A 144,179-nucleotide genomic window follows, 5' to 3' on the forward strand; every position below is an offset into this window, starting at 1 on the left:
TTGTTGGCTAGTATCTGTGCGGCAACGGGAAATGTGGTGTCATGTCTAGAGGCGTGTTCTTTCAGCGTTGCCGAAAGTAGGAATAGACTGCATGTCAGGCCGTATAGAAGGCCAATGAAACGGTAAGTCATTACGTCGTTCGTCACACGGTAGTTTCCGTGACTATCTTGACAAAATTGTGCCATAGGAATCTTGTCACGTCCCAGTTGTGATTGTGCAAGATAAGCTGCAGGAATGCTTGCGTAATGTCGCTAATAACCGCCACAGAGTGTACTCGGAACCGTATCAGAACAGCAAGTATTCCTCGCAAAAGATTTGGTCCAGCATCTACAGTGTTGAGAGAGTGAGCGTTGATCTCGTGAGAAGACGCATCGCAAGTGATCCTGCACTTTATTTTACCAATTTTCTCCTTCCTAACTCCATGATGTGGAAGCTAAAATATAGTGTTAGATGGGTCTTCGGAGGAGCGAGCTCTACGTGGTTCTTTGTAATGTACTGCGTCCTAAAGCGGCGGTAAGTGTCCTTTAAGCAATCGTTGCTAAGAAGTCATTTATGTAAACTTGAAATTACTTTATGCGTTCAGTTGGTTAGTAAAATATAAAATAATATTTTGTGCCTTAGGAAGACGATCGACTCTTCGATGATGCTGCACAAGATGATTGAAATTCTCGAAGGAGGGCAGTATGTTTACTAGTCTTTACCACATCATGATGCGCAGTTATGTAAATAGTATTTAGATCCCAGAATCGTCTCAACTGGTCATCTGCGGGCATTTGAGTCTGGAGCACAATGTTAACAACAGCTAAATTCGCAGAGACGACAGATCTGCAGTCACAGAGGATCCAACCGATTATGGTGGAAAACAGAACGATGGATTTAGGAATACGGATCGGTAATTCATCGGTGATAGTCTTCCAGTAATGAACGCTGCAAGATAAAAGCGATGGGTATACTTTCTTAGGAACTTGCCTGTGGATAGGCTAATTGTACCGTGCAGACATGTGCTACATTCTCAGCGTCTAGTGGAACCCTGGGCTGAGGTGTGAAGTAGTGGTCACTTTCATACGCATTGATGTGAGTCATGGAATTACTCCACACCCCTCTAATTTCAAACTGAAAGGGCTGCGCCTTGATGAGGAGCTAATATGAGAATCTAACGTGCGAACACTGGTCTAGGGCACGGAATTTCAAATCTTCTACTAACGAGTTTGCTATGAGGGGTGCTTGGCTCCCATTATCTGGTACACATCGAGTGAGTTTACATAGTCCTGTTGGCCTTACGATGCTCACCTGAGAAGTTTTCAAGATGTTAAAGGTGGGTGTAGTTGCGTCTATTTTACTCACTGAAGTGACAGTACTCTGTGCTGTATTCTTAGACGTCGTACCTTCTATCCATATCGACTTGTGATTTTTTTTTTTTCATGGCAGCCCTACCCTTCTTCCCGCAAACAGACATTTTATGTCCTCTGGTTATGCATGGAAAGCACTGGTTAGTGCATTTCAGTTTCTGTTTTGTGTCAGTGAGGTCAGTGGCTTTTTTACATCCTTGGGCCCAAGAGATAGGATCTTCGCAAAAGACGCAAAATGGACGGTAGTTTTAATTTCCTTAGGTAGTGTTTGTTTCTGATTAACGCGGATTAACGCGGAATTGAATTGCTGCAGTTGTGGGAGTGTAAATCAACGTTTTATTCACCCACTGGATCCTTCGCGAAGCAAATGCTGCGTCTATTTCCCTTGCTATAAATTCCATCAACTGAAGTTAATGTCCAACTCTGAAAGAATTGTTTGCTTGACATGAATGAGACAGTGTCGGCAAATGTCATCACGAAACGCTCTGAGAATTTTTGGTGCTAGTAGACGACCATAAGCATTTATGTCTTCACCTAGCGAGTGCGAAAAGCTTCGTTTTGGCGGTTGCACTCGATAAATGTAGAATTGACGGATTCTGAATTCGGAAATTAAATGAATGTAATACATTCTAAGTAATCCAGATGAGCTTGTACAGGTCTATTTTTATCGCCATAGCTTGCTGTGAGCATTCTCTTAGGTTTTTCATATGTGTCGGAGATCGCAGTAATACCGTCAACTAAATACCTTGGTTCCCTTTCTCAACAGCCACGCAGAAATATGTGTTTAGGAATCGTGGATATCGTGGGACCTTGATCAATCGATTGCTTGAATTGTTCCCAGTAACGAGACCAGTTCTAAACATTTCCAGCAAACGTCTCAAGTTTTATAGCGGGAGTCTGATATTAGGTGGTGCAACAACTGATGGTGGAGTTAGTTGATTTGCGGGAGGGAAGCAAACAATGAGGTCATCGGCCCCAACGGCTGAGGGAAGGATGGGAAAGGAAATCGGCCGTGCCCTTTTGAAGGAACCAGCCCGGCATTTGCCCGAAGAGATTCAAGGAAGTCACGGAAATCGTGGCCGACGTGGTTTTGAACCGCCGTCCTCCCGAATGTGAGTCCAGTGAGAAGATGGAACAAGTGACGGAAGTAGCAGGTTGTTTATCACTGATGGTTGTGTGAGCCAAGGAATTCTTGTATCCTCTGTATTCCCCGTGACGCGCGTACAATAGCGCGTTTGCTTGCGTCCCTGTATTCGTCACATTTGAACACATCAGCAACGTCGAGAAGATCGTGTATTTCGTTATGATTTGTTAGTACACACAATCGATCTCTGGAATATCATAACCTTGAATAATAGTTGTATAATTAAAATTGTGTACTTCATTCAAAATAGGTGAAATATTAACTCTCGCTCTCGCCCGTATTCTGTTCAAGCGTTGTAACTGATCGTTGCTATCAGTGCTTTCCGTGTCACCTATCGTGGAGTAAATTGCAGTTGTCTAAGCGGATCAAGATAGTAGTTTCGTAAACAAATAAACAATCGACAGGCATAGGGCAAGAATTGATAATCCGTTAAAGTGAGAACTGAGCACCTGCAGTAACAGTATAGAGCACAATAACGTAATAAACTGCCCTAAAAATGACTCTACAAAATGTGTTGCGCTATAATTTAGTTAATTGTGTGCGCAGATCGTTGTCGTCGGAAGTTTTTGTTGCCTGGAGTGACAAATCATTGCAGTGAGCTGCTCGTGGTAATGCCGAATGAAGTGCGCTAAAAATAATGTTGTCTGAGCGGCATTCCTGGAAATCTATCGGGTTCCGGCACCAATTTTTGTGCAGTGGAATGACAATAGTAAGCAGCAGTTTTCATTCTAACACATTCTTTATGTAGAAGTCAGAGAACATTTGTATAATAAAAAGAGTTTACAACATGTTATGTCTTACAAAGATATTACTAATAAGACATATAAATATAACAACGACTTCAATTCCCAATGGCGTATTTTTTATGAGTTACAGAGCCTAAGAGTAACGATCACTTCGTTAATGATGTTTATGTTTTTTTTTCGTAGGCGTCACTTCATTTTAGGTCAAAGGCTCCCAATAAATTACACAATGGATTTTTGCCGGCATTTTCTTAGCCGAACGAAGAGTGAGAAATGAAAAAATTGCGTATCAAGTACCAGCGTAAGATCTACTTTCGTAAAAAATATCTTTCATTGCCTGAAAGTAATCTGGGCTTCTTTTCGAGTTGTTAATCTTCTGACTGGTTTGGTGCGGCCCTCCCGGAATACCTCTCCTGACCTTATCGTCTCCGAGTAGCTGTTGCAACCTACGTCCTCAACTATTTGCTGGGTGTATTTCAGTCTCTGTTTTCCTCTACAGCTTTTCCCCTCTACATTTCCTTTTAGTACCAACGATGTTATTCTCTGAATTGTTAACAGACGTTCTATTATCCTATCACTTCTTTCTGTCAGGTCCCATACTACACGTGGAAATCCATTATCATAATGATAGAATATAACTAAAGAAATGAAGGGCAGCTTTTCACGCCATCTGGAACTGCACATTTTGCTCGCAGGAAATGACTTCCCATTAATCGTCAGTTCCTATTCCTTTCCTCGTCGGTTCAGCGGAGAATCTCCTCATTCCTTACCTTACCAGTACAACTAATTTTCAACATTCTTGTGTAGGACCACATCTCAAATGCCTCGATTCCCTTCTGTTCCGGTTTTCCCACACTCCATGTCCCACTACGCTAAAAAGCTGCGCACCAAACGCACATTCTCAAAAATCTATTCCTCATATGAAGGCCTATGTTTTGTACTAGCAGAGTTCTCTTAACCAGGAACGCCGGTGTTACCAGTGATAGTCTGGTTTTTATATCCTCTTTGGTCTGTTCGTTATGAACTACTTTGCTGCCTAGGTATCAGGATTCCTTCATTTGATTTACTTTGTTCCTGTTGTTAAATTTCTCGCTGTTCTCATTTTTGCAACTCCGCATTACTTTCGTCTTTCTTCGATCTATTCTCAGTCCATATTCCATATAATTAGATTGTTCATTCCAATTAAAAATCCTGTATCTCTCCTTCACTTTCACTGAGGATAGCAATGCCATCAGGGAATCGTGAATTTTCATTCCACTCTCGAATATGTCTTTTATTTCCAGCATTGTTTCCTCAAGGTATACATGGAACAATACGGGTAAAAGACTACATCAGTGTCTTAGACCCTTTTTAATCCGAGCTTTTCGTTCTTGGTCTTCCAATCTTATTGTTCCCTCTTGGTTGTTGCATATACTGTATATTACCCATATTTCCCATCTTCCGTCCCATTACATTCTCAAACGCTTTTTTCAGGTCGGCAAATAATATGAAAGTGTTTTGATTTTTCTTTCTTCTTGCTTCCATTATCAACCGCAACTTGAGAAATGCATCTATGGTGCTTTCACATATCCTAAAGCCAAACTGATCGTTGTCTAACAGTTCCACAATTTTAGTTTCCTTTTTTCTGTATATTATTCTTGTCAGCAACTTGGATGGATGAGCTGTTAAACTAATGGTGCGATAATTCTCGCCCTTGTGGGCTCTTGCAGTCTTGAGAGCTATGTGTATGATGTTTTCTCTGGAGATCTGCTGACATATATCATACTTTCTGCTGACATATATCATACGTTCCGCACACAAACGTGAATAGTCGTTTTGTTGCCATTACCCCCAAATTAGAAATTCTGATGGAATTTTATCCATTCCTTCTGCCGTATTTGATCGTAAGTCTTCCAGAACTCTGATACTGGCTCCCCTATATCTTCCCTACTGACTCCTGTTTTTTCTTCTGTAGCGTCAACTGACAAGTCCTCCCCCTCATAGAGGCCTTCAATGTACTCTTTTCACCTATCCGTACTTTCCTTTGCATTTAGCAGTGGAATTTCCATTGCACTCTTAATGTTTCCGTCCTTGCTTTTAATTTCATCGAAATCTGACAATCATTTGTTTTTCGAGTTCATCTTGTTTATCATGGAGTCATTTCAACTTAGCTTTCAGGCACTTCCTATTTTTTTCATTCCTAAGCGATTTCTATTATTGTGTTCCTGAATTCCCATGAACATTTTTTTATTTCCTTTTTTCATCGATCAACTGAAGTATTTCTTCCAGTACCTATGGCTTTTTCCCATCTACCTTCTTTGCACAATGTTTTTCTTTCCAACTTCTGTGGCTACCTTTTTAGAGACGTCCATTCCTCTGCAACTGAACTGCCTACTGAGCTCTTCGTTATCGCAGTATATATATCACCAGAGAACTTCTCCCGTATTACCACATTCCTTAGTACTTCCGTATCCCACTTCTTTGCTCATTGATTTTTTCTCAATATTCTCTTAAACTTCAGCCTACTCTTTATCAATACTAAATTGTGATCTGAGTCTACATCTGCTCCTTGGTACGCCATACAAACCAGTATCTGTTTTCGGAATCTCCGTATCACCTGAATGTTACTAACTGGAAAATTCATGTATTGTAAGTAGGCTGTTTAGGTTTTCTTATTGGTAACGCCACGTAGCGCTCTGTATGAAAATCACTGGCTGTGCTGTGTGCAGTCTGTGGCTAGTTTGCATTGTTGTCTGCCATTGTAGTGTTGGGCAGCTGGATGTTAACAGCGCGAAGCGTTGCGCAGTTGTAGGTGAGCCAGGAGAGAAACGACGTAGTTTTGAAATTTGTAAGACTGGATGCCATGAACTGCTATGTATATTATGATTTTTCAACACTATTAAGGTAAATACATTGTTTATTCTCTATTAAAATCTTTCATTTGCTAACTATGCCTATCAGTAGTTAGTGCCTTCCGCAGTTTGAATCTTTTATTTAGCTGGCAGTAGTGGCGCTCGCTGTATTGCAGTAGTTCGAGTAACGAAGATTTTTGTGAGGTAAGTGATTTGTGAAAGGTATAGGTTAATGTTAGTCAGGGCCATTCTTTTGTAGGGATTATTGAAAGTCAGATTGCATTGCGCTAAAAAATATTGTGTGTCAGTCTAAGCACAGTCATGTACAAATTTTTTAAGGGGACGTTTCAGTATCTCCTGGTCTTTTCCAAGTATATCGCCTTCTTTTGTGATTCTTGAACGGATATTCGCCATTACTAGCTCAAATTTACTGCAGAACCCAGTTACTCCTTTTCCGCTCTGATTCCCGCTCCTAAACCCATATTATCTCGTAATCCTTTCTTCTAATCTCTTGCCTCACAGTCACATTCCGGTTCACCATGGATATTAGATTTTCATATCTCTCTTGCTGATACACTCGTCTGATATCCTCATTACTTTCTCTATCTCTTCATCTTCTGGTTGCGACGTTGGCATGTATACCTGGATTGTTGTTGTAAATATGGTTCTCGAGCAAGACGTCGGATGTTGTTGTCAAAGGTCCACACCTGAAGATGTCGGTCAGCTGCGATGTCGAAATATTGTGGAACTATCACAACGATGTCCGACATCTTGCCCGAGAATCACATTTACAACTAGAATCTTATTTATAACTAGTCCCTTGGGAAAGCCTCAAGCAACACATCCTATACGAGGATTGTTGTTGTCGGTCTTGGTTTCATATCGATTCTGATGAGAAAAACGCTATCATTGTATTGTCCGTACTAACTCACTCTCTACCTTATTCATTACGTATCTTAGTCCCGTTACACCATTTTCTAGTGCTGTCGATGTTACCCTATACTCATCTGACTAGCAATCCTTATCTTCTTTCCCTTTCACTTCTTTGAATTACTCCCACTACATTCTGATTGAACCATAGCATTTTTCTTCACAGATTTTCTAGCATCTCTAACATGTTCAAACTTCCAACATCCCACGTCCCGATTCATAGAACGCTATCTTTTCGTTGGTTATTCGGTCTGCTTCTGATAGTCATCTCAATTACAGGCCTTATGTCCCGTGGATACACACTTTAACGTAGTGGTTTCGTTTGCCTTCTGCATCCTCATGCCGTTGATCATAGCTGACTCTTCCGTTATTAGGGGCAGTTTCCGAGCCCAAGGGCAGGAGAGTGGGCTACACATCTGTCCGCTCCTCACCCTGTTTTACCAGGTCGTTTACAGATGTCGTGAGTCTTCAGCCGTCTTTTTGCTAATGATTTTATTCAAAATTTATTCAAAATCATTCTTAAGATTTATGTAAAGAGGGTTTTAAAATTATTTATTGTTTGCGGTGGGCTTTGACATCGGTAGACATATTATCTCTTTGGTAATGTTTCAGTTTTTAAGGCATTTATGTATATTATTCTGGGCTAACAGCAGTTTTTGTTGTCATGTAATTGTTACATAAAATCTCTTGGAAATTACAAGCCACAGTTTGTGTTTGATTGATAATTATTGCCTTGCTTTTATTGAGTTAAAGTATCCTTGAGCGTGTGTACCACGTCTCAACAACAATCTGATTTTCACAACGCTATGTAATTATTAGCTGTGTTTAAAAATTTAAAATGTTATCATCCGCACATTAAGACTTTTAATGTTACGCTAAAAGCTTAAGACAATATGTGAAGTATTTAAGTTATAAACTGTGTGCGTGTGTTTAATCAGCCCATAGACCCGTGGTCTAGGGACAGTGCGTTTAATTAGCAGTCAAACCGAACCGTCTACGCTCCCGGGTTCTGAATCGGTCACTGCTTAAGTTTTGAATAATAATCAGCACTGGCAGCCGAAGACTTCCCGCATAAGAAGTCACCCTCATTTTCCCAAAGGCCTTGTCAAAGAGGGCAGAGTAGTGGACAGGGGTCCAGAGCACTCTCTCGCCCTTGGGGTGGGAAACTGCCCCTTAAGGCGAAAGCATCAGTAATGACCAACGGCATTAGGATGCAGAAAGCAATGGAAGCCACTGCATTACAGTCTATCTACAGGACATGTGGCCTGTAATTGAAGAAGTGTCATGATGGTCTCTCCATTGGCAAAAGAGTCCGGAATAGCGCCCCATTCGGATCTCCGAGAGGTGACTATGAGAAAAAGATCGAACAGCCAACGAAAGGATAACGTCCTACGAGTTGGGGCGTGAAATGTCAGAAGCTTGAACAAGGTAGGGAAACTAGAAAATCTGAAAAAGAAAATGCTAAGGCTCAGTGTAGATATAGTAGGAGTCAGCGAAGTGAAATGGAAAGAAGACAAGGATTTCTGGTCAGATAAGTATAGGGTAATATCAACAGCAGCAAAAAAATGTTATAACTGGAGTAAGATGTGTTACGAATAGGAAGGTAGGGCAGAGAGTGTGTTACTGTGAACGATTCAGAGATACGGCTATTCTTGGCTATTCTTATCATAATCGACAGCAAACTATGTTCCATGAAAGAAAAACAGTTCATTTGACAATACCACTGTTGCTGAAAACATAAAAGTTGTCATTCGATTTCATGAAACTTTTACCATTCTGATGAAGATAGTCTTACAGCTGTCGAAACGTGGTTAATGTGTTTCTTAAAAAAGTTGTGTGCAACCGGTTGGCTGACGGTTACATTTTGTATAATTACATACACTGTTGCTGAGCGTACAGCCACAAAATGTTTAAACCATGTAGTCATGTGGTAGACCGTTGTTCTCGTATTGTTAATCTCTAGCTTATAATCAGTATGAACAAGTCCATTTGGCAGAGCTTCTTAAATCATTACATCATAATAGCATCCCCTTTAAAATTTATTTGCACAATATACTCCTTGCCGCTTCATTGCGATAAACCTAGATAGTAGTATTGCACTTTCAGAATCCGACAGTGACTCTGCGAGGAGGCATAAAATTAGAAGAGCATATCAACATAACAGGCAAGAAGAATTCCTACTCGGCAGCTCACTAAGTCAGTTCAAAGACGGGCTGGATTAATCATCGCAAAAGTCGTGTGGGGAAGCGTGACCAGTTATACTGTATGAAATTGTAATGAAATCTAGACCTTTAGCTGCTTACAGGCGTTGATAAATATCAACGGGGACAACAATTGAAAAGTGTGTGCCACGACCGGGACTCGAACGCGGGACCTCGTGTTTACAGGGCAGACGCTCTATCAGTCTTTTTTTTTTTTAATCTCATTTAGTTCGTTTTCATTCGTTGCGTTTGCTCGAGGCGGACCTCGTAAGACATACGTTTAAGTTCGTCGTTGATTCATTAACTCAGTTTTTTTTTCTTACAGAGGGCAGCTAATACCGTCTGAGCCACCGTGGACACGGACGCTCCCCGTGAGACCCCACACTTTCCAACTATCTGTCCATGTACTACATTTGTAGTGCCCTGCTCGTGAGTCTGCAGTCGCACTAACGTCTGTGTCCTCGGTGGGTCAGTCGGATAGAACGTCTGCCATGTAAGAAGGAGGTCCCGGGCTCGAGTCTCTGTTGGGGCACATATTTTTCAACTGTCCCCGTTGATATTTATCAACACCTGTAAGCAGCTAAACGTCTAGATTTCATTACAATTTCATTGTTCTAGAGCTGCAAGATCACCAATTATATCTGTACAGATACCAGCTTCATCTAGTTATACTGCACGCCCTTTATACCACCATGTAAGGACTCACTGGCTAAACTGAGACATTTCTGGCGGTTTTGTGCTAGTGGGTGGTTATTGCAACCTACACAGCCTTATTGTTCTCTTCCTGCACGTCTCGCAACAGAGAATGCCGCAATAGTTGGTTGTTAAGGCTTTTGACATGTGGCCACATTAATCTGACTGGACAGTACAGTTATCGTTGCACGGCGTGTGACCGAACTTGAGGGTGCAATTTATCAAGTAATGTCACCTGTGTTACATCACTGTGGAGTCAAGCAATTATTGTCTGGCAGTTAATAACAACTGGAGGCTTGAGATAGCTACTTGCATCTGATTAACATTCACATTGGTTATACTGACACAAGCTCTGTGATCCAAAACTAATTTCGGGCTTATACTCCTGTGACCATAACTCTGCGTAAGTTTAGCGCTTGTGGCCTGGCAGGCTAGTGTGTCATGGGTAAAGACTCACGCGATTCTTCATATGTTAATGTACATCGTGCCAGAGACTAAGACACACTGCTGGCATTAGTCTCTGGCAAGATGTACACGTAACTGAAGCAAATATTTTATCCTGTGACTCCTATTACAATTCGATGTTGACAAGAGCCTCTACCTGGTGGTATTTACTAGTGAGCATTCATTCTGAAGTACGAATTATGTAATCTGCCTGCAGCCTCAAGCCATGGCTTGGGATAACTCTTCTTTTGTCAGTTCTGTATATTGTGACGCCCACGGATAGAAAACCCCAATTAATCAACTTTGTGGAAGCTTAAAACAGGGAAGTGAGTCATCTTGACAGTAACGGCAGCTGTTGATCATAAAATCTACACTGTTAATATTTTCATTGACACCTATATCATTCAAATACTGAGAAGAGCATACAAAAATGGGAGATAAAAGGAAAGGATTATCAGGGATTCTTTATCAAACATCTATAGAATAAATTTAAAATCCAAAGAAACGAAGTTTAAATCCAAGAAAGTAGTTCAGTCAGTGATAACATTTAACATGGAAGAGAGTTGTAGACGCATCGAAAAGGAAATTCAACGCGACAACAATGAAACTCGGATATGCAAATGTTCAGTTAGTTAGTTGCTCTCGAGTCGCTCTAGAGTACTTTTGCGATAGTTGTCTGGATGCAAAGGCTATTAGATTGTTTCAGTTTTGGAAGTCTGATAATTCGCGAGATAGAGATTGAAGTATTGCTCAGTCATTCGACTGAAGAAAGTTAATCTTTACTGTTGTCAACGCGACGGTATAGAAAGACGAGTGTTACACTTCAGTTGAGTGATGTTGGTTTATCGGACTTTGCCTTCGTACTGATAAACAGCTACAAACCTTGAGAGCAATGGATCAACGACGGACAACAATTCGTAGTCTTGAGTAGGACACAATAAAACGAAGACAAGAAGAAAGACAAATACGCCGATTAGTCTAAAGTTGCCGTCAGCGTGACGATTACTGAACTGAACAGAAGTTAATCTTGAATGACATATCGGTGTGCGTGTGTTCAAGGGACAAACAATTAAATACAGAATGAACAATAAAATCTGAGTCAAAAGATAAATCTTACGGGTCGCCTAACTCATTAAACGGGCATTACAATGTGTATTAATGCAAGTTGATTGACTCGTTAAACATTTTAAGTGACTAAATAAGTACATGAATAATGGGCAGTGAAAAGTGATTAGTTTAAAGCAATATTAACGGCGTATTAAAAAAAAAAAACATTTACTCCAACATAAGTTATCTCTGGACTTCCGTTGGACCGTTGTTAATAACTGGACGTAGCAACGGCATAGCAACGGAATAGTAGACAGCAAAATTTCATCCTCGCTATGTACGATGTGAAAAACGACAGTAATGATGAAATCAAGAATCAAGATTTCATTTCATCACATAGCTAACCGGGCATAAAAATAAAAATAAACGACTGCAGTTTACCAGGTCGCACAAGCAGAGAAGACTGTTGCCGACAGATCACAGAATATCTCTAAACCACGCGAGGAGTTGTGTTCTTACGAGAGTTACAGGTGCTGTTCTACGTCACACCAACGGGGACGAACATCGTTACGACTCACATCTCTTCCCGGTGATTGAAGAAGGTGGGAAGGGACGTCACAATACGGCAAGCGCTGCTCGGCTTGATCTAAAGTAATGTATCATCATGTGGCGTAACAAGGCCCACTCTTTCTGAAGAAGATATTTGTACAAATATCGAAACCTAGGTCAAGGGTTAATAAACCTTTGTTTGCAACTGGATGGCTCATTTTTCACCCTCTTCAGATTTACATATTTGCTGTTTCGCAGCCATGTTTAAGATTTTGAAATACGTGGCGTATGAGGAGCTGCTCAACCATTATATCGCATTATTTTACACTCGCAACGGACAGTCCACACGTTAGCTGAGCTGGACTGCTGGTAGCACTTCGGAAGACGCGTGTGATCCCTTTACGTCATTTCACATGATCTTTATACAACGACCGTTCGCATTGCTTGAAGATCCCTGTCGCACAGCACATGAGGGACGACTGGAGTTGATTTACCTGTACTTGCTCCTTCGCTTCGACACGGCTGAAACATACTTGATGGATTGGTTACTCAGATGACATCCATTGAGTAGCTCACATTTGAATTCACTGAGCCCTCCTAGCTACCTCGTTCAGCTGTTTCTGCCTGACTACTGACAATACAATACTCCCCGCCTCATTTTATACTTGCGGGTATTCCTGACCTGACATCCAATGGTCAATTCAGCATTGTTAGCCGTGTTGGGATACTTTTTTTCATGAGATAACATAGTTCCGTGCATGAGATAGATCAGTAAAATATTAATAACATGAAAAAGACATTTAACGAAATACTGTTGCAGGGAAAGAAACTGGTGATTTAGCGCCGGCCGGTATGGCCATGCGGTCCTAGGCGCTTCAGTCTGGAGCCGTGTGACCGCTACGGTCGCAGGTTCGAATCCTGCCTCGGGCATGGATGTGTGCGATGTCCTTAGGTTAGTTAGGTTTAAGTAGTTCTAAGTTTTAGGGGACTGATGACCACAGATATTAAGTCCCATAGTGCTCAGAGCCATTTGAACCATTTTTTTGGTGATTTAGCAAATTGAATGACCAGTACTAAAGTTTATCTTACCACAGGACAAATACTCGTGAAGATGGTCCGTTTCTTGTATTACTTAAAGGGACGCCTTGCTATGTGTGTGTATGTGTATGTGTATACGCCTGTGTGTCTGTGTGTGAGAGAAAGAGAGAGAGAGCTTAAAGGAGATGGGCTGGTTGTAGATGTGTGCGTGCGTGCGTGTGTGTGTGTGTGTGTGGCTCTCATTTTCGCAATATCCGCCCACTTCCGCTTTATGTACATATCCGCGGTGAGCCTGTGCCGCTTCCATCCTCCGGGCCGGTCGCTCTCCGGCCTCTTAGCCTGATGGCAGGAGCGTGCAAGTCTCCCCCAGCCACATTCCTCTCTGAGTGCACCACTCTACTGCTCCAGCTGGCGTCGGGCTTCTGCTGCAACTTCAGTCCCGCGCTTAGCGTCTCTGTTGTCGGAGGTGGCGCTGAGCTCAACATCAGTGGTACCAGTGCCAGACACAACGTACTGGACGAGTGCTATTAAAGTGTCCAAAAATCTACGGTTAGAAACACTTATTTTTTGGCTCATCAGTCTTGTGGCTGGTGTGACGTGTTCCGCCATAAATTCTTCCCTTGTGCCACACCTTTCATTTCAGCAACTGATATTAAACTCTTGGCCATTAAAATTGCTACACCAAGAAGAAATGCAGATGATAAACGGGTATTCATTGGACAAATATATTATACTAGAACTGACATGTGATTACATTTTCACGCAATCTGGGTGCATAGATCCTGAGAAATCAGTACCCAGAACAATCACCTCTGGCCGTAATAAAGGCCTTGATACGAATGGGCATTGAGTCAGACACATCTTGGATGGCGTGTATGGGTACAGCTGTCCATGCAGCTTCAACACGATACCACAGTTCGTCAAGACTAGTGACTGGCGTATTGTGACTAGCCAGTTGCTCGGTTATCATTGACAAGACGTTTTCAGTTGGTGAGAGATCTGCAGAAATTGCTGGCCAGGGAAGCAGTCCAACATTTTCTGTATCCAGATAGGCCCGTACAGGACCTGCAACATGCGGTCGTGCATTAGCCTGCTGAAGTGAAGTGTTCCTCAGGGATCGAATGAAGGGTAGAGCCACGTGTCGTAACACATCTGAAATGTAACGTCCACTGTTCAAAGTGCCGTCAATGCGTAAAAGAGGTGACCGAGACCTGTAACCAATGACACCCCATACCATCACGCCGAGTGATACGCCAGTATAGCGATGACGAATACACGCTTCCATTGTGCGTTCACCGCGATGTCGCCAAACACGGATACGACCATCATGATGCTGTAACAGAACCTGGGTTCATCCGAAAAAAATACGTTTTGCCATTCGTGCACCCAGGTTCGTCGTTGAGTACACCTCCGCAGGCGCTCCTGTCTGTGATGCCGCGTCAAGGGTAACCGCAGCCATGGTCTCCAAGCTGATACACCACGCTGCTGCAAAAGTTGTCCAACTGTTCGTGCAGATGGCTGTTGTCTTGCAAACGTCCCAATCTGTTGACTTAGGGATCGAGACGTGGCTGCACGATCCGTTACAGCCATGCGGATTAGATGCCTGTCGTCTCGACTGCTAGTAATGCGAGACCGTTAGGATCCAGCACGGCGTTCCGTATTACCATCCTAAACCCACCGATTCCACATTCTGCTAACAGTCATTGGATCTCGACCAACGCGAGCAGCCATGTCGTGAGACGATAAATCGGAATCGCGATAGGCTTCAATCCGACCTTTATCAAAGTCGGAAACCTGATGGTACGCATTTCTCCTCCTTACACGAGGCATCACATCAACGTTTCACCAGCCAACGCCGGTCAACTGCTGTTTGTGTTTGAGGAATCGGTTGGAAACTTTCCTCATGTCAGCACGTTGTAGGTGTGCCACCGGCGTCAACCTCATCTGAGTCAGTTAAATTTCGCGTCTGTAGCACGTCATCTTCGTGGTGTAGCAATTTTAATGGCCAGTAGTGTAGTTGGACGTATTCCACTCTGTGTCTCCCCCTACAGTTTTCTCCTTATACTGCTCCCTCTTGTGGCATGAATGCTTTTACGTGATGTCTTAACACATCTGCTATCAACGTGTCCCCTTTTGTCGTCAGTGTTTCGCACACGTTCATTTCCCCTCCGGTTCTGTGCAGAACCTCCTCAATCCTTTACAGTCCACCCGACTTCCCACATTCTTCTGTAGCACCACATATTAAACACTTCGATTTTCTTCTGCTCCGTTTTCCCAACAGTCCATCATTCACTACCACGCAATGCTGTGCTCCAAATGTACTTTCTCAGAAATGTCTTCCGCAAATTAAGTCCTGTATTTGATACTAGTAGGCTTCTTTTAGCCAACCACGTCTTCTTTACCAATCCTACTTTGCTTTTTACGTCCTCTTTGCTTCGTTCGTCATGTATTGTGATTCCAAGGTAGTAGAATGCTTTTACTTCTTCATGATTCAACAGTGGAATTAAAATTCAAAGTGAAAGGATCTCAGTGACAAGATACGCTGATAACATTGCTGTCGTCAATGAAAGTGAAAAATATTTCAAGATCTACTGAATATAATGAACAACCTGTTGCGTACAAAATATGGATTGATATCAAATCGAAACAAGACAAATATAATGAGATGTAGCAGAAATTTAATTTTCCTTCCCTTGTCAAAACACACGATAATGTTCACAAACTCACCTTACTAATATATTACGCTGCAATTACTGCGACAGAATGCAGAAATAAAGATGTCACATTAAATAAGCATCTGCTGACCAGTGAATACCATATTTTGTTAAGTTACAATAACATACGTGAAGAAATGTCATATTTATTATCATACTAACAAATTTTAGTCTACCATACGTCGATAATTCGTGAAAATTACGCTACCACATTGAAAATGAAAATAAGAACTGCAATTACTGCTGTATCAAAATTGGTGAGAAAGTTTCTTGCATTAATTGTAAGGAAAAATACTCACCTCTTCGTATAATTAGTTTTCCAAAACTCGTTTCAGTACCTTGAACCGTTGTAGAGATGCAACTGATGAAACGAATATTACGTTCTCGGTCTATTACAGACATACACAAGAAGAAATGAACGAGCTACAACAAATCCATTTTCTTGAGATTGGATGGCACGTACAGACCTCCTCCCACGTTTAAAGAAATAGAAATTTTCTGTACGTCTAATATGAACATACACAAAATTATAGCTACTACCTTTTTATAATGGCAAATTTTTCGAACTTCATGCAGTCTCTTACTTACATGAGAAATATGACAACGAGCGTGGCAATTAGCTGAAAGCTGTGCACTTGAGTGTGAAGACATACAGAGCTGTACACTGAGATGACAGAAGTCGTGGGATACCTTCTAGTATCATTTAGAACGTCCTTTTGTCCGACATACTGCAGCAGCTCGTTGTGGCATGGTCTCAATAAGCCGCTGGAAGTCCCTGCAGAAATATTGAGCCGTGATGAATCTACGGTCCTCCATAAGGGCGAAAGTGTTGTCAGTGAATGATTTTGTGCACGAACTGAACTCTCATTATGTCCCATAAATGTTCATGTAGGACTATATGAGTGAGCAAATCTTTCGCCCTGGGTGGCTAAATCACTCGCTCGAATTGTTCAGATTGTTGTTCAAACCTATCACGAACAGTTGAGGCCTGGTGAAAAGACGCATTATCATCTATGAAAATTCCGTCGTTGTTTGGGAACATGATGTCCATGAATGACTGGAAATGGTTTCCAAGTAGCCAAACGTAACCATTTTCATTGAGTTGGACCACAGGACCGAGTCAGTTCCATGTAAAATCAGCCCACACCACTGTGGAGCCACCACTAGCTTGCCTCGTTGATAACTTTGGTCCCTGGCTTCGTGGGGTTTGCGCCACACTCGAACCCTACCATCAGCTCTTACCCAACTAAAATCTGACTAATGTGTTGAGTCCACGGTTTTCCAGTCGTCTAGGGTCTAATTAATGTGTTCACGAACCTAGGAAAGCCGCCGCAGGCGATGTCTTGCTGTTAGCATAGACACCCACTTCGGTCGTCGGCTCTCAATGTCACTGCGGTGTCCAACGGAGTAGTTCGCTGTACGTCCCATACTGTTTTTATCGTTATTAATTCACGCAGTGTTGCTTGTCTATTAGCACTGTCAACTGCTGCTGCTCGCGGTCGTTAAGTGAAGGCGGTTGGCCACTGTGTCGTCCCTGGTGAGAGGTAATGCCAGAAATTTCATATTCTCGACACATACTTGACACGATGGATCTCGGAATATTGAAATTCCCTAACGATATCCGCAATGTAATGTTCCATGCGTTTAGCTCCAACTACAATTCCGCTTTCAAACTTTGTTATTTCCCGTCGTACGGCCACAATCCCGTCGGAGAGCTCTTCACATGAATCACCTGATTACAAATGACAGCTCCGCGAGCTCACTGCCCTTGAGTACGCGATACTACCGGCATTAGTATAGGTGCATATCGCTGTCCGTTAACTTTTGTTACCACAGTGTAACTAACAACTTTTTTTTTCCTGAATAGTTTCTGTAAAACCTTTTGAGAGAGACTGCAGTTCGCAACGTCTATTTGTCAGGGCAATGCGTCGTCGCCGATGCTGTAAATCAGTGCCCCCTGCTTTCACGCTCGCTGGCAGACACGTGTCTGCACCAGACGGCGCCGCCAAGTGCTGCCATTGTGTGCCGCTCAGTTAGATAACAAGGGGTCATTCACAGCCCAGTTGCAAGCGGTCTCACGCTGGCCTATACTACGCATGTGACTCACATTCTTGGAGTGCACATCCTAGCCAAGTCATCGGTGACCGAAAAAGGTAGAACACGGCAAAAAAAATCTTGTAGTCGCAAATTTTTATACAGTGGTAAGACGTAGTGTCATGAACAGCATATTAAAAATCCTAATCGGTTGGGTACATGCGTGGAGTGTGGCGGGCGTTCAATGGCAACTTTTTGAAAGTTTTTCTTTGATAACTCGAAAGCCGCTGATCCTAGTGAATATAATTCTCTGTACAAAATTAAAGCGTATCAAAAAATAACTAAATCTTTGTTTCTCTCGGACTAATAGGCAGTTTCCGCTCTGCAGGGAATGGAAAAACAGCAAATAGTGTTCGAAGGGTATAAAATTACTGTTTTTCGTTAAATGGAGTGTGTTAAAAACATACGTTCAGTATGTGAATCTCGATTGAGGGCAGTTCAACAGTATTATTGGACGAAATATGTTCTGAGACTTTAACAGGCTGGAGACGCATGAGGGTGGAGAGTAGAAAGTCGAGGGAATGTAGGTCACCAGATTGTCACAGTGCACATCCCTCCATCATAAGTCTGCAGACTGAAGAGTGAGAAGGTGAGTCCCCACTATATGTACCGCAGTACGTCACAAGGAGCAAGTACAGGGTGTTTCACAAAACTGTACCGACCCCCAACAGCACGCAGTGCGAATGAATGCCGAGCAGTGCACAGACACGCACAGTGTGGTGGGAAACGGTGGGGAGGGGGGGGGGGGGTGTTCGTTTACTTTACTAGCAAGGGGAGACCACGACGTTGGGATCACGGGGTCACTTCAAATTTTGTACACGTTTTGTAGGCCATTAAAACAACACGATGTGCAAGAACACTACTGGCCATTAAAACTGCTATACCACGAAGATGACGTGCTAAAGACGCGAAATTTAACCAACAGGAAGAAGATGCTGTGATATGCAAATGATTAGCTTTTCAGAGCATTCACAAAAGGTTGGCGCCAGTGGCGACTCCTACAACGTTCTGACATGAGGAAAGTATCCAACCGATTTCCCATACACAAACAGCAGTTGATCGGCGTCGCCTGGTGAAAAGTTGTTGTGATGCTTCGTGTAAGAAGGAGAAATGCTTACTATCAGGTTTCCGGTTTTGATAAAGGTCGGATTGTAGCCTATCGCGATTGCGGTTTATCGTATCGCGACATTGCTGATCGCGTTCGTCGAGATCCAATGACTGTTAGCAGAATAGGGAATCGGTGGGTTCAGGAGGGTAATACGGAACGCCGTGCTGGATCCCAACGGCCTCGTGTCACTAGCAGTTGAGATGAGAGGCATCTTATCCGCATGGCTGTAACGAAACGTGCAGCCACCTCTCGATCCCTGAGTCAACAGATGCGGACGTTTCCAAGAAAACAACCTTCTGCCCAAACAGTTCGACGACCTTTGCAGCAGCATTGACTATCAGCTTGGAGACCGTGGCTGCAGCTACGCTTGACGCTGCGTCACAGACAGGAGCGCCTGCGATGGTGTACTCAGCGACGAACCAGGGTGCACGAAAGGCAAAACGTCATTTTTTCGGATGAATCCATGTTCTGTTTACAGCAACATGATGGTCGCATCCGTGTTTGGCGACATCGCGGTGAAAACACATTGGAAGCGTGTATTAGTCATCGCCACACTGGCGTATTACCCGGAGCGATAGTATGGGGTGCCATTGGTTACACGTCTCGGTCACCTCTTGTTGGCATTGACGGCACTTTGAACAGTGGACGTTACATTTCAGATGTGTTACGACCCGTGGCTCTACCCTTCTTTCGATCCCTGCGAAACCCTACAGTTCAGCAGGAAAATGCGCGACCGCATGTTGCAGGTCCTGTACGGGCCTATCTGGATACAGGAAATGTTCGAATGCTGTCCTGGCTAGCACATTCTCCAGATCTCTCACCAATTGAAAACGTCTGGTCAATGGTGGAAGATCAACTGGCTCGTCACAATACGCCAGATACTACTCTTGATGAACTGTGGTTTCGTGTTGAAGCTGCATGGGCAGCTGTACCTGTACATGCCATCCAAGCTGTGTTTGACTCAATGCCGAGGCGTATCAAGGCCGTTATTACGGCCGGAGGTGGTTGTTCTGGATACTGATTTCTCAGGATCTGTGCACCCAAATTGCGTGAAAATGTAATCACATGTTAGTTCTAGTATAATATATTTGTCCAATGAATACCTGTTTATCATCTGCATTACTTCTTGGTGTAGCAATTTTAATGGCCAGTAGTGTAGTAAGACGCACTACTGTGGCAATTCCGAGAAAATCGAAAGAAATTTGTTACTTGTCCATTATTTGACTTATCTATGTATGCAAAGTAACAGTTTCTAGAAAATCATGTTGATGTAGCGGTTAGCTTTTGTGGGTTACAAACGGTTCGAGGAGGAGTCCGCGGTTCGAATCCCTCTTCTGCTTAAGTTCGTACTTAATATTTTCGGTCCGTGGTCTCATTTAATTTACATGTCATTTGAGAGCTAACGTAAGGAAAACAAACGCCCGAATTTTTATGAAGTTGTAGTGAATTTCATACGTTATTTATTTACTATTTGTAATTAAATTTTCAAGGACGAAGGACAGGCTAGGAAAGCTCAAGTCAAACCTCGATAAATGGGAATGGAAGTGCCGCGTGGCTGGGGCCTCCCGTCGAGTAGGCCGTCCGCCTCGTCTTTCGAGTTGACGGCACTTCGACGACTTGCGTGTCGATGGGATTGAATTGATAGTGATAGGGGCAACGCAACACCCAGTGCTTGAGCGGAGAAAATCTCCGAAAGACCGGTAAGCGAACACGGGCCGTGAGGTATGACATTCCGTCGTGCTGAGCACTCAGCTACCAGGGGCGTACGACCTTGATAAATAATGATGCGAATGACGTTATTCGCAATTAGTATTATAGGACGTCACCATTCAGCAGATCGCTAGAATAGTGTAGAATTAGTCGTGCGATGTGCTCTATACATAACATGTTGCAGGATGGTATTTGTCATACGGACGTGGAAAACATAGAAATAGATGTGATTTTTTTCCAATATGTTATCTCAGAAATCTCATAAAAATTAAATAATGTTACGAGTGATGAAAAAATTATTGATTACGAACGTATGTATAAACCGGACTTGAACCGCCGTCTACCACCCGCGTGTACTGGCGAACGCTAACCGTTTGACCAGTTTCACCTCCGGCGAAGGAACCCTCCGTGCAGATACATTAGTTACGTAATAGACCCGGAAAACTTCTGCGATTTTCTTGGAACTGCTAGAGTGGTGGGCCTTACTACTTCGCATTTTCTTGTTTTAATGGCTTACAAGAGACATACGAAGCTTGAAGTAAATTTGTGATCCCAACATCGTGGCCTCTCATTGTGAGAAGTCTACTGCAGGAGATACAGGCATGAGATAGAAATAATAATAATAATAATAATAATAATAATAATAATAATAATAATGCAAGAGACCTCATAAGGAAACATCCGCAGTAGTATATGGGGCAACTGAGTCGCTTTTTTGATATTCCACTTCAACCGTCCGCTAGCGCCAGCTAGGCTAATATCGCAAATCAACTGGCATACCGAAAAAGCGACTGGAACTGCCCACAACGTGCCCATGTACTACTTGATTTAGATTTTTTTGGGTACGTTGACCGCTTGTATATACCAGCGGTAGCCTAAGAGAAACTTGCATTGCCCTTTGGCTGTGCAGTAAATTTTTCGGAGTTTAGCTTGATAGTTAATGGAATATCTATAATCAGTTTCAACACAGGAAAACTGTCAGCAACCTTGCAGTTCGGTATTTTGAGCCACAAGTCAACTGGGGTTTAATGGTCAAAGTTGGGTCATCAGAAAAAATTTACTCGTTTTTAACCTATGGTACATTCAAGCCAGACACGGCCACTGCTGCTGTGGCAGTCGCCGGTAAATCGATTAATGTTTTATGCGAAAATTTTTGCATGTAGAGATTTCAACATCGTGATATTTATTATCGCTTTTTTATGAGTTTTTTCCTTCCTTTATGTCTCAATTTAATAATCCGTTCTTTAAAAAAGCAGAAATCCAATTCGCTGTTATTTTTCAATATCTGTTCAGTAAAATAATTTTAAATTCATCATTGAGTTCCAGAAAGGTTTCCCTCTGTATTGTGTACATAAACATTCCACCCTGTAATGCTATATAAAACATTTACTTGAAGCTCGCCAGTCTTTTTAACATAGTGTTACGATTTATATTGAATGACATTTATATATGATAAAATTTATAAATAGCCATACAGTATCATGTCATAATTTTTGAGATCAATTCTTATGTCATATTGGAATGAAAATTCTTTTTTAAATTGTTTTTTTGACAGCTTTTTTGTTTTTATATCTCTAGTAATTTGGTTGAACTCTAATGATATTTGGTTCTTTACTTCATCCTCAGTTAATCTTATCATGGATTCGTCATTTAATTTTTGTAGATTTTTTTTAGTTTAAAGTGAATCCCTTACCTGTTCTTATCTGTTTCTCCATCATTTTTCCCAAAACGATAGCTTTTAGGTCTGCCTGAAGCCCAATTTGTAATAGATTTATCTTCTCCTAATTCAATTCATCACCCATTTGCCTAACACACAGCCAGTTTCTACCGTATTTTCACTGTTCTCAGTGTATACTATACTGTCTGTGTCATAATGTATAACAGCTTCTCTGAAATTATCTGTCTTTTTGTGTAATGTTATTCTTGCATTTGCTTAGTAATGTCATTATAAAATTATTTGTAGATGAGTTACTTTCTACATAATTATTTTGGAAATTGTTCGATATTTCCGTTAGTAAAATTTATATCCAATTGGCCATCCAATAATACCGTGTAAAATCGTTGTAAATCTGTAACATATTCAGTTTTACTCACATTTTGGCTTTGTCCTAATTTTCCTCGTAAAGAATTCAGACATATCTTAGCAACAGCTCATTTTCCAGAATTTATTTGATTGAGATCTTACTCAGTAGCAATTTTTTCTTTCACATATTTTTTATGCACCTTACATCTTCTAAATTGTGTTTACTGGTTTCTAATTTTCTTGTCATAAATTCTTTCATATTATCTTTAAATTAAGTATCACTTTTTGTATCAAAGTTACACACTTTGTAAATATATATAGTTCTATATCTTTTTTATTGCTTTATTGACTTCATTAGCTGGCCTTTCTTCATCCTATGATTACATTTATTTATTAATTTTACTGCACATTTGACATACAAAGAAAATAACAGTTTTCCATTTTTTAAATTTTTATTCAAGCTGGCAACACTGGTTGATAAAAGCCTTTTGGGGCCAATATTTTACATTTTATAAAATCATATGAGTCATTACTAAATTTTTCAGGTTTATATATTTTTTCTGGAAGATGTATGGGATAATAATCATAAACTGTTCAGTCAGATAAATACTACAAATATCAAAATACAGTATCTTCTTTTTGTGATAACTGTTTTCTTTTCTTCAGTTTTTTATACACAGCAGAGTAAACCCAATTACATCCCCACATTTCTACTAAATAACATCCAGCTTTGTGTATTTTGGCATTTCTCATTATTATGTTTTGGTATCATTCACCCATTTTTCTTGATTTTAATTGTTAATTACCTCATTTTCAAAACATTTTTTTTGAACTGTGCCAAAAACAGCTGTGATACTGATAACCACTATCTGTTTCCTTATGAACTCCATCTGCATTTGTTCTGGCTATTTATACTTCTCTGCCATTAAGTACATGTTGAATATTCTTATTGGTTAAACTATTTAACATAGCTATAGATTCATCACTGTAATTTTTTTTTCTTCTTTATCGAATACAGTGGTTGTTTTTCAAGCAAATATTTTGTGAGTAAATTGCCATACAAAATCCAGCAATCGTTAAATGACAGAATGGATGGATATTCAATATTTCTAGAAATAGTTTTCTTAGTTCTAAGCAACATCTTCTCAAAATATCTACATCAGAATAATAATATTTGATAATTTCTTTTTTAATATAGACTACATAATTTTCTTTGACTTTTGACTACGCCATTTCACAAATTCATCTGCATCTTTTGGTTTCATAGTGTCAGCACAGTAATGTTCGACACCAGGAATCAGTCCTACGTAATTTTCCATTTCCTTTGCATTGAACAGATGTTCTTTTGAAGCAAACATTTTTGGAAATTTAATAAGTTCTGCTTGTACAAAATCGTTACTATCTATAATGTTCAGACCAGACTATCTGATTGACAATAGCATTGTTTAGTTCCACATTAGACAGTATATGGTTTCTTTGGGTTTTCAACACAATGCTTCAGATTGAATTATTAATCATAGCCTTGAGTAAATGGAGCAATGAAGGTAAAATTTTTGTTTTCTCTAGATATCAACTACTTACAGAATTCGTCATTTCATTTAAATTTATAAGCAGTATCATCATTAAAATTATAAGGAATTATGAAATGTGGAAATTGTATTCCTGTTTCTTGTTGAATTTCATAATCGAAAAAGATGTATTTTTCAGTATACATGTTCTTAATTGTCTTCTGCTTTGCGTCCTCATGATAGTACTTAAATTCCCTTCTGTCAATTATTGTGTCATAATTTCAACATTTGAATACATAATATTTCTTAAATTCATTGTTAACAAAACAGCCATTTTTCCAACATTCAGTACAATGTTTGACTTTATATTCCTAAAAATTTTTTGAATAAAGTCTCTTTTGCAAAGACTGCCATTTTGCAATTTGTATTGCAATTGACATGTATAATTTTTAATTTCTTCTTGTTGTTTGGAGTTTCTGCAAAATTTAAGACAGAATTGATGTTCTTTCAATCTTAAACAAAACTTTTTATCACTTTACATTTATAGGTTTTGTCACAAGCTCTTTGGTGATTGCTTAAACATTCGTTATTATAAGAGAGTCTGTTACAGTTTTCACAATATATTTTATTTTCCACAGTTTTGTGTTCAAGTGTCTTGCATAACGTAAATATTTTTTTCTTATATTTTGCACTCGTGTTCCTTCTTGTTGTAGCTTATTACACTTATCACAGAAATATGATGTTCCTAAGAACAGTACCATACTGTTAATTGCATCGAAATGCTTGTAAATTTTATACAGATACATAGGGTGTTTCATAAGTGACAGTCATTGTTAAGGATATGATGGAATTATCATTTGAAACAAAAAAGTCGAGTTAACATTAGTTCTAAAACATATACCTTAAGTGCTATGAGCTATTCTTGAGCTTCTATACTGCAAAACAAATCTGATCTACTGCAAGCTCTTTGTTTTCCATATTTTGGAAGGTGGTAGATAAAGAATGTAGTCTAAATAAGGTCATGCTGAGGGAATTAGATTAGGAAATGAGACACTTGAAGTAGTAGATGAGTTTTGCTATTTGGGGAGCAAAATAACTGATGATGGTCGAAGTAGGAAGGATATAAAATGTAGACGGACAAAGGCAAGAAAAGTGTTTCTGAAGAAGAGAAATTTGTTAACATCGGGTACAGATTTAAGGATCAGGAAGACTTTTCTCAAAGTATTTGCATGGGTTGTAGTTGGTAACTATTCAGGAGGTACTGAATAGAATTGGGGAGAAGAGGAATTTGTGGCACAACTTGCCTAGAAGAAGGGATCGGTTGGTAGGACATGTTTCAAGGGATCAAGGGATCACCAATTTAGCATTGGAGGGCAGTGTGGAGAGAAAAAATCGTAGAGGGAGACCAAGAGGTGAATATACTAAGCAGTTTTGGAAGGATGTTTGGTGAAGTTGATACTTGGAAATGAAGAAGTTTACACAGGGTAGAGTAGCATGGACAGCTGCATCAAACCAGTCTCTGGACTGAAAACCACTACAACAACATCAACTTGAACAACTTGTCTAGTATTATTTGATGCTTTATAGCTTGTATAAATTGAATGAGACATTCTCCGCATTGACACTTTTATGTTCAGCTCATCTCCTTACCGAAAATTCGATGTTCCTTTAGCTGCTATTGCCACAGAAATGAGTGCTTTCATCATTTCATCTGTTCTTTTGCTAAAAGATTTGAGTTTACTAATGCAATTGCAGTTAAAAATTAGTTTATATTCAACAGTCACAGCTTCAAATTTGTCATTAAATCTTGATCTGATAATTCAAATTTCGGCAGCTTGTTCTTTTTTTCATATTTGAATGGTTTACTAACGAATGGATAAATTTGATCAAATCACACTATTTTTTCTTGCTCACTGGATGTGTTTTTCCGAAAACGTGATCATCAAAACTGTAAAAATAATGTATATTTGGCACTTGTTTTGTTTTTGTTCTTGTCTTTTTGAATAGTTCTCGATGAAATGGAAATTCTTGTAACAAATCTGAAGTAATTAATTCTGACTCAGTCATTTTGAATAAATCTTGTAACATAAGTGAATTACTTAATTCTGGTTTATTTAGTCTGTAATAGCCACAATTGTTGCGATTTTTTTTATCTCTGAATTAGGCAACTATGAAATTACTGAAAGTTCTTGTTGGAATACAAAATTTATTTGAAGTAACTAAATTAAGTAAATCATCTTTTCTTTATCTGGTTTAATTACTTAAATTATAACTTCTCCAATAATCATAGAGTTGTGCAAGTGTGAGTTTGCACCACATGTCATCCATTTTAGTCTACTATTGTAATAAAAAATTATAATAAAAAATAGAAACAAATTGAGATTGTTTAGATTTTTTGTTTTTCACATATTCTAAAATGCATTATTTTTATTTGTTACAGCGTTTATCTATATGAGATGCCTTTCAATCAAAGCAATTCAGATGTTTAACTTGTTGACAAACAATACATTTCTTTCCTGCTATTTCATTTTCTTGTTTATCATCTCTGTTTATCAACAACAATATCTTCGAATGTTCTTCACTCTGAACTCACTGTGAGTGAGCTTTATAATAATATACAGAACTGCTATTTTCTGCAGATACTACAAACTCATTTACTATTATACACTCTAATTTGATACTCATTCATACATTGTCAACACATTCTTCCATCTGCAGAATTTTGGTTGGCCACAGGCCAGAGTTTGTTTCAGCTGGCATTTGATGCAATCTGAAGAGCAGTGTTGCTTCTTTAGCTGACTTCCACTGATATATAAAAGATTTCATTTATTAAAATATAAAAGTGAAGATTGAACTGCTTTTTCCATATTTAAATTTTATACAGCATTCTTAACGATTTTTGTAGACATCTAACACACAAAACTGATTCACACTTTTTTTGGAAGGTGACTAGCAACAGCCATTAAGTAATGTATGAAATGCATATTTGACCATCAACCACTTTTATTTTAGCCCCAGCCATTGACCTGTTACAGTCATAGACCACCTTCAAGGGAAAGAGTTAAAATGGATTAAGACACAAGATTACATTTGTCATTACATAAATGAAGTGTAGGGCATGTCATGAATTTCAATATACCACACTGGACTTTTAGAAGCAAACATACTAACAACAAGTGTACACAGAGCCACTTTTCTTATTAGTATACTTGCTTAGGCCAAGTATATGGAAAATTACATACATAAACAGTGTTCTTTCAGTTTGTTTACTGATAGCTTTCAGTTTCATTATTATCATTTAATGTTTTGTATTGCTATATTCATCAATTACATTATTAACTAAATCGATCCATTTAAAATTACGGTTAAGAGGAAGTTTTTTCCACATTCTTTCTTTCAATGTAGTGTTAAATCTTTCTACACCATACACTTTTAATTTAAGAAAAGTTGAATAGTGATTAATGCTGTGTTTTTTCACAATTTCTCGAAACTGTATGTTACATAATTCTTTTCTAATTTTCGAAAGCATCAACTACATCCTTACATGTTCAATCTTTAGCCATAACAGCCCAAACAAAGTTTGGAAACACATCAATAATGGTTATGAAATATTTATATTTTTTATTTATTTTCGAAACTCCTTTTAAATTGACTGAATCCATTTCGACAAAATAAATCATCAGTACCTAGAGAAATGACACTTCCTCTTTTAAAATTGGTTTGTATAATTCACTAATACAGAGGTCATGCCAAATGTAATGCCTCCTATTTTTTTTAGTGACTTTGGAGGTCTGTGCCAGATGTCATTAGTGTAGTGCTGAAGCTTGAACTTCACTCTTTCATTTACGAGTGGTCCTGTTGTGCTGTGGTAGTTGGGCCAAGAGAGGAGTGGTCCAAAATGATGTCTCATGTGGACACAGGCATAAAACATCGATGTGTGATTGAATTCTTCACTGCTGAACAAACTGCAGCAACTAAAATACATCGACTTTGCTAATGCTGTACGAAGATTACACAATAGATGTGAGCAATGTGAGGCTATGGGTAAGGCATTAAAATTGGTGGAAAGTGTGTGAATGACAAGCCACAGCTCAATCAATGCTGAACAGGTGTCATCGCTCGAAATGAAGAGCATCTTGATCAAAGCATTTGTGATGATGGCGGATAACGACCAGAGAATTGTGTTGAAAAGCTGAATGTCGGTTGTAATGCCTTGGAAACAATGTTGGAACGTATTGGTTATCACAAAGGCTGTGCAAGGTGGGTTCCACAGACGTGTTGCGGCCACATGTAGTAAGCATTGCTTCACACAGTGGACAATGGCAAAATAGAGGCACGCCGGCGACCGAGGCGTTGCGAAATGTGCACGCGCAGATAGCCTTGCTGACAGCAGCAGTCTACCAACAGACTGATGCAAGGACGCACACAGACCAAGCGCCGAGCGAAGCCTGGAGAGTGCTGAGTAAGGGGAAGTGAGGCCAGCACAAAAAGTTACGCCACAGTATACTGCGGGAGTAATAACAAAAAGCTTCCACTGAGGGTAAAAAAGTCCTCCTGCCTCATATAAATAGTGGAGGGCAGGCAACAACAGACAGAAGCCATTAGGAAGCAGTTCGGATCTGAGGACGGACGTGGTCCATGTCCGAATGTTTAATCTTTGTAGGTGACGATTCCGGACGTCTGTTCCAGCTCACAGGAGTCATCTTTTCGCCGCCAGATGTCAACTTCAGCTGCGAAGGTCGGTCCCAGTTAGGTCGGCACCGTGCCTGATTAACTGCAGTGAGAACTTCCAGCAGGACCGGCCGCAGCGCGGTCTTGGTCACAGGCGCCGCCAGGGACTGACGCCCGGACCTAACGGTAACCCGGCCCTAGGCCGCGTGGTCCGTCCATGACGGGACCTCGCGGACTTCTCAACTGACGGCCTTCCAGCCGCCAGTTCAGCAGGCGTTGGCAGCAGACCTCACGGCGACGTTGCTCCATGTGTATGCCATACTGGGCGCCGAGTGGCGACGAGTTCATCTCAACCACAGGGCATCCTGGGTTCAGTGGAGCACTGGTGGCCTGAGGCTCCCGAGTGCGATCAGCGGCGCACGTTGCGCGCATTGTCGGAGAATCTACACAGCAGCAGCCAGGTGGAGGGATCCGCAGGGCTGGGCAGCGACAACGAGGGAGAAATTGCAAGGAAAGTTCAATATATAATTGTAAATCTCCACACCATCTCAGTCTTTGGCGCAACCATTGTGTCTGCTGCTAACAAGTGCTGCAGAAGTCGTAACAGATGTTAACAGAAAAAAAAACTCATTGAGTGGAATTTTGTCATGACCTGCTGGACCAATCTGAATCAGAAGAAATTTTTTCTGAGTAGTATCATCACCAGAGATGACACATGGTGTCTCCACTGCGAACCGAAAACCTAATGACAGTGCATGGAATGGCGACATGAGCATCCTCTGTCAAAGAACAAGTACAAGTCACAGCCATCTGCAGGCAAAGTGATGTGCACTCTCTTCTGGGTTACACAGGGTGTGGTACTTCTGGATATCCTTGAGCCTGGACAAACTAATTCCAAGCACTACAAGACGACACCTGTGACATGATAACGTCAGGCCTCACATAAGTTTTTCGACAACAGAACTCATTGAGAAACTCGGCTGGACTGTCTTCCCATATCCGCTATTAGTGATTTCCGACTTCCATCTCTTTGGGACTCTGAAAGAGGGACTACATCTCAAACATTTTCAAGACTCAAATGCTGTATTCGTAGATGTAAGGAGGTGGTTAGCCACACCCAGTTCAGATTTTTACAACCACAGCATGCAGGCTCTGGTTCATCATTGGCAAAAGTGCATAATGAATGATGGTGACTATGTGGAAAAATCATAGTCTGTGGCTGAAATATTCCTCTATTTAGCTGTACTGTTGTGATTTATGTATCTCTTTCAGTTTCCATGAATAAAAATGAAGGCATTGCTTTTGGAACAACGCTCGTAATTTCTTCTCAAACACTAACGCTTTTCAGGACACCACCTACAATTTTTTTAACGAATTTACTTTCTGTAGTTTTACATAATCTGCAAAGACATTCAGTTTTTATCTACTATTCTTCGTTGTTTGCGTATTATGTGTGTCAGTAAATTTTGTGCATTTCAGACACTATGTGGTATAGTAATAAGGGACTGACAGACTGTCCATTTACACAGATTAAAAATTAAGTAATTATTGTCATAATCGATCATCATCACTTGATCCTAAAATCAGTTCACCAAACATGAGTAATTCCCTTGGAGTAGGTACAATTTTAACAGATTCATTTAGTCATATTAATGTTTTATCTTACATTCCCATTTCAAGTAATGGATTATTTAACTGTGTCAGTTATAATATTTGTGTCGAATGTAAAATTTACTTATTTATGATATTATATCTTTTTATCTACTTTAAAATCATAAATCGATGGGCCAACATCTATATTGGATCCAGATAAGATAATTCGATTGACTTTTACCTTGTATTCAAATGTGTCTTTAAATATTTCACCACTCTTAGCAAAATGTAACTTTAGACTGAGTTCGTCATACATTCTTTTTTGAAGATCGCTTGATTTACTAAGTTATGGTGCTAAATGTACCTCTGAGAAGTGTCTGACAGCACTTTAAAATAACCTTTCTTTGTAAAGTAATTAGTTAGATTAGTTTTGTAAAGTTGTTGTTATTAGTTTTATTAAGTTCATTACTGCATTAAAATGTGCTGTAGTGACATAATTACTGAATTTGTTAGAATACGTGAGTATTCAATTTTTTATAAAAAGACTGGCTGACCAGTTGCTGACTGAAGTCTGCTTTAGCTGACACAAAGTCTTCTTTAGCTGGTGCTAACTCATTTTCTAAATATTGTTTAGTAATAGCATCGTAACCACTAATTGGTCACTCACTTCTACTAATCATCTATCTTTAAAAGAAATGTCATCATAGTTGCTTTGAAAAACTAACATAAACAAATTGGAAATTGTTTAATGATATTTACTATTTTTGGATCTATTTTTATTAATACCTGAATCTAATGAATTTAATCATTTATTAATGTTTGATTCCACTTGCTCATTAAACTTAGTTCTAATAAATGTACTCATTCATTAACATTTGGTTCCACTCCCTGACTAAGTCAGAGAGAAAAGTATGTTCTAGCTGTTGCTAAGTCCTATTTCACACATTCTAGTGGCTGACTGAAGCTGTCAGTAACTGATACAAAGTCTGCTTTAATTAATGCTTATTGTTTACTGATATTTGATTTTCAGGATTCTTCTTGCTGACTTCATTTCTGACTAAGTCGCTAACTTAAGCCTGTAGTAGCAGATGTTAAGTCCCCATTAGGTGACGCTAATGACTGAAAAAGTCGCAGATTTAAGTCTGTGGTAGCTGATATTAATTCTTGATTCATTATTTTATCCACAAAATTCATTAAAGTTGTAACCATTTGATAATAATTTAAACATGAATAAACATAGATGACCTAAAATAAAATTGTTAAAATTTTCTATTCTTATATTGTATATGTCACATTTCCCTAAATAATTAATTAATTCTTCCAGTAAATTACCATGAAATGAATCAAAAACTAAATTCGTATTTTTCGATTTATAATAGCAAATTCAGTGAGTACTGACATTATCAAAGATATCTAAATTAACTACCTCATGTTCATATTCTGTGAGTCGAATAGGCAGTTCATCAGTCATGAAAACACCACAAAAGTGTTTAGTTTGTAATTCCTTAACAAGGTTTTCTATATCAAAATCACATAATGCATTAGGATACAAATGGATTATTTCTTCGATTTTTTTTTTTACTTTTTCAGGCCAGTTCTTCCACACTGCTGTATTATGTCTCTTTTTTCCTATATTTCTTTATGAGCTTTTTGCATATTGGTAACAGATAACACAATAGCAGCTACACCACGATCTAATAAACGAATTACTTTCATTGCTGCCAATAAGAAAACAACATTCATGTGTTTTTATCCCCTAACCTTCTCTCTTTTTCATTAGATATTGAATATTCTTTTCACAACAGTAATACCAAATGTTATAAGCAAATATCGGACAATTTTCTCTGTCTTTCCATTCTGAGCTTCAGATAAAAATTATCAGTACTCTGAAACTGTTCAATATTGAGTTTAATTTTAATTCCCCTCGGTTTTGCTGTGCCATTAGGTAGCAAAGTGTAATCAATGCTGAAGTTATTCATTTATGTACATTAAAAATTAATAAAGAATTTTTATACCCCCATCAATTATCATCGGTTCCAATACACATTCCTAGTGTTCATTTTCCATACATTATCCCTCTAACCGCAGTTGCCGATACTTTTTCACCAAATGAAGCATCTTCAGCATGCATTCCGCCTTTTGCAGCTAATTCAAGTTCTTTACAGGCTTTGTGTGTTTTTCCAAAACCTTCATTATCTCTGTAGGCAACATCATGGTTTTATAACCTCCATCTAATTGATTATTTGCTTGATCACCACAGGCCAATCTTTCTTCTAATTTTGTTCCTTAACCACAATAACTGCATTTCAAAAGCCAATTTGTGAATTAAAGTATTAACCTCTTCACGGATATTGGCACATATGAGGCCATTAACCTTATGCTATATATACTGAAGAAAATGAGGTCCTGGAATGGGCAGTGGTTATATTTGTGGCCATTGTGTTCCAATAAGTTGGCTACCCTGTCCATACTTCATTGTCTCTTATTGTTATGGAGTGAGATATTTTTATATCTGTGGATAGTCAGTATCTGCCTGTTGTTTAGTATATGCATTTGAAATCATAATTTACACTTTTTTACAGGACAAGTTTTGGTCTATAATTTTTTATTTTGTGCTTTTAACATTTATTATTGTAGTGTTACTTTTGAAACAGTGATCTCTGGGAACTATTTTGTATAACTCGACTGTTTACAAACGTGCACATTTGTGGACACAGTGCAATAGGTAACACAACTTGAAATACAACATAAGCACACTGTGTGTCAATTATAAAATACTGTTTTTGTCATTTTGTTACTTTCATTTATTTTACAGTTTCTCTTCCAACATTGTTAAAAGTGAATCTAAGGAAAACATTGAGCCCAGAGGAAATTATACTCTTATTAGGTTCTATTGATGATGCCAATTGTTCTGATTTGGATGTAATTACAAGTGATGATGACAGTGATATTCCTGATGACGATTCTGATGATGATAGTGTTGTTGGTGATGACGTTGTTGCTAGTGGTGATATAGCTGTTGATAGCACAATTCAGTCAATAACGGTAACGATAAATAGTGCAACTACGAGTATAAGTTCCAATTCTCCAACATCTTCACATATGGTATTCAAATAAGGACAATGAGTTCATTGATAACATTCCTGCAACATTCTGTGGCGTATACAAAAGTAACAGTGATCCTTTAGTAGAAGAGACACCATATTTTTATAACTGCAACATGTTCATTCCTGATGCACTGGATGTGATTGGTAGAGAGACAACACAGTATGCTTTTTCAAATGGTGAATGCAATTTCTCTGCTCAGTAAGTGAAATTCATTGTTTCTTAGCGATTAATTTGATTATAAAATATAGATGAAGTACCCAAACTGCCGTATGTATTTGTCAAGTAACCCAGATTTGAGAATGGATCTTATTCCAGATATTATGTCAGTAAAGAGGTTTGAGAAAATAAAAGCGTACTTACATTTTGTGGACAATGACGAAATCTGTGAAAACAACACTGACGTTTTTGTGAAGGTGGAACTCCTTTTGGACATACTGAAAGAGACATTTTCAGGGACAGTAACTCCTACTGAATATCCAAGTATAGATGAAATTATTATCCCCTTCAAGGTTAGAAGCAGGGCAAGACAGTATACTGAGTCCTAAACCAAAAAGTAGGGATTCAAGGCATCGGTACGATATAGCTCAGATGGATACGTGACATTTTTTGCGATGTACCAAGGGAAAAGACAGGAACAGAGTAACTAACTTTGGTCATATTAGGAACACTGTCGTAAAATTGTGCCAGGGGCTAGAAGGAAAGAATACCAAGATTCTGGACAATTTATTTACTATAACCCCATTGCTTTCATATCTGAAGCAAAAGAAAAGTCGTGTATTGGGGACCATAAGGTCGAACAGAGTGAAGAATGCATAGAGTAAATTGACTAACAGCAAAGCTCTAATGAAATTAGGTCGAGGTTTGATGTCTGTTGCTGCTTCTAAAGACAATATTACAGGTGTGCGATGGGTGGATAGAAACATTGTCCACATGGTATCCATCTATGCAGGAGGACACCAACTAATACTGTCAAAAGATGGGCCATGAGGAACCATGCTCACATAGATATAGAGAGGCCATATGCTATAGAATGCTACAACAAATTCATGGATGGCCTAGGTGTTGAGATAAAAACTGTAAAAGAAGAACAAGATACATTTGCAAAAAATGGACGGCTCCTGTTTTCCCAGGATGTATCTAGTTCTTTCATAATACATGATCTGAACTTGAATTTTTCCATTATGTATCACATTTTTTGGTTTCTTTATGTTTTCACCATGTTTCCTCTTATATAACCTACTATGCACCGTGTACACAAACATGGTCATTTCCTATTTTCATTGTTGTACAGTAAACTGAAGCAATTGCTGAAAGAATATATTTGTAATGACATCTCAAAAATAGCGTTAAAATAATTGTGATAATTGAAATTATTAAAAAATGCGTCACTGACGAGGTTAACTAATTCTTTTCCATTTTTCTTCAATTCCCAGAACGTGTGAGGGAGGCTATTCAAATACCTAATGAAATGCAGAATTCATTTTGGATTATTAATAATACAATAGTTAAATTCATTTTTTAACATTTTATCAACATCTTTTTCATTGCAATTATTATTATTGCCTGCTGACTCTTCATCGGAAATTACTGCCTATATATCGATTAATTGACAGATATCATTCATCCAAACACTTTTGATGGGCTACTCTGTATATTTTTGGACTAAGCGCATGCCTGTCCTTTTATTTGCATTTGATTACTTCATATTTTGTACCAAAAAAGACATAATAAAATCATCCATTTATATTCCTTACTTAATTGTATTTATTCCTGTCAACATCATATTTGTCATAAAATAAATTCGTGTTGATTACATTTAAATCATATTATGTTAATCACTATTGTGTATAATCAGTATCATTCAATTATTTTCCTGTTACCAGTTTCAATACTTCATCTGCAATAATCAATTTTTTATCTTTAATAATTAAATCACCATAATCAAATGTAACCTTTGCATTTCCAACAAAATAATCAACACTCACAGGTGTAATTCCAAAAACGGTGCCTTTAGCATTCATCAGACATTTATTTAAATTTGGCCCAATATATACAGCACTTGATGAAATTTTTAACTGCCCTTTTTTCATCATTTTTTCTTTCTCCCTTTGTTCAATTTTTTCTGATGTTTTCTCCAAATGCTTCTTTGTTGTTGCTGGTATTAAATCATTGTCATCAATTGGAAATAAACTATTTTCAAATGATGATTCAGATGGTGCTGATGGGATTGAAAACATGCCATCATAATTTTCATAGTAACAAGGAACCATTCGTTTTTTAGCTTCTCCATGTTCTTAAATTGCTTGTAACATATTATCATCTCATCCTTCTATCCCTTGTTTAACTTGCTCAGTTCCACCAATAATGGGTTAATCACCTTTTTCAAATTTTTCATGTTCTGTTACTGTTTCTTTTTTCAATATTCCTTTAATTTTTCTATTCCTTTTCTATTTCATTTAAATTTTTTGACAATGTCTGGGTAATATTTTGCAAATATTTTTTAAGAATAAAAATTGATCAACATTTACAATTCATATTCTGCTTAACATTTTTTGGCTTGTTTCTATTTAATGGTCTTGTTCAACATTCTTGTTTAAAGTTCTTATTTAACATTCTTGTTTAATGTTCTCACATCAGTTTTACATTCAAGGCTCTATTTTAAAAAATTCAATCTTATGTCTGTATTTACCAGATATCTATCGTAATAAAGCCAAATTCATCATTATTCTTGCATTTACCATGCATTTCTTTAAAATCATCAAATATTAAATCGCCTCCAACAAACATGTGGCAAATATGATTTGTGTAATCCTTTCTAAAAGTATTTAATAAATTGAGATCACTTTTGAGGTTAGAATTGCATGGAGAGCTGCATCAAACAGTCTTTGGACTAAAGACAACAATAACAATGTCTTTAAGCTAAATAAAAACAATCTATTCCTTTTTATTGTCCTCTAGTAAAATATTACCGAACTACATCTTAATTTTCAAGAACTAAATGATCAAATAAAATAACTGAATTATACTCACATTCATTTAACAGAATAATTTCATCACTGTTTTAATGATAGTAACAGTCTTCTCATTGTAATTATCTTCAATTTGTTCACACCTTTCCATAAATTATTGATATTTTGGTATATCTAAGCTTTTAGAATAAACATACAAATGACTAAGAGTCCAATTCAACCAACCAGAAGCCAAACTATCATTGTTGATCATTAATGTCGTTTTTCCTCATACACCTGGACCAATTATAAAACATTAAATAGAATTTGGCAAAGGCTTGCCAGGTTTATTTTTTGGTCACTTCTCTGGAATTCTTATTTTCGGTTCTCGATCTGGTTTGCGACTGCAATAGCAGTCTTGGTTGCATTTCATTTGTTATTACTGTGCTCTTCAGTCCAAAGACTGCTTTGTTGGAGCTCTCCATGCTACTCTATCCTGTGCAGGCCTCTTTATCTCCGAGTAACTACTGCAACCTACATCCCTCTGAATCTGGTTACTGTATACATCCCTTAGTCTCTGTCTACGAGTTTTACTCCAGCCCTCACCTCCATTCTTCCCTGCAGTACTAAACTGATGATCCCTTGCTGCATCAGAATGTGTCCTACCAACCAATACCTTGTTTTATTCAGGTTATACCACGAATTTTCCGTCTCCCCAATTCTGTTCAGTACCTCCTCATTATTAACATGATCGACCCATCTCATCTTCAGCATTCTTCTGTAGCACCACATTTCAAAAGCTTCTATTCTTATCTAAACTGTTTGTTGTCCATGTTTCACTTTCACACATGGCTAGACGCCAAACAAATACTTTCAGAAAGGACTTCCTGACACTTAAATCTATATGTGATGTCAACAAATTTCTCTTCTTCACACTCCCTTTTCTTGTCATTGCCAGCCTAGCATTTCATTTTTGTTCCATTTAATTACAATAGTTTTTATTGATGACAAAAGTGGTAAATCATCCATTCTCAAAAAAATATTAACTGTTCATGTAAGAGATACTTATAAAAATGTTGCACTAGGCGCTTTTTATGCAACTTTTTAACACCTCAAACAATAAATTATATTGTAATGCAGAAGTAATAAAAATCCCTGTTGGTCAATATAGCTTGAAAAACTTGGATATACTGATTCAATCATTGAATCCTAATGTACACATTACAAAGAATGAAATTTTAAATAGAGTTACTATTGGAAGTGTTGTTAAATTATATATGGCAAAAAAATTAGTATTACAAGTGCTCTTTGATTTACTAACCAAGTTGTTGGAATTATTAAAAATACTGTTGTTAATGATGTTCCTATAATTAATCTGTTCAAATTAATTGACATAAAATTTAATTTGACCTGCAGTATCATTATTCATCAAGAAAAAATAGTTATTGCTTCATTCAAGTTAAATATGGAACCAATAATTTATTAATTATATTATCTTGTGTATGTTCGAATTTTTCAAACTGTGCAGGATTGACTTTATCACAGTCACCCTAACAGGTAATTTAAAAATGTCTTAATAATTGTTTTCTTTTAAAAATGAATAAGATTGAAAGTTATCAGTTTGATTCATTCCCAGCGAATAAGAAGATAATTTAAATCTCACTTGTAAATTAGTGGAGATTAATATAAATATTACAGACCATTGGATTCACACTAATCATGCATATTATTGAAGCTGATGGTACAGATGGTGCAGAATATGATGGAAACTCCAATAAAATTTAGCCGATAATTATGTAGCAAACTTGTTTGAAGTTATCACAATAAAAAAGGGAAAAACATTTTGTCTAAAATCGAACATCCGTTTATTTCTACATCCACTGTTATTTGATTAACTGTGAAAGGTCATATCTTAATAACACAATAATAAAAAGAAAAAAAATGGAAGTAACTTATCCATTAGAATTATTCTGTGGAGTATTTAAACAAATAATTTGGAAAGCTGATTTAAGAGCAATTTTTTCTTGGAGTTTAAGGGCTATTCTAAGATGGCTTGATAAAAATCAGACAGGTGTTGAAATAAATGATACGCTTCCAAAAAGAAAAAAAAATGTTGTGGAATCAATGGAAATCCGTGTTCCTGTGGTTAAATATGAAGCTAAATATTCGCTTGAACTGAAACAAGAAAGACCAAAAATCAAAAAATCCATATCTTTCTTTGAATCTGAAACTTTGCAGATTGCAGGATTAAGTGGAAAAGGAAATTGTAACAGGGATATCACTAATTACTGCAGTTCTACAGAATTGGAAATGCTGCATTTCATCTTCATTGTTTTCCACAAAAAGTGAAGAATAATCAACTGACTGATTCTATTATTCAGATTACAGAATATCTATATAAAGAGCTGTACAAATAAAGTTTTCCTTCAATAATTATGAAATCTAGAATGGCTAAGTAATTTTTAGAAAATTACGTTACTTTTACTGATTTTAAAAGAGTAACATAATTCAACGCTGATATTAATGTAAACCCATTCAGTTTTCTAGGAAGTTATCCGATCTGTGTTATAAATATGACTCAAAGAATGAATGTTCCGGCCTTACTGAAAACAACAATGAAATTATGTGCCATTTAATGATAACATTTTCCGGATGACACAATTGTGTCTACAATTGTGTATCGTAATAAGAATTTAACTTACGATTCAAAACACATAATTGTAACTGAAAATTTTTAATTATAGTAACTTTTTGAATTATTAAAATCGAAATATTTCCCAGCTCAGCGGCGCAAATAGTATAGCTTCTGCACGGCGCAGCTTTCTCAAGCGAATGACGACTGTGAGAACTGTAATCTGTAGTTATCTGCGTGTGACCGATCGAGCTCTGTTACCCCTGCCCTGTCGTACCTGAAACGCAGCCAATGTCCTAGCGGTCTGCCGCTGGTAGTTGGTTAGTTTATTAAGAGATGGCGCAGTGGCTGCAGTTGTTTAAAACAGTACTGTAATATACTTCGCTTTTCACATAAAATACTCTTTTTCAATGTTCAACTGAGTGTTGTAACTGGCATTTACGTGTTGTTTACAATTCATCTCTTCAAATAAAGCGGAATACCAGCGAGAATATCATCTACTTACATCTTAAATATACTGATAAAAATGTAACTCGAATACCAAATATATACACAAGTCGCTGATCCGTTTCCTTTCACCTTTTTTTTTCTCTTACTCTACATGGGTACGTGGAATGAAGGATTGTTGCTGTTATTAGCAGGCCGGAGTGGCCGTGCGGTTCTAGGCGCTGCAGCCTGGAACCGCGGGACCGCTACAGTCGCAGGTTCGGTTCCTGCCTCGGGCATGGATGTGTGTGATGTCCTTAGGTTGGTTAGGTTTAAGTAGTTCTAAGTTCTAGGGGACTGATGACCTCAGCCGGTAAGTCTCATAGTGCTCAGAGCCATTTAACAATTTTTTTTGCTATTATTATAAATACGAATTGTGTGCTAGCCATTCAACAAAACGTTCTCTGTCCCTCGCTTATGTGCGATTCATCGCCATCTGCCGTGTTTGTTACCTGCGATAAAGAAGGAGTGGTGTGTTTCAGCCCGAATTAAGCAACGTTCTGTTAAATCAGAATTGGTCTCCATGAGGCGCTGACGCGCAGAAGACCAGAGGCTGGTAGCTCAGTGAAGGAGTTGGTGATCACTGAGTAGAAGAGTTCGATAGGGAACGTTTTGCGCTTCTTGAAAATAAATCAAACTCAATAAATTCATTTCATTAAATATTAAATTTTATCAGATTGGGCCTCAGAAAACCGATGGGTTACTCCAAAAAATCCTGGGAAAATAGTATGTGGGGTTGCTGTGCGCAGTTGCAGTCGCTTTTTCTATATTCCAACAGATTATCGATATTAGACTAGCAGGCGCTAGCGGACGGGTGACATGGAATATCAAAAAAGTTACTGCGACTGCCCTGAATTGCCCCATGTGGTACTATTCACCTCTGCGAGCATTTCTCGCTTTACATTTTGCAGCATTTGCTGACTAATTCTGTTACGTGCGGAGAAAAGATTCGCTGAGCCCTTGTTTATATAGAGGAACTATTTTCAGTTTCTGAAATGAGTATTTGTTTGTAGTTGATATGTGAGCTGCTATGTAAAAAAGTCCAGCAGCTGGAGCTGTCAACTGTCTACCACGCTGAATAGCCTGTCACAAGTGTATATCCTCTTGTCAATATGTATTGAAAAATGCCTTTTTCACTGTCTCCGCCATCACCGGCAGGGATACATTTCACACCATGAATGTATCAAATGCATTACCCCAGACTCAACTCTGAAATGGCCCACAGGTTTTATATTTCTCTCTCTGCAAAAGAAAGAGACTGAGGTGACATTCAAATATACAGACGGCAGTCACATTCCCGTACTCGAGTTATAAAAGGACAGTGCCTTGGCGGAACTCTCATTTGTACTCAGGTGATTCAGGTGAAATGGTTTCTGATGTGATTATGGGCGCACGACGAGAACTAACAAATTTTGAAAGCAGAATGGTAGTTGGAGCTAGATGCATGGTACATTCCACATCGGAAAGCGTTAGGGATTTCGATATTCCGAGATCCACAGTGTCCGGAGTGTACTGAGAACTCCAAATTTCAGGCATTACCTCTCACTACGCAGTGGCCGACGGTCTTCACTTAACGACCGAGAAAAGCAGCATTTGAGTAGAACTGTCTAGCTAACAGACTAGCAGCACTGCGTGAAATAACAACAGATATCAGTGTGCGACGTACGACCAACATATCCGTTAGGACAGTAGGAGAAATTCGGCGTTAATGGATTATGGCAACAGACGACCGACGAGAGTGCTGTTGCTAATAACAAGACATCGCTTGCACTCGCTGGAATAGTAACCATATCGGTCGGACAGTAGACGATTGGAAAATCGTGACCTGATCAGATGAGTCCCGAAGCCATGGACCCAAGTTCTCAACAAACACTGTGGAAGCTTGTGGTAGCTGCATAATGATATGGGTTGTGTTTACATGGAATGGATTTTGTCCTCTGATTACGTTCGGCTTCTTGGAGACCATTGGCACCCATTCATGGACTTCATATTCTCAAAAACAGTGAAATTGTCACCGGCCCAGAATTGGTTTCAAGAACATTCTCGGCAGCTCGAGCAAATGATTTGGCCCTCCTGATCGCCCGGTACGAATCCCATCGAACATTTATGGGACGTAATCGAGAGATCAGTTCGTGCATTAAATCCAGCGCCGTCAACGCTTTCGCAATTATGGATAGAAGCATCATGGCTGACCATTATGGCTGACCATTATGACAGTGACCTGTTGCATCCATGCTGCGTCGAGCTACTACTGTACGCCGGGCAAAAGCATGACGGATTACACTTGTAGACTCGAACAAGAAGTCTAATTCCATGATCCATATTCACACTCCCTTTAGAAGGTATACTGTGGACGCAGCCCACCTAACAAGTGCCGGCAATTCCTGAATGGAAGCGATTTATGCGGTCCACACAACTAATGACGAGATAAGTTCAGTAATTTTCTGCCCAGACCTTAAGTCACCAAATAATTCCACAACTTGTAAAGTTTTTTAATTGATCTTCTTTGTCTGTGCATTGAATGCAATAAGTGTAACGTTCTTTAAAAATCTTCCTTGTAATACGTTGGATGAATGCCTGAGCTGGTAATGCATACAAAACTGGAGTTATCGTATAGCGTGTTGTAACTGCAAGTGGTGTACTTACTCTGTGTTATTGTTAGCAAAAAGCTATGCGATCTGATTGGGCGACGCAACTCCCAATATCAATAGAGAAATGCAGTCATTGCAAAATGCATTCAGCGCCTTAGGTACTGAACCCTCTGGATCTGTTCAAAACTGATAACGTTGGTCCCTGTTCACATAACAAGTAAACAAAATTGTCTTACCCCTATCGCGTTAGCCGGCCGGGGTGGCCGAGCGGTTCTAGGCGCTACAGTCTGGAACCGCGCGACCACTGCGGTCGCAGGGTCGAATCCTGCCTCGGGCATGGATGTTTGTGATGTCCTTAGGTTAGTTAGCTTTAAGTAGTTCTAAGTTCTAGCGAAACGATGGCCTCTCAAGTTAAGTCCCATTGTGCTCAGAGCCATTTGAACAATTCTATAGCGTTATTCTCTTGTCTTTCATGAAGAAGAAAAAAATTACTAGCTATAAGATCAGCGGTGTGCAATGCTGGCAGTATTACTTTGAAATGTACATGAAATTCTTTGACTGATAAATGAAAACATTTGAGGATAATTCAATGTCTTTGAAAAACATATGACCTGGACAGGGAGACGGTATTGATTTGGGTCCATTTCTAACACCGCCTTTTCAATAGTGAAATTGTATTCAAAGTTAAGTTTGACATTCCAAAATATCTGACAGCTGAAATTATATTACTGAGAAAAATGACATTCTTTTTACTAACTGAGTCACAGACAATGTGATTCGTACAGCACATATTATCTAACTTCACTAAAAAACATAAAGACAAATCATAAAATAATGTATACCTGTGTTAAGAAATCTTACAAACATTACAAAGGGGAAATATCTATAACTAGCCTTTACATCAAATCTGTTTACGAATATTATGGGGCTTCTCAAGAATGGGCGATTATAAGCCTACTCATCTACATTAACGCGCTGGAAAAACGAAAGTAAGAAGTATTTGACATATTGACTTTGCTTGCGAGAACACTTCTGCTTCCACATTTGCATTTCCAGTAATACATGTACTCGTAATTCCACTTGGTGGCTTTACAGAGCACACCATAAAAACTGCCTATCCCATCCTCTTTCGCTCACAGTGCGCTCTCTTACACCAACACAACAATCTCAGACCGGAAGCATCTTTGGAGTTGTGGTGCTGCTGTCAGGGATCCGCTTTATAGAGCCCATCAGAGATATACATCGTTTATAATATAATGGTCTAGTTTTAGTTTACATTGGTATTGTAGAAATACTCTGGCGCCACATATAATTGTACCCAAGTAGACTCTTTTCAGACTTCACAACATGCTGTCAGCGACAGGCAGCTGCAGGGAGCCACATTTACCAACTCGATTCCTTTCCCACCAACACTACAAACCTACAATGCTCACTGATAACATCGCACTTACAAGTTACCTTTCTCAGCCGTTTTATCAGAACATAATTTAGATAAGATTTCACTTAATAACTGCAGCTAAGGACTCGTTTAACAAAAAGAAAATAACTCGGGTATATAAACACAGCTCAGTGAAGTTACTCAGTGAGCTCACATAAGAGAACTGGACTGGAAATGCTGGGGATGTACAGTGTGTCTGCAAAATGAAAGGCAAGCAGAGCTCGTGATTGATTGCCTTTCGAGCAGGAATGCTGCAGCTGTCGTACAGGATGATTATGAACTAATTTCTCCTCTAGCAATGCAGAACAGTGTGCAGAGATTTAATTAGTTTCTGTCCAGATACGTTTCTTGGCTACCATATCAGTAACTCTTGTCTTTATACGTTGTAGTGTTAATGCATGTTGTGGAAAATAAACACGTCCCCCCTCACCCCCCCCCCCCCTTTGGCATGTATGTGCAGTGTCTATTCCGCTGCGGCGGCTCGGTATAACTTTATGGAACACTCTGTATTTGCTTCTTATTACGAGGTGGGGTAGATACAGTGGGAAACCAACTGCATACTCTTCAGTTTGCACACCTGTAAAGGACAGAAGTGAATTACGACAATCCGTTGACCTGTATTCCCTCACTCTCGTATCTTCCAACCCCTCCCCCCCCCCCCCCTCCACCCTCTTTCACACAACCAGAACACATTTTGTCATTTAATATAGCTCTACTGCAGTTAGACGTGGCATACACATTTAGTGTTTGTTCATAACTCACTTCATTTAACAACAAGCATTCATTTTATACTCTTAAAGCCCTATTTTTAATATATAGATAATGCATGTTTAACCACCAGCTGCTTTAATTTTAAACCCAAATATCGGCGGTTTTCAGTCATGAACCATCTTGACGGATAAGAGGGTTATAACCGTTTAAGCCACAGCATCACACCTGCCATTACTTCAGTACTGCTCTGTTCACTCTTTGTTTTAGTACGTGTACTGGAATCAATGACATGTCCTATAGAGTATTTAAGAAACGACAGGTATGATGCTGTGGCTTAAACTATTCTAACCCTTACCCATGAAAATGGTCCATGACGAAACCGGTCGATATTTGGATTTAAAATAAAAGCAGCTGATGATCAAACTTCAATTTTATATATTACTTGACGGCTGTTGTTAGTCACCTTCCAAAAATGCTATTTTTAATAATCTGCTCTTTTTACATTGCCCTTCAACACAGAAATGTTAGTGCTAGAGATAATACGATTAGAACATGTTTTGTAGGAATGATTAGAACATGTTTTGTAGGAATTTAATGTAATTTAATTTTGTACTGAGATACATTATCGCTAGAGGCTGGAATTGTCGAGTTATTCAAGAAAAACAATAAAAATTGACCTAAAATTCCCACCAGCCGCGACTCTCACACTCCTCGAGTGGGTATTGGGGATTCTTTGTGTGTTGTTCACGACCCACTCTCCTACCATTCTCCAAAAATTTGCGACTGCACTATCTTTTTCCCCGAATTTTCCTTCTTTGGTTAGACTTTCGTGGGGGTTTTCACCGATGGCATGGCGAGATGGGACAATCATGAAGGGAAGCAAATAGTGACCAGAAACAGAAACAAACCTAGAAAGGCGCTTTGCGATTTTCCCGGAAAAGGTACGTTAGTTCTCTTACCCGGCCTGTTCCTGTCTTCTGACTACGAGAAGAAGTGTGTCTCTCGGTCCACAACTATAACGGACAGCGTTATTTCCTTAATGTCATTTCCTCAATGTATATTCGTATAGAAGCGCTCGTTCATGTTTAAAAAACTTACCTAACCTATCCAACTCATCTCACCGGGGATGGGACACCTACCGTTTATCATGGAATCCGAACCTCATATTGTATCTACTGACTTTACACATCTTTGAGAGGGGGAGTTTTGCTTAGAACGAATACCAAAATATCCGTGGCCCGGCCGGGATAAGATCCCGTGTGCTTGCGGGTTCCAAGCACGGTGCACACCACTAGCCCACGAGCTCCGACAAGTACACAAGATGGTAAGAAACAATTTGGCAGGCTTGTAAGGGTGTTGCAGGTTAGCATGTGCTGAGAAAAAATTCGAAACGTTGCACTGCTTCCGAATGAATTAAGAATGAAGTTAGCCAATCAGACCGTTGCGCGCATATTCACGTTATCCGGTAGATAAAATTAGTGTCAGTTGTTCTCATGACATAGATGACAGCGCACGAGACGTCTCATCCTTTTTCTCGTGTTCGATTCTTACTACCGCTCCATGTCCAATTTTAGTATCGCCTTCTTATTCGGTTTAGCGACACCGTCTATGGTGGCCGCCTTAATTTTCGCGCGCAACGGCCTGATTTTCTAACTTCAGTGCTACTTAACTCGGAAACGGTGCAAGGTATCGATTTTTTTTCTTAATAATTATTTCTCAGGACAACCTCAGCCGCACCCTTAGAAGCGTTACAGACTGCTTCTGCCTGTACTTGAGAAAAAGCGGTCTTCACATACTGATAGACAGACGAAAGGACAGCAAATGGAAAAAGAAAATATTTTATGTGCAGTACGAGGGCATGCCTCCCAATTTTCTAAGGGAAAGCGAAGCTTTTTAAATAAACGCTGTTAATGCGCTATATCGCCGTTCTTCATGTCTGCATATTTATTTCTCAGACGATGAATACAGTTGCCCCAACGAGACATCAGTTTGTTATACCGTTGCTTTAGAATGTTCGATTTTGTTGACGGAGGCAACAGCTTCATCACTATCAAAGTGAATCTTTCTAGGACGATCTTTAAATTTTGGAAACTTATGAAAGTTCGTTGGGGCTAAGTTGGCACTGTATGATGGATGATCGATGATAGTGAACCCAAGGTGTCGGATTTCTGCAGATGTCTCAGCGCACGTGTGTGGTCTGACGTCACCACGATGATGAAGAGGGTGCCCCATGCGCTGACGAACTATTTGAATACGAAACTCGTTTACAGCACGCTGTTCCTCGCGTGCCGACTCACTTACGTTAACATCGACATGTTGCACGCTACAGCACGGAGCCCACAAGCGGAAGAGGGCTTCAGATGTGTAAAAATGAAGAATAAAGATGTAGGAGTTATTAACGTTTGCTTTATTTATTTTTTTACATAACAAGTTCTGAGCAATTATTTCCCACACACCCAAGTAATTATAATTAAACAGTTGTCGGATGTTTTTCTTCAATTCTACTGTGAAACCTTGTTTACTGCTAAATTTTATGATTCTTAGTCAATTGGAAGTAACCTATAAGTTTCGATGAGGGAGGTTGCCAGTGTCCAAATATATTACGTAAAAGGCGGTATCTTTTTATAACACCGGCAGAGAAGCTTATATTTATACAGCGTCAAGGAATCATAGACTTTAATACCTGATATAAATTTCAACTTCATACCTGTATCGGTTTCTGAGAAAAAGGGGTCTCAATAGTCGGACAGACAGATAGACGGACAAGAAAATGACTGAGGTATGCAATCATGAAAATTGACGCTTTATTCTGTCTGAGAACTGATTCAAGACTGTTTGACCCACAGTGATTCAAAATATTTGACAGAATGATAAGTGAAATAGAAAACGAATGTAAGATTCAGGACGTTTCACAATTCTTAGTTCAGTCTTCTAGGGTTTGTAGATGGGACTTAGCAAATAAAGTATCGAATTGGAAGTCATGTGCAGCAATGTATAGTTTTTATTCAAAATACGTTTGACTATTTGATCGCTTTCAAAATGATTTACCATTTTCACGGAACGGAAGATGAACTCTGCGCTCAATTTGAGCCCCTGGCAAGGACAATGTTTTGAGTACTCGCCACCAAGTTGTCTTCTATGTGACTAAGAACGACCTCGTCCACGTCGGGAGTGTGGTACGACCCTGGAGCGACATAGTTAATCTTCATATCTGTACAGTCCCCCCGCCCCTCCCCCAAATTTTTATTCCAGTAGGGGTAAAAGATTTTTTCCCCATGCAAGTAATTCAGAAATTTTGAATACATTGTCATTTCCTTATCATTTCCCCCTACTGGTTTCTAAGACATACCTTTAGTACCCGATCAGTGTGATAAACATACACAATGTAACTAAATAAATATTACATTTATAGTAAAACTTATTTTACATTCCCAGAGTTCTGTACCCTATGTAATCGGTTCTAGGTTGGGATGCTTTTTGGCTGAAAGAAAGTCAGAACGATAGCGTAATATAGTGACTGCCATGTACCTGTAGAGATCCGAACTAATCCTTTTAGGACTGCCGAAAAGATTATTAGTAGTCCAGTTTTTATTAAATGACTGTATTACGTACACTCTAACATTCAGCGTGATTTCTGTTTGTTCTAAGTCGTGTCTCCCTACCACTTTCGCGCAACGACGCTCTGAGCGTGTTTTTAGGGAATTGACTAGTTTGAACCTGGGATATGTTGCCGGTAAGGAGACGCCAGACCACACATGACATATAGAGTTCAGCAGAGTTCAGTGAGACTAGAGATGATATAATCAAATACTTAATGATTTCAGCGTCAGCTCCACTGCACTCTCTGTAAAAGAATCTTAATACTAACTAAATTTAGTGGAAGGGGTTCAAGGCTTTCCTATTTTTGGTTAGCTGGTAAAATAGCGTCGAAAAAGCAGTTAATTTTACCATTGGAATTTTGATTCTACGCAGTAAACATTGTTTATAAATTGCACTATTGATAAAAGGAAATATTTTAGTACAGGATGATAAAAACCAACTGCGTTCAACAAAAATGTGAACGAATATTCCCTGAATGGGTTTCCAAGTTCTATAATGGATCGAAGGATGAGCTATGCCATATCACATCTATTATCCAGGTTTAAGTTAAGTTTCATAAAAGAGAAAACTAACAAAATGGTCAACAGTGACCCTCAATTATCTTTAATTACTTATTTAACTTATCGTGAATTAAAGTGGCTGATGTGGCATCTCAATAATTATATAACAGAAAAATCATCGCGTTTCAGATTTTACCTTCTAGTAACAAATGTGAATACCATGAGCTTTAATTGTCGATCGACTCTAGTATTACGCAAATAGGGGATTTATCAGATGAGACTTGTGCACTTGTGAGTGAATCCTTATGGACTCTTATGCAGTATCGCGTGCGTTCATACCTTGTCGGTGGTTAGGCAGCGTCAGGGAGCAGCGGGCGGCGCAGCTCCACACACCTTGTCATCTCGGTAGCAATTCTCTCTAACCTCACCTTACTACAGTTTACTGAAGTGGGTTTAAGAAAAAGGTATCTGGCTGTGTTTTCAACTGACCAATCAGGGTCTCAATGTTAACCTTAAGCTCCGCCTACAAAAATTCTGTCTATCCAATGAGAAACGTTATACTTTTCGTGGTGGGGCAATGTTTTTAATATTTGCTACGTAAGAGAGACACGTATGGTCTCACGCTAAAACTTTCAGCCGGTGTGGCCCTTTTAGTGTTATCGTAAGATCTATACTGTTCTTCTGGAGGGCTCTATCTTTTAACATGCGCTGGGGGTGGTCTTGGCGGTCGGCGGGCGATGTGTGTGTCCGTCCCTTATCGTAGGGCCTTGTAGCTTACACGATTCTCCTCTCGGCTTCTGTTCTCGTTTCTCCCCTCGGCACTGTTTCACGGTGGGAAGGTATGACATGCATAACGGCGTTCTTGTGTTAGTCTGTGGTATTCCATTTGCTCACTCGCTGATCGTATTACTTTGGTTAATTTAATGTCAGAATTTATTCGGAGCTATGTGACATACTGCCGGGTTTGCTATCATGTCAGGGTTTTCTTGGAAGGTGCTGGATTTGCCTGACACCTTGCAATATGTATGACACATATTATGCTATCATCTAGTTCCATTATGATAGACATTAAGGAGATTGTGGGCAAAGTTTAAACAGAGTGTAAAGTATACCCTGGAGAAGAAAGTGACGAGTGGGTGGATGAAGGACGGAAAATACCCACGGTAGCTCAACAAAGAGAGAAGGTGCAGGGGGGGGGGGAGGGGGTAAGTAGCGGAAAGGAGAGATATTCGGCCATCCTTACAGAACCCATGCTCCCAATCCCTTACCTCATGGCTCATACCCCTGTAATAGAACTAGATGCAAGACCTGACCCATACATCCTCTGACCACTACCTACTCCAATCCGGCCACTAACATCACCTATCTCATCAAAGGCAGGGCTACCTGTGAAGCCAGTCGTGATTTACAAGCAAAGCTGCAACAATTGTGCTGCATTATATGTAGACATGACAACCATCAAGCTGTCTGCCTGCATGAATGGCCATCGACAAACTGCAGCTGATCTGGCTGTCACTTTATACATTAGAGGTTTAGTCAAAGAATGCCGAGATTGTAAGAAAATACAACCAAGTAACTCCCTGGCTAGTGGATTCAAACAATGGTTCAAATGGCTCTGAGCACTATGGGACTTAACCTATAAGATCATCAATTCCCTAGAACTTAGAACTACCTAAACCTAACTAGCCTAAGGACATCATACACATCCATGCCCGAGGCAGGATTCGTACCTGCGACCGTAGCGGTCACGCGGTTCCAGACTGTAGCGCCTAGAACCGCTCTGCCACCCCGGCCGGCGCTAGTGGGTTGCTGCAGTCGGAATGGAAAGAGCATCCGTTGGACAAATTGTTTGTTGATTATGTGGACTCACTTCCCGCATGGAAAAAGGCAGTTTGTATATTCTCGTAGTGGTGGACGCCTTCTCCAGCATAGCTTCGTTGATACCTAGCCGGGATGCGACCGCTCTTATCACCATCTCTCATCTCACTAATATATTTAGGTGCTTCAGGCCACCGCAGGCGTTGGTTGCCTCGCTGGCAAGGTCGTTTATACAATTCTGTTTCGGCAGTGGGATAAAACATCTTACCACCACACTGCATTATCTTCAGGCTTCATTCGCGTAAAGGATTACCTGAAACTTGAAGTCAGCATTGATTATTTACCACCATAAATCGACCAAGAAGTGGGATACCACCGTGCCCTGGTTAAACTTAGCGTTTAACTCCGCGCGGCATAATGCATCCCAGGCTCGCATAACCCATGAATTCACCACTCTCCAATTTATGGGAGATAAATGATCTTTTACCTTCATCCATCACCCTGGAGATTCTTAGGGAGAAATAGGAGTGAGCTGAGGCAAATATTAGGAAGGCTCACTAATGTCAAGTCTGTCGTTATAATGGAAACAAGCGCTCCTTTCAAAAGAGAGACAGGAATTCATTTCAACATGAGGAACGTCCCTGGGAGAACAATCCGAGATAAACGCTTTGGGAAACTTGCCCCTCTTTTCCTAGGTCCATATTCCATTGTCAAAATTTTTAGCCCGGTCAATCTTTTGGTCCTTGAACCGGGAAAGGGGAAGCTCATAAGGGTTCATCTCAGTCAGATCAAACATTCCAGTGGAATGAGGAGTTCTTAGCCCCATGCGAGGCTTGTTTAGCTTTAAGAGGGGACGGTATAATCGTGACGACATTGTGTTAGTAGACCATAGTGTCCGGTGCCACTGGCTCATATCGAATATCCCCCTTGCAGTTCCTTTGCCATATCTGTGAGGAAGGGTTGGTACCTGTGGGTTGTGTCCTTAGGAAGTCTATGCTTGGTGATTTATATATGGGGTTCACTGGCCCCAGAAGGAGCCATGAAGTTTGAGGATTTCGGTAGCGTCGCGACAAGACGTGGTCACGCTGTCCGAGCGGCTGAAACCATGAGCTGTGCAAGAAGGGGCCTGCGCAAAGCGAAGATACAGTAGTACTTCACCGAGGTTGGCGTCGATTACAAGCAGCAGGCTGACATCCCGTCGGTTGGTTGGCTACATTCGTGTCGGACGACCGCTCGTGGTCTGACTGCTCTCATCTACCTGGCTTCCATCTGCACCACTTTGTAACCGCTGCGACGCACTGTAAATCCAGGGAACTGCAAGCTCATAAAGGGGAGTATAATTCTGTAATCCTCGTGGTGATTTGTTTCATTGTCTACTACCATCCTTATTTTTTCTGCTTTGTACCCGACCCTTAGTTTTACTCCGTCGGCTCTTTGGTCGTAAATACAGGCAGTGGTATTGTACTAAGACACTAGTTGCCGTTTGAAAATTAGTCCAGCTATTATATTGCCTTTCCTTTCTGTTTTTTACCCGATCATTAAAGTTCTGGTTTAATGTCAGAAGTTTTGCAAATTTGTTCATTTTGTTAAAGAAAATTTGATGGTAAAATGCTTCGATTATCTGTAAAACACAGTAAATATATTGTTAAATAAACAGGTTGTGTGAAAAGAAATTTATATTGATGGGCCCTCCCTTCCACGTTTTCCGTATTTCCAGTATGTGCCACGTATCAGTATTAATCCAGAGTGTACTTTCCAGGAAAAATAAATAAGGACGTGTGCATGTGTGCGTGTGTGTGTGTGTGTGTGTGTTTGTGTGTGTGTTTGTGTGTGTGTGAAAGAGAGTGAGTTTTTTCCAAGAAGAAGTAGTATAGGATCCACGCACACATACACATACACATACACATACATTTATACGATATTACATAGTGAAAAAAGATGCTGTTAGCAAGATGAACAAATCCATACCACTTAGCAGGAGGCAGTGTATGGGGGAACGGTGTTTACCAATATACCAACAAATACTACAAGTTTAGCCTTGAAAACATGATTATTGACAGTATCGAGGACATTTACGTTAGATCTTCGTCGAAAAGAACGAAATGACCTCCGTAGACTTGTCCCATAGGTTTCCTGGAAACGAGCAGACCTTACAATTTCGAAATACTGGAAGGGCAATAAATCATTTTACTTTTCTCTTATCCAGCTGGAACAAATCAGCAAACATAATGTGTTCCGTATGTTGAAACATTTTTATTTTCGCTGTTCCCGTTACAATAATAGCTATGTTACGTAAGACCGATACTGAGCATCCTCCCAACGTCTCTGTTGATGCGAGAAGTCAAATTCGATTCCCCCGGTGCTTTCGCTGCCTCTTTCCCTGCTGTTTTCCCAGTCGTTTCCGCTGGTGATTCTGCTGAGTTCTTCCCTGTCGACTCCGCGGCGGGCTGGCGGTGCTCGAGCTCTGCTGGCCGCTCCAGTCGCTCTTCACGTAGTCCGCGGCCTTCTCGGCGACCATCGTGACAGCGGCGTGGATGTTGCCGCTTATGGTGCTGGGAATCACCGACGCGTCCACAACACGTAGGCCTTCCACGCCCAGGACCTGCGTGACAGGACACGCCCGCTTCAGAAATCTAAACTCCAGTAGTTTAAAGCTCCTCACCTTTACAAGGTGTCCACAAACCATTAGAACAGTGATTTAAGGCTAAGACAATGCAATTCGCCATTCAATAAGGTTTAATGCAAGAGTATAGCTGTAAATCATTTAAGCAAAAAGTTAATGATTGTGTACATACACTACTGGCCATTAAAATTGCTACACCACGACGTTGACGTGCTGCAGACGTGAAGTTTAACAGACAGGAAGAAGATGCTGTGATATGCAAATGATTAGTTTTTCAGAGCATTCACACAAGGTTGGCGCCGGTAGCGACACCTACAAAGTGCTGACATGAGGAAAGTTTCCAACCGATTTCTCATACACAAACAGCAGTTGACCGGCGTTGCCTGGCGAAACGTTGTTGTGATGCCTCATGTAAGGATGAGAAATGCGTACCATCACGTTTCCCATTTTGATAAAGGTCGCATTGTAGCCTATCGTGGATGCGGATTATCGTATCGCGAATTTGCTGCTCTCGTTGGTCGACATCCTGTGACTGTTAGCAGAATATGGAATCGGTGGGTTCATGAGGGTAAAACGGAACGCCGTGCTGGATGCCAACGGCCTCGTATCACTAGCTGTCGAGATGACAGGCATCTTATCCGCATGGCTGTAACGGATCGTGCAGCCACGTCTCGATCCCTGAGTCAACAGATGGGGACGTTTGCAAAACAACAACCATCTGCACGAACAGTTCGACGACGTTTGCAGCAGCATGAACTATCAGCTCGGAGATCATGGCTGCGGTTACCCTTGACGCTGCATCACAGACAGGAGCGCCTACGATGGTGTACTCAACGACGAACATGGGTGCACGAATGGCAAAACGTCATTTTTTCGGATGAATCCATATTCTGTTTACAGCAACATGATGGTCGCATCCGTGTTTGGCGACATCGTGGTGAATGCACATATGGAAGCGTGTATTTGTCATCGCCATACTGGCGTATCACCCGGCGTGATGGTATGGGGTGCCTTTGGATACACGTCTCGGTCACCTCTTGCTCCCATAGACGGCATTTTGAACAGTGGACGTTTCATTTCAGATGTGTTACGACCCGTGACCCTTCATTCGATCCCTGCGAAACCCTACATTTCAGCAGGATAACGCACGACCGCATGTTGCAGGTCCTGTACGGGCCTTTCTGGATACACAAAATGTTCCACTGCTACCCTGTCCAGCACATGCTCCACATCTCTCGCCAGTTGAAAACGTCTGGTCAATGGTGGCCGAGATACTGGCTCGTCACAATACGACAGTAACTACTCTTGATGAACTGTGGTATCGTGTTGAAACTGCATGGGCAGCTGTAACTGTACGCGCCATCCAAGCTCTGTTTGATTCAATGCCCAGGCGTATCAAGGCCCTTATTACTGCCAGAGGTGGTTGTTCTTGGTACTGATTTCTCAGGATCTATGCATTCAAATTGCGTGAAAATGTAATCACATGTAGATCTAGTATAATATATTTGTGCAATGAATACCCGTTTATCATCTGCATTTCTTCTTGGTGTACGATTTTGAATGGCCAGTAGTGTATAAATTATAAGTTTTACTGGAAACAGGTTCCTTCAATTTCTGTAGCATTCTGACACATACGCGGAACAGAGTGTTGTCATGGTACACTGTAAAGACTTTCGCTACTACCCATTCTTCTAATATAAGTTTAATATATTTTGTTATTCAATTTTTCTATGTCCTGCAGTCTTTTCCTGAAATTATTCCGGAAAATTAATGTTTCTTTTTTCAAATTTGAAAACATGTTCCAAGGGACAATATGGTCATGCACCTAGGAACAAATATTCAACTGAAAATTAAAAGTGCCGCTATCGATAAAATATTGTCAACACCCTATTCAACTGTCGATAACAATATTACTGCAATATCGAAAAAGATCCGCGAGAAACAATAAATTTAGCAGAACTATTAGTAAAACCAAGTTTCAAGTTGAATGCATTTTGAAACAGAACCTGTTGCAGACTAACGCCAAATTCCAGTTTCTAAACACGTAAACTTTTAAAGACGTTAAAGAAATTAAGCTCATTTGCAAAGGTTTCCTGTTACATGATAAAAGAACTTATTTTGTTTCAAAGTGCAAGTGGTGCACAACTGACCAACTATGGCTTAACTATCGTTTAATTTAAATAGTTCTGAAACTTGACAAGATTTCTCTTAGCATAAAATTCTGTATCTGTACAATTAAGAACATACTTCAAATAGCTTAGTTACGTAATACAGTACATAAAAGTTTAGAAAGCGAAATATCCACAAATGCTGCACAAAAAGAACCTCGTGTCTGACAGCTCCATAAACTGTACAGAATGGCGGTAATTCCTTATGACGGTTACGTAATACAGTACATAAAAGTTTAGAAAGCGAAATATCCACAAATGCTGCACAAAGAGAACCTCGCGTCTGACAGGTCCATAAACTGTACAGAATGGTGGTAACTCCTTATGACGGTTTCTAGTTGTACATTCCTTCACGTGATCAGTCACCCAGCTGAAGTATCGACCAAATACCAACGTGGGTTCCTCGTACGCTATCGCCTACTCACAACACTGTCTCATGTCAAGTCTTCACACTGTACCCACCTTACTTGTGTATTGTGCAGGTGTGTTTCTGGAGACTAAATCGCGCAAGAGATTCTAGAATGAAACTTACATTCAGGGTGAAATGGTATCAGTGATGAGATTCGCTGATGACGTTGCTATTCTCAGTGAAAGTAAAGAAGTACAGAATTTGTTGAATGGAATGAACAGTTTGAGTACAGAACTTGGATTGAGAGACGAAAGTAATGGCAGCAGAAACTCAACATCAGCATCGGTGATTGCGAAGCAGATGAAGTTAAGGAAATCTGCTACCTACGCAGCAAAATAACCCATGACGGACGTAACAGGGAGGACATAAAAAGCAGACTAGCAATGGCATAAAGGCGTTACTGGCAAAGAGAAGTCTGCTAATATAAAACATAGGCCTTAATCTGAGGATAAAATTTCTCAGAACGTACTTTTGGAGCACAGCACTGTAAGGTAGTGAAACATGGACTGCATGAATACTGGAAAAGAGGATCGAGGTTTTGAGATGTGGTGCTACAGAAGAGAGAACTAATGAAGAGATTCTCCAGAGAATCAGCGAGTTAAGGAACTTATGGAAAACACTGACAAGAAGAAAGGACAGGATGATAAGACATCTTTTATGAAAGCAGTGCTGAGCGAAATCAAATCAAACCAGACAGAAAACGGATAACTCAAGTAAAATAAAGTAAAAAACTTGTGCAATGGGATATCGTATATCTTACCTCTTATGTCACACTGTCTTTGATAATGAGTGAAGTTGGGTGATGTGTGAAACACAATTATAATTTTATCTACCTAGAATTTCTTATTGTAATTGGTCTAATGTGTACGATAGCATGAATTTAAGCAAACTTAAAGATTACGGAAATACGTGATCACACACGATACATCAGGAGGTATTAATGACCGACGTCTTAATTGGTGGCGCTACAGTCTGGAACCACGCGACCGCTACGGTCGCAGGTTCGAATCCTGTCTCTGGCATAGATGTGTGTGATGTCCTTAGGTGGTTAGATTTAAGTAGTTCTAAGTTCTAGGGGACTGATGACCTTAGAAGTGAAGTGCCATAGTGCTCAGAGCCATCTTAACCATCTTAATTGGTGGAGAAAATTTTGTTCCAATGTTTCTTTTAGACACTTTCAAGCAAGATATATTTCCCCATGATATAACTAGATAATAAAGTATAGTAAACGTGATATCTGAAGGAACAATCAACGAAATATTTTGAAACCCAAATACTGTATGTTTTTCAGTAGATGCAAAGCACGAATAATACATACCTCATTACATTTTATACACGGCAGTACATAGAAGCTCAAAAAAGAAGAAGAAACTCAGTTGTACCTGGGAGAACGTAAACATATTAACCGTAATAAAATCTCTGGATATGAATATGTATGATAACATGACCTGGAAGTGAAATATTACACTTACAACCAAGGTCAGGGATTTTCTCTGCCTCGTGATGACTGGGTGTTGTGTGTTGACCTTAGGTTAGTTAGGTTTAAGTAGTTCTAAGTTCTAGGGGACTGATGACAGTAGATGTTAAGTTCCATAGTGCTCAGAGCCATTTTTTGAACCTTACTACAAAATGCCTGATTTCACAAGCCCTTACGTGTAATTTTTGACTATAGCGATTCAGGTGTCGGACCTGTAGCATAATTCCAACACCTCTGTTGCTTTTTAATCGTATGAAATTACGTTCTTGGCAAATGCACATTTAGGCAGGAAATTTTTCGTTGCACGGAAACTTGTCACTACGATCACATCTGGGGTGCATTCGTCAATATCAAGGTAACAACTGTTAAAATTAGGCATACTAATAACAGCGACACAATACGGATATTCTCTTAAGAAGATTCTCTGGACTAAGTATTTAAGAAAAATAAGAGAGTAAGAGTAATTACGAATGTGATCTCCACTAGCAACAACTTAAAATTTCTCTTGCGGAGAAAAGGGGGACGAAACTATGCCATCACAACAAAATTTGGCCACTTAAAAAAATTAAAGCTGCTCATGAACACTGAAAGAACTGAAATTATTTATGTGTGACAACTGTTAATGTACAGAGGAATTTCTGAATATTGTCTATGTGGCATTTGCTTAATTGGATTACATAAACCTTTTCAAAGTAAACCAAAACCTAGAGCTTTTATATAACGCTTAGTTGGCGTAGCTCTTTGAGCCAACCGAAAGACACTTCAATCTGCGTAGAGAAACAACTGGAAGAGTTGAAAACAAGTAAGTCGCCAGGTTCGGACAACATCTCAGTTCGGTTTTACAGAATGTAGGTACTTTATGGCATTGACCACTTACTTAGCTTGCATTTATAGCGAATCTCTCGCCAAGCTCAAAGTCCCAAATGACAGGAAAAAAGCGAATGTGACACCTGGATATAAGGTGCAGAAAAGAACGCACCCGTAAAATTACAGACCCGCATCCTTAACATCAGCATGCTGCCGAATTATGGAACATATTCTAAGTACGAATATGATAGATTTCCTTCACACGGAAACGTTTGTGTCCACAAATCAGAACGGTTTTTGAAGCATGGCTAGCGCGAAACTCAGCTGCCCGTTCCTCACTTGATATCGTCCGGACCATGGACGAAGAGCAACCGGCGGATTCCATAGTCCTCGATTTTCGGGAAGCTTTAGATACGGTGTCCTGCTTGAGACTGTTAACGAAGGTCCGAGCGTACGTATTACGTTCCCAGACATGTGTGTGGCTCGCAGACCTCATAAATAAAAGAACCTGGTATGTTGTCCATGACGACGAATGTTCATTAAAGAAAATGGTATCGCCAGTATTGCCCCAGGAAAGAGTGATAGTACCGTCCTTTTCTCTTTGAATGTAAAGTGTTTGACGGATAGGATCACCAGCAATCTGCGACTCATTGCTGATGAGGCTGTAATATACTGGAAAGTATTGTTGTTGAATGACTGTGGAAGGATATATGTTGACTTAGCATTCTTATTTGGTATGTGAGCGGTAGGTTACTGTAAATGTTCAGAGTGCGGAAGTGTAAAAAAATAATCCTGTAAATCTCGATTACAGTATTAGTGGTGGACTGATTCACACAGTCACTGTGAAAAATATCAGGACACAACGTCGCAAAGCGATATGAACGATATATGTGGCCAAGAAAAGAGACTATTTAGAACACTTGTGCGACCAGTTCCTGATTACATCTCTAGTTTTTGGGAACCTCACCATGTAGGTTTAAAGGGAACATTCAAGCAAATCAGAAGCGTACTGCTACATTTGTTATTGGTATATTCGATCAAAATGCGAGTGCTACAAAAGTGCTTCGTGAACTCAAGTATGAATCATTACAGGAACACTGTTGAGAAAATATACAGAACAGGCATTTCCAGCTTAGAGCAGAACGAGTTTACTAGCGCCAATGAACATATTGCTCACGAACTACGAAGATAAGATGCGACCCGACGGGGACATATACTTAGGCGTTTCTCCATCGCACTGTTTGCGGGTGAAATAGGAACGGAAGTGACTAGAAGTGGTACAGTGTACACCCCACCACACACCACAAAGTTGTTTGCTGAGGACCTATGTAGATGTAGAGGTTCATGCCGAAATGTAACCTCCTTCTGTTTGTGTCTGTCGCAGGTTAGGTGCATCGTTTCTGAACCACACTCTTCGTGTTCGATAAGTACTCTAACGAGGACAAATGAAACGATCATCATGCATTACTGGCCGGTAGACCTCAGTCTGGACTTGTTCCGCCACCTGATGCAGGTGTACATCTACAACTACAACTATATCTATATTCTTCAAACCACAATAAACTGCATGGCGAAGAGAACGTCCCTGTTTTGTTAGAGTTCCTTCCCGTTCTATTCACTTATGAAGAGCGGAGAGAACGATTGCCTGCCCTTTATTACAGCGCAGCTGTGAAGTTTGGGTTCTGCAGCAGCTAGGTTTGATAGAGGACATCGAAGAAATTCAAAGAAGGGCAGTTCGTTTTGTATTTTCGCGAAATATGGGAGTACATGAAACGGATGTGATATACGAATTGGGGTTTCTTCGTTGTGGCAGGGTCATCTCACGAATCTGCAGCCAGTAATTTTCTCATAATAATGTGAAAATACTCTGTTGAGGCGAACCTTTGTAGGAAGGAATAATAATCATAATAAAAAAAGAGAAATCGGAGCTCTTACTGGCTGAAGTGTTCGTTTCTCCCATGCCCGGTTCGAGATTGGAACAGTAGAAAAATAGATTGAAAGAGGTTCTTGTTACCCTCTGCGAGTCACTTAATTGTGAAATGTAGAGTAATCATGTAGATGTAGATACAACTGTGCGTGCTTTAATTAACCTAAACTTGTCGTCACTATTACTATGTGAGCGATACGTAAGGGGTGGTAGCATACTCACACAGTCGTCATATAAAGCCGTTTGATAAAATCTTTCTCAGCGTAGTTTATCTTCCAGAGTGTGTCAGTTTAGTTTCTTCAGCATCTCTGTGAAACCCTCTCACGCGTCAAACAAGCCTGTGACCACACGTGTTGCCCTTCTGCGTATACGTCCAATGTCCTGTGTTAGTCCTATTTGGCACTGGTCCACACACAAGAGCAATAGTCTAGAACAGAGCTCACAAGTGGTTTCTAACAAATTCCTTTATAGACAAATTGCATTTCTCCTGTATTCTACCAATAAACCGAAGTCTACCGCTTACTTTAACCATGGCTGAGCCAATGTGATCATTTAATCTCGTATCGCTACAAAGTGTTCCACTTAGGTATTTGTGTGAGATTCCAACTCATTGATATTAGAGTCATAGAAAACCACTTTTTTTCGGTCTCCGACTAGGCCGTTAATCGAATACGGGGCCCCACCATCTAGATGCAGCGGCGATAAACACTACACCACCAAATGTGGCCGGATTGGTGTTAAAATAGTAGCCTAACGGACAAACATTCTTCACAGTATTTCAAGGAGTCCGCCACAATAGCTGAGTGGACAGCGCGCCGGCATGTCATGCGGGGGAAGCCCGGGTTGGATTCTCAGCTCGGTTGGAGACTTTCTCCGCTCAGGGACAGGGTGTGTGTATCGCCTTCATCATAATCATTTCGTCCTAATCGACGCGCAGGTCGCCGAAGTGGCGTCACCTCAGAAGATTTGCACCAGGCGATCAGCTCTAACCGCCGCGAGGCCATTGCCACACGGCATTTAATTTCATTTTCAAAGAAATTTGTCAGTTAAATGTTACATAGAGCTCCATTTACCTTATGTCTTCTCTGCATCATTCTGTAGCTATTCATACGAAGAACACATGTTTACTATATGTCATCAGCCATTTAGATGCTCTTATCTTTATTCAAACCAGAAAACTCTTAATTAATTCGTTGGAAAGTGCTGAAAGTGTTGGAAAAAAATTATGAGTATCTTCAGTAATGGTCGTTATAATATAACCTATCTTGTTAACATTTAGCCTAATTTTGTAATAAACTTTTGGCGTAATGCCTTCGTTGCTAAGTGGTAGGAGAGTGAATGAATACCGACCAGTCGCATAACAAGTACGTATTAAGATTATCAGTACAATGATAACATTTTAGCATATTCAATATTGTACTAAATTGAAAATAAGCCAACCAATACCACCAAAAGATGTTATTTGAAGTATCAAACTTGTTGCGCCCATTTTCACCGAACATGTGTCCTTTTCCACTTCCTGCAAGTCAACACTTCTTCCATAGATTTAGTACAGTACTGAAGCTCATCACACACAAATTTTTTTTATTAAAAGCACGGGTAACATTTACCACGTCTCCAATCATCTTTGTACTGTCTAGTATTTTTCCACAGCCGTAGGTTTCATTTTTTTCCCTTTCATAGTTGATCTATCACGATATGGCGTGGTAGGTGTGTTAGTAACCTGTTCCATTTCCTACTTAAGGCTTCGTACGGTGTTTTCCTTTTGTTCTCTCACCTATCTGTCACCTTATCATTTTTATTTCTTCCATGAAGTGTCTGGTGTGATTTATTTTCTTCTATTCCCCTACATGTGAAATGATGTCACTATCCCTTATTCCGCGTTTTCCATGGAGCACATTCCAAAGCTGAGTCCCAGACGAACAATTTTGCTATTCTCCTTATATCTACTACCTCCTGCTAACGTAATAAATCGTAATTCTTAAATTACGTTCTCCTAATCTGTAATCCCCTTGTCCTGTATTGAATTAAGGAAGTGAAATTATGCAGGCACTAAACATCAACCCATCTTTGATACAAACGTTGATTACTAATATGGTTCTGTACCTCTTCCCCCAGTAGTCTCATTCGGTACATCTTTGCTTAAATAAGAAACACGTTTGGTATTGCCAAAGTCTGAAAATAACGATAATGTTAGAAACGATACATGAAGAGCCGCCATTGATCCATCACTAATTTATTGACCTATTTCTGACGGAAGTAAGCTACCTGAAAGACTTGGAATTGTTTCTATACATGCACACGTAAGTCGTGAGGTACTAACAGATATAGCACTCACGAGCAGAAATACTCATGCACCAGAAAATATTTGGATGCCTGACGGTGGAAAATTAGTTTAAATCAGAGAATTTCAACAGACGAAGAATCTGAGTGGTACATTGTGTATCTTGTGGCTTACCTTGAGCGTTGGGTCGACAACGGCCGTACTGTCGTTGGAGACTCCCATCTTGCAGGTACCCACGGGGTGGTATATGGTGTAGCCCACATGTCTTACTCCACACTCCCAATACTCTTTGCTCGTCTTCTCGTACTCTGAGCACGCCTCCAGAGTAAGAATTTTTACCTGTCAAAAATAAATGCGTAAATATAAATCCTACCATTTAAAAGGTGATTATCTTTCTGTAAAGTATTTGTAATACATAATCGTCCAGATATCCACGTATAAGTTTTACGAAACTTACGAAATGTTTCGATAACGTTGTTGCTTTGTAAAAGCATCTCCCGATTTCCTGCTGTGTCGAATTGGAGCCCGGGTTTCACCAGAAACTAATATCATCTTCAACAATGTTAAAAACTCGAAACCAATTCTATCTAATTTTCTATACGTGTAAGTGCAACCAACAACACTTCCGCAGGTGGCAACTGGCAGTAGGTTTCGGTATTCCGTCTGTAATTTAATATGATATTAGAGGCAATTTGTACAAAGGACGATCAAAAAGTTTCCGTCTGAAAGCCTTGCTGCCTCGTATATGCTACCCAGCGCGACTTTGATGTAGCCATACAAGCAGGGACATGTAGGCAAGGGATTACTGTGGCATTTGCGTCTTTCCGACGTGCGTGCGGTAAATGCGGGAACTTGAACTATGGCGACGCTATTACCAAAGCATCTCCCTATTTCCTGCTGTGTCGAATTGGAGCCCGGGTTTCACCAGAAACTAATATCATCTTCAACAATGTTAAAAACTCGAAACCAATTCTATCTAATTTTCTATACGTGTAAGTGCAACCAACAACACTTCCGCAGGTGGCAACTGGCAGTAGGTTTCGGTATTCCGTCTGTAATTTAATATGATATTAGAGGCAATTTGTACAAAGGACGATCAAAAAGTTTCCGTCTGAAAGCCTTGCTGCCTCGTATATGCTACCCAGCGCGACTTTGATGTAGCCATACAAGCAGGGACATGTAGGCAAGGGATTACTGTGGCATTTGCGTCTTTCCGACGTGCGTGCGGTAAATGCGGGAACTTGAACTATGGCGACGCTATTACCAAAGCATCTCCCGATTTCCTGCTGTGTCGAATTGGAGCCCGGGTTTCACCAGAAACTAATATCATCTTCAACAATGTTAAAAACTCGAAACCAATTCTATCTAATTTTCTATACGTGTAAGTGCAACCAACAACACTTCCGCAGGTGGCAACTGGCAGTAGGTTTCGGTATTCCGTCTGTAATTTAATATGATATTAGAGGCAATTTGTACAAAGGACGCTCAAAAAGTTTCCGTCTGAAAGCCTTGCTGCCTCGTATATGCTACCCAGCGCGACTTTGATGTAGCCATACAAGCAGGGACATGTAGGCAAGGGATTACTGTGGCATTTGCGTCTTTCCGACGTGCGTGCGGTAAATACGGGAACTTGAACTATGGCGACGCTATTACCAAATGCTACCAAACAGGAGCAACGTGGTGTTATTCTTTTCTTGGCTACCGAAGGACAAACAGCGGTAGACATATATCGGAGAATGAACAATGTTTGTGGAGCAGCATGTCTGTCGAAAAGCACCATTTTGGAACAGCGTGGCAAGTTCGTGTTGGTCGCGGTTGGATGCAAGACACCGTCTGTCTGGGAGGCCAGGATTCATTAACGGGAACAATGATGCTGTTAGGGCACTTCGGTACATGACCATTCCTCCAATAGCCAAGGATCGCGACATTAGCTTCGATAGCGCGCAACACACTATCCAGCAGGAATTAGGATATCGTAACGTCTGCAACCAGTAGGTACCCTGCGTTTTCAATGCCGAACAAAAAGATAAACGAATAAATGGTTAGCTGAAGCACCTGACGAGTTTCAATTGTGAAGACAACACGTTTATTGAGCGTATTCTTGCAGGCGACGAAAGCTGGTGGCACCACTGGGAACGGGAGTTAAAAGCGCCGACGATGCAGCGGTGTCAGCCACCCATCGTGCAGAAGTTACGCAAACTCAAGAGCACCCGTTCTATCCGAACGAACAGTCGACCATTCCTTTCGGACGAGGAAGTGCAGCAGTCAGTTACTGACTTCTTCAAGCAGAACGACATGGTACTATGCCAAACAGATATCTTCAACCTGATGGGGGAGGGTGGTATGATTGCTTCATGGTCGTTATATCTGACTGGAATGCTTGTTCTGGACTACACGGCCGTGGAAAAGAACTTTTAATCACCCATTATACTTAAAATCTGCTGTTGTCGTAAATACAATGACGCAGAAATAAACAGCGGGTTTCTGAGTTTGACTGAAAAACGTTCTGTGCACTCATACTTTTTCTAATTGATTTTTATATAATATTACATGAAATTTTGAAACTTTTTATTTAATTTTATGTGTCTAGACTATCGTATATCGTTCTGTCGACAACAAGTTATTGGTGATATGGGATGCGAAAGCATGAGGCATGAGATCTGCTTAACCCAGGGTAGGGAAACCTCTGAACGCTAAAATCTCGGTAGCAAGACAGACATTTGAAGCACAGATCTTCTGAATCAGAGTTATGTGTCTTATCAGCACCCTGAATCGCTAAGGATGAGTAATCTACAGGGCGCGCTAAGCGGAAGGGGCTGCTCACTAAATTCCGAAATCCGGTCTTCACTGAGGATGTACAGCATATATTATTACCACCAACTTTCAAATCGGTAAGTGATCACCATTCCAAGATAAGGGAAATTAGAGCTCGTACTGAGGCGTTGAGACAGTCGTATTTCCCTTGCGCGATCCGCGAGTGGAATACAGGCGAGAGAGGGGGGGGGGGGGGGATATGACTTTGGCGCGAATTGTGCCCTCCGCCACACACCGCTTGGTGGCTAGCGGAGTATATATGAAGATGTAGATGTATCACAGAAATGTTGCAAATTCTATTTTTGAATTCAACCGACACATACATGAAATAGTGATGAACAAATACTAGTTGCTCTTTGGAGCTGTTGGTCAAAGAAACTGCAACTGAGATAGATGGACCTTCTTAATCGTTTAGTAATATACAGGTTGTCCCAGAAATGTTGCGACAAACTTCGAGGAACTAGAGGATAGGATCCCGTGTACAGAAACATCATTTAACGGCGATGCTGATAGTTAAGATTACAGGCGCCAGCGCCTACAAGTGGACAACTCGTTCGGCAGCAAACGTATCTTCATAGGCTGACGGACCATAGGCCGAACATTTCGCAATGTTCTTTGTATTCTCGAACTGTGTCTGATTGCCACGATGACCAGTGGAGAGGATGGAACTAGCTGCTGCCTACAGAAGCCTCGTCTCCTGTGAATGCAATCCACTGTTAGTCTTGGTGGATGACGGCTTCAGACATGGATTTCCACCTGCTGCAATTTGTTTTTCTCTTGTATACCGAAAAACAACGGAGATTTTAGAGAAATCCAGGAGGAAAATAAACTGCAGATAGAAACCTGTATCCAAACCACCATCTAGAAACCTGTATCCAAACCACCATCCATTGAGACAAAATAGCATAGCATTCATAGGACACAAGACATTTCTAAGCAGCAGCTAGATCTATCTTCCCCACAGTGGCAATCAGTAGCGATCACTGAATAATGAACAACTCAACGCCGGTGTCTTTAACTTCGACGCTTTTTAGCATCGTTCGATTATGTTTCTGGACACGGGTTGCTGTCCTCGATATGTTCCTCAAGACATTCTGTGAAGCCCCTTGAAGTTTACCGTAACATTTCCGGGAGATCCTGTACATTACTAAACGATTGAGATAGTCACTCCTATCTGTGTTCAAATGGTTCCAAGCACAATGGGACTTAACATCCAAGGTCATCAATCCCCTAGACTTAGAACTAAATAAACATAACTAACCTAAGGATATTACACACATCCATACCCGAGGCAGGATTCGAATCTGCGACCGTAGCAGCCGCGTGGTTCCGGACTAGAACCGCTCGGCCAACAAGGCCGGCCTCTTATCTCTGTTGCAGATTCTCTGACCTACTATACCGAAGAGCAACAGATATTCGTTCATCACTATTTCGTCTATCCATCGGTTGTATTTAAAAATCGAAGATGCTGTCTTGATCAACTAATCAGCAGGTATAAACATACACTAAGGTTTTATCGCAACAGGTCAGGTCGTCGTTATGTACTGGGTAGAGCCGTACTGTCCAGCCTTGGAGGTGCCGGGTTCAATCCCTGATATGAGTGGGGACGTTTCTTCGTCCCATTCCCTCCATGGAGGGCCCACGTCCACTCAGCTTGCTATCAGGCGAGAGCCGGAGTCCTTTCCTCTGGGCAGAAAGTGACGGTTCCTTATGTTCGGCACCCATCCCCGCCTAGTGCCGTGATGATAAATACAGTCAGGCTAATAGTTCGGTCATAGGCCTTAGATACTAAAAATAACAATAAAAACTTCGGTACCTTGCACAAAGTTTTAATGTCTAGTTCTTTACCACGAATTCTGTTCGCAACACATTTTACAGACAGTACCGACATATACCACTTAATTTACCAGTGAAGTTATAACATATTACAACTCAGAGATCATGGGATATATCGTCGTATATATTAAGATGCGTGAAACAGTATCGTCCCTTTGAAAGCAGTTGTTAAAAAAATGGTTCAAATGGCTCTGAGCAATACCGGACTTAACTTCTGATGTCATCAGTCCCCTGGAACTTAGAATTACTTAAACCTAACTAGCAGGATTCGAACCTGCGACCGGAGCGGTCGCGCGGTTACAGAGTGTAGCGTCTAGAACCGCTCGGCCACCCCGGCCAGCAGTTGTTAAAGAATCGGTGGTTTGCAGTTACTTGTAATGTGCTATTAACTGCTGGTTCTTTGTCCTTAATTTACAAAATTTCCGTCCCATCTTGGGCAACGAAGCAAATTATAGGAGAATTCTGAAGACTATCTACGTGATACCTGTTTGCGTTGTTGCTTGAAATCTGACAATCTACAAGAACATCGTTAACCTCAGTATTACACGAAATGTTACGGTTCAGTCCGCTTATGATCTTCTTTTCTGTTATACATTGTGAGTCATACTGTAAGTAACCATACACGTGGCAAAAGTAGTGACTTATTTCCTTACTGCTTCCAAAATGGGGAACCAAAAAGAAATACCATTACTGAAGGAAGAACGGAGTAACATATTCCGTTGGCTGGCACAGTATGCAGATAACTCATGACACGGTGGCAAAACGTATCAACAATTTCAAAAGGACAAGTTCCGTTGCCAGTGCAAGAAGATATGGATGACCAAAGACGACAACAGATCGAGGTAAGTCAGCAGAGGCGGTAGCAGCCAGTCAGGAGTCCGACAGAGCGGACCCGTTGCGTCTGGGCGCAAATGGGAACCAGCCACGGCAGTGTTATGCGCGTTTAGCATTGAAATGTGTCAACCACACGAGCTACAGATGCTGCAAAATCTGATAGTAGACGATCCTGATCGTTGGGCGCAGTTCTCTGAGAGCGCTCTGAATGGGCTCGAGACTCTTCCTGGTTTTGTTGATTCCATCCATTTTTCCAGACTAGGCAAATATATACGTCAGTGGCGAAGCGAACAAACAAAACATCAGGTATTTGATCTGGAACAATCCACATTGGATGTAACACTGGGTTGTCCTTTTTTTATTGAAGGGGCCACAAGGCGATGGTCTACATCGACATTCTGGACAATGAAATCTTCATGTCACTCCTGGACGAAAGTTGATATTTCCGTTCTTTCTTACAGCAAAACGCGCCACCCCAGCATTACAGCATTGAAGTGCGCCCGCAGTTGGCCCAGTACTTTGCTGTAAATTGGCTCGGTCTATGTTCAGTAGAATGACTGCCTATGTCACCAGTATTCACACCAGTAGATTTACATCTGTGGCGACTTAGAACAGATTGGTACCATCAGAAAATCTATAATTTGGAACATCTGTAAAGAAGAATTTCATTATGCTGTAAATTGGCTCGGTCTATGTTCAGTAGAATGACGGCCTATGTCACCAATATTCACACCAGTAGATTTACATCTGGGTCGACTTAGAACAGATTGGTACCATCAGAAAATCTATAATTTGGACCATCTGTAAAGAAGAATTTCATTAACTTATTAGCAAATAACAGGAGAAATAGTATCACGTGTTTGCCAACACAGATTCGAGCGACTGTCATATTGTGTGTGTATACAAGGAAGACATGTAGAATACATCCCGTAATTGCGTGATCTTATGACAATAGAAACAATAGTCACCGCTTTCACCCTTTGTTTGGAAACCTATGATTTATCCTGAATGTATTCGGACATTTTCGATTGCAGATCACCAGAGGAAGTGGAGACTGTTTTGCGCATGGTCTTCAGAGTAACTCTTCAGTACAAGTATCATTGCTACTCAGTCAGTCTAGATCGCTAGGAAGGTAGTCACAGGTATAGAGAACATGTTGTAGAGGGAATCAGGTTATTTTTTAATAATTATGGATCTCTATATTTAGATTTCGTGAGATTACCTCGGTTCCAATGTTCTTCATAGCTTCAGTGTTGCCAAACTTTATGGCGTACTCGTCACCGCCCAGGAACGCCTGAATGTCTTCATCTCTGGTCAAATATCGCGGGTCGATTTTGGGTGGGTCACGCGGATCAGAGCTGTTCAGAGAGATTTTACCGACGCTTCGCGGGTGTAGTAGCGTCATGTACGGAACCATAGTCATGTCACAGCTGTCGAATATCTCATTGTATCCACGCCTGGCGTCTTCTCCGAAGCCTGCTTTATCCAGGAAGGCCTGACGTCCACCGTCGTCCGTTTTGTTCACACAGGACAGTTGCATCTCGATGTCTGGGTATCCTTCTGGACAGTACTCATCTGGCGTAGAATTTGTCCTGATGAAACCTAAGAAATTGTTACACGATAGAGTTGCAAGTGGACCCGTTCTTCCTTTAAGATACTGGTAAGTTTTGTCGTCACTGGTTAACTCCGTTTGATCTCTGCGGTACTTCTCGTTGTTTATGCAGAATGTGATTATTGGCGACTTGAAATGATCCTGGAGATTAGCTCCGACATTATCATTCGCTACAATCGTTGTTATATTCAAGGATTTTAGTTCATCTTCAGGGCCCACTCCAGACAACATCAGAAACTGTGGAGACTGCACAGTCCCTGCAGACAGGATGACCTCCTTTGTAACGTTAGCCGTCATTTTCTCGCCGCCATGCATAAATTCAACTCCATATGCCCTTTTGGTTTCCGGATCGATAAGAATTTTCGTTACGAAAGCGTGCCTCAGCAGATGTAGATTTGACCTGCGCCCCGCCGGACTCAGAAAAGCCTTCGCATTGCTGCACCTTTCGCCATCTCTTATGTCCCCCAAAGACTCGGAGAAAACGAGGAATTTGTCCGCGACAAGGTCGACTACGAATTCGTGGCCTGTCTCTCTGACGGCTTCCTTCATTGTTTCATAGACGCTCAAGTTGGCCTTTATTTGGCTGACAGTGTAGTAGCCTCCAAAGCCGTGGTACTTGTGGACGTCTGGTTCTGATGCTATTAAATCCGAACGTAGGTCCTCCGATTTCTTGAAGTATGGCAGCACCTGGAAAACAGAACGTGTTTCGTAAAAGAAACGTAATTGGAAGGCTCGTTTCTCAATGTGTGTGATGTGAATAGTCGGAAACGCGGCATTTCGAGAAGCCAGTTGGTTAGTGTCTTCTTATGGTACTCACTTTGTCGTAGCTCCAATCGGTGAGACCCTGTCGCGCCCAGCCATCGTAGTCACATTTATTGCCTCGCACGTACACCAAGCCGTAGAGGTTGCTGGAACCACCCACCATTTTCCCTCTAGGCCAGAGGCACCTACCAGGATCCTCAAACCCGAGACAGGCCTGTTGTTGCTCCTCGGTGACAAACTGCCAGTCTTCATAAGTACGCTCCACTCTATTCTGTAGCGCTGGTACCTGTAAATGAAAGTGTTTGGAATCTATGACAGTATGACGAGATCAGGAAGTGTGCTACTTGTAAAATACTATGCAGAAAAGGATATTTAATGGCTTTGCCAGAGAGGACGGAGCAGCGAAAAGAGTTTCTGGGAATCTTTTTGTACTTGGGATGGAAATTTGTGCCTTAAAAGCAGACCAATCGCCATCGATCAACGGCTTAAGGAAGCAGAAGGCAAGGGGTGCAATTGCCAAACAATTATTGAATAACCGGTACCAGAAAGTTGACTGACTGAAGTTTGAACGTGGCTGGGAAAGCAGTAATTCTGAAAAGAGAAACGCAAAGATTCAATCTAGAGAAAGTGGGGATTACTGAAGTGAAACGGAAAGATGAACACGCGGTAGAACATCTTCAGCAGAAAACTATATAAGGGGTAGTCAAATGGAAACTATACATACGGAAAGAAGAGTAGTTAAGTGTTCATTAGTTTAAAAATAAGCTTCATAAATATTAATACACGTGTCGTACTGTGAGACAAAATGGTCGTCGCCGTGGAAAAATGTCTGAATTTGCCTACTGAATCATGATTGTAACCAGGCGTGCACCCTTCGTCCGAATCAAATCGATGGCCAGTAATGTCTTCCTCCAGGGCACCAACAGTATATTAGCGTAGGGAGAGGTCGTGACTCCATGGAGGATGTGTTAGGGCTTCCCAGCGAAACTTCTGCAGCATAGTCGAAACAACTTTGGCAAACACGTGCACAGGCCCGGTCCCTCGTCATGAGATTTCCATATTTCTGGAGCCCTGAAGAAGAACTTTCGTGGGCGTCGATTTACATCGGGCAAGGAGGTGCACGCGTAGGTACAATTACAATTACATAGGGAACAGCAACCTTTTCTCCATAAAGTCAGTGACCGTCTTACCTCACAGTCTGATAAATGTCTTAACAGTTACGGCGATTACTTTTGAAATAATAGTTTACATACTTTTTCTCCATCCGTCTTGTTTTAATTTGTCTGCATTTTATATAAAGAGAGTAGGAATCGTCATGAGAAAGAACCTATAGTATTCACTGAGTAACACTGAAAAGATAGGAGATACAATTGTTGTCATTACAAACGATGACAAACCAACTCCTACAACAATAGTTTAGGTATAATGCCGACGCCACAAGAAGATGACGAAGACGTAAAGGAAGTATAAAATAAGAATATAGAATGGGTAATTACATTACAGACCATTGTAATCTCATAATCACACTGGATTTGTAGAACTATGGGAGGATATGGGCTTGATGTTAGGAGTTAGAGAGGAGAAAATCTGAATTTCGACATATAATTTCCATAGGAATGGGCATAATAGTGTCCAAATATCGGAAGAGGAGAAAGTATAGTAGGAAAATGCCAGGAGACACGGGAAAATCTCAATTTCATTACAGCACGGAAGGGCTGGGATCCTGGAATAAAATATTGGAATGTAGGTCTTACCCACGAGCAGCTGTGGACTCGGATCACAATTTAATAATGATTAAATGTAATCAGGAAGAAAAAATGTGCAAAGAAACGGCATACTTGAGTACTGAGAGAGGATGAGATGAGTTTGAAGTTTTCTGAGGCTAAGGGTACTCGATAATGAATACCATAAAGGCAGTTCAGGTGGTTAGGAATGGACGTGTCTAAAAATGGCAGTCACAGAAATTGCACAGAAAAAAGTGTAAGGTAACAGCAAAGAAATCTCAGGTAACTGAAAAAATACTTCAGTTGGTTGACGAACGACCGAAGTACAAAAACGTTCACGGAAAACAGGTAGGGGAGTTTTTACATGGGGAAGCGTGTTACATGCGACTTTGAGTTAATCACTATTTGCAACAGACATTCTTTTCAGCTGATTGTAGCAGCTGATAGTACATTTCCTGCTGATCGCTGGAAAGCGAGCTCTGACTATTAGAGAGACTGCGAAAGGAAACGTTGCTCCGTAAGTTTCCAGTTACTTTTTCTGCAACTCTTTCTTTCATACCAACGTAGGCTTTTGTAGATCAGTGCAAATGCTGTGTTATGTGGATTTCTTAACTTCATATAAATAATAAAATGTTTAAAATTTCTCTGCAGCTGAAACCGGATGCTTACTGGCAACCGTGTATGAAATGATGGGGTATGGGGTAATTTCCTATAATTTCATTGGGGCTAGTTGTTTCGGTGCGAATGTCATGTGTAGCTTCTTATTACGTACCTCATTTGTGAAGGCGATATGAGATAACACGAAAAGAAGACAACACAAGCACAACGCCCAAAGAAACATAAACATACAGCAATCAGAAAAAATTTAATGTCAGATTACCAGTAATTTGAGAAAAATGAAACAGATTTTTCGATTATATTGACAACATATTGCACGTACTAGAAACAAAAAATAAATAATATGAAACTGTAATTTTTAATGAATGCTTAATGGTGCGCATATAATGTAACAAATTACTTCATCCCTGTAACAACATTCCCCATTAGGTGTACAGCGTTGAGATGTACATGACCGGAAATAGTGTCAAATCAGCGATATTCTTGATAGGAGAACATAAAGAAAAATATTAAATGCAGTGGATGTATAACAATGATGCTACATTGTAAAGTATATTTCCTTAACTTAGCTCTACAACTTAATTCTACAAAAATAATTGAATGGAACCATAACAACAAGTCTCGGCCATCTCTGTAAGACTCTACGAGTCACAGGAATGAAATAAGCTGGATGTGAAGGAAGACAAAAGCAAAATGCCTGCAGGAGATGAGTGGGAAGAACCTATAAAGAAAAAGTCTTCAGAAGAACTTTTTGAGTATATAGAAAACTCAAAACTACCTTCAGGGAAAGTTAAGGTTGTCGACACTAACACTGCAAAGTGAATTGCAGTGGAGAGGGCAGGGAGGTGAAATGAGTAAATTGAAGAGTTCTATAACGGAAAAGACTTGTCTGATTATGTGATAGATGAAATGGGAGTCGATATGCAAGACATATTAGAGTGCAAGACAGTATTAGAGTCAGTGTTGAAAAGACATTTGGAATTCATGAGATCAAGTAAGATGGAAGGCACAGATAAGACGCTAATGAGAATAACATAGAGAGGAACTGAAATGAAAATTAAGGATCTGTTAGAAGACGATCAGTTTGATTTATGGGACTTTGTTTTATGATTCACGTACACTGTGAGATATTGGTGCCGAGCGATGTCCATCCAGAGCAATCTCATGCTGCAACACAGAACTGGGTGGTGGGCACCCGCTTTGTTGGAGTCTGCGACTGAAAGAAGATTGACGTCGGACGGTAGCGTCATCGTCGGAAATTGTTACAACAGTAAAAAATCGGAAAGACCATGGTAATTATATTTTGTCAGCGGCCTTTGAATTGCGTTTACTTCTAAGTAAAATTTTTTCAGTTCAACTACATACAAGTTTGTTTAAATAGTGTTTTTGTTTAGAATAACGTAATTAGATGGAGTTTGTAGTACTGCTTTGTAACAGAATAATATTATATTTTACAGAAGTGGATAAACTGAACAGAAGAATTTTTCGTAAATAAATTAACTAGATATTTGCCGATGAAAGTAAAGTGATGCAAAGTACACTATATTGTGGTTACAAAATACTATTACATAAAAATTCTTCCCCAGAGATATGAATACGGTGGTTTAAATTTACTCCGTCAACAGTGTCGGAATATGCAAGCATTGATCTACCAAGGCATCGACATATCCGGTGATTAAATTCTCAAAACAGCCTGACAAAGACAGAAATTTTTCAGTACTTTTCAAAAGTGAAGTTGTACAGCAGTATAAAACATTTTCTCTGCATCTGTGTAGGTTATCCCATATCAACTTTCTCAAAGACACTGGTGTAAATATGGTGGCTTTTACAAGTCTTACAACTGAATGAATTTTTTTATATTAACTGTGCTGATATTACATTACCTGACCTCAAACGGCACTTTTCTACAGTTTATCAGCGAAAGGATGTGAATGTGACATGCATAAAGTGGTGCTGTAGCACTGAAGATTGTAGTTAAGAACTGAAGAAAATCAGAAACTGTTGGCTACGACATCAAGACATGGCAGTATTGTCGATGGATTGTGGGAAACAGCACATTGCCAAACTACCATAGCGCCCGTAACATGACAGACAAATGACTGCAGACGTTCGCTGTTCTTTTCAATCTATACAACAAAGAAGCAGTGACAGAAATAAAGACAAAGTTGCAGGAATTTGTTTAAAATTTGGGGTTAAAGGGTATTAATGAGAAGATCCGCACATGACATTAGTATCTTCAGTGAAACTGGAGGACAATTACAGGACATAAGAGTTTTATGAATCCAGATGTCGATTGAGAGTAAAACGAAGAAAGAAGAAAAGTGGAGTGTAGTAGTAGAAAAGAAAATGGCGAGAACCTTAATATCAAAATCGGTGATCAAGAACTAGACGACGGAAGTCTTCAAACTTCAAAGCAAAATAGCCCATGAATGGTCAAGGGAAGAGTATATAAAGAGGGCAATCTGGGCCGAGCCAGATTACTAGAATCAGTAATGTAAAAATAAATAGTCGTATACTATCGATACGAGCTTAGGGGAGCAGATGCAGGACTGCTGCACTACCGAACATGACAATGTACACTACTGCCCATTAAAATTGCTACACCAAGAAGTAATGCAGATGATAAACGTGTATTCATCGGACAAATGTATTATACTAGAACTGACATGTGATTACATTTTCACGTAGTTTCGGTCCATAGATCCTGAGAAATCAGTACCCAGAAACCACCTCTGGCCGTAATAACGACCTTGGTTCGCCTGGGTATTGAGTCAAACAAAGCTTGGATGACGTGTACAGGTACAGCTGCCCATGTAGCTTCAACACGATACCACAGTTCATCAAGAGTAGTGACTGGCGTATTGTGATGAGCCAGTTGTTAGGCCACCGTTGGCCAGACGTTTTCAATTGGTGAGAGATGTGGAGCATGTGCTGGACAGGGTAGCAGTGGAACATTTTGTGTATCCAGAAAGGCCCGTACAGGACCTGCAACATGTGGTCGTGCATTATCCTGCTGAAATGTAGGGTTTCACAGGGATCGAATGAAGGGTAGAGCCAGGGGTCGTAACAAATCTGAAATGTTACTTCCACTGTTCTAAGTGCCGTCAATGCGAACAAGAAGTGACCGAGACGTGTAACGAATGGTACCCCATTCCATCACACCGGGTGATACGCCAGTATGGCGATAAAGAATACACCCTTCCTATGTGCATTAACTGCGATGTCGCCAAACACGGTTGCGACAATCATGACACTGTAAACAGAACCTGGATTCATCCGCAAAAATGACGTTTTGCCAATCGGTCACCTAGGTTCGTCGCTGAGTACAACATCGCAGACACTCCTGCCTGTGATGCAGCGTCAAGGGTAACTGCAGCCATGGTCTCCGAGCTGATAGTCTATGCTGCTGCAAACGTCGTCAAACTGTTGGTGCAGATGGTTGTTGTCTTGCAAACGTCCCCATCTGTTGACTCAGGGATTCGGACGTAGCTGCACGATCCGTTACAGCCATGCGGATAAGATGCCAGTCATCTATACTGCTAGTGATACGAGGCCGTTAGGATACAGCACGGCGTTCCGTAGTACCCTCCTGAACCCACCGATTCCATATTCTGCTAACAGTCATTGGATGTCGACAAATATGAGCCGTAATGTCGTGATACGATAAACCGCAGTCGCGATAGGCTTCAATCCGACCTTTATCAAAGTCGGAAACGTGTTGGTACGCATTTCTGTCCTCCATACAGGAGACACCACAACAACGCCTGCGTATGAGAAATCGGTTGGAAACTTTCCTCATGTGAGCACGTTGTAGGTGTCGTCACCGGCGCCAACCTCGTGTGAATGCTCTGAAAAGCTAATCATTTGCATATCTGAGCATCTTCTTCCTGTCGGTTAAATTTTGCGTCTGTAGCACGTCATCTTCGACGTGTAGCAATTTTAAGGGCCAGTAGTGTTCCTACTAATGGAGATGGTTTGCTGTTGCCTTTCTCGGGGCTATTGTGCAGTGTTAAGTGTGTATTTGTTACGACTGTGATGAGTGCTTGAATATTGTAATGTTTTGGTTGTGTTGTTATGGATGAAAGGAAGGGTGGAGGTAAAATCTGGTGCCGGCACATAGCCTGCTCGTGGCGAATAGCTTCAATGGGGCAGCTGAGTGTAACGTCCCCATCCGACAGATTGGTCACCATCAACAGTGTTTCACATACCCGCACATCGTGGGACACAGCAGAGAGGTTTGGGATTTAAACTAGGATATTGGCGCAGAGTCTGGTGATCAGGAACTTTACGCCACCACCTCTCCTCCACTTGTCGGCCAAATACTGGCAGTGAAATCTCATCTGTTACCAGGGCTCGAACCAGCTTACCTCCAAGCCGACTGCCACCACACAAGGGTGTGTTAGCGACCTTGGCTATAGAGGAATTGTATCAAACGTAGGCCTTATTCTGAGGAACAAATTTCTGAGTATGTATATTTGGAGCACACCATTTTATGGTACTGATTCTTGGAATGTGGTGACATTGAAACACAAAAGGATCGAAGGATTTGAGATGTGGTGCTACAGAAGAACGTTGAAAATTAAGTGAACTGATCAGGTCAGAAATGAGTAGGATCTCCACCTTGTTACGGAAGCAAGGAGTACTTGAAAACAACTACAACAACAAGGGACAGGATGACGGACAAATATTAAGGCACCAGGGAATAACTTCTATGGTTCTAGACGAAGTATTAGATGATAAAAACTGTGTAGTATGGTAGAGACTGGGATACAACCAACAAATAACTGTGGATGTAGGGTGCAAAAATGTGGTACTCGGTGGTTATGAGTTTTCCACAGAAGAGAAATTCGTCATGGGATGTGTCAGATCAGTCAGATGACTGAAGAGAAAAAAATTAAAATGAAGGTTGGATGTGACACATTTGGGGAACATACTATCTGCTTGTTGCCTGAAATTTTTTCACGCTTCGTATCATTTGGTGCAGTGTGTTACGACAGATACAGGAGATACATTCAGTGATACTGTCTTTAAGGGTATAAGGGATGCCTTATGACTACAGTGTTATTCTGAGCCGAAATATAGGAACATTTCTGATCAGGTGTTGGGATAAAATGCTTGATTTCTTGACAGAACACGGACATACGTTCTGTTTTTCCTACAGAATTAATTATTTTGGTAAAATGAAGATTTGAGGCATTTTGTTTCTTCTAAATGTAAAGTTATATATTTTAACAAGTATTTTAAAATACAAATTATTTAATACGAAATTATTTCACAAATATTTCAATTCAACTATATTACAAGGCATTAAAGAACAACTCCCGAGAATTTCATCCTTCTACTATAAAAAGGCTCTGCGAAAATGTACCTTATATACAAAAATATTAAGATTATGGGAAATGATCGAAGATTTTCGTTCATTGCATGCCTTCTGCACAGCTAGCATCATCCGAATTATCCAACAGATTCCGCTTGGCTCTCCAACGCAGTTTAGCCATCCTTGGATAGATTTTCACTGCAGTATCCGAAGACCCGAGCCGTTCCTTTTCCAAACAAAGCACAGCTGATGAAACTTGTAATCCTATACAGAGCCCCATATTCTGCAAAACTTTACACTACGTTCTATTGCCCGAACTGAATGAGGAAACAGCAGCTTAAACACCACAGTGAAGAGTCTTTATACCTACAAAGGCAGTTTTACGTAGCTCGTTCCATTCAAATGGTCATGCAGTTATTTGGACTTGGAATCCAACTGTGAAAACATTTCAATAGTAGACTAATATCTGCGAGGTTTATTTCGTACATTATGGCTGATGGCAAATGATGAGGGTCATTGTACTGTTGTTTAGTTACCTTGCTTCTATTGTACTTGTACGAACTATGTTCTTCTTTTGGAGTAGCCCATGATTGGGAGTTGTCTTGCTTTGTGTGGGAAAACAGAGCCCAGAGTGCTCATCTCATTAACTCAGCATCTACTGTATTCTACCTAACCTGTAGACCATAGCACTTCTGAATGTGGTCTATTTGTCAATCCATTTTTCGCATCTAAAGTTTTTTCATTCGTGAATTTCTTGGCCCTGATGCTTGACATGAACTGCAGAAGTCTTGATCCCATCCTTATCGGAACTTCGCCAACACACTCTAGTTTGCAAATATTCACTTTATTTGCAATGGGTCCCAATTACTAAATGTCTTTGAACGCCTATGACTCACTGTCTCCAAGGAATTTATATATCTTATTTAACTGAGTGTTGCTAAATAGTTCTTACTCCAACGACTTTCGTAACAAAAGTTGAATCATAACAATTTGCTATGCACTCATCATCAAATTTATTTTTCATTCTATCCTTGCATCTGCAATGCTTGGAAACTACCTTGCCAGTGTCCACACTTCTAGCTGTACCAGCACGATTCAGAGATATTTAGCCTCTCATCTGCCAGTTCACATCAAAGCTATGGACAAGTCCCGGTTATTATTATTTTCAACAACAGCTTCCTCAACAGCATTTTTCAGATTTTCCTACGCAATTTCAACAGAGACCAAGACAACAATGTGTTGGTGAAATTTTGAGGATGAGAGTTATAAGGGGACTTCGTGGGAGAGTTAAAAGGCTGATATTGGGGAGAGGTGAATTTACTTGTGGGGATCGGGGTTTCAGAGTATGGCGTGAACGCCCCAGCCAAAGCGCTGTGGTCAGTTGCATGTGTTAGCAGACACCACAGTTGAAAATAGAACCAAGAGATGCTTCTGTGAAGAGGGCGTAAATAGCATATCACATAACGCCAGTACGCTTGTGCAAGAATACTAGGTTTTTTACTTATGAACAAACCTTTATTTGTAATTATTGTGAATGACCTGAGTGTCATCGAATATTGTTAACATTTCTTTATTAAAATATTGTTGAAATATACTACTTGTGCCCAAGAACTGGTCACGATGAGTCAAATCATGTTTACAGAATGTAAGAATGATGTATTTTTGGTGGGTACAGCCTTCACTCCATACAAATGCAGAAAATAGTGGAACGCTAAGGTAGTCAAGCGGAGACTGGAACTTTTCGAGTGAAAATCTCAACGGAGCTATTCTGGACACTTTGTGTAGAACTACCTATGGAAACAAGCGTGATTCAGTCGTACAGGATTGATTCTGTGCGGTGAATGGCCGCTATCATCGTTTTTGTTTAGAGAGATTTGAATGTGCTTCAATGTAGGACACTTTTGCTGCATGATTTAAGGAACTGAGACTAGACAGAGTATAAGGTACTGTTCTTTGTATCATGTGTGATAATTTGTGAATCATGTTGAATTCTGAACTGTTTTGAGCTGTTGTGATCACAAAATGAACACATCCATGCCTGAGGCAGGATTCGAAACTGCAACCGTAGCAGTCGCACGGTTCCGGGCTGAAGCGCTTAGAACCGCTCGGCCACCGTGGCCGGCCACATATCTTTCATGATTATTTAGTTTGATGATTTTACAACCATTCTCGTAACTTTCTCGAAGTAACTTTACTGCATTTGATAAGGATATTATCTGTCTGTATTTTAACTGAAAAACTTAGGACCCATTCCTGTTTATTTACCCATAGAACATAATCCATAAACCAGACTAATGTTAATATCGTACAGCATATCTGTATCTGCAGCAACGTATGAGAAACTGCAAAAAATAACACTATGTTTGCAATATTGCACATCAACTGTGTAGGTTTGTATTCCGGGAAACATCAGATTTTCCACAATGTGTGAAACACACATTTTTCTCCAAAAGAAAAAGAAAAAAACATAATAAAGGCACATAAATTATATACGGCGATCCCAGCATTTAGATTCTTTTGTTGTTCTTCAGTTCTAGCTAGTTTCCTTTCTGAAGCACTTTCACATGTAGTGACAGCGGCATCTCTAAATGTATCACTTCTAGAGTAGAGGTTAGGCATTATTGGGACGTCCGAGGCTGAAGTAGAAAACTGAGTAGCCTGTACTTCCTTGCATCAATGAACATGGTTTTCAAACAACATGAGACTACCTCACGATATCTTGCAGGAAAGGAAACTCAATGAATTCACCAAAACGACTTTCACAAGAAGCACATGTATTTGCTCGCAAAGGAATCAATACAAATGGTTTAAAATCGATTGTCAACTTTCTTACAGTGTAGCCAATATAAAGGGTAATTATCTTGTGCTCATTTACGTCTCTGGCAATTCATGAAAAATCACGCATGTTACACGTTTCATAAACAGGATGCGTAAAATCCTGTGCAAGTCATCTCAATATTTTGAAAACGAATTTTCACAAAGGTCGATTTCCTCACTGAAAAACTTATTCTGTACAACTTTAACACGAAAACTATCGCACGCGTTAGGTTGGTACATGTATAGGCGCTGATAAATGTTTCCTGTTTTTTTTTAATCATTGAGCAGTAACATACGTAAACGATCGCCGAAAAAGTGTAGGAAATGAAAGAAACATATGGTACAAAAAAAATTGAAGGCTAGGATCACGATATCTCACCATTGTCTATAGTCTGAGATGGGGAGCTGCTCCAGTGACTGTGTGAATATTTGCAAAATTTTGACTGCAGGCCAATACAAATTTATGTCGTGAAATAGGTGTGATATCAGTAAATGTAACATGACGAGTTGTAGTGTAATGCGACAAGGCACTCGGGGGGGGTTTCTTTTTGATATGGTTGGGAGCAGGATACAGGGGCCGCTGTAGTGGAAGGCTGAGCAACAAACTGAGGACAGAATATAAAATTAAATTTATTACGCAAGACTATTCATATAAGGTACTGGTAACAACATAGTGACATATAACTTGTTCAATTTAAATGTACGTCAGCTGATTTAACATGAATCATGAACAAGTTATCTAACATCAAACAATCTGCAAATATGAGATTTAAACTTTCCCGCAATTTTAATGGTTTTAAAATGTTATTACGAAATACTGAAAATTACCAAACTGGTCACTGTATTTGAGCATTACATAACCTAATGAGCACAATGGCTTAGAGGAAATAATATCACAGACATATAGCAATATCTGCCCACTACAGCACTGTCTTACGTGACCTTGTGTGCCACAATGATTCACAGAACCAACGCATATAGTTAAATGGTAAATATTTCCCACAATGGCGCTTGCGTTATAATCTTACCTAGCACACCGATTTACCAAGACAACGCAATTAATGCCAAGTAAAGTCTGGTCCAGAATAACGAGTGCCCTACCACTGATTAAACTACTCAGAATCAGTAATGAACTGTTTTACAAGGCAAGCACATTCAGTTCAGACTAGTTAACAAGACAGTGCTTCCATTTGAATATTACCACAGAAATCCATCAATAGCCGTATGCCGGACGGTGATTCGAAAAGGATTGATAACAAGTTACCTTGTTGTTGGCTGCTGGCACTAAACCCCTGGCGTGCGATGGATGTGTGGGCCAGAAACCCCGTTGCAGCAGAAGCCGTTAACAACAGTACCCACAAAACTCTTTCTATAACCACTCCGTGAAATGACGTCATAGGGGGTTCCAAAACAGTTTAACACTCAACAGTAGTGAGTAAGAGACAAGGACGAAAAAAAAAAAAAAGAGTAACACACACGCACGGCACCTACAGTTAGCCTTGAATTATTCCTAGCTGTGGTTAAGATTGAATTAATTTAAGCAAACACGCCCACAGAGGCACTCCAGTTCATACGTAAATCAACCAGGGCACAAGTCAGTATTTCGACACGCAGCAGCGCAAGCCAGAATACGACAGAAAGAAGTCTCGCTGTAACTCCACCAGATGAAGATGCACCAAACAAACAGCTCACCTTTAACAATATTAATCCAAATGCCGCTAATAAGGTAATGGCCAGAATAACACCAGCCCGTAGCCACAGCGTGAGAACGGTTGAACTAGTAAACAGAACGAACGACAGCGAGTCACTGCAGCACCTCCAATGCAACTGCCACACTCACACCACTTGCCGCCGCGACTTCCGCGATCTTCCGGCGTCGCTACGCCCAGGCCCGCTCGTCTCTCCCTGCCCGAGACCCCCTTTCGGCTTCCCGCACGGAATCCCAGAGGGCGCAACAACCCGCGCACCGCTAAGCGAATCGAAAGAGATCGAACACACTACACCGGAACAATCAAATCGCAGGAGCTCAAAGCACACTTTTCATTCTTTGGTCTTCTTTAACTGTGTTGATGATGGGGAACTGTATTAGCTTAATGGAATATATACCCATGTTTTCACCGTGATGGGATGGGATGAGTTCACTTCCTGTTCTTAATTTTCTTAAAGCTTAACTTGGTACTTTCTACTTTCATTTGCTTTCCGGGCTTACTTCAGAAGCGATGACCGCAGTGTACACGAAGGTGCTGTCACACTGCGAGGCCTAGCGGAACGGCGCTTCACAGAAATAGGGGGGCCGTTGAAGACAGAGCGCTGGTGGATAAGCCGTTGTTCATTAATGATGGTCAGCGAGTGGCCGAGATAGAAAGGACTTCGATCCAAAATATGGAACTCTACCAGTAGACGATAGGTGTCTGGAGCTTGTGAAGTAGTGTAGTTAGGGACATAAACATCTCCTGAATCTCCTACAATTCTCGAAAATAGTGCTGACTTACTCTGCAAATGGATTCTGTACCATCGTCAGCTACCAGCCACGTTGCAAGCTCTTCATGTTTTCAAGGGACCCGTAAAGTGAGGCAAGCTGATGGCAGAATGAGCACCGATTGGCGTATTAGTGGTGACACCATGTGGAAGTAACACATGGTAGCCATTTTTTAGAAAAGGGGAGTAAATGTGATTAATTGGATGGTTGTCGCGAAATCACGCCTATGAAACCAATACGCTCTTGGGTGGAACTACCAACTTTTTCGAGGATTCATGAGTTCATTGCGTTGGCGGGGAGACCACAGAGAGCTTAATTTTTAAAGACGTGTAACACAAAATCGATGGAAAGACGAGGCCAGATTTCTCTGCCTCGTGATGGCTGGGTGTTGTGTGATGTCCTTAGGTTAGTTAGGTTTAAGTAGTTCTAAGTTCTAGGGGACTGATGACCTAAGATGTTAAGTCCCATAGTGCTCAGAGCCATTTGAACCATTTGAACGAGGCCAGAGGGAGTCGATGGGAAGACATGGACAAGGAGAGTCACGTCTGGGATGTGGAAGAGAGGAGTCGATTGAGAGATGTGGATGCTAGATTGTGGCTGATCTCTCTGGTCGCTGGATTAACGGGTCTCCATTCTGTTCACAGGTCAGAGAAGATTATGGTAAGCATCGCTTACAACTCTGGCATATCATGGAACCTGACAGTGTTAGCTTCATTTGCAACATAATTGCCACTGGCTCATTCACCAGCGTTTCGTCACTTCTGTAGGATCTCTGGGTGTTAGTTCCAGACAAACTGTCATCGTGACCATCACACTAAGGCTGCTGTTCCTGTCTCACATAATTAGATCCTACATCGGATACAACTCCTCCTCTTTCAGTAACTTACCCCACTCAGCTCGTAAGTTGGGAATATGTATAGTGCGGCACATCCTTGTAACGTTATAATCATTGTATTTTACTGCATTGACATTCATTATCGTAACGAGTGCCTTTAAATGATAATACACTGAAGAGCCAAAGAACTGGTACATCTGAATAGTGTAGTGTAGGGACTCCGTGAGCACGCAGAACTGCTGCATACACTCGAATAATGTCTGAAGTAGTCCTACAGGGAACTCACACCATGAATCCTGCAGGGCTCTCCATAAATCCGTAAGATTAAGAGGGGTGGAGATCTCTTCTGAACGCACGTTGCAAGCATCCCAGATATGCTCAATAATGTTCATGTCTGGGGAGTTTGGTGGAAAGCGGAAGTATTTAAATAAGAAGAGCGTTCCTTGAGTCACTCTGTAACAATTCTGGACGTGTAGGGTGTCGCACTGTTCTGCTGGAATGCACAATTTACATGAATGGATGCAAAGTCATATCTAGACTTATCAGAGGTCCCATATCACTCCAACTCCACACGCTGAACGCCATTACAGAGCCTCCGACAAGTTGAACAGTCCCCCACTGACAAACAGGGTCCATGGATTCATGAGATTGTCTCCATAACGGAACTCGTAAATCCCCACGATACACTTTGAAACGAGAGTAGTCCGACCAGGCAACATGGTTCCAGTAATCAAAAGTCCAATGCCAGTGTTGACGGGCCCAGGCGAGGAGTAAATCTTCGTGTCGTCCGGTCACCAACGGTACACCAGTGGGCCTCTGGCTCCGGAAGCCCCATATCGATTATGTTTCTTTGAATGGTTCGCACACTGACGCTTGTTGATGGCCCAGCATTGAAATCAGCAGCAATTTGGGGAAGAGTTGCATTTCTATGAAGTTGAACGATTCTCTTCAGTCGTCGTTGGTTCCGTTGTTGCAGGATCTTTTTCCGGCCTCAGCGGTGTCCGATATTAAACGTTTTACTGGATTTCTCGTATTCACGGTACACTCGTGAAATAGTCGTACGGAAAAATCACTACCTCATCGCTACCTAGGAGATCCTGTGCCCCATCGCACGTGCGCCTACTATAACACCGCATTAAAACTCACTTAAATCTGGATAACCTGCCATTGTAGCACCAGTAACCGATCTAACAACTGCGCCAGACGCTTGATGTCTTATATAGGCGTTGCCGACCGCCGCGCCGTATTCTGCCCCCTCTTCAGTGTACTATATCGATTCCTCACCTTCACATATTCTTTGCTAGGGCTGTTTTATTAAAACATAGTAAATCCGTAACGCACACTAAATTTAGCAGTGGGTTTCAACAATTTACCTGGTTCTAAATTAATATGGGATCTAGACAGATATCACATTTTCCTCTCACAAGCAGTTTTTGCAGTAGCAATGAAGGGAGTGAAATTTAAGTTTGGATAAGGAACAAAAGATGAATGCGGACACCACTACTAAGATCTGCACAACACATACCCATTCAGGTCGGATGCAAAATAGGCTATGGAGACCACATAAAAGGAATGAATTGTATAGTCAGTACAAAGCATGAATTAAGTGTTAAGAAGGAAAAATAAAAGGTAAATAAAGATAGTAGACAGGGCAACAACGAATTGCTTCAAATCAAACTTGCAAATGTGACAGTAGAGAAAGGAGTTAAACGATTCTTCTTTCTAGGAAGCAAGATAATACAAAACGGCTGAAACAAGAGGGATGATTAATCAGCTGATATTCGCAAGAGGATAGAATATATCATCAAGAAAATGAGCTATATTTGTGTGTGTTAAAGATACGGAAATGAGGAAGAAGCTCCCGAAAGAATACATCTGGAGCACAATATTATAAGGAAATGAGACCTGGACTGCTGTATATCAACTGAAGGAGAAATTGGAAACATTTGTGATGTGTTTATGTCGAATAATTTCAAAAATTAAGTGTACTAATAGAGTATAAGAAGCAATGAATCCCAGCTAGAGTAAGTGAGGAACGAACTGGCAGGTTCTCAGGACTCCTGCAATAGCAGCTACGAATAGTTTAATTACAGCTGTAAAAAGTACTAGGTTCTAAATATGGGATAGAAACATCAACAACATAACACGCACGAAACATGATAGGGGATATTCCATCTAGTTCTTTGCTCACGTACTTTAGTTAGTATTCATTACACCTTGTACCATATTAGTTCACTTAATTTTAGGAATTATTCGGCAGAAACAGATTAGAAATGCTTCCAATTTCTCTTTCTGTTGATTTACAGCAGTCGAGGTCTCACTTCCGTCCAATTCTGTCCTCGAGATGTGTATTTCGGGAGTTTCTTCCTCATTTCCGTATTTTTACCTCACAACATTATAACTCATTTTTTTATTATATATTCCATCCCCATGCGGATATTCGCTGATTCATTATCTCTTTTATTTGGGCTGTTCTGTGTTATCTTGTTACCTAGAAAGAAGAATCCTTTCGCTCCACTCACTACAATCATATTTGCAAGTTTGATTTGAAATAATTCTTTGTTGCCTACTCTGCTGTATTTCTTCACCTTCTAATTTTCTTTGTTAACACTTAATTCACGCTTTTTACTGAGCATACAGTTCATTCCTGTCAGCCGATCTTCACAGCCTATTTTATATTCGAAAATAATTAACATCAGACAGGAATAGATCGGGAATACTATCATAGTAGTCATATAGTGACGACTTAAAAATTTGAGAATCATCTGACACACATAATAAACAAGCAGTTTCTATGGCTTCATTGTGCCGGTCTATGTAGTCACTAGGGACATAAAGAGCTAATTTTAGAGGTGGAAGTTTTGGACTAAAGCATATTTAGTCACGAAACCAAAAATCTCTCATTGCCTATTGCTTTTGTATATATTTTCAGCTTCAAAAAGCATCACCCTTAACTAAGAGGTATGGGTATTTATTCAGTTAACCGCAGTACGATGTTCCAAACTCTAAAGTGGTCCTCAAGATACTTGCTGAAGTAGCATCCTGTTTTTTAGTTACAGTTAGCGTAACCGAAAACGCCGCTTCTGGCGGTACTATAGTTGCTCTACAGTTGCTCCCAACTTCCATCTCAGACGAATATGGTCAGAATCCAACATCAAAATTTCGAAGGCTTTTGAGGGACGTTTCCTGAGTATTTTGATATAATGGACTTACGGTCCCCGGTGGTTCGTTTCACAATAATTACCTCAGTCCTCACTCAGATCAAACGTTCTGGTATAGCTCTCATGGTCAGTACCTTCCATTCTACCTCCGAAGAATCCCGTCACACGCAGCTATCAGTATACGGACGCAAGAGTAATCTGTTGTGGCTACCGTCGCTGCGGGAAGACCTTAGTTGAGGAGATCTTCCATTGGTTTCGGTGAATCCTCGCAGGGGTTACATATCGCCCGTCTCTTTATTAGTAAACCTATCCATCGCGCTGTGTATCACTATCAACGTGCAGCTAACACTGCCGGGAAGTAACGGCGAGACAGGAACGAGTAATATTGAACGCAAGCTTGAGGCAAAGATCTGTGACCTGCAAGTACCTTGATCCAATGGAGCAAGTTTCCTTCAAATTAAACGCACAGAGCATGCTGTCGACATCTGCATAGTTGTGCAGATATTTTCAGTGTGATGCAGATACGAAGGTATAAGAGGGCAAGAAATCAAACGAAATATACTTGCTCTGAATGAGTCACCCGAGATCAAGCATTCCTTACACTCATAAAATAACCGCGGGCCACCACCACAATTTTGTTGGTGGAGCTCGGGTTCTCTGTATATGAAGAACTTAGAAAACAGAAATAGGTCATTAGTTATACGTAAATATGACGCGAATTTCCCCTTTTTGTGGAAATGCTTTCCAAGGAAAATGTATAATATCTGAAAAAAGCAATTTTCTGGATGGGGAAAAAAAGGTATGGGAAACCAAATATGGCGGAAACATATCACGTATACTTCGTAAACATTGTAGACAACTGTGAGACAGAATACTTAATCTATGCAGGAAAAAAGGATGGTAAAATGAAAAATTTTTTTTTGCGGTAAATGTAAATGGACATGCAGTCCTTAAGTTTGCCTTTCAACATGCTTTATCGAACCACTTTGGTTGAAAAAATCGGAAATTTGTGGTAAAGCCTTATGGACCCAAACAATTGAGGTCATCATTGCCTAAGCTAGCACTCTACTATATCTGACTTAAACTAACTTACGCTAAGGACGTCACACACACTCATGCCCGATGAAGGATTCGAACCTCCGACGGGAGGAACCGCGCGGACCGTGGCAAGATGCATCTGACCTCGCGGCTACCCCGCGCGGCCCACTTTGGTTGAATGAAAAGTTAACACATAATCGAGAGAACCATCGGGAGTGGGCCGTAACCACGTTCGTCCTTTCAGTTATAAGTTTCCCTTCATATTGACTGTGCATACAGGTGACATGGCACCTACATTTCTGTAATTCATGTGTCAATTATAGACCGTGCACACCTTTGGCTACGTAAGAAGGATTCGAGGCTTAAGGAACGAATAACGCAACTGCCTTAGCTTACATACCTCCGTTGTGATTGAGGGATCACCACCAGCTTCGAGAAGGAGCACATTCCAGCCAGCGACCTCTGACAGTCGACTGGCCATAACTGACCCGGCTGAGCCAGCACCTATGATGATGAAGTCGTAGTCTGTGGTGATGGGCAACTTCGGCTCCCGAGGATAGGTCAGCGGTTCATTCGTGAGATTCCACGCCGACTGCAGCACGGAGGTCACCATGCCAGTGAAGAGCATTCCGAACGCCCCTGACCCCACAGGGCAGCTTTGGAGGCCCGATGCATCCACAGGGCACATATGGTGCATGTCTGCGACGGTACCTGGTGGTCAAACGAAATGCGGGGAATATTTTGAGCAGTCCAGCAGGAGGAACGTCTGTTCATCTTCCGGAATCATTTGCACTCCTCACAAGACAGGAATGCCATAGCTCTATATTGTCTGCAGTTGTGTCACGCCACTGGGAACTACGCAAGGAAAGGAGAGTCGGAACTGTGCAGCAGTGGTATATTTCTGTATGTACTACCATAATTTTGTATCTGAGGTTGGGAATGTGCTTCAGACTGTGATATTCTGAGTTCAGAAACAGAAATCAGTCGTTATTAAGTGCTAACGTAGTTGCCCAAGAAGAGCAGTTGAAACGATGTTAGTAACACATTTCCGCCTTTACATAAAGTCTTCATCAAACACTCAAATTTTCATACGCATGCCATGCATAATAACGCCTACAAAGGTTAATGTTAATATAATTCCAATAGGAAAACGCATTGAATAATAGCTTGAACATGTTTCCATAGATCTTTGCAGCACACTCCTTTTGTAATGTGTGTATAAACCGACTTGTGTGAGTGAAGTCCTACATGGCGATAGTATAGCAACCAGTTTCATGTAATGTAGGAAAAACAGAGAAGAAGGAAATTGAAAACAGTGTATATAACAATGTAGCAGCACTTATTGATTTATATTACAAAAACAGCCTCACACCCAGCTGGGCTCTCATGTGTGACCGTGAATGGCAGTCACAAATTGTGAAGAGAAGGTGGGACGTTAAAGCAAGTGCTACTGCACTTTACCGATGTCGAACAGTATCACGTTCGCTTACGATATAGTGCGACTGTCGCAGAATTATTGATCAGTCCCTAAAATCTTATTTCCTAGTCCCAAATGAGCAGAAAATATGGAGTGAAAGAAAACCATAGAACCACGAAAATATGTAGAAGTAATACGTATAACGTCACAGAGGAGCTCATCGACACATCATGAAGGAATTCTGCTGAATAGCAAGTAAAATAATGTATGGCTGAAGACGCTAAGAGAACGTAGTGAGTAAATTATATGAGGTAAAGGTATCATTCCCATCCAACCGAAGAATTAAAAATTATTTCATGCGACTGTAAACAGCATTCATACTCTTGCAGAAATGCATGGTGCACACTAACAAATATAATTTATTCACAACTGGTTTCGAACACCAATCATCTTCACAATCGAAAAATATTGTGATAACTTAACATGCCATACAAGCTATTTAACTACAAAAGACGCCACAGCTGACTTGCAAACGTCAGAAACAGGTACTTCACGCCATAATACCGGCTTCAGCAAACAGAAAACATTGAATACGTAATACTATGTCCAGTAAGTCATACCATGTTACAGCAGTAAGGCAGCCTTGCCTGAGCAGTGGTGCTTGGCACTTACATGTTGTGGATTACAAGCTGAATGTGATCATCTTCAATTAAATTATTTGCAACTGTGGCTGAAGTAATAACATTACGAATCATTACCGATGGCTTTGACTATGTAATACGTTTCTGCTGCTACAAAACCAAATTTATTCCCTTTAATACTGTGCTGCTACGGAACAATACTGAAGTGAAAGATTTAATTCTTTTTTATACACACTGATAATTCAAAACATTATGACAACTGCCCATTGCGACATTGGATGCCGTCTGGTAGCGTTTCCAGCAGGCGACGCTGTAAGAGCAGGCACGGATGGGGCATCACCCTAGCGAAGATGTTGGCTTCAAATGGGGAAATCCATTGAGATAAGCGAGTTTGACAAAGAGCACATTACGCACAGCTTGTGAACGAAAACTCTCGAAAACGGCGAAGCTGGTGAATGTTTACACGCTACTGCTGTGAGCATCTACGGAAAAAGGTAGAAGAATAGTGAAACTACAACGAGGCGTAAATGGTTGGACGTCCACGACCATTCACAGAACGTGGGGTTCGGAAACTTGTCTGCTCTGTAAAGTAGAATAGATCGTGATCTGTGGCATCTCTGCCGAAAGAGCACAATGCTGGTGCACGCACTAGTGTTTAGAAACACACCGTTCGCCGTACATTCTGGATCATCAAGCTCCGCAGCAGACCGCCTTTACGTGTCCTCTTGTTGACACAACGATATCGTCAATTATACTGCAGTGGGCATGGGGCCATCGAGGTTCACCCGTAGATGAATGGAATCGTGTGGGCTCTTCGAGTGAACCACATTTTTGTTACACTAGGTCGAGTAGGATATCGAGGTGAACGGCGGCTAGAAACGGTTAGCGAACCACAGACGCAGGCTGGTGGGAGCTATGTTATGGAAGACATTCTCCTGCGCTTGAATGGGACCTGTGGTAGTAATCGAAGACGCGGTGACAGCTGCGAATCACGTGAATCCCTTCATGTTTGATGTCATCCCCGACGGCGATGGCATCTTTCAGCGGTGTAATTGTCTGTGTCTCGGAGCCATAACCATGCTATTGTGATTTGAGGAGCATTATAGAAAACTCACGCTGGTACCTCGGCGACCAAATTCGCCTGACGTAAAGCCTATGGAATCCTATCGGGTCGCTATCGGGCGCCATCGGCGACAAATCAGCGACCCGTTATTTACGCGAATTGGGTGACCTGCTCGTAGAAATTTAATGCCATATATCTCCAAAAACGTACCAACGAACTGTCGGAGTCGTGACACACAGAAGCAGTGATGTACGTCGTTCCCAATACTGTAAACCAGCTATTAAGCAGTTGGTCATAATGTTTTGGGTCATCAGTGTACAGTATTGTCTGTAGCAGTTATGGGCATCAGGCATTTAAAAAGTATTTAGATAAGATATTGATTACATTGCAACATATTTCCTCACAGATTCTGATTTCAGCTAAATGTAATCGAAGACTAAAAGTAATTGAATAACTTACTTCTTTACGAGGTCAGTACAATTTATTCGATCTCTAAGTTTTGGGCCGAGCGCAACTGGCCTCATGCGCCTAAGTTTTCTGCAGCTTCTGTTTTCTGTTAGGGAGGACCCTCCACACTGGACGTGGTGATCACATGGTGCTAACGTTACACGATAGGTTTGTCAAAACTGCCATTTACTGTATCAGACATCATTAAGTTGATGAGCCTAGCTAACCTAAAGTAATTCGCAGTGAGAAGTGGAGAGTATCGTCAAAGTTACCATCAATGATTGCTACAGCTATCTAATAAAACGCCACATTGATTTCATGTCCTGCAGGAGAGTTTAACCCTTCTAATACCAAGTATTTTTTGTTACACTGAGTACCATTGGGGTCTTTAGTGACCCCAACGGAATTTATTTTTTATTACGGTTAGTTTTAATAATGGTAGAATAAAATCACATTCCTTATTTTTTCCACAATCTAAAACATGATGTCAGTGACATTACATTAAATTAAAATGCATATTTTTTTAAATTATTTATTTCCGTAAAATTTACAAACGATTCTCATGAAAATACAGACATTTTTGATTAAATTCCGAATTGACATTTACGACGCATTGCACTTACAGCGATAAATTGCAGAGTGGTTTTTACACACAGAATATCCACATTTTGAACATTTATCGGTGAATTTTCTATCCTCAGACCTTTTGCAAAACGGACACCTTCCTCTTTTTTTTTGTCTGTACTGATGGTGGAAGTACTGGGGAAATAATTTTGTCTGGCTTTCTTCCGACGAGCTGCTTTCCTAATTCTATGAGGAATGCCCGTCTCTAGTACTTGGTCCTTCCTGCCCAGTCTGGTGTAAGATATATCCATATGATAAATGCATTCAGTGCACTGATATCAATCATGTTGTAAAATAATACCATTGGCCAGCTTCTGCTCATCCTCTTGGTAGTGTACGTTCTAACTAGCTTGTCCATGGCATCTACACCTGACTTTGTTTGATTATAATCCAGAATCATTACTGACTTGCATTCTTCACGATCTTCCATTTCCTTGAATGCATTGTACTGAGCAATGTTTTTCGGACAATATGAAACAATTGAAGCATGCTCTTGGAATCCAAAAATAGATGAATATTTGACTCGACCTTTGGACTGAGTGAAAGCTTGTGGTAGTTCTCCTTTATTTTTTCTGATTGTTCCTAAGAGTGTGAGATTGATTTTCAGAAGTTCTCTCGCCAAACTAAGGCTAGTGAAAAAATTGTCAGTTGTTACATTTCTGCCACTGTTTTCTAAGCCTTTCTCCATATCTAAAGCAACTCTCTTGCCTTGATCAACTTTACGAGGTTCATTTTCTTGTCGACCAGTGTAAACTTGGAGATTGAGAACGCAAGACGTTGCGCTATCACATACAGCCCATAATTTCAACCCATATTTTCCTGGTTTTGAAGGAATATATTGCCGAAATGGACATCCACCACGAAATGGCACAAGTTGTTCATCAGTTGTTACGTTGCTGTGAGGAACATATGCTTCACGAAATGTGTGTACCCACATTTCAAATATTTCTCTAGTGGGAGCCAACTTGTCAAGAGCACGGTTGTGACGTCTCACATCTGCGTCATCAAATCGGATGCAACTTGAAATTTGCGTAAAGCGATTTCTAGCCATTGCTTCACTAAAAATGGGTCTACCAACCTCTTTGTTCCACAGATGTGTAACTGCTTCATTATGGGCCTTGTAAGCACCTGCTAGGATCAAGACACAGATAAAGCACTTCAGTTCCATGGCATCTGCTGGTTTCTATTTACTACATTAAAAATATTGTTAGTCCACTTTAGAACTACATCAACAATGTTTCTCCTAAGAAACAACTGATAAGGTGATTCTATGGAGTCTACATTTTTCACTGAATTTTGTTGGACCTGGCTTTACTCGCATTATGTTCCATCTCTCTTCCACAAGCTCTTCTCAACTCGTGTTTGTGCCACAATTCTTTTTTGTTTTTAGACCTATACAAAATAAAAAGAATAAAAAATACAAAGGGTATATCCTGGCGCTTGACCCTAATGCACATTTACCTAAATACAATGTGTACTTACATATAACAGTCAGAAATACGTGTTACTTACTGTTCAGGATGACATCTGGGCTGTCCAAATCCCAAATCTTCTTTTCAACTTCCGTCTGATTGAGGAATATTCTCTTCTAAGACGTCAGTTTCTCCATCGCTGCATGAGACATCAGAAACTATATCGCTGATATCACTATTTGATTCTCCAGGTGGAGGATTATCCTGCAGTAATATTTCAAGCACTTTGTCTTCGGAAAGGTGACGAGACATTTTCCACTAAATGCAGCACACACAACAGTAGTGTCCACTCGTAAGGAACAAGTAACTGTCGGCTTATAAAGTATTGGAAACAATCACACACTACAACAATATTTACAAGAATAAAACATAGGAAATACAGCAACAGTTACGCATTCAATGCGCATTATTGGATAATAATACCGCAAGAAAGAAATGGGGTCGCATTTAACCCCAATGGTATTCAGTGGTTCTCTCTTGATTTTCGGCAAAACTAAATATTTTCAAAAAGTTATATTAATATATTACGAACCCATTACTTAATTCAGGAAAAGTCCGAATTTTTCATAATTTTTAGGAATAGGAAATTAGGTATATTTTACAGATATTTACGGCCTGGGGTTCATACTGAGGCATGATGAACGGAAGTCAGAATAACGGCGCAGCGAAAGCCAGTATCGGGACATTACGGGGCTAGAATGAGATTTTCACTCTGCAGCGGAGTGTGCGTTGATATGAAACTTCCTGGAAGATTAAAACTGTGTGCCGGACCGAGGCTCGAACTCGGGACCTTTGCCTTTCGCGGGCAAGTGCTCTACCAACTGAGCTACCCAAGCACGACTCACGCCCCGTCCTCACAGCTTTACTTCTGCCAGTACCTCGTCTCCTACCTTCCAAACTTTACAGAAGCTCTCCTGCGGACCTTGCAGAACTAGCACTCCTGAAAGAAAGGATATTGCGGAGACATGGCTTAGCCACAGCCTGGGGAATGTTTCCAGAATGAGATTTTCACTCTGGATCGGAGTGTGCGCTGATATGAAACTTTGTGACCTGCGGAAGGCAAAGGTCCCGAGTTCGAGTCTCGGTCTGGCACACAGTTCTAATCTGCCAGGAAGTTTCATTAGAGGGCTGACCTATGGAAAAGATACGGGCCGTCACTACGATGGGGAATAAGGAGCAACATAGAACAATGGTATACTGCGTGTGGGCCGAGATCCGCTAAATAGGCGCCGTCTGTGTTTATATCCCAAACGACGGAAAACTGTCGTGTAATTAAGCAGCGCCAAGGTACGTCCTACGAAATTGGACTGCGCACTGCGGGAAGGTCGTATTCTGGGAATCGCTGGTACAGGACTATTGAAAGAGAAGATCCATAAGGTAGTGTGAGATTAGCACATATGGCCCTTTTGTGATTAAGAATGCGTTGCCAGCAACCACCATGCTGGTGCCAAGCTAATTAAACTGTTGCTGACACTGCCAAGCAACAGCAGGGGAAGGTACAATTGTCTGATACAAATAAATTCCGGCGTGTGGCAACAGAACTCGCGATTGCGTACAAGGAGACGGTCGTATTGACTGAAACACTATATAGGACGGATAATGGAAGTCAAACGTTGCTTTTTTCTGAGCTCCAACACTAAAACTCCCGACGATCGGTTAATTATATTAAAACTGAGCTCGGAAGAGAGGCTGTTTTGTTATTAGAATGGATCTGTGGCACTCGGAAGAATCTCTGTCATTGTTGATCAAAATTATGCACATGTCTCACACTCAAAATGTAAAAATGTGAGAGAAACACTTCAGCTTCTCGCTGGGAGCTCTCTGTACAACGTCTTCCATCCTAGACTCGGTGGAGTTTGTTTCAACTGAGAGGGGGACTTTTCTTTTGGGCTGTGAGGGAAAAGCTGCCGGATTACTTACAAATTAGCAGAGCCGCAGCAGCCACCAATGGGCACCGGTAATGCTAAGTATTGTGGGCAACAGAAATGTTCGTAAATCGAGTTTTAAGAGGAACATTGTAAGAGTTCCATGATTAAGGAATTAGTTGCTAGCGCACTCGAGCAGCATTTAGATGGATTACTCACGTGCTGCCTGCGATATGTAAGCTATAAGAGAATCTCGGACCAGAGAGCAGTGTTGTCAGCAGAACTGTGTAGCAGTTGTATTAATAGTAGCTAGCAGTTGAGTGGAGTTGGCTGGGCCGGTCGTGGGGAGCGATGGCAGAGCCTGAGCATTGTAGCATAAGGTAAAAGCAACCTCACGCATATGTAGTATTGTTATATCAAGTCCTATGTAAATCTTTAAAAAAATCTCTTAATAATAATCTTTCTCATATAAAGTAACTTTTGACAATCATTCATCTCAATTTAAAGAATTTACTAATTTCTCCAATCCATGTTCATTCCGATTATTGTAAAGAAAAATCAGTTGCTTCCTTTTATACATGACAAATCTATCGGCCAGCATTGCACCACTTGGCTGTGCCATGTGCCCAAAAAAAAAAAAAAAATAAAAATAAAAAAAAAAAAATAAAAAATCTTATACGAGCAGATATAATATGCGATATGCGTTATCCGGCGACCTCATTGAGGGAAGAATTTTCAATTTATTCAGTATTAATTTTGAGGGCCATGACGCAGAACTGCTGACGTCCAAAATTTACCAGTTTAAATTCACAGTCAATTATTGAGCCACAATTTTATTGAGAGATTACTCAAATTGTATTTTTGGTAGGTTATGGAATTGGGAGGTTACGCTAAATGTGAATTATAAATAATTATATTTTTTTATTGTTGGTAGGTTACGGAATTTATCTGTTGCTTGGTTAGGCTGAATGAATACGAATGTTATACTTATTGTTTTATCTGTTGGTAGGCTACACAGAATGTGAATCCTATACTAATATATATATATATATATATATATATATATATATATATATATATATATATTTGTGGGAGGTTACACTTGTCGACAACCGGCCAGGCTCGTATTTCTTTGTCAATTTCTGAGTAGTAGTCAGTTTTATATCTGCTCTTATTTACCTAATATTAAATGTAGTTTCCATCTGGCGCAACGCATTTACTAACTTGTCGCACTTTCTTTCACAGATCATCGACAATCTATTGGTCTTTGTTGTTGTTGTATTTGTTCCATTTTTGCTTTGTCTTTGTTTGATTTTGTGCTTAACTTTGACTTGTGAAAATGCCGCGAAAAACTGCTAACAGTACATCGCGATGTGTAATGAGTGAAAAAGTCGACTCGAATAATTTGACCGATAATAATAGCGACACTCAATTACAGACAATCAGTGTGTGCCGACCACAAGTAATGATTTTGTTTCATATGATGAACAAAGAAATTCAGTTATTTCCACACTAAAATTAAAGACAATTGATGACGCGACACGTTCCGATACAATGAACGCTGTCCAGTTTGACACACCTGATTTGCAAAATTTGCACAGTGCACAGATAAATGTTTCTGACGGAGATGAACAACGTAGTCAAAATATGTCAGATTTCTTTGATTCCGATGTAGTGACCAACAGCGCACATCGAATAGGCAAACCTTTTCAAGAATCAGAGAATAACCGAATGGTTACACAAAACGTGACAAATGCAGATACACCATCACACAGCACAGAGAAAAGAGTAGGTAATATTGGCATAGATCAAGTTATGGCATTATTACTACAACTTAATGAAAATCTCAAACAACAACTCAATGAATCGAACAAACAACTTAATGAAAATCTCAAACAGTCGAATGAAAAACATGACAACAATTTCAAACAACTTAATGAAAGTTTCAAACAGTCGAATGAAAACCACGACAGGTCGATCAAACAAATTAACGAAAAACTTGACACCTCTATTGAACAGCTTACTGAACAGATAACAGCCGTTGCGGAGCAATGTAATGAAACTAAAAAACAATTACGTGAGGAAATTAAGGCCTGCGCAGGAATAATAGTGAAGTGATATGCAATACACATGCTGCCACAACTAAATTACTTAGAGATGAAATCAGTGCAGTCGCTAGACAATGTTCAGAAAACGCAACACAGTTACGCGACGAGTTTAAATTAATGTCAGCTGAACTTTCACGCACACTGGATGCGAAAGTCGACAAGAAATTGGAACAACAGAACAGACAAATTGACGAACGTCTAATTAGCACTTACAAAACAGTGAAACGCGTTACCGTAGATTCATGCAGGAACAGAACAAAGTAAAGAAACAAGCAGTGAAACGCATTACCGTAAACTCATACAGGAACAGAACAGGGTAAAGAAACAAGTCATGGAAACAATTACTGCACAGAGACAGGAAGATAAGCGTAAACTGTTTAGGAAAGCAAAAACATACGTAGACAACAGCACAGTTGCAGTATAAGACGAAATCAATACTATCAAACAGTTGAACACCGAATTGCATGATGAAATCTCTGATCTAAAAACAATGACACACACACAGTAGACTTTCAGACAGTGACCAGCAGACTTGAACAATTGGAATTAATACAGGATCCCGATGCCATTAAAGTAGACGTTAAGAAATTGAACAAAACCACCTGTAAACTCCAAAAAACATATTAATGCTTTCGACACTAAAAACGACGATCAGGTAAAAGCACTGACTGAAAAATTTGATCAATTGGCCAGTCGTATTGACGTTATCGAAAATAACATTGACACCAAATCAGACGATAAGTCACCAATTTCGTTTAATCAAACACCTGAATTCTAAAACATACAGCAAACAATCAGTGAGATAGGTTCGTCTAATAATATATTACGTAGAAAATTGTCATCTTTAGAGCAAGAAGTGACAGAGATGAAAAATGCCTCAGCCTCTACCACGACACAGCATACGCCACTTTCCGAACATTTCTCCAACTCACACAGCCAGTAATTTACGGAGAGTACGAGACTTAGATTCCGAACAGACACAGACAAACAGATTATCATACAATCCAGAACCTGCTCAGACATTCAGAGACGATAATTTTGATTATGAGCACTTTCCATCAGTTAGAAAATTTAAGGTATTTAAAAATGACGGACTACAAATACACCCTTTGGATTGGATACAACGATTTACTTTTGAATTTTCACCGGCATTGCCTGTAATGCAGAAACTAAAATTTATTTGCAGCGCGTAAGTGACCTCAGGGGATTCATTACACTTCGATGAATATGTGCCGTAGACTGCACACGGCCCCGAGCCGTAGTAGTGCTATTTCATCTTTAGTTTTCTGCACTGTTGCTTTCTCTTTTACTATCCTTTATATCTATCAAAACAATTCTTCAACTATCGATCTAGCTAGGATTGGGAATGTGTAAAGAAAACCTGATATGACAAGTTTTACCGAAAGTGACAACTTTCAGTATACACTCCAGAACTACCAGCGCAATTTTAATAACAGACAAAATTTTAATCATCACTATGTACAAAATTTTCAGCAATCGCAGACACATTTTTAAAACAATAGAGGGTTTTCACCACAACAGCAACAAGACCAGATGGTTAGCATACCTAACCAACAATGTAACGTGCAGAGTCAACCAAGCTTTAATGTTTCGCCGCCTACACGTATAGCGTCGGCCCCACCAAATAGTAACGCACAGCAACAAGGAAATCAGTACGTACAGAAAATACATTTCGGTTCCAATCGCAATGCGTCGTATAGCAATGATTATTATGAAAGAAATAAAAGTAATGAGCATAGTTTTCAGTGTAACAGTCAGTCTTACCAGCAGCAGAATCATCCGCAACAGCAGATTATCATGAATGAATCAGACAGTCGGTATCATACCGAACCAAACGCGTCAGGACGAAATAACAGAACAGTATAAATAGTTGAAATGCCTCAGCATCCTCCCGCAAATAAGAGCACGTCAGAATGAATTTGACAAGATACAGTACAGGTTGCATCTTTCAGCAACGTAAGTAATACTTTTGACACACAGAATCTTGTTCACGAAAATGTTATTACTTTTGACGACATCCGAGACACACATTTACATGAAAACCAGTTATACAAAAAACTGTTTCCCACCCTGTCATTGAAGTAAAGATTGGACCATACACATTTTCAGCAGTAGTCGATTCTGGATCACCCATGTCAGTTATAAATGAGGAAACTTTCAACGAATGTAACAAAGAGAATACCTATCCTACGTTACCATTAGGCAAAACTAAAGTAAAAGGAGCAGTATCTGGTAAAGGAGTAGATGTAAAACTACAGACACACTTATCATTTTGTATTGCCGGTCATACGTTGCACTCAAATTGTTGGATTGTTCCCTTATTGATAACAGACGTTATTTTAGGTACGAGTTTTTTGGTACAATTGACTTTCAAAATTCCTATTTAATATTAAAGGATAAGAATGTACAACTGTCATTAGAATTTCAGCACGCTTTATCTGCAAATGAACAGGCAATTAATCGAACAGAGGTCTTTCCTACATCGCGTAACACGGACTGTCATTCCACATTGTTCACAGATACGTACGTACACAACTATAATACACCAGACGAAGTCGATTATCTACATCTACATCTACATTTATACTCCGCAAGCCACCCAACGGTGTGTGGCAGAGGGCACTTTACGTGCCACTGTCATTACCTCCTTTTCCTGTTCCAGTCGCGTATGGTTCGCGGGAAGAACGACTGTGTGAAAGCCTCCGTGCGCGCTCTAATCTCTCTAATTTTACATTCGTGATCTCCTCGGGAGGTATAAGTATGGGGAAGCAACATATTCGATACCTCATCCAGAAACGCACCCTCTCGAAACCTGGCGAGCAAGCTACACCGCGATGCAGAGCGCCTCTCTTGCAGAGTCTGCCACTTGAGTTTGTTAAACAACTCCGTAACGCTATCACGGTTACCAAATAACCCTGTGACGAAACGCGCCGCTCTTCTTTGGATCTTCTCTATCTCCTCCGTCAACCCGATCTGGTACGGATCAAACACTGATGAGCAATACTCAAGTATAGGTCGAACGAGTGTTTTTTTAAGCCACCTCCTTTGTTGATGGACTACATTTTCTAAGGACTCTCCCAATGAATCTCAACCCGGTACCCGCCTTACCAATAATTAATTTTATATGGTCATTCCACATCAAATTGTTCCGCTCGCATACTCCCAGATATTTTACAGAAGTAACTGCTACCAGTGTTTGTTCCGCTGTCATATAATCATACAATAAAGGATCCTTCTTTCTATGTATTCGCAATACATTACATTTGTCTATGTTAAGCGTCAGTTGCCACTACCTGCACCAAGTGCCTATCCGCTGCAGATCTTCCTGCATTTCGCTGATATTTTCTAATGCTGCAACTTCTCTGTATACTACAGCATCATCCGCGAAAAGCCGCATGGGACTTCCGACACTATCTACTAGGTCATTTATATATATTATGAAAAGCAACGGTCCCGTAACACTACCCTGTGGCACGCCAGAGGTTACTTTAACGTCTGTAGACGTCTCTCCATTGATAATAACATGCTGTGTCCTGTTTGCTAAAAACTCTTCAATCCAGGCACACAGCTGGTCTGATATTCCGTAGGCTCTTACTTTGTTTATCAGTGCGACAGTGCGGAACTGTATTGAACGCCTTCCGGAAGTCAAGAAAAGTAGCATCTACCTGGGAGCCTGTATCTAATATTTACTGGGTCTCATGAACAAATAAAGCGAGCTGGGTCTCACACGATTGCTGTTTCCGGGATCCATGTTGATTCCTACATAGTACATTATGGGTTTCCAAAAACGTCATGATACTCGAGCAAAAAACAAGTTCTAAAATTCTACAACAGTTCGACGTCAGAGATATAGGTCTATAGTTTTGCGCATCTGCTCGATGACCCTTCTTGAAGACGTTATGCAAATGATTTCTGATAAAGTAAAACAAAGCAGTGCAAATACAGACGACGAACGTACGTAACTACTCAAAATTCTTTTACAGCAAGCTCCAGTTTTTGACAACATCCCTGGTACTATGTCCGGTTTTATGTATGAATTTCAAGTTAAACAGCACGATACATTTAAAGCCAAACATTATCCCATTCCATATATACACAGAGAACAAGTTAAGAAAGAATTGCAAGCTATGCTTGAACAAGGTATTATTTAACCGGCAGTAAGTCCGTACATAAACCCGCTCCATATTGTTAAGAAAAAGGATGGATCATTTCGCCTCGTACTTGATTCGCGTCATGTCAACGAAATTATTATTAATGAAACAGACCGCCCACAAATACTAGAAGAACTTTTACAGAAATTTCATGGTACTGCTAATTATTCCACATTTGATTTGAAATCGGGATTTTGGAAAAATCAGCTCCATCCGAACTGTAGAAAGTACACAGCATTTCTCTATTTTGGTGACTGTTATCAGTTTTGCAAATCAGCGTTCGGTTTAACAATTTCTTCAGCAGCATTTATTCGCGGTTTGAATACTATACTTTCGATAGAACTTAAAGACAGAATCACAACATATGTAGACGCCATCCTTATCGCAGAAGCTAATTGGTCTGAACACAATTTGATTATGGAACAACTGTCGCAAACTTTTCGTGCACAAGGACTGACAGTTAATCTTAGCAAATCACACTTTGGCAAAACTTCTATAAAATTTCTTGGACATGTAATTTCAGCAGAATTCATTGCTCCTGACCCGGGAAAACTTGAAGCTTTACGTGACATTACTGTTCCAACAACGAAGAAACAACTACGCAGCTTTCTGGGTTTAATTAACTTTTTCCGTAAATTTATTCAGTCCTCTGCTTTAGACACCCCTAGATTATGCCAACTGACGGGTAAAAACGCTGTTTGGTCCTGGGATAGCGAAGCACAGTCTGAGTTTGTTAATCTGAAATATGCCTTGTTAAATGCACCACTTTTATCACACCTAGATCGAACCAGAAATTTTTCCATTGCCACCGACAGTTCTAACACCCCTTTAGGCGTACACATTTTCCAGGAAATTGAAGACAGTACTACGGTAATCAAAAACATCGCTTTTGCAAGTCGAATTCTGTCACCTGCTGAACGCAATTATTCTGTTACAAAACTTGAAACATTATTTGTTGTATGGGCATTTACCAGATTTAGGCATTTTCTTCATGGAAGACATACCACCGTTTACACAGATCATAGAGCTATACAGTTTTTACTTTCCGATAAATTTACACACGACAGGTTAAGCCGATGGAAACTTAATTTACAAGAATTTAAATTTGCAATTATTCACATTCCCGGTACACAAAATATTGTAGCAGACGCACTATCCGGCTCTCTCAGCAACAATCAGCAAGACATCGCATCCAACTTCAGGCAAGCAAATTCTAGCGTCATGTATATTCAACAAGTTTCATTTGAAATTTTCATTTCGTCGTCATTAGGAGACATAGTACAAGAACAAAACAAAGACAACGTGTGGAAAGAAATTAAACACCTTTGGCTAGTTAGGAATAACGTTACCATTAGAAACCATTATACTGCACGTAAGAACATTCTGTTTTGCCACTCTCATCCTGACAGCAACAATTGGTTATTATGCATTCCTGACGAACTTGTTAACAAATTAATTTGGTATACTCATTTAAGTTACGCACATTACGAAGCCAGAAAATGTATTCTTATACTGAGACAGAACTGTTATTTTGCGAACATGGAGAAACGTATTCGACGAGTTTTAGCGTCATGTAAAATCTGCCAGAAAGCTAAATCAGACACGACTTCACATATTTCTCCGTTACATCCCATTGTACCCGTTAAATTGAGACATATGACCGCTGTAGACATTTTTAGTCCGATTCCCAGATCTAATAGAGGTTCTTGTTACATCTTTGTCGCTGTTGAACTCACTTCGAAATTTGTTACCTTCACTCCGTTACTAAAACTACTGCTAAATCTATTTCGACTGCATTTCTAAAACAATTTCTAAGTCATGTACGGCATGTATTGAAAGTAATTTCCGACTATGGACCACAATTTTGATCTGTAGTATGGACACGTATGTTACGAGCAAAAAACATTTCTCCGATCTATATATCCAGGTATCACGCTTTTTCGAACGCTTCTGAACGACTGATGAAAGAAATTGGTAAAGTATGTAGAATATACTGCCATAAAAGACATATTTACTGGGATACACACATTCTCTCATTCCAGGATGTAATTAACTCCATACCAAATGAATCTACTATGCTACCTCCGACTGTTATACTGAAAAATGTTGAACCACCTAACAAAATTAAAGAATTAGTATCTTTTCCTACATCTCGTCGACTACGCCACCATGAAATAATCGACATTGCCCTCAACACAAACGTGCCGCAGAGCGCCGGAAAAGACAGCAAAAGCAGGTTTGTACACGCCATGACTTTCACATTGGACAGAAGATAATAGTACTCACACATCATTTATCCAACAGAGGAAAGAGTAGATGCAGTAAATTTGAGCTTCTATACGCAGGTCCATAAAGAATTCGCAGCATTCCTCACCCCAATGTAGTACATGTCGAAACTATGAGAACCAGAAAAAGCAAAGGCAATCACCATGTCTCCAATATTAAACCCTTTATTGAAGGAACATACTTTACGATTTATCACACTGTAATGCCATTTCCTGATATATATATGACCACTTAAGCAATTATATCTGTGTGACTACTTACTGATGATGATTAAGTTTTTTCTTGGCAAGTGCCCGGCAAGGTAAGGTTAGCAGGTCACTTTTCTTGTCGTTACATATCAGACCGTGCACATTTTCCATTTTTTTTATGTGTATGATTGTTTTCCTATGGAAAGTGGAATTTTTCTCTGTATGCACTATGAAATCTTTAAATGTAACAAACACCAGTTCACTTTGATATTTCTGTCTTATGATACCTCAATATTTTGACTATTCTAGATTTTTAGGTACTGCATTATGATATTTTGTGTAAATTTTTTGCACTTAAAAATTGTCTATGCTTTTGACCTAATACGTTTTCTGTCACGCTATGCTGTATGCTTAGTCATGTCACTAGAAACAAGTTTTCATTTAATGGGTATATGATTTAAACGCAAGATATTAATCCTTATTCAACGTTTTCAGAAAGCAATATCGTGTAAAAGAAATAAATTAAACAAACCGCAGTGGTTTACTAAGAAATGAAAATTTCACCATTGGTATGAACGAAAGAAAATGCAATACCTCGTCATGAAGAGTAAATGGATCAGAATTAACAAGCACCAACTAGAACATTGTATACACACTGTATAATAGCAGTCTTAACCAATTATTTTTCTTTCAGAATACGACGCGATTGAAGCAAGCTCTCAGACAGAACTACACATGTTATTTTTAGTGATGAAATACGCTAGCAGTAAGAAACTCTATACTATGAATAGTTGTATGAAGTAAATGGTAATATGTATAATGAAGGGTTTTTTTTTTGCAGATGATAATAAAAGATGATGAATAATTATATGAAGAATATGGTAATATGAATAATGGAGTTTTTCTTTGCAGATGATGAAAATGATGAAGTTATGGTAACAGGAATAATGATAATGATGATAATGATGAGGTTTATATATTTTGCATTAGTTAGGAGATGCTATGTAGTTATTTAAGTATTTGTTGCAGTTCCTTTTGGCAGTATGTCTTATGTCGCATAGTTTAATGACAGAATGTTTTGGGAAAGACAGCTAGAGTACGTGCATATTAAGTACACGTTTCATTACCTGTTAATTCGAAGTTTAATTCTTTTCAGCATAATATGAATACATTTCTTCATTCAGCTCAATAATCCACTTTGTATTTTTTCCAGGAGAAGCTTTTCATGATTCTAATATGTTATAAGCACTTAATTATTAAATCTGTTATAGTACTTGTATTTTTACCCAGTTGTGTCTATCATTTATGAATGTGATCACAAATACTGTACTTGTTTCATAACCATGCTACAGCTGACTCATGACAAATGATGGTATTAATCCTTATTTCCACCAATAAGTCGAAAGCAAATATTTTCATGCCCCAGTAATTAATTATCGATCCCAACGCAATGCATTGCTAGCACAAAAAAAAAAAAACCAGTCGCAACTATTACCAGTATACAACTAAAAAATTCTATCAGTTTAAGATATTACTTTTCAATGCATTATGGGAACAGCAGTGATACTGTGGTCATCTTCAGACCATTGAGTAGGTTCCTACTCAATGGTCTGTAGATGACCACAGTAGTGGTCGAAACCGGTCACCTTGTTAAATAAATCGTGATCAAGACTGTTTTTAATTGTAATTAGTTTAAGATATATTTTTAGTCGTAAATATAAAGCAAATTTTTCTGTGTGTTGATTCCATTATGTCTATGTATTATTGGACTACCGACCTTGAGTAATAGTTAACAATGTCTTACATTTTAAATATGTCTTATGTCACTTACGTGATATCGTATATAAACACCAGTAGCTTGCTGCTACACTCACTAACTCCTGTTTTGAATGATGACTTGTGAATAATACTGAATAATGTTTTGTAAAACCATATGAATACTTTGTAACTGGCCAATGAGTGCCAATAATTACTGCAATCAGATGAGTTATGAATAGTGTTTTGTAATACTCAATACTTGCTACATGTTTAGTAACTGGCCAATGAATGCCACTGATTACTGTAATGAGATGTCTGATGATGCCAATGATTACTCTAATGAGATGACATGATGCCAATAATTACTGTAATGGGATGAGCTATGAATGATGTTTTGTAATACTGCATAAATGGTATGCCAATGATCATTTTAATGAGATGACTTGTGCATAAATGGTATGCCAATAATTACTGTAGTGAGATGACTTATCCAGAAATGCTATACCAATGATTACTGTAATGACATGACTTATGCATAAATGCTATGCCAATGATTACTGTAATGAGATGACTTACGAATGACGTTTTCTAACACTGCATAAATGAATGCCATTAATTACTGTAATGAGAAGACCTATGATGCCAACAATTAGTGTAATTAGATGACTTATTATTAACGTTATGTAATACTCCATACATAGTACATAAATGTTTACTAAATGGCCAGTGAGTGCCAATAATTATTCAGATCGACACTAATGTACTTCTGAATGACGATTAGCATACGACTTAATGTCCTTCACCTTCTGACCTAATTACCAGCAATTATTGCAATATTTGTATGTCCTGTCCATCCTCATGATCATGGAGCACTAGATTTGCTTTCTGCACTAATTCAACGTTGACGTAAGAGTATGGATTCTACAAGAATGTGGTGTTGACATATCAAGCTGTTTACCACCTTGAACGATGGAGATGTCATTATGGTCCTACTGTTCGGTGTTCCTAATGTACTACCAAAACGATAACATAGAATATTAGTACAACATTTCAGTGTCTTGGCTACACTGATAAATACTTCTGGGAAGAGAACTTCAGATTGTCTCACTTGGTGTTGTGCTTGTGTAGAAAGATATGGACTTTTAGTGCAGCTACGTGAAACCCAATGTGCTACAACCATGATGCTATCCTTCCCATTCCTTTCCTAGTTCTTGAAAATGTTAGAGACTTATACAGTGTGTATGCACTTTATTTCATTTCCTGATGTATTCAGTTGTTGTAAAAATGCTAAAGACTTTTACAGTGCGAGTGTAATTTATTTCACTCCCTGATATATTTAATTCATGTAAAAATACTAAAGACTTTTAAGGTGCGTGTGCACTTTATTTCATTTGTTAATGTACTCAGTTCTTGTAAAAAATGCTTAAGACTTATACAGTGTGTGTGCACTTCATTTCATTTGTTAATGTGATCAGTTCATGTAAAAATGCTAAAGACTTCTACAGTGCATGCGCACTTTATGTCATTTGTTAATATATTTTGTACCCATTGCGTATACTTTTTTCTTTTCTCAATATATTCAGTACTCAGTGTGTGTGCACTCTATTTCATTTCTTACTATGTTCTGTACTTATATTATTTATCAATAATGTTATATATATATATATATATATATATATATATATATATATATATACTCTGTGACTGTAGACTTAGTAAACTAAATAGATTACAGAAAAATTTGTTGCTCATGGCAGGTCCAATTGACTCACCATCGCTGCCAAATTTTGCTCCCCCCCCCCTCCTCCAGCAGAGGGTTATGTAAGAGGTCCATGATTAAGGAATTTCTTGCTAGCGCATTCGACCAGATGTAATTTCGATGGATTGCTCGCGCTGCCTGCGATATGTAAGCTATAAGAGAATTTCAGACCAAAGAGCAGTGTTGACTGCAGTAGGAACTGTGTAGCAGTAGGAGTAAGTAGTTGCTATCAGTTGTATGTGTGGAGTTGGCTGGGTCGGTCGTGGGGAGCGATGGCGGAGCCTGAGCGTTGTAGTATAAGGTAAAAGCAGCCTAGCGCATATGTAGTATTGTTATATCAGTTCCCATGTAAATGTTTTAAAAAAATCTTTTAATAATAAACTTTCTCATAAAAAGTAACTTTTGACAATCATTCATTTCAGTTTAAAGAATTTACTAATTTCTCCAATCCTAGGTCATCCTGATAAATGAAAAGAAAAATCAGTTGTTTCTTTTTATACATGACAAATCTATTGGGCAGCACTGCACTCGGCTGTGCCACAAAAATTTCTTATAGGAGCAGATATATATGCGTTATCCGGCGACCTTACTGAAGTAAGACTTTTCAATTTATTCAGAATAATCTTTCAGGGCCATGACGCAGCACTGCTGACGTCCAAAATTTACCAGTTGAAATTCATAGTCAAGTACTGAAAGGTTATAAGTGAGCCACAATTTTTTGTTGAGAGATTAGTCACATTTTATTATTGATAGGTTACTGTTGGGAGGTTTCGGAACTTTTACTGTCGGGAGGTTACACTAAATGTGAATATTATTCATATTATTTATCTCTGGGGAGGTTACAAAGTCACTAGTTCAGTTTGTCTTGATCCTTCATACGCTTAGCTAGATTATTAAAATATGGAATCCCAAGATGTTTCGAGATAGATTCTGCTACCAACGTGGTCATTTTACGTAGACGAGAGCAAAAATATACTCCGTTCGAGCATCTCGTAAGATGTGTACAGCCCTGTAAAGCGCACTTTGGCCACCTGTACAGTGCAGGGCATCGGTTATATTCATAACAGATTTCAGACGCTGAAAGAGAAGTTGTAGATTCAGATTTTTCACTTGAGGAGGGAGAACTTTGGCGTCCTAAGTAGGAAGATTGTGAGGACTTGATCGGAGACTATGCTGAGCTTTTGACATCAAGATGAATCAGTGGAACTCGTAGATGAAAGGGTGCAAGTATTGGAACAGGGTCTTAAAGCATTTTCCAGCTTTTTCTCCTCGTTAAAATGACCTTCGCTTCTGACACAATGTGACTCTTCTGTTTGACTTGGTCAAATTACAGTCCAAACTAGTGGCGCGTGTTCGTTGACAACTCATCAAAGTGGCTCAGAGTTGTTTTTTCATACACTCATTTTATGGCTCATTTATTTTATTTTAACGAACTGTACAAAAGTGCCAGGTATTTGTTAGAATCTTTGAATTATGGTCAATATGGCTGGGAACTAATGGTGGGAATTCGGATTGGCCTCAAAAGTGGTTTTGCTACGTTTCTCTGGTTTCTTTCTTTTGGGATGGCAGAGACTGGCCAACGAGAAATAAATTCCGCGTATGATAGAATAATGTCAATTGGGAACCACTGGTAGATCCAAAAGAACTGTTGATGAATCCGTCACACGTAAATTTGGGCGTAATCAAGCGGTTTATTGGAGGCCTGACGTAGGTGTCGGCGGCATTCAGATACCTCCTTGGAGTCTTTCTCAAACTGAGGCAAAGTTAAAAGCCGACGTTTTTGTGGCACAATAGATCAAGAAGTCCTTGTCATACTGGAAATTTCCAAGTACGAACAGCGAGGAGGATATAGTTGTTGTAAATTACCTTGTCGCCGTCGTTTGGGCTGTTACAAGGGCGAGAACTATGTGGAACTGTTCAAGGCTACTGTGAAGAACATTGGCGTGGTGAGACGCACGGTCTCTTCCACGGTGTATATTACTGACGCTCATCTAGTGAACATGGGGTCGTTATCGGAAACGCAAAGTGAACCCTTTTAAAGGCATACAGGACTCTGAACATCGCTACCAGAGACAGTGTAATGAAAACTTATTGGTAAACTAGCTCTGGAGACAGATTCGGAAAGGGGTCTAGAACAGAGTCCAAAGTCTCAAAAACTTGCTGACTTCTAATTTACATGTGTCCACGTTTCATTATGTATTTTAGTGAAATTTAATAAATACGATGATATTTGACACAGGGAAAAGACGTTTCCCAGCTTTCGCGATTGGAAGCGGGTAAATTTCAAAATATTACTGGATTATTCTTAAAACCAAAGTTTGAGATTAGTAATTGGTACTTTTTACTCTTCTGAGATGGAAGGAGCTAGAAAATAAAATTTACAACCCAAAGAAATAAATTCTGACACAATGTCTTAACTTATTTCAATATCAACGTGATGACAAAACGTACAAGTATAATTTCGGAGGCGACATTTTAGTAAATATTTGTTCAATCAACATTTTTGTGAAACAGATCAACCGATACTCCTTGCTGATAACCCATTTCTCTAGCAGAAAGCAGTAAAGTAAAAAGCTGCGAGATATTTATGGAGGCATACAACGTATATGAAATAGACAGGAGGCGGAGTATGCATTTCAGTCGACAAAAATTGAGCCTGACTGAGAATTCATCTGGATCCGTGCAACAGGTCTTGCTAAACTCAGTTATTAGATAGTTTAAGAATCACTTAAAGTAAGTTTACACTTAGTAACGCAGAAATACCAAGATGACACAATAATACTTGGAGGCAAATTTAACCTATTGAGTATAGACTGAGATGTCTATGGATTAATTTCAGGTTGTTCAGACAGGTAGTCTCCTGAAATGCTATTGAAAGCGTTTCGCGAAAATTGTATGATCAGCCAGTTCGGCAGCTCTCGCGCAGTGGAAATATTTTACACACTGCATTCTTATCGACAGTGTCGGTATAGCTACAGGATAGTTTTATTCATTGTGGTTTAATAACAAAATTCGAAAAATGATGATGAAGCAAAGACTGCTGCACTCCCGTTTCAAAAAACAACGCACAAATGACGACAGGTAAAATTTAATAGATATTGGAGCGCATGTGAAACTTAGTAAAAGGTCTTTCTGAGAATCCGAGAAAATTCTTGTTGTATGTAAAATCGCCAAGCGGCGCGAAGCTTCAGTCCACTCAATCGTTAACCAGTCGCGTGTGGCAACAGAAAACAACAAAAGGAGCGCTGCAGTTTAAAGAAAAATGTCATTAACACAGAAGGATCGTACAAAAGCACAATCGTCTGCTCGTCGTAAAGACATCCATAGTGAAGAAATAGTAATAGGCGTACCTGGCTTAGAAAGCAAGTCACAGAGTTGAAAATAAAGAGTCGCGAGGACCAGAAGTTCCATGCGGCTTTTCGCGGATGAAGCTGTAGTATACAGAGAAGTTGCAGCATTAGAAAATTTCAGCGAAATGCAGGAAGATCTGCAGCGGATAGCCACTTGGTACAGGAAGTGGCAACTGACACTTAACATAGACAAATGTGATGTATTGCGAATACATAGAAAGGAGGATCGTTTATTGTATGATTATATGACAGCGGAACAAACACTGGTAGCAGTTACTTCCGTAAAATATCTGGGAGTATGCTTACGGAACGATTTGAAGTGGAATGACCATATAAAATTAATTGTTGTTAACGTGGGTGCCAGGTTGAGATTCATTGGGAGGGTCCTTAGAAAATTTAGTCCATCAACAAAGGAGGTGGCTTACAGAACACTCGTTCGACCTATACTTGAGGATTGCTCATTAGTGTGGGATCCGTAGCAGGTCGAGTTGACGGAGGAGATAGAGAAGATCCAAAGAAGAGCGGTGCGTTTCGTCACAGGGTAATTTGGTAAGCGTGATACCGTTACGGAGATGTTTAGCTAAATCAAGTGGCAGACTCTGCAAGAGAGGCGCTCTGCATCGCGGTGTAGCTTGGTTGGTTGGTTGGTTTGGGGAAGGAGACCAGACAGCGTGGTCATCGGTCTCATCAGATTAGGGAAGGACTGGGAAGGAAGTCGGCCGTGCCCTTTCAGAGGAACCATCCCGGCATTTGCCTGGAGTGATTTAGGGAAATCACGGAAAACCTAAATCAGGATGGCCGGACGCGGGAGGTGTAGCTTGCTCGCCAGGTTTCGAGAGGGTGCGTTTCTGGATCAGGCATCGAATATATTGCTTTCTCGCTATTTATACCTCCCGAGGACAACACGAATGCAAAATTAGAGGGATTAGAGCGCGCACGGAGGCTTTCCGGCAGTCGTTCTTTCCGCGAACCATACGCGACTGGAACAGAAAAGGGTGGCTTGCAAAGTATAAATGTAGATGTGGATGGGATCCGAAATCGGTTTTGCAGAGAGTGCTCCACGGCAGTGGCCCCGCAGTGAGATTGCACTTATTGCAATTTTCTCGCCCAGCGTAAAGTTCCAACCGTATTTGACCCTTGTGCATGAAGGTGTAAAAGAACGGACGAGCAAAATTACAGACCAACATCCATAAAAGTGGTTTGCAGTAGAATATTTGAACAGATTCTCAGTTCGAAACGTGATAATTTTTCCTTGAGACAGAAAAGCTCCTGTTCTCAATTTAACACAGATTTAGAAAGAATCGATCGTGCGAAACTCAGCTTGCCCCTTTCCTTACATGATCTCCTACGAATAATGGATACAGGGCAGTAGGCTGGTTTCATATTCCTAAATTTCCGGAAAGCATTTGACGCGGTATCCCCGCCTATTAACAAAGATGTGAGCATACAGAAGAGGTTCCCAGACATGTGAGAGGCTTGAAAACGCATTAAGTAACAAAGCCTAGTACGTTTCCTTTGACCGCGAGTGTTCTTCAGAAACGAGAGTATTGTCAGGTCTGCACCAGGGAAGTGTGATAGGACCGCTCTTAATTTCAGTGTACATAAACAATCTGATGAACAGTGTGGACAGTACTCTGCAGCTGTTTACTGATGATGCTGTGGTATGCGGAAGGATAACGTCGTTGACTGAGGATGCAAGATGACTTAGACAAAACTCTAATTGGTGAGATGACAGACACCTTGCTCTTAACTTAGGCAAACGAAGTTAATTTATGTGAGTAGGCAAAATAATCACGTTCGAATACAGCATTAGAAATCTATCAGTACTGCTTGACGCACGCACATCAAATGGTTCAAATGGCTCTGAGCGCATCTGAGGTCATCAGTCCCCTAGACTCAGAACTACTTAAACCTAACTGACCTAAGGTCATGACACGCATCCATGCTCGAGGCAGGATTCGAACCTGCGACCGTAGCAGCGGCGCGGTTTCGGACTGAAGCGCCTAAAGCCGCTCTGCCACAACGGCCGGCGCACGCACATCGATCAAATATCTGGTTGCAACGTTGTAAAGCGATATGAAATGGAAAAGTACGTATGGACAATAGCAGGTAAGACGAATGGTCGATTTCGGTTCATCGATAGAATTTTAGGAAAGTGTGGTTCATCTGAAAAGGGCACGTCTATTAATTTGGGTCGAAGGGTGGGAGGGGTCCAGCAAAATACCACCAAATTTCGTTTGAATGTATGGGGGTGATGTGTAATGAAAATCTCAAAACGTTTTAATCCATAGAACTTACCTAGATATAGTGGATCAGATTTTGTTTTACAAATTTAATCCCTAAGCTAGACAATATTACAGTGACCACCAGTTTTTTTGGCCTCTTTGAAACGAATTGAATGGTTTACACTTGTGCATGCCCGGCTTTTCCCATTTTGGAACATTCATTCGGGCGCCGCGGCACTAGAGATGAATGCGTGTCAGTGAGTCTGCCGTGATATTCTGGAACGCATAAAAAGCCGATTTTATTCTGTTCAACACGAATTTCTACATCTACGTCTTCATGAATACTCTGCAAATCACACTTCAATGCCTGGCAGAGGGTTCATCGAACCACCTTCACAATTCTCTATTGTTCCAATCTCGTATAGCGCTCGGACAGAACGAACGCCTTAATCTTTCCGTGCGAGCTCTGATTTCACTTAGTTTATCATGGTGGTCGTTTCTCACCGTGTAGGTCTACGTTAGCAAAATATTTTCTCGTTCAGAGGAGAACGTTTGGAATTTCGTGAGAAGATACCTTCGCAACGAAAAGTGCCTTTGTTTTAATTATGTCAATCCCAAATCCTGAATCATTTCAGTGACACTCTCTTCCCCATTTCGCGATAATACAAAAAGTGAACTTTTTCAATGTACTCCGTCAATCCCATGTAGTAAGGATCCCACATCGCGCAGCAGGACGGATAAGCATAGTGTAGGCAGTCTCTTTAGTACATCTGTTACATTTTCTAAGCGTCCTGTCAATAAAATGCAGTCTGGTTGGCCTTCCCAACAACAATTTCTATGTGCCCCTTCCAATTTAAGTTGTTCATAACTGTAATTCATAGGTATTTAGTTCAATTTACGACCATTATATTTTACTGATTTATCGTGTAACGGAAGTTTAACGGATTCTTTTTAGCACACTTTTGGATGACCTCACACTTTTTGTTATTTAGGGTCAACAGTCAATTTTCTCACCCTACGTTTGTATCACAACTTTTACAGTGCGTTTGTTAAAGAGCATGCCTACGAGATGAAACACACGTGCTAGCAAGTTGATCGTTTGTGGGAGAAAGCAAAGCTGAATGTCACCGAGAAGAATTTTCATAAAATGGTTCAAATGGCTCTGAGCACTATGGGACTTAACATCGGAGGTCATCAGTCATCTAGAACTTAGAACTACTTAAACCTAACTAACCTAACGACAGCACACACATCCATGCCCGAGGCAGGATTCGAACCTGCGACCGTAGCGGTCGCGCGGTTCCAGACTGAAGCGCCTAGAACCTTTCGGCCACACCGGCCGGCAGAGTTTTCATAGTGATCGTTCAAATCAAGATATGGAAAAGCTACAGAATCATACAGATTAAAACAAGGTAAAAACAATGTTATTTCTCATCTGCAAAGTAGCTAAAGGATTAATAAGAGCTGATGTGTAGCGCAATATTACAACATAATGTCAATATTTCAGGAATCCATAAAAATAGTTGATCCTGTTTTCGTGAAGCCTATTTGTAGGAATGTTTCTGTCTGTTTTTCCATCCGAATACTAGTTAGGGCTGGTATGTTTAAGATAAAGTGCTTTTAATCACGCATTATAAGCAATGTTTATGTACTTTCTAAATAATACATGTTTTTATTAAAGTGTTCTAATCAATGTTCCATTAAGCAGCGGCTGCACACCCGAAACTTTTGGAACTGTTCTAATCAAGGTTTAAAACTAACTTTAAAAATATCATTTATAGGATTTTTACACAACTTTTGGGGCAAACGTCATATCATGGGGAGGGCACGTCCCACCACCTCTCACTAGATCTCAGCAAGGGAACAGGGGGAGTCCAGGTTCATGAAAAAAACTTCACCTAACTAACGGACTTCTCCAAATGAGTCCGGAAAGAGAACACTAGTGCAATCCATTCTTGAGTGCTGTACGAGTGTTTGTGATTCTCACCAGGTCGGACTAGAGAAATACATCAAAACAATCAGTTGCATGCTGCTAGATTTGTTACCGGTAGATTCAATCATCGGGTGAGTGCTACAAAAATGTTTCAGGAACTCATATGAGGTTCCCTGGAGGAAAGACGACTATCGTTTCGGGTAACGCTACCGAGAAAATCGAAAGAACCGGAATTTGAAGCTGATTGCACAGTGATTCTACCGCCACCGACGTACTTTTCGTATAAGGACAGCGCAGATAAGACATATTAGGGCTCGTTTTCCCATCGCTCTGTTTGATTGTGGAACAGGAAAGGAAAACGGCTATCAGTGGTACAAGCTATCCTTCGCCGTGCAACATACGATGGCTGGACAAACAGTTACAGTACAGCAGAAATCACTCCGTTCCCTATAACAATAACTTATTTCTATCAGAGAAGGAGCTGAAATACTAGTTTCTTCATCAAAACAAAGCTAATCCCTCACTATTTTTCAGAGAGTAGCAACGCAAGTCAAATGGACAGACTGTGAAGAAGGACGTACCTTAACGCTGGTTGGTTTGGAACACCTCTTGTGTGGACCTGCCTACAGCAGGGCGCGTCGACCTGCCCATATATACTGCCATACTCGCTGCTGGATGACTATCTTCACAGCAAGGGTATTACCGGTTTTCTTATCATGCGTGCTAACGAGCTGTCATGGTGCCCTGTATTTATAACTGTTAAGACTTGTTGTTCTTGAGGAAGGAGCGGCTATAATTATGTGAGTGATGGGATGGCGTACGATACTTGCGCAAAGATACTAAATTTAAACGACACTTTTCCTCTATGCAAATATCCGCAGTACGAAAAGCTATCTCAATACTGAAAGGAGCTTGCAGGTTTCTCGGAACGAATGCCTCGCTATATTGCAGAGCCTTACTGATACCTAATGTTAATGATCAATTTTTATAACGACTATACCCCCTTTACTTTACATACGATCCACTAAACGGTCATAGGAACTGGTTTCTGCGATATATCTGAGTGTACGGATATCATTTTTCTTTTAGGTTTCTCTTGTCTTTAGTGCCGACTTTAAGATTCTATGCACTGTGAATGGCTGCCTGTATTTTGCGTTAATGACTGTGTTCGTGCATATCAACTTCCGGTGCGAGTTAAAACACGTTATTTATTCTTACGATTCGCAAAATTATCCAATCGCGTCTGTATATTTAAAAATTTAATACAGCTAACAACAGACGCTAATCTTTCAGACCACATGCTCTTTGAGGAGAGCACACACACGATCACATTTGTAATACGCAGGAGACATCAGAGTAAGAGCATAGTAATGGAAACACTTTTCAGACTCTCGCCACCAGCCACTCCTGAATAGAGTTTAATATAGTGTCTGATTCCATTTTGCAATCATAGTATTTGCTTTAGTTGTGCAGAAATCTATTTCTGACACTACAAAAATTACTCGGGAAATCGGTTGTTCCAAATGTAAAATGCTGTTGCAGGGTACAGCATTGTCATGTACCTAGGAAAAAATATGCTACCCAAATTCAATAGTTTATGTGTTGCGTTATTAATCTGATACATACCATAGGTGAAGTGATAAGGTTAGGAATGGGGAGGTTCTCCGCAGAATGGGGGAGGAAAGGAATATATGGATAACATTGACAAAGAGAAGGGACGGATGACGTCTGTTAAGACAGCGGGGAATACCTTCCATGGCAGCAGAGGGACCTGTAGAGGGCAAAAACTGTATAGGAATATAGAGATTGGAATATATCCAGAAAATAACTGAGGACGTAGAATGCAAGTGCTTCTCTGGGATGTAAAGCTTGGCACGGGAGAGGAATTCGTTCGGAACAGACGCTGTTGTCAACTTCCACAAATTTCCATTTTACATACAGGGAAAATTGTTAAAACATACCTCGTGTTTCATATGGGAATGTAGGCTTTCCCGATGTATACTGCTGATGAAATCTTCTCGGGCTTCCACCTGTATAGCTGCTTCGAAAATCCGCGAAGTTTCGATGAGTGTCATTTGCTAGAAGATGATGAGAATGACATCGAAACGTCGCGGATTTTGGACGCAGCTACCCACATGGAAACCTGACAAGATTTCATCAGCATACCACGTGTTTCAATGTAAAGAGGTCTTTCGTTCCAAGAGACATGATAGTGCACGACTGACGAACTGCGGATTAAAATGTAATACATATTGTGATAATTTTTAAAAGTACGCAGAATTTTACTCACCATAAAATTCTGACGAATTAATAGTGTTAGCTATAATATTTTGTACATCGTTGAGCTATGGACATATGTATTTTTTACAAAATCTACACAGAACCCACCTTATTTCTCACAACATAAAAAAAATAGAAAATACTGGAAACTGCTTATGGTGGTCTCCAGTGCTTCATGCGATTCTCCAGCTGGTCACTAGACTGAAATGTTCACCAGGAAACAACATGTGTTCCTAGCTCACTATACTTCCACATACAGAACATAAACATAAACCCATAAAAATAATTGAAAATCAGCGTGTAGGACTCTACAGTTAATGTATTTTAGAGTAAAAATGAATCACTGACGATAGCGAGTTATCCCTGAAACTATTTTGGGAATAATAATGACAATTTTTGCATCGAAATGAACACAAATCTTCCATAACTTATAAATTGGAGGTTCTCATACGTTAGTCACTGTACTTTTATTGAGTACGTTGTTATCGTTATTACTGCAATTTTATTTTAAAATCGGTTATTTTCTCCTATCTGTAAGGAAGTTCAAGAATTTTAAGATAGATTATCTGAAAAATGGCCCTATGAAACAAAACCTTTGAATACCGACTCTAAGTTTAATCACATTGGCATGTATAAATCCCACATCAAAGGAAATTCTACAGGTGTTAAAAAAACAGCTGTAGTGCTGTCTTTAGTCTGAAAACCAAAACTGACATTATTGATGTATCAAAGAAAAGTTTAAACAACACATATCAAGTTTATTTGATGAGTCGTTGTGAAATGACTAAGGGGCCATTTTGAATCCATTCCGATGCAGTGCAAAGTACTGACGGAAAAATGTCGCAACACCAAGAAGAAGTTGTGCGACATAAACTTACGTTGGTAGGCGTGTTTTTCTCAGGTTCGGTTTATAAACGCTGTAACGTTCGTGATCGTTAGATAAAAAATGTTATGTAACCAGACTGACCTACAAATTCACAAGTCAGAGTGCGCGGGATAACCACTAAATGGTTCCTAATGTCATATGAAATCGCAACCCACACCATGGCTCCAGTCTAGGTCCTGTGAGTCTAGCACGCAGACAGGTTGGTTGCAGGACCTTAACTGCCTCCTTCCAACCAATACACAGTCAATAGTGGCACCGAAGGAAAACCAGCTTTCATCAAAAGACACAACAGTCTTCCACCCTGCCCTCCCCCCCCCCCCCCACCAAATGAGCTCTCGCTTGACACCACTGAAGACGCAAATGGAGGTGGTTTGGAGACGGTGGAATGCACGCTACAGGGCGTCTGGCTCAGAGCAGTCCCTGAAGTAACCTATTTATAACGTTTCGTTGCTTCACTGTGCTGCCAACTGCTGCTCAGTTTACTGTTGCAGATGCAGTGCGAGGCACCGGAGCCATACGCCGAACCCGATAGTCTTCCTTTTCGGTGTAGAGTCACGTGGCCATATGCAGCCTGGTCTTCTTGTCTTCTTGTGACCGCATATTCTCGTGACCACTGCTTCTTGCAATCGAGTACAACGGTTACATTCCTGCCAACTATTTCTGCAATATCACAGGAGGAACGCCGGTATCAATACGGGTGCAGCGCATATTCATGGATTCACTGTACTATATTATGTAAGAGTTATTTTGTTTGAGTTTGACGGAAGATTCCTTTGGTTTCCATACCCTCGAACTCCATCGACAAGCCCACCCACAATAGTTTGGTTTCTAAATAATCGTATGGTTGACCAAGTGTTAAATGACTGACTGACAGACTGTAAAGAGAGGATTGAGAGCCGATGATTTTTGTATACATCGGAAGTCAAAGTAATTCTATACTCAGGGAATGAAGGTAGGGAAGCAGATACATTCACCTGCATCGCCGCTCTTGGCAAAGTTCTAGTGATGATGGTTCGCAATTTCCTGCCTTTGATCTCTTATGGAATGTCAAGTTTGCATGTTTGTCGTGTAGATGACTGTGGTGAGTGCTTCTACAATGCAGAGTTGCATATTTTAGATGTCGGCGGTCATTCCTCTTGCCAGTTAGACGACATCCACTTTCTAAGTAGTGGTATCATGCCTGCGAGAGAGAACTTGTAATCTTTACTATCTTTATGCAGAGATGCTTTCCTTGCTACGGCATCTACCTGATCGTTTCCAAGTATCCTAGAGTGACCTACCATCCATACCATTAAAAACCTGCGACAGTTCCTCAGCACCCAAAACATAACGTCGAAAGTTGCTGCAACTGTTGGGTTGGTAAAACTATTATGATAGTTTCTGATCAGTTGTAGCGCTGACGTACCATCAGAGATGATGACTATTGTGCCTGCTGTGATTGTCTACACGAATAGTAGGTCTCCAAAAATGGCAAACAGCTCGGCAGATATAACAGTGAAGTATGGACCCAGGTTGTGTAGCCCTTGTTGTTACTTCGGGGTACCGAATAAGCATTAACAGCGCCTTCACTAGATTTAGATCCATCTGTGTACACCAAGCATAAGAAGAATTCCCACACATAGTGCCACAGTGCCTGCATCTCCCTATAATCAGCCGTGACGAGTGGATGTTGCTTTTATCCGGTATCGGCCCCTCACTAAGTGGAATGTTAATTCCCGGTTTTCTAGTTGAGGGACCCCATATTCGTCGAGACTGAGCCGCAGGAGCAATTTCTTACCGATGAATGTCGGTCACAGCATTAAGGGTAGTTCATTCGCTTCAAACAGTAACAAAACTGGTAAGGTTGACATGAACGCCTCAATAACCATACACAAGGCTTTGTACTGCATAGTGTCGATTCTATGGTGCGTGCTGACTGATGCTGATACGTAGCATTGGTGCTCATAATTCATGTGTGACCTTGCTAGGGACCGGCGGAAAGTCATCGCTTCCCCACCATACTCCTGTCGTAGCTGCGCTGACATTGCAGACTTTTTCACATCTAGTAATTATGTCTCGGTTAGGAGGACACCATCTTGGTTTATTGCCGATAATCATTCAACGATATTGAGTTGTTTTCGAAACCGGAAAAGTATGTCGTCCCAGTTGCAATGTATGGAGAAGTGAAAAACAACGGCGAGTAGACATCATGAGAATAGACTTGCTGTCAGAGATTTTGCAGCCACTTTCTGTACACCACTAAGGCAGACGTACGACAGCTGTGTGCATTTTCTGATTACTGGACTGCAGCGTATTGTCTTCGGAATACATGCATACGTCGTCTGCGTACTGCAATATTTGGATGTCACTGGTAAAGGGGTTATGAAGGCCTACAACATAGAGATTGAAGAATGAGGGAATTCTCTGCAAGTTTCTTTGGGTCCAAGTGTAACTCCGTGTACCAAAATTACTGTGCTCCTATTGCTTAGAATATTTACAGTTCCACATGAGTAAATTTGGAATCTCGAAGGCCAACAAATTTTTACGCAAGACTGACGAAACGACGTTTACTTGTGCTTTAGTGAAGATTATGAACGCAGTTATCATACGATTAATCCGAGAGAAATTTACCTGTATTTCAGTCACTAAACGTAAAAAGATTTCAGTTGTTCGTTTTCCTTTTCGAAACCCCAGTTGTTTTTCCGGTGGTATTTTCTTGTTTTCGCACCACTATTCTGAGCGCCGTTTTATGATACCTGTCATTACCTTCGTCAAACACGGCATCGGGAGTTGAGTGATCACTGTGAAGCAAACGGAAATGAAGCGAAGTCTTCTGAGACATTGTTATCAAGATCTGACAATAGTTTGAAAGGGGTCTCATTCTGGAAGTTTATATGCCTGGCTGGTCGCATCTTGCAATATCCAGATATCTGGAGCATTGTGATGTGACAGTGTGTGAAATTTTTGTCTTAGCACCCGTAATATGTAATTCCAAGATTCTCTCATCTGAGGGCAGAAATTGCAGCCTTGTGCGTATGACGTAATGTGTTGTGAGGTATCAGTAGTAGAAGGTGCTTGTCTGCAGAAATGTCACCAGAATTGTGGGCTATCAATGTAACTGGCTGATGCGCCCCAAAATGCTGACTTTTCTACACTATTATTTTAATAACAGAGCATTACATTTACTCCACATTCTGGAATAGGTACCTGTAAATAACAAGCTATCACCTGCATATTTTGAAAGTAGGAATTAAACGCTTAACTAAAAACAATAGCTAAATAAAAAGGCAGACGAAGCTCTTCGGCTGTCTTCGGGGATCCGCCTAGCTCGGGCTGCCAAGTGCAGTAGCGTCGCTGCCTAATCAGATTGGCGGAGATAGTAGTGGTGGATAGACGTGTTGTCGAATGCGAACAGTTATATTTCAGATTTATGCAAATTCAGTAAAGTGCTAATGAGATCAGAAGGAGTACTCATTGTAGACAGACATATTGGCTTTGTAAGTAGTGGGTAACGCCACGTAGCGCTCTTATGTAAGTAGCCTGTGTAGATTTGCATCAAGTATTTCGCAGCTGCACTTGCAATTAACTAGATAATATTTTCAGTGCTATGTTAATGTATTTTCTTATTTTTGATCTTCAAATTGTGCTTTTCTTGTTATCGTGTGAAATACATGATAATTATGGCGTGCGAAAAACGTAACCCTAGGCTCCAAAGTAAACTGAGAAATGATAGCTTATCAGCACCACCGTGTAACGAATTAACAGACGTTTGAAGTAGTAATTTAGTAATTGTGCATAGGGAAGAGGAGCGGGCGGCAAAGAATGGTGTAGACAGTGAAACAATTAGTGAACAGGGAAGTACTATCGGTCGGCAACAGCTCGCCTCAGCAATCGGAAATGACAGGACACAATCTTGCAAATACTGTACATTCAGGTTTTGCGGCCTCACCGTTTTCTCAAGTAAGTCAAGACGCATTTTCTGCTTTTCAAAATGCGAATATTGCCAGTTCAAATGCACTGCCGAATAGCACTGAGGAACATGTTTCAGGCAGAAGTGCATTGTTATTACAGTTAATGCAACAAATGGGACAAAGGCTTCAAAAGTTAGACACAATACTTGAACCAAATCAGAAACAAATGGGACAAAAGCTTCAAAAGTTAGACACAATGCAACAAAATCTTCAAAAGTTAGGCAGAATGGAACAAAATCTTCAAAAGGTAGACACCACACTTGATCAAACACGTGAAGGTTTAACTGCTAAGTTACTTAAAATCGAAAAAGTCTGTAATGGCCTAAAAACACAAATTTGTTAGCATTTTCAACCTATTTTTTCGCGTCATGAAAATACATTACAGAATCACGAAGCAGCCATAACAGAACTACAAACTATTGTTCATGAAACACACGACACCTTGCATGCTAAAATTGACTCAATTGCATCTACTGATTCGGTTACGCAACTTGTAAAAGCTCAAGGAAACTTAAAGGACATAGTAGATACATTTTCAACACAAACGAACACTCTGAAACTTGGTTAAGAAAATCACACTGACGAAATCAATTCATTATCGGAGAAGGTTGCCGAACTTTCCGATCAGTTCACTAACTTATCTACAAAGGTAAATGATGATCTGAATGACACTGGTAACCTTCACTGACGCAGAAGAGTATGAACGAATTAAGAAATTTAAACAAAATCAAAATCAAAGTAATATAAACCCAAAACAGAAATCCGGAAAGTACAAGGTCAGTTGGCACAAGTAATACAAGAATTACACATTTCAGAAGACACTCGCGCTCCATCACAAGATGAGGGACGTAGAAATACGGAAAAGCCACAAAATAGTAACACAGGGCATTTCAGAAATTATGAAATAAATTGGCTAGGTGAACCGAATTTTGAGATAGAATCACCGACACGACGCAACAATGACTGATATGCAACTCGCCGAAACGATGATTTTGACTATAAGCTGTTTATTACTGTGTATGAAATCTTATGGGACTTAACTACTAAGGTCATCAGTCCCTAAGCTTACACACTACTTAACCTAAATTATACTAAGGACAAACACACACACCCATGCCCGTGGGAGGACTCGAACCTCCGTCGGGACCAGCTGCACAGCCCACGACTGCAGCGCTTTAGACCGCTCGGCTAATCCCGCGTGGCTGTTTATTACTACATGTAAATTGAAAACATTTAAGAATTCCGGCAACGACATTCATCCACAAGCGTGGCCTCATCAATTCTGTCATTGTTTTCCTTCCAACTGGTCAATAGAGAATTTATGTGTGGTTATTTAGAGAATGAACCAGCTGTAAGAATGCGATCGGTCATTTATGATTGTCACCGTGAAGGGGAATTTTATCATGTCTTCCTTTCAGCATATTGGTCTCAAGCTACACAAGACCGAGTAAAACATAGCATCATAATGATGAAACATGTCAAACAAACTGAATTTTAAAGTCTTGTGGAATATTTTGAAGACATGTTGCATAAGAACCAGTATCTGCCAAACCCATACAGCCCCTCAGAACTCATCCGCATTTGCTTAATCAAATTGCCTGAACATTTACATGTTATTTTGGCAGGTCGTTGCAAAGACAACACTGAAGCTTTTCAGGGACTGTTACAAGAATTGGAAATTGACACTGACAATCACAGGACGCGAAAAGCAGGAACACAACAATTACAGGTCACATCCGTTACAACTCCGTGATGACAGAAATAATATCTGGACACGACAAGTCTATTCTTACAAGGCAAATCGTGACCAAAACAGACACCACCCGTATGTCAACCGTTGGCAGAGTAATAATAGTTACAGAGAAAGATCGCATTTCTGTAGTAATGAATTACAGCTACTACCGACATGACGACAGACGATATAACCTTAACAATAGACCAGAATTCAATCGAAACTGGCGGGATTCAAACAGGGCAGGTGCCTCTCGACAAAGTGAATTTGTAGAAGTTAGGTCTCCTAATCCTAATAAGGACGAGCGCCAACAAAGAGACAGACAATGACTCGCACTGCAGGCAGCCACGTGCGCCGGCTGGCTCTGAGAAAAATAACAGAAGCTAACCTTGAGATAAATTCCAGTATTTGTTACCGTCGTATACCGCATCATAATTGTGTTCAAGTTGAAACTCTGAGTACAAGGAAGAGTAAAGGTTTCCACTACATTTCAGATGTAAAACCATTTATTGAGAGATAATCTGCTTTTTAATTTAGTCTTTGCAATAACATTTTTCACGTCACGTTACTAGTACGCTTTGTCACACTTAGAAACTGTTAACATGCAACAATATTTTGAAGTTAACTATCCGGTCTAGAACCTGATCACGGTAACACACGTCATAAATACGATATCTATACGCATAACTTTTCGATTTTGTTTTTTACGAGGTAAGTACATTGACTTCTACAGAACTTTGCTTATGGACGACGATAATTACGACACTTGGCATATTTTTACGCTTACGTAATGCCAAAGATTTTCGCACAACAAGGCGCACAGTTTACCGCAACAGTACAGGTATTTGAGTGATTAATTTTGTACTTAAAAAATTTATTTTTAAAGATTTTGTAATTAAAAAATACAAAGGTTTTCCGTAATACATTTCATTCCATTGCTGCAATCTTTAACACCTGAGGGTATAATTACATTAATCCTCAGGGGGGTACACGCTTACTTCGTGTACCATGTGTGTGGCAAACACGAGAGCCCTAGCTAACATGGTATTTGCTTATACAACTTTACACATCGGTACCATATTTCTCTAACACATAATTACACAGCTATCTGATCATTTAACTGTGAGAGACAAACATGTTTTTTTTTACTATGTCAGTGACCATGTTTACGCAATTACACAGTTGGATAACTTCACACATATGAAATTGTATTTTGTCTGTACTTTGTGAACTCTTCGCATTTTTTCGGAACTATTGTGATACTATGTGAGCTTTGAATCATGTATTTGGTATGGGATCATGATTTTTAAACTACATTTGAGGTAGATGACACCATTGAAATGTACAGAGAATTTTTTTAGGTTTTGAAATTATTGCAGAAAGCTACGACGTTTTTGAGATTTGGCTGAGGTTTTATGATGTTAGTATTACAACGATGCTGTGTATTATGCTGTTGAGGTATGTTTATGATCAATAAGCTGATGCTACCGTATATGAGGAATGTGAATACGTGTTTATTTATATATGAATAATGAATAGATGTTAGGGACTCTGGTTTGTGAAAAAGGATGTTGGAAACCAAGGATCATACTTTAAGCATTATGACTTGTGTATCCATGCGTGAATGTATCACAACACTGCTATTCATGAGATTTCGTTTTTATGCATTTCTACTGTAATTTTTCGATCTGTGAAATTTTTTTGTATGACTCTGTCACTGGATGGAAACTGCTGTCATAAATTTTTGGGTAAGAAAGCTAACTGACCTTGACATAACGGTTCTGGGCGCCCTGCTGCACCAGTTGGCTGGAGAAAAAGCCATTAGGTAGAGAAAAAAGAGGCCATTAACCTCAATATTGACATTCCCTTGTAGAAAGCATCGCAAATATGACATGCTATTACTTGGAAACCTTTGTATTATACTGTGGAGCTCGTAATTTGTGCTACTTACTGAAATGCTTATGAATTGATGGGAAATGTTCTTCCATCTGCACACCTGATTATGACAAATGTCTTTCTACGAGAGTTGAGAGAATTTCTACTGACTTATGAAATGCCACATGGCTACTGAATGATGTTTTTCTTCTTTGCTATGTATATAATTGCTTATTTCATTTGATATCTGGTTTCCAGCTATGTTGCAGCATTGGTTTTATTAAATTAATTTAAATTCATTCGCTAATGTGAACACTTTCTGTCAACAGATCTATTAAATAATAATTTTATGATCCACGTTCTTCGAAAAAGGAACACTTGGAAAGGAAAGAACAATAAGAAGGGTTATAATAACAGTAACTGCATACATAATTTTCTTTTCAAGTATTTGGTAACTTTTTGTAGATTAAGTTGTTGTGTTGCATCAATTTAATGACATAGACATTAAGATGTGAATAGGAATTTCCATTATCTGCATTGTTGTCTTAACATACTATTTTTTATGCTTGAGCTATGTCATATTTAGGTGTAAGTTATTGCATTTGCTGCTGCTGTTTGCCAGGCATAGTGCTACTGAATTTCACTTTGTATTACTCTGTTAAGCCAGTTTTACTACTGATTTATTTTTCTTGTTGCTGCACATTGGCTCATATTAGTTGTAATGTTGCATTTGCTTTGCTAATTTATATTTATTGGTGTTAGCTTTGCCAATTCGCATTTTTTGTCACTGCTGTTTGTGTTGATTGTTTTGTACTGCTACATTGCCTCATCCCTTAATTTATGCACCTGAGCTCAGTAGATTTAAGTTACCTTAAGAGGGGGTAGTCTATATAAGAGAATGAGTTGCGACGAATTGGAAGAAATGCATTGAGAAGTGGTACGAAAAAAGTTTCTAAAAAAACGTACTGTACAATGAAGAATAATTATTTTGAAAGAGGATATGGATAGAATACAGAAAGCAGGTATACATAGGAATTTTTGGGAATAATGATAAACGAAAGGAAATCTCCAAGAAGTAAAGAAAGTTTTGTTTGCAGAATACTGCAGTAAAACAAACTCTGTCCTTTCCTTTTGTGTTATTCCGCCATGTGTTTGTCTACCCTTGTGTATTTGTGTTCCTCCTGCCTTTATGTGTTTGTCTGATAAGAGTTATGTTGTAGAATTTTTCTAATAATATGTTATTTTCTTTGTAAAGATGTTTAGACATTATTTATTCTGTTCTGTTTTAATGCTCATGTGCGAAATTAATGTTTCGGAAAGTATTCTCATTATTTTATTTATTTACTTATGTCATAATTCCTCTAACATTGATGCATATGATTATTTCTATTCCTTTGCAAAGCCTGGATTACTACAAATGTTATATGTATTGATATGTTTTTAATGATGTTTTCTGTACCTTCGTAATCGAATTTTCATGTTATAAAATTGTAATTGACACCAGTTCATCATATTAAGTAACTTGTAACCATTAATTTCACTGCACACATTTCTGTTGGTCATAGTATATGCACAATATATGAGAAGTTGGGACTGTTAGTGTTTGCAAGTGTGTTAATAATTCAGCATGGGACTGGTTAACAGCACTGCTGGTTCTAAAGACAATTTCAAAAACTTTGTGAGTGCACAAGTGGTGGTTTATGGACTTGGTATATTGTCCACAAGACACTTCGATGGTGATTGTGCACCTGCACAGTCGCAACAGATGGCTGATGGCCATCTCTACAAGGACTGCAGTGGGTCTGCACCTTTGATGGCCCACCAATATCATATTCTCTACAAGGACTACAGTGGGTCTGCTCTGTGACAATATACCTACCAGCATTCTTCAAAACTTCAACTGACTCTGCTGTGGGTTTGCTCTGTTGTGGCCCATTACATGTCTGCATGTCAAGAATAAGCGCTGTCTTTCTGTTGGAAGGACAACGCTACTTCTTCAAGACTACATAGAAATCCACTACTTCCATGTGCATTTTCCTTTACTGCTCAGACTTTGCGAAAAAAACTGCAGCTACTACTGTGATGAATGATCAGGACTGTCTTTAGGGACTCTGAGAAAATCTTTGTTTTTGACCAACATTGCATCAATAAGTTTGAGCTTTTGATACCTTTGTTATTGTAATTATGAAAATGTTTTTCAAATCAGTATTGGCCACTGCCCAAAACAATTTCTAAAATTTTTGTGGGGAGCATGGGGGCTATGCAAGTAGACTGTTTTCGTTTTTATGTTGGTAACGTCATTTAGCGCTCTGTATGAAAATTACTGGCTGTGCTGGGTGCAGTCTGTGGCTGATTGGCATTGTTGGAATATTCGCTATTGTAGTGTTGGACAGTTGGATGTGAACAACGCGTAGCATTTCGCAGTTGGATGTGAGCCGCCAGCAGTGGTGGATGTGGGCGATCTGGACGTGTGTCCATCAGAAAGAATAAATTTTTAATACTGGGTATCATGAACTGATATATATATATATATATATATATATATATATATATATATATATATATGATTTTTGAACATTATGTAGGTAAATAAATTGTTTGTTCTCTATCAAAATCTTTCATTTGTTAACTATGCCTCTCAGTAGTTAGTGCCTTCAGTAGTTAGAATCTTTTATTTAGCTGGCAGTAGTGGCGCTCGCTGTATTGCAGTAGTTCGTGTAACGAAGAGTCTGAGTACGTTCAGTTTTGCTCAGCTGTTTAAAAAACAAATAACATTAATGGTTTACCAGCACAGTAATTCATAAAAAACTTCTCAGGGGATGTTTCAGCTTGTGCGGTTGGGAAAATCTTAATTTTGTGCAGGAATAATTTGTCTAGAGCAACCTGAGAATCTGTAATATGTAATCAGTTACAGGTGTCGAAAGATAAAGTTTATAAGCATATTAATAACGTGCGACTAGTTAAAGTCCACTTCTCCCGTGTTCTGCTAAAATGAATACGAATGGCATCCCGTTCAAAATAAGTGAACGAATCATTTAGTTTATCGCTAACAGTTTATTACAGCCTCAAGACATCTACGATCTAAGTGGTGCTTTCTGAGTCAGGACACACTTTTACAAGACAGCACTTTGGTGAAAATTAACAGAACTCTATGCACTTCAGTCGGAGCGGTGTAAGGAACCAGGCAGCTGGCGTGTAATGCATTCTCAGAACAAATGGGATCATTATCACGACATCTGTGGTGGCACAGTGGAAACTGATGTGACCTACATAACCATATTTTACTCCGTAAGTGGCCCGATGTTCGACTACATAGGAACGTGAAAAAAGGCATAGTTGTTCCAGACTTTTCGTCGACCAGTTCTGACTAACAACAGAGATGATCAACGTATTGTACACCAAGGACACCTTTCGACCTGCAGCTGCCATCCGAATGCAAGTAATGTATTCCCTGCTATATTCTACGTTCACGCCATCTAGTGAAAGCGGTAGTTAAAATCCAAAAATCCGTGTCCGCTGCCGCGCGGCTCCTCTCAACTTACACGGTCATTGCCGCACCCATCATTTTAAAAGTATTTTAAAAAAGATTTTTAAATTTTAACTACCGCTTTCACCAGATGACGGTATATTAGACGTGAGTGGTGGGGAGTGGCTACAGGCCAATGTTCAACTTTACTATGTAATAAATAGCGTATATTGCCTGAGGATGCACCGACAGGTGGTGCGAAACCGGTCGCAGATTTAATAAAAATCATTCACGCAGCCAGTGCGGAATTCTCTTTGAAATAATGTCTAGGTTTGGCTGTGGTTGCCCGCCCTGCAAAACAATATTCTATTATTTGTACAAGTTGAATATTTCGTTCTCTTGGTTTTAAAACTGATACCTTCAGAATTTCGTACGGTGCTGTTGCAGGCAACATAATCAAAAGCTTTCTGTATGTCTAAAAAAGTTATAAACATAGATGGGCTGTTCTTCACTCTATCTTCTCTGGAAACCAAGTGGTCGTCCACTAGGTCGGCTCCCAGCGGGGCTCTCATTCTTCTCTAAATAGTTTTTCCATATTTTGCGATCGTGATATAACGAACTCATGGTTTTGTAGAGTTAACGTGCGTCAGCACCAGTCTACTTTGGATCAAGAATTATTACATTTCTCTTGAAGTTTGAGGGTATTTCGTCTGCGTGAGATATCTTGCACACAAGGTGGAATACTTCTGCAAAACCTAAATTTTCTTCATTCGATCATCATGCTCATGGTGGAGATGGAGAATAACAGCTAATTATCGTTCCTCGATGTTTTGATGCTGAGAAAAAGTCATGCAGACTACTGCGAAGCTGCAAAGAAGGACTTACATGCTGAAGTCACAAAGACACTTGTACAGTCTAGCGTATTCAAATACGTAGATATGTAAACAGGCTGAATACGGATCTGTGGTCGGTAATTCCTATATAAGTCAACATGTGTCTGGCCAGTTGTCAAATCAGTTACTGGTGCTGCAATAGCAGGTTATCAAATACAGAATCTCCGACACAGCGATCGCAAGTGGACGCACAAGCAATGGGACACAGCATCTCAGAGGTAGCGATGACATGGGGCATTTACCATACGACCATTTCACTAATGTACCGTGAATATCAGGAATCCGGTAAAACATCAGATATCCAACATCGCTGTTGCGGGAAAAGGATCCTGCAAGAACGGGCCCAACGACGACCGAAGAGAATCGTTCAGCGTGACATAAGTGCAACCTGAGCCATCCGTGGCTCGTGTACGTGCCATCTCTTATTTAACTTGCTGTTTTTGCCGTACTGCCACCTCGTGATCTTAGATTCAATTACTTGCGTCACTGAGTTGCTGCTTTGCCTGCCTGTGAGCGGCAGCAGCAGCGCTTATAGGTATGAGCCCTGCCGTACTATCTTTGGTGGAATGCTATTACTTCCCGGTCGTTGTGTCGACCAGTCAGTTGGAACGTGCCAGTTAGTTCGGACGTGGCAGTGTTAGAGTTGGTATGCGGCACAAATTCAGTCGGGGCGTGGCAACAGTGAGGTCCGGACTGCCGTGACTCGCCCGATGGTTGCCGACACACATGATTGGAGTGGGGATGACTTTGGTTGGTCAATCATCTTACCGGACAACGTGTATTTGGCCGGCGATCACTTATGGGTTGGCTGTGTGTGCCGACATACGTTCGTCCGTTATTGTACAGGAATTGTCGTAAGCATTGTCTAGTTCTTCGTGCAAGTGTTCGTGAACCTGTGTGCTGTTTGTGTGACGTTGACTGACAAGTCACTTTAAATGTTGTCGGTGTACTGGCTCTGAGCAGTCGGTCGGTTGGTGTGGATCAGCCTGAAGTCTCCACGCGGCGCAATGGGCCGGGCGCGCTGGCGGTCTCTACACAGTGTTGGAGTTTTTGGGAGCTGCTCCGATTGCTATTATGTTCGTGGTTCACCGACCTAGGACATCAAAGTTGAGTGGTGATTTAATTACCGGAGCCGTTGGTTTCCAAGCTTGGCTGTTGGGGGTATTCCCGTGAGCAACAGCGAGTGTTCGAGTTGGAGGAAGTTTGGCCACCATCCGGTGGAGTTTAACTGTATTTCGCTTATTTGAAGTCCAAGTGCACCAGCCGAATTTTCAGTCTTGTGACCGTTTGAGTTCCACTTACCTGTCCTGGCCGCTGACGTAAATTTCAGGCAGTGTCCTATCCTCACCTTGTTGTCGCTGTCCAGCACGAGTGTGTAGCTTTGACAGCTTATGCATACTTGGTTGTGGGCGGCTACGCTTTTTACGTTTTGGCATTGGAGTTCCTTGTGTATTAGTCGGGTGGAAAGCAAGTCATCTGTTCGGTGGTCCATTGACTGTCTCTTGGTTGGGCTGCTGGTGGTTTGGATATAGTTGGGCCAGTTAAACTCTGTCTCCCCTAAGCGAACGTTAATATTTCAAGTGCAAACCGACCCCCGGGAACTTCGGAGCGCCTTTTCTTATTCGTGTTTGACGTATATTTTACTGGCCCATAGCCGATGGTTTGAATTTGTATGCTTTTAGTTGGGTTTTTAAAAAGTGGGACTTTAGACATTTTAAAATTAAAAGTTCCTTATTTGTCAAGTCTTGTATTGTTTGGGCATTCAGCCTCATTTAAAATATTTTTCGATAAAGCTTTGGGCCTTCTGCCTTTTGAAAATTTATTGTAGTTGTGTTTCTTCGATCATGGGCCTTCAGCAGTCTTAAAAGTTAAATTCTTTACTTGTTAAATCTTCGATTTTTTGGGCCTTCAGCCTCACGCAAAAAAATTAAGGATAAAGCCTTGCGGTTTCTGCCTTGTAAAAATTTATTGTAGTTGCCTTTTCAATCACGGGTCTTCAACCGTATTAAAGGTAAAATTCCTTATTGTTAAGTCTTAGATTGTTTGGGACTTTAGCCTCCTTTTTTAAAATTATTTAAAGATAAAGCTTTGGGCCATCTGCCTTTTTAAAAATTTATTGTAGTTGTGTTTTTAAATCATGGGCCTTCAGCTGTTTTAAAATTAAAATTCCTTAATTGTCAAGTCTTATATTGTTTGGGCCTTCAGCGTCATTTGAAATATTATTTAAGGATAAAATTTGCGCTTTCCGCCTTTTGAAAATGTATTGTAGTTGTGTTTTATATCACGGAACTTCAGCCATTTTAAAAATTAAAGAGCTTGTGCCCTTAAGCCATAAGATTGTGTGACATATTCGGTCGATAGTTAAGGTCGGAAATTTGCACGGCAATGTTTGGGCAACTAAATAAAGTTATATGTGTTCAAGTGTAACTTACAGCCACTCATTTTTGGCCCCTTTCCACAATTCCAACTACCTGTTCTCTCCTGCGGATTTAACCAGGCGTTTCACAACCTTACACAAATTGCTGTGGATTTCAATACTGGGTCATCAACTAGTATCAGCGTGCGAACCATTCACTCAGTGGGGCAGTCTGATATGCGCGTGAGGCTGTCGCTATCTCATTTACAGACATCATGTTTACTTTGCTTAATTCCGTGTACTAGTGGATGTTGTTGATTTCGTGAGGTTTTCGCTTGTGACCCCGTTGCTTCTTGGGTGTTGCTGTGCTTGGTGTCTTGCTCGGTCGTCTGTCGTGCGTGTCATCCTTTCCCGTTTGTCCGTCTTGTTTGTTCGTGGGCCGCTCCCATTCTGTCCCGCTGCGCTTTCGTGCACCGGAATGGTCGCGGTTGTAACTTTTTGGCGAGGCGGTAAACGGTGGTAGTTGTGGGCATGGAGGAGAAGTTAGTCTGTCTTCCGGAGCTACAGCAGTACCTCATGTAGCAGCAGCAGCTCCAGTTGCTGGTGTTGCTAATGGACAAAGTCGATGCAAGGGACGCACTATCACAACAGCTTCCGGGTCCTCGGTTGTCGTATGCTTTCCCACGTCTGCCGTCGTTCCCTCCGTTTAATGATGCTTATGTAGACAGGGAAACATTCTTACATTGGCTTGAACAACATTTCACGACTTTTCAAGTCACGGATCACTCCTTGCAGCGGTCGTTGTTTCCGTCTTGGGCCTCCCCAGACACGTTCCTTCTTTTCTGCAAGTTGGCACTGTTGTGGCTCTCTCTTACCAGGAGATAAGCTTTTTAGTGACAAACTATTATTCACAACGCTACCATGTGGTCGCTTCTCGGTTGGAGTTCCACCAGTACCACAGCCTGGTCAATCGTATTGTTCCTAGGTCATGGACTTGCGGGGTCTCAGTTGTCGATGCGATTTTACGTGCACCAATCAGCAGTGTAAGGCTTCGTATGCTGATTCCCAGGATGTGGTGGTTCAGCTGGCTCCCAGTCCTGAGGTACGCACTGTGGCGCTGAAACTCGATAACCCGACTTGGAAAAGAATCTCTGCATTTCCCATTCATTTGAAATTGCTCATACGGCTAACGAGCGTCTCATGGCGCGGCTGGAAGTGGCGGCGATCGATACGTCGTGCGGGATTCCACCCTCGCGACGTCGATGTTGCCCGAACGTCAGAGGCCAGCGCTGTCGGGACTCCTCTTTGTCCGAAGTGTCTATGGCATCGGCGGCTCATGTGCGTCGCCGGTCACGCGGCCCACTTCCATCTTGCCCATAGTGCCTTACACATATTCTTGAGGTAATTGTCTCCGCCGCTGGAAAACGTGAACCTTGGGTGACAAGGAGGGTCACATCCAATCGGATTGTCGTAGTCGCTCGACTCGCTCCAGTCCTGCCACTCTTGGGCCTCAGGATACCGTACATGCTCTGCAATCAGTCGTCCCACTGGATGACCCATCGGCGCAGAAGCTTTACCTCACGCTCCGCTTTTCCTCACGATACGCCTTAAGATATCAGTTATCAGGTCGACACTGGATCCACCGTCTCCCTGATTGATATGGCGACATATACCCGACTGGGGTCTCCTGGGTTGTCACCTCCTTCTCTTCGTGAGCAGTTCATCGTCCAGGTGACGTACAAACATGTTCCCCGGATCCTTACCTTATCTGTCGTCGACCATACGTTGGCTTCGAATATTTTTGGCCTGGATGCGTTTCAACTGTTCGGCTTTTCAATTTCTGATGAAGTTAAGGTAATTTCCACGGCTGTTCCTATTCGGGACTTGGACGATCTGTGCCCAGCTTTTGAGTCATTGTTTGCAACGGATTTCGCATGTGGTTCAGATTTTCAAGCGCTTATCACACTTTGGCCAGATGTGCAGCCTCGCTTTCTCTGAGCCCTAACCCTTCCGGTGGCCTTAAGGCCAGCATTCAAACAGGAACTTGATCGGCTCCAGGCTGCTGGCGTTCTGGACCCTGTGACATACAGTGTCTGGGTGACTCCACTGGTATGGCGACTTCGGCGTTACTGTTAACGCTCTCTCTCATAGAAACTTACCTCATTCCTAAACAGGAAGACCTTCTCGCCAAGCTTGCAGGGATAGAGTACTTTTCAAAGATCGCCCTGGCTGAGGTATACCTCCAGTTACCATTGGATGCCGATTCCCTAAACCTCTTCGTCATCAACACGCCTTTCGGATTATACAAGTGCCTACCATTTGGTGTCTCTTCAGCACTGGGCATTTTTCAGCGGTTCCAGAAACAGCTAATCATTGGCTCTGAGCACTATGGGACTTAACATCTGAGGTCATCAGTCCCCTAGAACTTAGAACTACTTAAACCTAACCAACCTAAGAACATCACACACATCCATGCCCGAGGCAGGATTCGAACCTCCGACCGTAGCTAATCATTCATCAGAAGAGTAGTCCATGACAGTTGTATGCACAAAGTCTGAGCAGTAAAGTAAATGCAAACAAAAAAATAGCAGTGGACCTCCATGCAGTCTTAAAGAAATAATGTGGTCCTCCCAGTGGAAAAACAGTGTTGACTGTTGACAGGAAGACTGGTAGGGGGCCACAACAGAGCAAACCCACAGCAGAGTCACTCAAAGTCTTGAAGAATATTGGTAGGTAGGTCACCACAGAGCAGACCCACAGTATGCCTTGTAGAAATTATGTCACTAATGGGCCACCAAAGGTGCAGACCCACTGTAGTCCTTGACGAGATGGCCAGCAGCCATCTGTTGCGACTGTGTGGGCGAGAAATCACAATTGAAGAGTCTTGCAGATTATATAGCAAGTCCATAAACCACCACTTGCGCACTCACTAATTTTTTGCAGTATCCTTAGAACCAGCAATGCTGCTATCCAGTCCCTTGCTAAATTATCAACACATGTGCAGGCACTAAAACAGTCATAAAACCTCCGACATTTTATACATATACTACAACTAACAGGAGTGTGCAGTAAAATGAATCCCTACTATTTACTTTACTTGGAGAACTGTTGTCTATACAATTACAATTTTTACAGCAAACGAATACAATTACAAATGTAAAGAAAACATCATTACAGTAAAGAACATGATAATACAGATAACATTTTTAGTTATACAGGCTTTACAAAAGGAGCAGAAATCAACATATACATGGATATTACAGGAATTATGTCATAAGCAAATAAATGAAAAATAAGAATATTCTTAGAAACATTAACTTCACACATGAGCATTAAAAGGTAACAACAGAATATATAATGTGTGAACATCTTTTCAAAGTAAAAAACAGGTTAGATTTGAGGATAACAGTGTACCTCATCATAGGAAACGTACCTTTGTATAAGAAGAAATTAATTCTACCAAATTTATCTTATCAGGTAAACACACAAAGGTATGAGGAACACAGACACAAGAGGGTGCACATAAACACATAGCGGAGTAACACAAAATGAAAGGACAGGGTTTGTCTTCAGTGTAACATGTAGTATTGCAGTATTTGTGGTACTTCATTTCAAATCAAAACTTCGTTTTCCCATAGATTTCTCTTCTTATTTGAACATTTGTTCACAAAAAAATCCTGTTTATCTGTATTTATGATTTCATATATTTCTCACATCATCATTTGTTTCCAAGAGAATTCTACCTAAACCTGTTATCACTGTTCCCTACTTACATCTCTTCATTTCCTCTTTAAAAATTAGTATTCCTCATTGTACAATACTCTTTGGCCAAACCTTTTTCATATATTTTCTCAATGCATTTCTTCCCAGTTCATCACAACTCATTTTCATTTAAACTATACCCCATCTTAAACTAACTGAAATCTACTCAGCTCAGATACACGAACTACGAGGCAATGCAGCAGCTCAAAACAATTAACACGACAAACAATGCAAACTGGCAAAGCAAGCAGCAGTATCTCTAAATTAGCAAAGGCAAATGCAACATTACAACTAATATAAAGCAATATGCAGCAAACAAGAAAAGTAAATCTGTGGTAAAATTGGCTTAGCACAGTAATACAAAGCGAAATTCAGTAGGACAATGCCTGACAAATAGCAGCAGCAAATGGAATACCCTATTCGTAAACGTTAGAAAGAACAAGCAGAAAAAATATAACAGTAAAGACAGCAATGTAGATAAGGTTAACGTCTATTCACATGCTAATGTCTATGTCACATCTTATCACTAAACTGGTGCATCACAAAAACTTATCAAACCAAAAAATTACCAACTCATTGAAAAGAAAATTATATATGCAATTCCTGTTACTAGTCTTTCCAGTGCTTTTTCTTATAGATCTTTCCTTTCCAAACCCTCTTTTTCTTTTGAAGAACGTGAATAATAAAATTACCATTTAATGGATCTGTTGACAGAAAGTGTTCACATTAGCATATGTATTAAATTTTTATTTTATAAAACCAATGCTACATAGCAGCTAGGAACAAGATATCAAATAAAATAATCAAAGATGTACAAGCAAAGCATGAAAACATCATTCATCAGCCATATGGCATTTCGTAAAAAAGTGTTCTCACAACTTTTGTAGAAATATACTAATCATAATCAGTTGTGCAGACATAAGAATATTTCTCATCAATTCATAAGTATTACAGAAAGTGGCACACAGTACAAGTTCCAAAGTGTAATCATATGTTTCCAAGTAATAGTGTGTCGTGTTTGTGGTGCATTCTGCAAAGAAATGTCAATAGTGAGGTCACAGCCTCTTTTTTCTGCAGCTATGCGGGCACTTACAGGAGTGCAGCAGGCTTCAATGTTGCTGGAGTGGCATGAGGAAAGCTGAAAGTCCACACAACAATAGGTATATTTCAAGGCAGTTAGTGCGTAGACCAGCTCAGCTTAGCGTCAAGCTCACATACATTTTTTACCAACATATTTATGACAGCAATTTCAGCTACAATGACAGTTTTATACAGAATAAAAAAATTTCACAGGTTGAATATTTACATGGGAAGTGTATAGAAACGAAATGTCATGAATAACAGTGTCCAAAAATTTCGTCGCTATAGTGGGACTCACATTCACATATGTAAACACTTTTCATAACTCTTAAAGTAAGATTCTGAGTTTCCAACATTTTTTCCACAAACCAGAGTCCCTAACCACTACTCAATATTCCTTACCTTACTACACATACACATATTTGTCGACACATTTTCAATATTTCATCATAATAAATATTCAGCATAATCAAATTCCTCATATAGCATCATGTCATTGGTCATAAACATAACTCAACATCATAATACACAACGTCCTCATAATAACATCTCATAACAGATCAATCAAATCTCAAAATCGTCGTCGCTTCTTTGAAAAATCTCAAAACCTCTAAAAACAATTCTATGCTCCTTTCAGTAGTGTCATCTACCTCAAACGTTCTTCAGAAATCATGATACCATACAAAATAAATCACTCAGATGCCTCACAGCATCACAATGGTTCCGAAAATATGTACAGTTAGCAAAATGTAGACAAGGTTCAATTTCACAAATGCAAACCAATCCAACTGTGTAATTGCGCAGACGTGTGTCAGTGATGCAAAGAAAAGTTTATTCTTCTCAGTTAAGCGATCAGATAGCTGTGTAATTCTGTGCTAGAGAAATGTGGTAGTGATGTGCAAAGTTGAATAAGCTAATACCATATTAGCTAGGGCTCCTTGCGCTTGCCACACGCATGGTACACAAAGTAGGCGTACCCCTATGAGGGATAATGTAATTATACCCTCAGATGTTACAGGTCAAATGTGGAATGAAATGCATCGCCGGACACCTTCTCTGTATCACGGTATTTCAAAATATTTCTAAAAATGTTCCAAATACAAAAATTAATCATTCAAATGTGTGTCCTGTAGCACTAAACTGTGCTTCCTGCTGTAAGATAATTTCTGTCACTGCTTAACGGTAAAAATGTACCAAGTGTCGTAGTTAACGTCGTCCATAAGCCAAGTTCTCTAAAAAATCTATGTCTTTACCTTGTTATATACAAAAGTGCTTAGCATATACGTGTCGTGGTTATTACGCTCATTTCCGGAACCTTGAAAGTAACATATTGTAACATGTTGTTGTGTTACGAAAATAATTGTCTCACTGTAGCTATGCCACAAAAGTCATTACATAAACATGTTTTACTTTCCAGAAGAACTTAGAAAATCTGTGCAGATATAAAACAGAGACAGCGCAAAAGCAATAATGAATATTGTGACACTCCTAAGTAGCACGGAATTCTAATCGTGTAGCTGTCAAACCAAATACTGTGTCGTCTGTGATCCCCCAGAAAGTACTTTAAATACAAAATGTCTTTCCACGTACACCAAAACACTGCAGTAAAACCTCATTATCGGTATATGCTCCAAGTATGTAAGCCTTAAAAACGTTACGTAATCCTGCAAGCAAGCAAAAAAGTACACACAATGAGACGGTATCGTCTGTTCTGTATAAAAGTGAACTTGTAAAATTACTGTCTTAATAAGCTCCATAGGTTCTTGATTAGATAGTTAACTTCAAAACATCTCTGTATGTTAACAGATTCTAAATGTAACAAAGCACAATAGTAAAGTGAAGTGAAAAATTTAATGGCAAGGACTAAGTCAGAAAGCAAATTGTTTCTCAATAAACGGTTTTACATGAGAAATGTGGTGTAGTCCTTTGCATTTTCTTTTGTTTACTCTAATAACCAATTAGGAGGAAAGCAAAAACAAAATTAAAATGTTCAAATGTGTGTGAAATCTTACGGGACTTAACTGCCAAGGTTATCAGTCCCTAAGCTTACACAATGCTTAACCTAAATTATCCTAAGGACAATCACACACCCATGCTCGAGGGAGGACTCGAACCTCCGCCGGGATCAGCCGCACAGTCTATGACTGCAGCGCCCTAGATTGCTCGGCTAATACCAGGCGGCTAAAAAAGAAAATTTATGAAGCTAAGCGTGTGGATGTATATCATTACTAGAATTCCTGAATGTTCTGAATTTACGCATTGTGATGAAGAGCTTAGAGTGAAAGTCATCATGACGCCAAGTCACAAATCTGTCATCCTTATGTCGTGTCGGCGGTTCCTTCTCAAGGATCTGTGCACCTCGCCGACTCCATTCAAAATCTCCAAAATACTACGTATTGATACTTTTTAACCTTACGGTATTTCTAAGTACCTCTTCCCGTTTCGGAGCGCGAGTATCCTCTGCAATATGTAACTCCTGTATCATGTGTGCCAACTGATTTTTTACTTCCCGCATTTCCCTTTTGCGTCGCGTGTTAATTTGTTTCTAACTTTGTTTGAATTTCCTAATTTCCTTGTACTCCTCTGCGTCAGTGAAGGCTACCGGTCCTCTGTCATTCAGACCATAGATAAATTTGTTGATTGGTCTGAAGGTTTGGCTACTTTTTCCGATAATATGTTAGTTTCCTCCGTGTAATTTTCTGAATCAAATTTTAGAGTTTCCATTTGTATCGAAATCGTATCTACTTTGTCCTTTAAATTTCCCTGATGTTTTGCAGGTTGCCTAACTGTGTCGGTAGATGCAACCAAGTCAATTTTGGTCTGCAAGGTATCGTCATTTTCGTGAACAATAATCTGCAGTTCTTTTGTGTCAGCTTCACAATTCTGTAATGTGTTTTCATGTCGCGAAAAGATAGGATAAAAATGTTCACAAATTGGTGTTTTTACATACTCAGAAACTTTTTGATGTTTCGATTCGAGTTCAGATGCCTCAGCAGTTAAATCTTCATGTGTTTGTTCAACTGGGTGTTCAATTGTGTTAAATTTTTGGACCCGTTGCAGTATTCGTTACTCATTTTGTATCATTGTATCTAACTTCATGTCTATTAGTTTCTGATTTTGTTCAATTTGTTGCTGTATTTATTGCAATAATAATGTATTAGTGACTGAAAGAAGTTCCTCTGTTCTTTTCAGCAGTGCATTTGTACTGGCATCATTCATATTTTGAAAAGTGTGCAATGACACAAAAGCTGAAGTCATGATATTTACAAAATTTCGTTCTGTTATTCCGCTTTCCTTAGGCGAACAGTTACTGACCGATGGATCGACAATAGTTCCCTGTTCACTGATTGTTTCCATTCCTACACCATCATTTACTGCCTGATCCATGTCCCTATGCACAATTATCAAATTACTCTCTTGAATATTTATCACTTCATTACAAGCTGATGGTAACATGCCACTCTCATTTTCACAGTAATTTCTCAATTTGCTTTCAGTCTACTATTACATTTTTCGCATGCCATGATTGTCACACTGTTTTGCACAATTACACACAAGAAATACAGTTTGAAATACAATAATAGAAAAACACATCAAAATGACACTGAAAATAATAAATATCTAATTAGTAGCAAATGCGACTGTAAAATACTCGGTGCAAATTCACATGCTTGCCACAACTGCTTTGCTCATTACAATATTGTACAACAATGATAAACTACAACTGCAAAGGAAATTCTCTATACAATTACGTGCTAGCAATAACTGTAACAAATTTCTAATCAACCACTACTCATAGAAACCACGAGAAAACCGGAAGATTCCTGGTTCATATCCTGGCAGGGTCGGCAGGTGAAACTCCTTAAGAAAGATTTTTACTTAAACTGCTGAGTGAAACTGAATGCAAGTATCACTTAGCTAGTCTTTATCATTTCAACAATGACCTACAGAATTTGCCCTGACAAACAGAACTCAAACTTTTCCTATTCATTAATTACTCACAATATTCAACAGTAATGCACTCTGACTGCTTTAAAATTAATTCAAAAGAATGGGCCTTAATTTGGAGAAATCGTAACAATAACCCATACATTTCATAAGTCACTCAACTCACAGAAAATCTTCATTTTACGAGCTACAGCAATGAATCAAACACCAATAAAGCCAGCTAAACAAAAGATTCTAATAACTGTAGGCTCTAACTACTAACAGGCATGTGGTTAGCAAATGAAAGATTTTGTTACAGACCAAACAATGTATTTAGCAAATTTTTGCCTTAATCAAGTGACAACCAGTTCAAGAAAATTATGTAATCATCAGTAATAAATCTCCATGACGGATATACATTCAGACCGCCCACTTGCGCTAACCGAGCGAGGTGGCGCAGTCGCTGGCACACTGGAGTCGCATTCGGGAAGACGACAGTTCAGTCTCGCATCCGGCTAACCTGATTTAGGTTTTCTGTGATTTCCCTACATCGCTTCATGCAAATGCCGGTATGGTTCCTTTGAAAAGACACGGCCGACTTCCTTCCCCGTCCTTCCCTAATCCGATGAGACTGATGACCTCGCTGTCTGGTCTCCTCACCCAAACAACCCAACTCCACTCGCGCTAATACTTCAAACCTCCAACACCGCCAATTATTAACCTCTAACCTCCATCCCTGCTGACTACTCACTCCCAACTTCCATCACTGCTGGCTGTTCACCTCCAATTACTAGGCCGACCAGCCTTGGAGTCTCTTACAAAGTGCGCACAGTGCTGTCAGAATTACTTATGCAGAGCGCTACATATGATGCCAACGTACAAACACATAAACAGCCTACTTACAATCACTCTGCCACACACCGATAATCAGGAAGTGAAATCAAGGTAAGGAAACGTGTCGAGAGAGGTAAAGTTGTTAAGACACTGTAGAGGCCGATGTTGTGAGCTCTACTGCCGGAGGGTGCAACGTTGTAGTGTTGGAGTGTGGTGGTCTGTTAGACACGTGGTAGGACATAAAGGAAACAATAGTGACAATGTAAACCTTTATTATTCAGAGTACAACAATAGTGGAGGTTGGTTCGTAATACATGTGAGGTTTTTGCTCTCATACAGTTTGTTAATCTCATATAGTACTCGCAGAATTATTTACCCTATGGGCTTATTATCGAGCATAGTTACTGTCTGATAGTATCTTTCGAGTACTTGCTGTAAGTGTCTGACAATCTTGAGAGAGCAAATGTCCAAAGCGTTTGGACACAGTAGGGTGAGAGAGTCAGGCAGAGCTGAGAGAACACTCTTGGAGAGATTTTCTTGATGCAATTCTGTGCGTGACGGAAGAGGTTGCGTTGGAAGATCGTCGGGCTGCAGTTGATGTTACAATACTTCTACTGGCTAAGGAAATACATAATCTACCTTGTTTGTATTACATAAAAGAGAGGATCGTGATGACTTTGGAGCATACATGAATGAAATTATAGAGGCTGTGATGGAAAATCCGTAACCAAATCGAAATTTTACCAGAACGGCAGCGTTGGAGACGGACCCAATACTGCTAATGTGTATATTATTATGCATAAGTCCGTTTTCGTTAAGGATATACAGCTTGTGACACTACCATTTCTAACAGCAGCGACATTTACTCTCCCTAATGTTTGGCAAAGCTTACACGAATTTAATTTTGAAGTCCATTGGCGTTCAAAAGCCAAATTGGGCAGATATCTGATAAATGATGCATTCCATACATATATTTATTTGGGCATTTTTACTGGTATTCACTTTAGGAAACACTCGCAAATTCCTGAAGGTCTGATCTTCAACACTTAAAAATTATAGATACAACGATATTACTTGAAGTTAAATGGCAATTTCCAAAATTCCAAAACGATTACTTTCAAGCATAATTATACTAGTTTCCCATTGTCAATTAATCTTTGTTACAAAACTACTTTGCCTGATTCCGTGAATTGCCGATGTTCTGGTAAATTTCTTCATTTAATTTTTTAAACTGTAGCAGTTTCAGCCAACAAACGTTGCTTCTTATCTCTGTCCCTGTAGTGCAGTAACTGTACATTTCTTAACCAAACCCTTTCCTCTTAGAAACTTCTAGGCAACGTTCCTCATTACATTCTTTTCCTGACACATAGCTCACATTCACTCAAAGTGTGTATCAACCGCGCCAGTAAAGTTACAACAGTTCCGACAATGCTGGTACATCTACATCTACATCTACATTTATACTCCGCAAGCCACCCAACGGTGTGTGGCGGAGGGCACTTCACGTGCCACTGTCATTACCTCCCTTTTCTGTTCCAGTCGCGTATGGCTCGCGGGAGGAACGACTGTCTGAAAGCCTCCGTGCGCGCTCTAATCTCTCTAATTTTACATTCGTGATCTCCTCGGGAGGTATAAGTAGGGGGAACTAATATATTCGATACCACATCCAGAAACGCACCCTCTCGAAACATGGCGAGCAAGCTACACCGCGATGCAGAGCGCCTCTCTTGCAGAGTCTGCCACTTGAGTTTGCTAAACATCTCCGTAACGCTATCACGGTTACCAAATAACCTTGTGACTAAACGCGCCTCTCTTCTTTGGACCTTCTCTATCTCCTCAGTCAACCCGATCTGGTACGGATCCCACACTGATGAGCAATACTGAACTATATTAACTATATTAAGCCACCTCCTTTGTTGATGGACTACATTTTCTAAGGACTCTCCCAATGAATCTCAACCTGGTACCCGCCTTACCAACAATTAATTTTATATGACCATTCCACTTCAAATCGTTCCGCACGCGTACTCCCAGATATTTTACAGAAGTACCTGCTAGAAGTGTTT

At 40.2% G+C, this 144,179-nt stretch overlaps 1 protein-coding gene across 1 annotated transcript; it reads right to left on the reverse strand.

Annotated features, from left to right (window-relative positions):
- Nucleotides 1–52,455: 52,455 nt before the first annotated feature.
- On the reverse strand, nucleotides 52,456–115,784 carry LOC126481432 (glucose dehydrogenase [FAD, quinone]-like). The gene is made up of 6 exons (XM_050105181.1): nucleotides 115,654–115,784; nucleotides 88,165–88,475; nucleotides 69,831–70,061; nucleotides 68,624–69,700; nucleotides 62,092–62,256; nucleotides 52,456–52,824 (listed from the first exon to the last, which is right to left on the reverse strand). The coding sequence occupies exons 2-6, from the start codon at nucleotides 88,459–88,461 to the stop codon at nucleotides 52,564–52,566; spliced, it is 2,031 nt and encodes a 676-aa protein (XP_049961138.1). The 5' UTR covers nucleotides 88,462–88,475; nucleotides 115,654–115,784; the 3' UTR covers nucleotides 52,456–52,563.
- Between the last annotated feature and the right edge of the window lie 28,395 nt (nucleotides 115,785–144,179).

Source organism: Schistocerca serialis, chromosome 5 (genome assembly GCF_023864345.2).
Source record: "Schistocerca serialis cubense isolate TAMUIC-IGC-003099 chromosome 5, iqSchSeri2.2, whole genome shotgun sequence".
Classification (NCBI taxonomy): domain Eukaryota; kingdom Metazoa; phylum Arthropoda; class Insecta; order Orthoptera; family Acrididae; genus Schistocerca; species Schistocerca serialis.

What these genes read in the sequence shown, in the direction of transcription:
- LOC126481432 (XM_050105181.1), bottom strand. Translation starts at nt 88,461, where the DNA reads ATGCACCATATGTGCCCTGTGGATGCATCGGGCCTCCAAAGCTGCCCT. An exon ending in ATCCCTCAATCACAACGGAG is followed by an intron (nt 70,062 to 88,164) that starts GTATGTAAGCTA and finishes TTTCATTTACAG; the next exon opens with GTACCAGCGCTACAGAATAG. An exon ending in TTGTCGACCCAACGCTCAAG is followed by an intron (nt 52,825 to 62,091) that starts GTAAGCCACAAG and finishes CCTGTCACGCAG; the next exon opens with GTCCTGGGCGTGGAAGGCCT.